General features: G+C 40.9%; 1 protein-coding gene across 1 annotated transcript; it reads right to left on the bottom strand.

The window, feature by feature from the left end:
* Nucleotides 1-63,159: 63,159 nt before the first annotated feature.
* Nucleotides 63,160-116,166, bottom strand: MKX (mohawk homeobox). Its single transcript, XM_063303491.1, has 6 exons — nt 115,982-116,166; nt 108,812-108,971; nt 101,204-101,357; nt 100,014-100,340; nt 65,163-65,196; nt 63,160-63,431 (listed from the first exon to the last, which is right to left on the bottom strand). The coding sequence occupies exons 1-6, from the start codon at nt 116,164-116,166 to the stop codon at nt 63,242-63,244; spliced, it is 1,050 nt and encodes a 349-aa protein (XP_063159561.1). The 3' UTR covers nt 63,160-63,241.
* Between the last annotated feature and the right edge of the window lie 1,579 nt (nt 116,167-117,745).

The raw sequence follows: 117,745 nt of genomic DNA, 5'->3' as shown, positions 1-117,745 counted from the left end.
ATTCTCATGCAAGGGCAAAACACTTTTGAAAATCTTGCCACAAAAACTGCAGGGACATGTCCAGGCAATTGCCAAGAGCCCAGATTGACTTGATGGCATATTCATACATACAACACCCCCCATCTATTATCTCAGCTTTCCTGAATAGCTACAACTCTGCTCTGGGGTTTAGCTGAAAAGTGTCTGATTTTAATACTATGATAGAAAAGTGTCCTGGGGGGAAAAAACTAGGGAGGCAAGTGATGAAATGTGCATCATGATATTGCCATGCAAATTCTACCTCTGACATACTTGCGTGCAATATTGTGATGCAAATGCAAAAGGATGGGGCTTGCATTGTGATGTCACGACATTCTTTTCATTGTTTGGATGTCACTGTGGTGAGGAATGGATGCCTTTGCTACAACAGTATTAAAATTTGAGGCTTCTTTCACAGAGGCCTATTTGGTTATTACATTATGTCTTATTTCCATGTCATGACTTATTCTTGTAGCAGAAGTGAGGAAGGGAGCAACTTCGATTTGCCACTCACATTTTACTAAATTGGCCCCCAGTGAAGAATATTTTGGCCAATGATTAAAGTGTTATTTGGGAACCTATGCCCTGTTTTGACTGCCTTTCCATCAGCTATCCCTAAAAATTGTCCAGTTCTTTTATAAGTTTAAATGGTTTTTTTGAGGTTTTTATTTTATGCTATTCTATTGTATTATTAACGTATTTTGAATATGTAAATGGCAAACCATCTGGGGATTTGAATAAAATGAAAGGCAATTTATAAAAATTAATAAAAATAAATGTTACAGTGGCTGGTGTTTGTGGAGTTTAGTAAGATTTTAATATAAGCCACCCTGGGAGGGATTTTGCCCATTTAATGATCTGAGTAATATTTGAATCTGTCCTAACAGCCAGGAACCACGCTGAGACAAGGAATAGGTCTCTAGTGTTTTATTACTGCTACATAACAGAGAATCCTAACAAACTGAAGAAGCGTGGGAAAGACCCAGACAGATAAACCCCAAAGGCTAAGGCGGGCCCGATCTGTGTCTCTTTGAATGGCCACCTAATTCCTCAGCACTACGCATGCGCTTTACAGCCTGGATGGGAGCCCCCTGCTCGCCATCCTCACTCATGACAGAATCAAGTTAATCTGTAGATAAATAAGTTATGTGTGTAGTTACATGATCAGAACCTTTAGCCATGACCAATGCTGAAGTTTACAATGTGCCTTACTTAACATTGCTCCTTCATATTGAAAATTCATTAGTATATTGGAAATTTGAACTCAAAAGAAATGTTCAAAATATTTGATATCTCAGACCGTTAACACGCTAATCCCTCAATAAGATCATCTGAACATGGATTGGATCCACGATTTCTATTAAGTCATAATGTGATTTATTTGGTTTTGGCTTAACATGTTATATGACTGCAGGCACATCAATGAATTCTAGTTCCTTATTGTGTGAATGGATGCATTTGTACTTGTGTTAATAAAATGAATCACTTGCAGTTGAACAAAATAAATCACATGAGATTTAATAAAATGATTAAACAAGCCATAATATAGCACAATGTGTGACCCAACTGTACCATAGTTTTTATCAGATTCTAACTGGTTATGTTTTATCTTTTACTGTTAAACTCCTTAAATACCGGCCTGGTAGAAATGAGGGATGTGTGTGCACATAACAAATAGTAATAGAGATGTTATAGATAGCAATAGTCCTGTCTTCCTCCTGTCTAGATGGTACCCTCTACTCATGTCATTAATGGTATTTTTATATTTAAGCCATTCATTTAAAGCAAATGTTACTTGCACATTAACAGAAGTCACTACAGATCTGATGTGTGCATTACTGCCCCGCAAAATCATTCTTGCTTTGATAAGGTCCCATGATTTACCACTGATGACAAACTGTAGGAGGCCAAAGCTGCATACATGCCTGTTTCAGATATAAATTATTCTTGGTCCAAAGTGATGAGTGGAACTGAAAGCCTGTATATAATTTTGAAATAACACACACACATAGATTTAAAAAAAGAAGAGGAGGAAGGAAAGAACAGGCTATGGAAATAATTTGTAATTCAATGGAATCATAAATAAAGAGCCTTGTTATAAGATGCCACCCACAGCTGTGCTGTGCTGCCTCATGCAAAACTTTTAATGGGGAAAATCCATAGTTCTTGGTATAGCACCCTATCTGTATCTTTTCACTGCTGCAAGAGTTTGATTGATGTAATATTTCTGTCTTAAAGAAAATAAAACCCAGCAGATGTGCATAAAGGAAGTCAATAAAAAATGAAATTTTTAGGAGAGGTTATTTGTGCAAGAAATGCACACTGCAAATGTACTGCTCCCTTGATTGAGGTTTGGAGATACAACCAGGAAGAAGATTTGTGTTGCTGTGGCTTAGTTTGGGTTATGACACCTTTCTGAGCAATTTGGAGCATTTAAAAATTCTTTGTGCGGGGGGCTTTAGCGTTATAGGGATACCTGATCTGGGTTGCAAAAACCTAGGAGACCACTAGATGGCAGCAAAGAGTTCTCTGGTCCTAAGGCAGTGTTTCTCAACCTTGGCCAGATGTGTGGACTTCAACTCCCAGAAATCCCCAGCCAGCCTTGCAAATTCTGGAAGTTTTGAAGTCCACATATCTGAAAGTGGCCAAGGTTGAGAAACACTATCCTAAGGTATCACCACATCTGCCAATTTCTCTGTGGCTCCCAAAGTGACAGTCCTCTTGGGTTGTGCGATGTTTATGCAAGATCTCAGTGTTTTTAACTACAGATGCTTCCTTCATCCCTTGATAGCTTTGTCTCTCCTTCTCTACTTTGTTCCCACCCCAACTCCATCTAAGTTCAGATAGTATATTACATAAGTGAAGATAAGGCTTAATTCTGTATTTAATGTATAGTGTTGAATGGTATTAATAATGCCCAGAAGCAAATTCTTGGCCCAGCTCCTTTTTCTCCCCAGTGAAGGCCCTGGTGGTAGTTCCATGGGCCTTGGAAGACACATAGAATTTGGCCTGGGGCTTCTGCTGAGGGAGAGGATTTGGAGGCCATCTCAGTACCCCCTCCCCAAAATTATGGAACCATAATTACATTGAACCAAGAATGTAAATTCCATCTTGCGATGTATCCTCCTAATGGAATGAAGGGCCAAAAGGTTTCCTTTTGGCTTAATGTAATCAATCTCTTTAAATCAGGGCACCCCACTTTTCTGGCACAAGGGTAACATTTCCCTCAGCGTGGGGTGCACTGAAAATGGTTGTGGATGGGCCAGGACAAAAAAGATCATTTGATTTAATTTGTTTCATATTTAGAGTTAATTAAACTGAAACGTAATTGATGTGATTACTCTGCAGTCATGGATTTAATAACATCCTCCTTCCAAATGGTGGAAATCTCCAGGATGTCTTTGAAGGTGTGTGTGGGTTGGAAGTAGGTAGCACTCCTTTGCTGTAAAGTCAGTTGTCCTTTTTTTTCTCTTTCATTCCTTCATTTTCCATTTCTTTGATTTAACTCCCAGAAAGTCATAGCATTTATTTTTTGTTTACATTATGTAAACTTCATCAATAATGGAAGTAAGATTTTAATTTCATTTTTTTATTCCTTGACTTGAATTGTTTTAACTATATTCTCATCAAAGTAGATAATTTTTTTTTAACATTTAAAACTCTTAATATGTAAATAAATTCCATATTCAAGGGTTATAATGTAGGAGAATGTATGCCTCCTTAACAACCAGTGATAATTGTTAAACTTTGTTGAAAATGCTGTGAATTTTAGGTCCAACAAGTTTTGGCTGTGAGTAAATGATCCAATTTCCAAATTTCACCTCCAGGATCAGAATGTTTCTAGGCAACTGTTATTAACCAGAGTTATCCAATCAATGTGAAATAGATTTTTCTGTTGTGTTAAGTACATTTTAAAATAGAAAAAAAACAATGTAACAGTTTTCAAGGCACCCTTGCACTGAATTGCACAAACAGGACATCTAAACATACATGGTCAAAGATCAAACTGATCAAAGATAAATTACAGATTTATGTGTACCTAATAAGAAATAATATGCAGACCTCTTCATGTTTACTCAGAAGGAAATACCAATTTGATTCAGTAAGTCTGTATTGTAAATTTAGTTTTTAAGAGTATGATTTTATTATGTTGTGTTATATTTATTGTAAGCTTTTCTGAAATGAGTGAATAGAAAGAATAAATGCTATACAGCATAAATGTAAGACAATATTTGATTTTAATGTCAAATTATTTTTGCAATTTCTAGACAATGGGTCATTACATCTTAATATACTTCAACCTTCTTCACACACACAAAAAGTTCCCAGTAGTATATATCTTTGATAATATTAATCTAGTAGCAATAGGCAAAACATAAATATGTGTGAGCTTGTGAGCTTATCCTGGTACGGAGTGGTGCAGTTTTCTTTAAAATGGTTGTGATTAAATCTGGAATCCTTTAAGGGATCTATCAATAAAAATCCAGCTTTTGTACCAAAAGTAAATACACATATTATATAATTGGAATACCTGCAATGGGTCTTGAAGAAGAATCTTGTCTTGGCATGCTTTTAATCGAATGTTGTTTCTTCTGATAGCAAGGTGAAATGTAGTTTTGCCTCCCACTTTATGAGAACCATCTGGAGAGGCTGGCAGATTGCTTAGATTCCGTTTAAGCGCACTGTGCGTCTGCTACACCTTTCAAGGATAAATTAATCCCCAATAAAGACAGATGGCACGCTTTTGCAAAATTAAAACCATATTTATTAACGATAACCTCTCTATAGGAGGGGTAGAAGAGTAAATTTGAACTACAGGACACCCATTTCCTTTGGAAGCACTAATATCAATAAAAACCACGTTCCTAAATATGGATAAGACAAGGTCATTCATTTTCCTAATATATTTTTTAAAAATGGCATATATTCAACTATATTCAATATATTCCAAAGTGACATCTATTCAAAACTTAGGTCAAGTTATTGCCCCTATAGGAATTTTAGTTCTCATGCCTTATATCGATTCAAGATTTTTAACACCCGCATACCCACACCACACTCTGGAGCTTTTGAGGAAGAAAATATTGCAACTGAACCCAGATAACTGGGCAAGATTAATGTTTTTTAAATTAGCAGCTTTAAAGTATTCCAAAAGATGGGATTTACCTTATTTGTAACTGCTGTAAAGAAGACCAGAAGCCGATTCTTTTTATCTTCCCTTCCCTTCTTCTCTTCTCTCCTCTCCTCTCCTCTTCTTTTTTTCTGTTTATTCACTTGTTCTGTATTTTTCTTTATTCTTTTTCTTTTCTTTAAGTCTAGATGTTTCTTTTTATTACTGTATAAAATCCTTTAATAAAAATTATTTTTAAAAAAGGATGCGATTTACCAGTGATGGAAAATATAGTATGCTATTGTACAATAAAATTTCAGTAAAAAATAAAAATTTGCAGAAATAAATGTTTTAACTAAGCTTCCTATGCATCACAGTTTTCTTTTGGTTCTAGATGGACGGAAGTCAGACAGAGGGCAAAAGAGGAACTAGGATACAAGGAGTGTGATTTTTAATAAAGAAAGCTGTACTGCTAATTTGAAAGTATCTGCAAAAGTGATGTTTGAATCTTTTCTTTTTCTCGTTCAGAAGTTTGAAATGAATCTTTAAATATTTTGCATGTGTGTGGCAAGTTTTTAAAGGTAAATAAAGAGAGTTTATTATTTTGGGTTGATACTTTTTAAATAGGTTTTTGTAAAAAAGAAGTATTCCTCATTTGACCACATACGATTTTTATTAAACTATAAAGTAATTTTCTGAAATAAATTATCGGATAGTAAACAGTATCAGGTAAAAGAGGAAAAATAAATACTGTTTCCAATTAACCCCAAAGGGATCCTTTCTCTACTGATGCTAAGGAAATTTATTGTTCAAAGTGTGCAGCATTTTTCCCAAACAAATGACTTTTTCACCGAGCATTGAGTTGTGAACTATGGAACTGCCAGAATATAAGAGACAAAAATGATTTGTATCAAAGGATTTCCAACCTGCTTGGTATCTGTGATAATCTGATAATAAAAATAAATCCAGAGATTTGGATAGGGGCAAGTTTATTTTCCTTTTCAGTATTTTTTTTAGCTCACCTTGAATTAGTAGTACTCATTTATACTTTCTGTTTCGGTTAGATGTTCCTTTAGGGCTAGAAGCAGTAATAACCATAATCATAATACAGGTAGTCCTTGACTTCATTCAGCGACCCTCTAAGTTATGAACGCACTGAAAAAAGTGACTTACAACCAGTACCTGAAGTTACGGCCGTTGCAGCACCCCTGCAGTTATGTGATCAAAATTCAGGCGCTTCAGAGCCCACCCGCACTTAAACCTCAGGGGCACTGCAACTCCCCACTCCCCCTATCTCCCCCCCATCTATGCCCTTTTGGGCCCTGGCCCCCTGTGCTTTGCTGCCCCTCCTGACCTTGCCGTCTTCTTGTTCCCGCTGCTGATGAGGTGTGCCCGGCCTGGCTGCTGGGCCTGGCTGGGGCTGGCTTCACGTTGCGAAAAAGGACAAAAATCCAGTCCTGGAGCTCTTTGCAAAGGGGCTGCTTTGGGCTTGTTTGTTCCACAGCCAAAGTCTAGCTTAGCCCGGCCCAGCAGCCAGGCCGGGCACGCCTCATCAGCAGCGGGAGAAAGAAGTCAGCGAAGGTCAGCTGGGGTGGTGGAGCTCAGGGCGGCAGAGGTCTCTGAATGCAGTGTGGCGAGGGCAACTGTGGCTGGGACTGGGCTGGGTGGCTGCGGCTCCAGGGGTGGCTGCAGTGGAGTGCTGTGCTGAGGCTCAGGGGCTTCTTGCAGCCCAGAGCTGCAGTGCACCAAGAAGCCCCTGAGCTGCGGGGCTGGGAGGGACCAAGCCTGGAATGGCTTGGATTGGGGTGGGTCTAATTTTACCTGGACTAACGACCATTAAAATTTGCTTAACAACGGCAAGGGGAATTGCCAGGACTGTAGTCGCTGAGCAATGTGGTCATGTGACATCTCGCTTTATGACTACATCGCTTAGTGACCAAGATTCCAGTCTCAATTGTGCTGTAAGTTGAGGACTACCTGTACTTTAGCAACTTAACTTCTGGAGGGCCACTGCTGCTTTGGGTAGATATATAGACAATTTCATGGAGTTTTTTTGACTGGAAGGTATTTCCATTATAGGCAGAAAACAGTAAAATAGTTTCAAAGCAGCCCACTTTTGCGGGAGGGGGGGGACTGTTTCTCTAACATTGTTCTCTACAAAGATTTTACATTTTAGATTTTTATACTGCACTTATCCATTCAAGAAAAGCTAAGCTACTCAAGCAGTTGAATGGAGCTTTTTTTTCCCCAGATATTTCAATAATGCCTCTAATTTAGGGAAGGGTTGGGAAACTGAGTTCTAGTAGCATCAAGGAATATGTCTTTGGCTCTATAACACATTTTTAAAATGAATATTAATATTTTATCAGATATTTATATTTTCTGCTGTATTTTAAATTTCTCTTTGTTTTGACTTTTATAAGAGAATATAGACGTTTAATACATTTTATGAAATGAAGTGTATACAGAATTATTTAGAGTGCCATTGGATAAAGCAGGAATTGTTTGCTGAGGGGCTACTAAATAATTTTCCAGGAACAGCAAAATTTCCTAAAAACTTTCAGGAAAATGCTTTCTTCCCTTCTCCTCCATTACCATTTAATTTAAATGGCCATTTCCTATTGCTTATGGCAATGTTTAAAACCATGAAACTCTTTGCAGCTGCTGGCGGATTCTTGCCAATCGCCCATCATGCCGATCTTCGCCTCATCCCAGAGATGTTCCTGGAGCACAGAGCTGGCAGTCCCCAATGGGTTGGCTGCCATTTCCCCCACTCCCTTCAAAACTCTCTTCCAATGATCCTTCATTGCGCTCATTGGCTCATTTTGGGCATACTCCAGGCTGGGAAGGGTTGATTAATTAATGTGTCAAATCAATGGGTTTGAGCTCATTAAAATAGATTTGTGTTTCTTAAAAAAGACCACAAAACAGCGCTACTGCCTGCTGCCATGAGTAAGCCCTTCTCCAAAGCTTTCAGAAAACTCCCGCCATTGTCAGAAGTTGTTGCAGGAATCCTTTCTCTAGCAACCTGGTCCTCTCATGGGAAGTGATGGACTCAGCTTGAGAGCTAAGCTGCTTTATTGCAGATATGAACAGCCTTAGTTACAATGTAGATCGGTTTCTGTACAAGCTAACCTGTACAGGTTCTGTGCATGCGTGCATGCATTCATGTAAGTCCCAAGGTGTAATTCCTGGGTTTCTTTCTTCTCTCCTTTTCTAATAATAGATTACTGTCAGTCATTTCTCATGCTACCTTGTTGGTTGCACCTTCAAAGTGTCTGCTTTGAACCTTCTCATTTCCTACCTTGCCAGATCTAGCCTTCACACCAATCTACACATGCATCCTGGTTACAGGGGCTTAAACTTCACCCTCCCCCCCCCAACTCTCATCTTAACCTTATGGTTTGGTGAAACTTCTCACTCTTTTACATTCCTGATATCCAACAAAAATGGAAATTCTTGAAAATTTGGTCACTGCAACATCCTGTGACATGCAGTCTTGTTCAGAAAAAAAGTCCAATCTCAGGATGATGGGGTAGGGTTATTAGAGACAGTTGTTTTACAGAACAGGGTGTGTGTGTGTCACTTTAAAACTCACGATTGGATAAAAGTGACTAGGTGAGAAACCAATCAGTAGTCCATAATAGCCAGTCACATGTTGCGATAAATGCCTCTGCTATGCTTTGTTTAGGATTCTCTGCATAACCTGCTAAATGTGGGCACCGTTTCAAAAGCTTGGGACTATCTGCATAAAAAAACCCCTCAGGTTTAGCACTGAGCTTGCCTGTTTCCTGCTGTTTGCAGCTCAGCGTTATCAGATGATAGAGATACAGCTGACTGTCAAGGTACATGGTTACATGGCCTCGCCACAAGTTTACAGTGACCACCAAATTGTAAATCTTATTTTGTTTCTCTCTCCATATTTTAGAAGAATATGAGAATAATTACCATGACTCTGATCTCTTGATCTGAGCAGACAATGCATCTATTTCACAAATCACCTTTTGGCTGCACAACTGACACAAACAGTATGCTGAAGCTATGAGCAGAAAGGAAATGAGACTTTTGGATATGTAAATGTTGAAAAAATATATTCAGTATTCTATATTCTGTTTTTTTGGTTTCTTTAGGCTACAGCTGAAAGTAAAACCACCAGAGTTCTCTCAATCCATCACACAACATTTACATTTAGCAAATGGTTATTGTAGCCAGCATCTCTTTGGTTTCAGAGCACGATTTTGTATTTTAATTCCACGGTGTTCTTTGATGGAATAAAAAAAAAAAAGCCTTGGTCAGCTGTTGTGGATTATATAAAGTAAATAGATATTAGGTAGATGGAAATGCTCTTTGACAATGTATGAGTCTCGAAATATAACTCTACCCTGGACCTCATGGTTATGAATATAAAGGAACTACTTACTCTCTGGTACTCAATGAGCTTATTCAGAAGTGCAAATGTCTTTGATGGTATTTCCAAAGGAATGGAGGAGTTCAAGACTGCAGTGTCAAGTCTCTTATTTATGTGGTTGTCAAAGGAAATAAGTATCCCAGCACTGCAAGTTTTGTGTGGTTCCCATTTTACAATCATGGAAAATCATAGCCACTGATTTTGGGCAGTTGTATTTAGAGGAGGTGCCAGGGGCACATGAAAGGGTCTTGAGGATGGCATGCAGCTCTGAGGTTTCAGATTGCCCACTTCTGGTTTGTAAGAATACGTGTGATCCATGTGGCAATTGTTAGGGCCAGCCCAAGAACGACGAGTCAGTGTATTCCAAACTCCAGTTCTTTATTAGCTCTCACTGTACAGACAGAATGTTGCTGGACTAAAACTATCCTAACTAACCTAAGGGGAAATAACCGGGGAGACTCTAGGGCGGGGCCACCCTGAACTTCTTTACTTTTTCACCAACGCTGTCCAGACTGTGAGTCCTCTTATTTCCTTGGAATGCACTCCCTCCTTCCTGAGAACCAGCGGCAAAGCTGAAATCCACCACAGCAAAGTTTTCTGTCCTCAGTTCTAGCTCTTGTTCCTTGTTCCTTATTGTGTTGTGATGGCTAGCAGAATTCATGACAAGTTATGATGCCCTTGTTTTTCCCTGCATGATAAATGCTAGCTTTCCTCGTCATAAAGTGGACCTTTTCTCTGTGTGACTGATGGTGTATGTTTCACTGCAGGACTGGTGGCCAGACATGAGACACTTTGAGAAGGTTTGAGAGAGGAACTTACACATACAGCTAAACATCTTCAGAATTTTACAGTCACTGCTGGACTATATTTAGGGGAAGAAAGTCCAGTGGAACATGGTTTACTAATCTCCAAATTGAGGCTTCAACCTCCATAAATGGAGAAGCTGGGATTTATTATACTTGCAATCTTCCTTCTTGAACAAGCTCTAAGTATCAACATTATGTGTTAGCTTAGTAGGAATTTGGTAGAAATATGAAAGGGGCATGAAGTTAATATAGAGGAGCACAGCTGTTACCTGAATATGTCTGCATTCACATAGCAAACCTAAACTGGTTATGGAGTCCATTGGAGTTGGGTGGCCAATAAATTTAAATAAATAAATATAAAAGTTAACCATTTTTGGTTCGTACAATATGCTAAAATCACAAACTAACCAAATGATGGGCTTGCACAAAAAGCTGAGTAAAAAAACAAACCCTCTTACTAAGCTTACCATTATCATTAACCAACTTAGCATACTGTGTTAAGTAGTTAGCTAGTGCATCTGCTAGTTCTTTAACTGACCTGGGATTCATATCCACATCACATAAAACCTACAGATGGGATGCAATGCTTACGAAGTATAGCTCACTCCACTTGCCCACAACAGAGGTTTTGGACCTCTTGATTGTTTATCATACTGAACACCAGAGTGATTGGATTTTCTGACCCAACTGTCTGCCAACTCTCAAGTCAACATCAAGGCCAGGAAAGCCCAACCATTCTTCCCCCCCCCCAAAAAAAGATGGAGAGGGAATGACCAGGTTAACACTGACTGTCCACTAGATACATTCCAGATACTGACAAAACCCTCCACTAGATTTTTCACAAGATTATACCAGAAAAGTAAGAATTTTGAAAACTGGTTCTGCTCTACTAGATCTTGCCAGTAGAATGTTTGAATATTGCAGAATGCTTTGAATCATGCTAACTTAAGAGAAGGACCACTTTTAACAAGTCTTTTATAAGGCTGTATGTTAAAATAACTTTTGAATCTGGATGTTTTCACATTAACTTGACATCTACTGTTTTTCTGTTTATAGCTGTTTGTTACATTTTAGGCTTTAATTTGATCTTTACAGTATTTTTCTCATATTCATTTCCCATTACATTGTTTGCTGCTCTGAGAACTTTTGAAAAGAAGAGTTGAAAATCATAAAGTGATGCCTGTTTGCTTCACTCTTATCACAGCATAACATAATAAAATGCACCACCGCTTCCTTTTAATAGCTCTTAATGCACAACATATGGTCCTATACTCAACCATGTATTTTTCATTTTTAAAATATTCTTTTTTAAAATTCATTTTTCATATTCATAATTTATGCTTTTTTACTGTATTGTTCGTTTTCTCTGTAGACCAAGATGTGAAAATATAATTATGTGAGTCTTCACTTTTGAATAAGATAGAGTTCCCTCTATTTAAAATTAAACCTTAAAATAAATAGCTGCAAGGATCAGCTTTCTCAACCCTATTCTTAAATCCTTATGAATAATTTTATATATGTTCTGTTGTTTCTTGTGCCGGCAAATAACATCTCTGCACTTGCCTTATAACATCCTGAATCATTTTCTCATTGAGTGGAGAATCAACAAGTCATTCACAGTTCTAGGACCCACAAGATGGGGATACTGGGCAGCTGCATCCTTATCTTCCACATTATTTTCTTGCTTCCCAAAACACATTAGAGGCAAGGAGTAGTGTAAGAGAAAGTGGCTGTTAAGAAAATGGAAGAGAAATAATTTTAGAAGTTCGCAGGTAGACAAATAATGGGGTAGGCATGGAGGGCCCATGTTATGCCACGGAACATATCCTGCAAAAAATGCATTGTCTGCTTGCAGTGTTAATGTTGCTTCTGAAAAAGTAGCAGTTGCATCAAAATGAAATACATTTAGGAGGAAGATGGGAGCTGACATTTTGATTCAGCCGAAGCACCAGCTTCTGCTCCTTGCTCACAACATCTGGTTGCCACAATGGGAGACAGCTGAAGCCTTTTTGCACTTGCAGATTATTGGACATATTAAAAAGCCTTGGTTTCCTCTGGAAACATTGGCTAGTTCAGTAAGTGATGAATAAACACAGAATCTTTCAGGAGCTGGCAGGCTTGCCAGCTTGTCATTCTCTTTGTCTTTCCACCTTAACCTGTAATTGAAGACAATTGTTTTGGCTACCCAATCTCAGCATCTGGGAGAAAGAGTTATGTGAAGTGGAGAATGAATGTTTCCAGACATGGCATCTACTTACCAGCTTTATTCTCTGCTCCATTATGAGATTTTTTTTCTCTTATGGACTAGGAATGAAGGACAAATTAATTGCATTAAGAGTTTATGTGAGGTCAAACACATAATGCAGAGCTCCAAAATATAGGAAAACACACACAGACATACACATATAGGTATATATGCCAAAATGTTGCATTTTTCAAAATAGTGTGATGAGAGTTGTTATGGAAAATATATGCATAAAATTGTGCACAAAATGCACAAAAAGTGTGGATAATATATAAATATTAGGAATGGGTATGAAAATGCATGTGTTCATCATTAAATTTGCTGAGTTTGCAAATGGTGGAGGGATGAGGAAAATTAACATTTGGTAAAATGAGTTTCTAACTTACATGCAGAGTACATCATGAGAAAAGCCAGGGTGGATGAATCACAAGCTGGAATTAAGATTGCCAGGAGAAATATCAACAACCTCAGATATGTGAACGATACCACCCTAATGGCAGAAAGTGAAGAGGAACTAAAGAGCCTCTTGATGAGGGTGAAAGAGGAGAGTGCAAAACCTGGCTTGAAACTCAACATTAAAAAAACTAAGATCATGGCTACTGGTCCCATCATTTCCTGGCAAATAGAAGGGGAAGAAATGGAAGCAGTGACAGATTTTATTTTCTTGGGCTCCAAGATCACCGCAGACAGTGACTGCAACCGTGAAATTAAAAGACGCTTGCTCTTTGGGAGGAAAGCTATGGCAAACCTAGACAGCATATTAAAAAGCAGAGACATCACCTTGCTGACAAAGGTCCATATAATCAAAGCTATGGTTTTCCCAGTATTAATGTATGGCTGTGAGAGTTGGACCATAAGGAAGGCTGAGCGCTGAAGATGCTCAGATGCTATCGAACTGTGGTGCTGGAGAAGAATCTTAAGAGTCCCTTGGACTGCAAGGAGGTCAAATCAGTCAATCCTACAGGAAATCAACCCTGACTGTTCATTGGAAGGACAGATACTGAAGCTGAAGCTCAAATACTTTGGCCACCTAATGCAAACAAAGGACTCACTGGAAAAGACCCTGATGCTGGGAAAGACTGAAGGCAAAAGGAGAAGGGGACGGCAGAGGATGAGATGGTTAGATAGCATCACAGATGCAATGAACATGAATCTGAGTAAACTCCAGGAGACAGTGGAGGACAGAAAGGCCTGGCATGCTATGGTCCATAGGGTCACAAAGGGTCGGACACGACTTAACGACTGAACAACAACAAAATGAATTTCTAGCAAAAAAAATGGGGGAAAAGTATTGCTTATTCCTACCTATAAGGTAGAACTGAAGACCTAGTTTAGAGCCTCAAAAGGTGGTACCATCTGGCTGATCAGGTCTGGGCTAGGAAGTATGTAGGGTCAGGCCTGGTTAGTATTTAGACAGGAAACATTCAGAGTGTCCCCAGGCTATAGACTAGACCAGGGTTTCTCAACCTTGGCAACTTTAGAATGTGTGGACTTCAACTCCCAGCATTCCTCAGCCAGCCTTCTGGGAGTTGAAGTCCATGTATCTTAAAGTTGCCAAGGTTGAGAAACCCTGGTCTAGAAAGTCTGGCACATCAATCCAATTGTCTACTACCAGCAGTAGCCACATTATTTCTGGTACGTCACCTCACAATTTTAAAAATGATAATTTTAATTGAGTTTTTTAAGCTGTGCAAGTGATAGCATTTAGAACAAAACCTGTAAAATCATTTAAAATTATTAAAAATACCTGAATAATGAAAAAAACCCAAATAATACAGAGTGAAGGAAAACACTAAATAATAAAAAAGGAAAAAAACTAAGTATTACATACAACGAACACTTCAAAATTCCACTACTTTTCTAAAGATCAAAATAATAATATCCTATTTATACAAACTGTTACAAATACTATATAGAATTGTTATGTCCAAGCTTGCCTCTCGGTGGATTCAAAACCAGTTCAGCCTGAAAACGGACAGATTTTACCGATTCATCCTTTAGAGTCAGGAACACAAACATCCTTCCAGGAATTCTTAGGCAACTGTTTCACAATAGTCCAGGCACAATCTATCCAACGCTCTTCAGAAAGAGACAAATTCCAAACTTTAGTATGCAATTCAACAACACATTAATTAACATGTTATTTCCCATTCTGTTAAAGGGATTATTGCTTGTTTCAGAAGAACAACAGAAATGGTCCTTTTCTTTACAAATCTGTTTTTATTTACACAAATACTTGTGCATTGACTAATTACTCTGTTCTGATTTATGTTATTTTGTTGACATGGCCTGAATGGTTGTGAGGAAGGGTGTGCTCTAAATGTGCCATTAGCTACTAACCACACAGCTGGATGCCTGTCCACAAAAAGTGACATTTCTAGGCATACCAGATTTTCAGACTGGAGAATAATAATCGCAAGCATATATTTTGAAAAATAAGACACGCAATATTCCACCATGCTCTGTGATTTTTCTTCAAGTTAGTTTTTGCTTAATAAATCGCTTTTAAATGAGATTAGACTTTATTCATAGCATTATCATAGAATTGTTAATATACATTTTTGGAACCCTTTTATTTTAATGTTTGAGTTCCCAAAAATGATAGCAGCCAAAGGAAAAAAAGAGTTACTACCTCCAACTGAAACTACACTCAATTTCTGAATGAAATGATGATGATGATGATGATGATTCTAATATATAAATGAAAAAGCTGCCTGCTCTGTGAACCAATTTTAGCTCAGTGTCAATTTTGCATATGTATTTTCTCTAATCAATGGTGTCCTGTTTCTACAATCTGCAATTTTAAAAAAATGCCTCTAAATTCATTGTTCAATATCCAAACATAAAGTATATTTAAGAAAATACTTTGCAATACATTTTCTCACAAATTGTGCATTTCTAAATGTATTTATATTTTAATTGTGCTATTCAAAAAGCCATAGAGTGACCAGATCTAGGTTGCAAAAATCCAGATGCCCAGTAGATGGGAGCAAAAGCTTAGGGTTTCTATATCACTTTGCTTCCATCTCACACTTGTCCAGATTTCTGCAACCCACGTCTGATTTATCTTGGAAACAATGGGAGAGATTTTGTTGATCAGTTGTTAGTTGCTTGCAACTCTTTGTGATTTGATGGACAACAGTTCCCCAGGACTGCCTGTCAGTCATGCTTCTTTGAGTTCTTGTATGCTCAGGATATAGTTCTTGTCTTCTGTTGGCCTCTTTTTCCATTGGATTTGATTTTTTTCAAGCATCAGGGTCTTCTCTAAAGACTCTGTTTCCAAATTATATGTGGAATTAGTAGTGAATAAAGTGAACTGTCTGATTTTATTTTATGTAGTATTGGTTTGTTTTTCTCGCTGAGGAATTTGATTTTTTTTATTCATTCAGTCTTTCTGATAGTCCAGCTTTCACAGCTATATATCACAACTGGGACAACCACAGCCTTGACAATATCTACCTTTGCTGGCAGTGTGATGTCTCTACTCTTTAATATTTTGGCGGATATGTCATGATTACAAGAAGCAGTCTGCTTTTATTTCATTATTACAATTATCATCCCTTTTTCTGAGCCCAGGACAATAAAGTCTGTTACTCCTTCTACTCCTTCTTCATTTATTTGCATTGGTTGGCACTAGCAATTGATAAATGTTAGTTTGTTTGTTTTAATATTGAGCAGCAAATAAGTTTTCACACTTCTTTCCTTCACCTTCAATAAGCAGTTCCTTAACTATTCCTCAGTTCCTGCCAGGAAAACAATACCATCAGCATAACTGAGATTGTGAATATTTCTTCCAGCAATGTTAATTCCAATTTCTGCTTTTCCTGCTCCAGCATGTCTCGTTTCTGCTTATAAATTGAATAGATAAGGAGACAGTATGTAACAGTCTTGGCACCCTCCTTTCCCAATTTTGAACCAATTAGTTGTTTCATATTCTGTTCATATTGTGGTTTCCTGGTCAGCTCACAAATTCTTCAGTTGAGGTGGTCCGGTACACTCATGTTTTTAAGGGCTGTTCATAATTTGTTGTGGTCTATGCAGTCAAAAGGCTTAGTATAATCAATAAAGTAAAAATAAATCTCTTTTTGGAACTGTTTTGCCTTTTCCATTATCCCTCAGATGTTTGCAATGGGAACCCTACTAATTAAAGCCATCATCTTGATTTCACTTGGGCATAAGCATGAGTATTTTTCTCTGAACAGAGGTAACTTTTAACCCTGTGCAGATTGGCCATGCTGTTTCATGCCATGAAGGCGAGGTGTTCCATTTTGTGCAGTATTTCTCCACATAGAACGGAGGTAAGATTTAAAAATTGGCTTTCAGATTGATAAAAGTTCTGAAGTCCATTATGAAAACAATCAAACTGCAAGCTTCCTCATTATCGCTTGAAGGGGCCTGCTTCTTTGCCAGATCACAGGATGGCGGTTAGAAAGAAAATATAATGGTTCTAAACAGAAAATAGCTCAGTTGCTGGGGTAACCCTATCACTTTCTCAGAAAACCTTGCTAAACTCTGTGAGATTCTTGCTTGGAATTGCCAAAGAATCTGACATGGGACCATGGCAACTCAACTGCCCCTTTGCTTCAATAACTGGTTTCCATGTATGCCCTGCAAATGCGCAGAACCCTATTATCATGTGCATAAAAGGGACACCATTCTGTCTTTCAGTATTTAGCAAGGGAGTGTCACTTTGCTCTGAAGGAGCTTTTTGACCAAAGCTGAGATATAGCAGAAGGCCCCTTCGAAGCTATGCATAGTCCTCGTCAGTGCACATGGAAACTTCTTTCACGCATATCTCCTGTTTTTCTATAATTCCTGTTCCACAGAATATTTGGGATGTCATCTATACAGCTGAGCTCAAACAAGGTTGCCTATCTGTTATTTTGAGGAAAGAGAGCTGGTATGGTGTGTCATAATAGTACCATTCACCTCAGGCAAACACACATACAATTAGATTCAGTACCAAGAGTGTGAATGTGTTGTCACTTCACTCTCCCTTGTTCTCTAAGTGATACCAGAGAATTGCTTAAGTGCCTTTATGGGAGGCTGTTAGTTGCTCTCTGCAGCTTCCTCTGAGGCAAGAGTGGTAACTGACCTTGCTGGTCTTGTGATTTGTCAATCATTATTACCAAATAACATATTTTGAGTTTTTATCTTTTCCCCAGATTTTCAGAGCTTTCTTTCTCTGAACTTAGGTTTTCAAACGATGCCTAGCAAAATAGGATGAACGTTTACTATTTCCCTGAAAGCATAGCTCTGCATTTTTGATAAATGAGCAGAAGAGGCTGTCCGCTATCTATTAGGCTGATGATTGTAAAAGAAACCAAAAGGCAAATTTGTATTCTTTTATGGCAATGGTGTGATAAATCCTTCAAAACTCATTAGAGTTACTTGCCTGTATGCTATTTACATAGCTGAATTATTTGTCCGGCCCACAAGACAATTTCATATTTGATTTTTAACTACTCTAAACAGGGTTTTTGGAAAAATAATTGTTTGTTTTATATATGTTTATTGCAGTGGCCTTTGGCTAAATGCAAATGAGGCATGAGTGACTGACTTCCAACTAAGTGGGAGAGCAAACATCTGCTAAGTATGCCTACCATAGACTAGCCTTCAGGACTCCACAGTGTGTTCACACAAAAGGTGAGACTCATATTTGGGTGTCTGGATCTATTTTTGTACAGCAGCAACTGTGCAAGTCAAGGCTGTTTGCAGGACAAGAGGTATAAAACAGTAAGATTTTAGGATATTTATTTATTTATTTATTACTCATATTTAGCCACCGCCCATCTCCCCCAGGATATCTTGTTAGAAGACTCCCAATCAGCCTTAGAAGGGATGGTAAGGGTTTGTTCAGAGATCTTTAGAGGAAGTCCTCCATCCATAAAATCTGCAGCACATTTGCAAGTCAGACTGTTTTAATGCATTTTAAGGGAGACTATTTATTTGTGCAGCTTTGCTTCCAGTAAAAAACAACCTTTACAGAGTGCACTGTGGATGTTTGCGTACCACTGGGTCACAGTGTTGGTTTCATTTGGCTTGCCAGACACCCAGAAAGGTGCTTTCTAGTAGTAAACTGGAGTAAGAGGCTGAAAAGAAAATGGAGCTAGGAACATTACAGGTTAGACAAATGTTTAGTTAGCAAAAGAAGAAAGAGTTGAATTTATTAACATATACTTATTCTACTTGTACTTACAGTATTTTGATCACTGATTGCAGTGGATTCAACTGAGCTTTGCTTCAGAATGGGTGTGAAATGAAATCCAGGAGGGATCCCCGAGTTCTTCATGGAGAGATCCTTTTCAGTTTAATGGTTTTAACACTTTAGGCAAACGTTGGCTCTGTTCAGTTTGGTTCTGCTCTTATCTAGGGTTGTCCTCTGGGAGTGGTTAAAAGAAAAGTCACGTTGGCAGCTGCAGACATGCCATTGAAGTGTTGACTTGTTTGACCTCTCTGAAGATGCCCCTGCTTTCACTGAGGTAGTAGAATAGAAGGTTTTCTCCTCCCTCTTTCTGTTTCAAACAGGAGAGCAAGTTCAGGAGTGAGAGCAGAATATTCTCCTTCTATATTCTGTCTGTTTCTGACCTTTTCATGTTAATCAGATGTGATGTGCTGAGAGGTGCACCCTACATATGCATCCCAATGATTAAGGGTAGCATTTCTTCTTCAGCATGCAACCAAGATGCACATGTCCATGAAACAAATAGGATGAATTTGTGAAGCTGCCCTGACTTGGGGTTTAGTGTCCTATCACTTTCCAACAGCCTCAGCAGATGGCAGCTCCTATATTACTTTGCCCTAAAAGCTTGACAGTGCTGGATCAGATTAGTACTTGGATAGGCATCCACTATAATAGCCCAGGTGTCTATGCTACATTTCAAGTAACGACAATATCCCAACATGCAGTTACAGCAAACTGAGATGTCATCAAAACGGCATTGTGATGTCACAATGCAAGCTCTTCCTTTATATACTTACATGTACATAAGGCACAGAGTTTGCATCCTGATACCACAATGCATACTTCATTTGCCCCCTCCACAGATGCCCACAGACAGTCCCCAGGAGTTGAGTTTCATACAAATGAATCTTTATGAATCCTTAATGAGAAGCACCCTTATGAAGTTTGGGGTGCTTCCCATTAAGATGTTGTACAGCAAACAACATTAGGAAAACAGCATCATGTCATGGAGAGAATTTGTTTCTAGAATGTTCCTTTTGCTAGATTTTTCAGTCTTGGAAATTACCATACATATAGGCCTTTCAACTAGTATCTCCCTTGCAACAGTACAGAGGGAAGGGTGTTGAAACATGGTTGATGGATTGATTGATTAATTGATTGATTGACTGATGTACCATCAAGTCATCCTCGGCTCCTAGTGACCACATACATAGATGCCCTTTGCAAAAAGCCAGCAATATTTAAGTTGGACCAGTGTGTAAAGACAAGATGTTATTAAATACTAGAGTATCAATAATCTTCACTTAGTATTATGTAAATATCATTGTGTTGAAACAATATAATGTATTAAGATTTACAACAACATAATTTTTAAAAAAGGAGGAAAAAAGACAAGATGCCATGAGTCTCCCATCAAGTAAAGTTGGGTCCTGCAAAAGCTGGGCAAATGAACCAGATTAAACTGCAGTCCAAGATCAGGAGGTGTTGCATAATCAATTCCTTAGCCTGGTCCCTATTTAATATACATAAATTGGCTGGAAATGTATTTCATGGGTTAGGGCCTTCTTCCAGTTGGATTGAAAGCTATCACTCAAAATGAGATAAAATATTTTATAAAATTTCCCAAATTTCAATTCCATGGGAGTCATGGGTACCAGATTTTGGATGCATTCTGTAAGTTAGCCCATTTGATGTAACTTGGCTCAAAAATTGTTGGCCTATGATGCATCGTTTTGCCCAGTTAAAGGTTACAAACAGATACGAGAGTTTTAGTAATATATGGATTTAGGTGTGCCAAAACAGCTCTAAGAAACCTAAATTGTATTGTCTCAAGTTATTACATAGGCCAAGAACCACCCCAATTACAAGTTGTGCCACAGTCTCTGATGGGCTTGCCAGGAGTCCAGCAATGTCCAGGGTACAGCCCCAAAAGTCAAGATGGTGGCTGTGACCATGCAGTCAAAGTCTCACCTTTATGTTACGTGTGTTGATCATGCAATCATGCCTACCATCTTGACTTTTTTGATACCCTTGGGGATGCCTCTATCAGGGCCTATTTGGCCCTCAGGTTTCAGATTTATTTTTTTGCCTTGATATTGCACACATGTTTTACACCAATATAACTTAAACAGCTTAATTTGACTGCAAAATCCTAGTTTTAGACTATGGAAGCTTAGTCTCAAGTGTCAGGTGTTAGTTATTACTTGTAGTGCTATGGAAAAATTGTGAAAACTGGCTATTCGTACAGCTCCCCCCCCCCATTTTTTTCCAGGCTGAGATCAAGTTTAATGAATATTTTCAGATGAATTATTCCAAAGAATAGAAAATGTACATTGTGGCATATTTTATTTAGATTTATGAACATAGTAGATCTGCTTACATGTGAATATTTGTCCAGGATATGGATATGACAATTGGATTGTCCTAATAAAGTTCTCGCTTCATATCAGTTTGCATGACCCAACAGCATTGCTACATGACTGGTTCCAGATGTGCAGAAACAATAAAATCACATATTATGTAAGTATGTTTAGTTTCAATTTGTGAGCTGTTCAAATGCCAGTTCAGATTCTGAAGGGAGGGAAATCCCTAAAACAAGCAAGCAAACAAACAAATAAACAAATAATTAGAAATTTACCCATATTCTTTTGGACCTATACATCTTTCTTTAAATACTACTACTACCACTTTTTAAAAAAGAAAACACATCTAAACATTTTTTCAAATAAATTTTGGCAATTAATAGATTGAGAATTTACTATATGCCTGATCACAGCCAGGAAGGTTTTTTTTTTTTTAACCTATCTCAGCAGGCAGTTTTTGCAGCCTTTGCTTCCTGATTAATAACTCATTCCTAACCACTGATTGTAAGGTTGATGATTTCTTTTACAGCTTCAAGTTATTAAATCATTTGAATGTACTACGCAAAGATTTAAGATCACCTATGCTGAAAACTAACCATTTCTTGTCAGATTTATCTGCTCTCCCTCTTTATATCCCACCACAATTTGTAAGGCTGATCACAGCAAAGGTTACCAGATATCTGAACAGGCAAAGGAGGACACAGACAACTGGAACGGGGGACAAAAGGGGGGAAAAGGAGGACACACTAATGGTTTAATTTTCTTGGCATCCGTGACAAAAATTACAGTGAAAAAAAAAGATACTTAGGCTGACATACACAGTATATGAAATTACTTTTTCCAGCATCAGGAAGGCTGGTTTTTCAATCACAGGAATGTGCTAGAGCTGGTTAGGAGGCAAAAGCCTTCAGCGTGTAACTGATTTTGAGGCTGTGTCTGTCGTACGGACAATATTTGAATTTAAGGCTATGCCTGCTGGATGGAGGACATGAGAACAAAACGGAGGACAAGTCCTCCTTTTAATGGGTGTCTGGTAACCCTAAGCACAGCTGATTCAGGATGATCTGTTGTGAAGTTTCCTCTTTACTAAGCTGGGACCGCAATGGCAGAGGGGCAGTCTCCTCAATTGTTTTTAAATAAATATGAAACTCTTTTCATCCCTTGAAGACTTAACAAATTCTAGTCTAAGTTTATCTGGGCTGGGTTTGATTAGCTGCAGTGAGAACAGGGCTAAAATGTTGTCTTTTCTTTTTTCAGAACAAAAATGGTGCTTTCAATGGGCCCAAATAGAACTTCCCAAAGCCCATAATTAATTCAAATGTCTACCGGTTGACTCCCAGTTCTTTTCCTGCCAGCTACTCTATAGTTGTACTTCAGTGTCACTTTTCCTGGTTAGAGCTTTTCTCTTTATGCTCCATCAGAGGTCATCTAGTGAATGGGTTGATCGTATGGTACTATACACTTAATCAACCTTGGCCACATGCTGAATCAATGAGGGCCTTTCTTCCAAGACTAATTACATCAGGCAACTGTTCCTGGTTAGACAAATGGTTTCATTTGCTTTTATAGTAACACACTAATAATGGCAGCAACAATAGGAAAAGATTAGAACTTTTGACAGTGTTAAAATATTCATTATTTCTTCCACACTCACACATTCTTTTCAGCTCAGCCTTTGCTAGCATTAACATCCACAAATTAGGTGATATTTAATATGTTTACTGCTATATCAGCATTAGTGGATAGAACCGGCTTGAAATTAAAATGAAACTGCTAATGAAATTGAAGTACTAGTTCTTTGTTAGATAATGGAGACTAAGGTACAGAATATGCTAAATATGATAATAAGCACTGGTCAGAACTTCAGTCCTTATGTCTGGCTAAACATGATTATTCCCTGAATCAAGAAACTGCTTGTGGAGCAAAGTTTCTATCAAAGCTTGTATTCAGATGTACATCTGAGGAGCTCCAGATTGGGGATAACTGCAGTAATTCCAAAGACTCATTCAAAAGACAAGTTCAGACTGTGAATCCTGAGTTAATAGGCCTCAAGGCGTAGGAGGCCAGAAATGGATTGTCCTAGAAAACCAGTTCTTTCCAAGTCCCCCCAGCACAATCATGGTAATTGAGATGTCATGACTTTGGGTCCTTCCACAATCATTGGTTTTGCATTCCTAATCCCCTAGAAGCATTTCCACACCCTGGCATGAATGCCCTTACCCTACCATGCTTGTCTGGTTCTGTGCTCTCCATGATACACCTAACAATATCTCTACTGGCCAGTAGGAAAGTGGGGGGAAAAAAGCCAGCAATCTTCGCTTTCCTCAATATTCTGTCACTGCATTTAATTTTCTTGGAGAGGAAAAGCAAACAGATGTGTTCACTTGCAGGACAGCAGCAAAGCCATCACTCTGAGCAACCAGGAACAGGGGAACAATGACAAGATGTAATGGCACTTTGGCTTCAGAAGGGAGGGGGGAATTCAAGGGTCCGGTGGAGAGATGAGGCAGGAAGTCCTGCAGACAGGGCAGCTCTAGAAGAACTTAAGGCTATGCAAAGTTTTGAAGAAAAGTGTTGCTTTGACAAAGGTTTGAGAGAAGTACTCACTCAAAGCTACTGTGCAAGGGAATGTCACCTCTTTGCTTGTAAGTGTGATGAGAAGCAGCTGCTTTGGTGTCTTTCAGCTTGCTTCATGACCCCTTTGTAGATCTTCTCTGACAGTTGCAAAAACCAGAAGAGTGCTAGAGGAGGACGGCGAGGAGTGCTACACTATGCAAGTCTTCTGAGTTTTGCACGGCTGGAAGAGACTAAGAGAACCCTGTAGAGCAGTGTTTCTCAACTTTAAGATGTGTGGACTTCAACTCTCAGAATTCCCCAGCCAGCAGGTCCCAGAGGGAATTGAAGTCCACACATCTTAAAGTTGCCCAGGTTGAGAAACACTGCTGTAGAGTATTGCCTCGCACAAAAGTTTCACATCTAGATTCTCCAAAGAAGTGTCTCTTCTTTGCCTCAATGAATCAGATTGTAACACCTTTGTTGTAAGTAGCACTTTGTCGAACTGACATGGTCACCTCACATAGGCCTAGATGAAATGCTCAAAATTATTTTTGCAGCATTTCTTTTGGAGCAGCAACTGAGCTGAAAATCAATCAGCTCAGCTTGGGAAGACCTCTGCAAACTCCATGGTGCCATGAGACCACTGGCGTATGGCACTGATCTTGCACCAGCACCTCCCTTGTGTGTTGGAGGAGCCTCAAAGTCTATATTCAAAGAGGAGAAAGGACTAGTCACAGTTCTCATTACTTATCAATCACCAGTGTTGTCTTTGTTTTTCATGGTCATTCAGTGTTTCTCTGAAAAGTATCCAGGGCCAGAAAACTATTTTCCAACATTAATAAATAGCTTATGTATAATAACGGATATTCTATTTTTTGAGAGAATGTGCAAGGAAACAATCAGGTTTTATGCTTTGAAATGAGCAGTTTAAGCAATAGAGTCCCATTGCTTAAAACAATACAATCCTAGTTATTACATTACAGACAAAAATTACATTCACAAGGTCAAAATCAACACCAGATTGGCCAAATGCAGGATCACTTTTCAAGACAGATCTGTGCCATGTGGCAATTACATGTCACAATGGTGATCAGGAAAGAGACACATCATGTTCATATTTCTGTAAAGCAGTTGCTTGGACCTTTCACTGTGCAATTACCATTGCAGCTAATTTCTTGCACATGTGATGAGTACATATGATATGAAATGGAACCTACAATGGTCTTCATTGGTATTGAATCAGGGCAAATTTTATATAATGTCATCTAAGAAATCTGTGGAGGTTGTTTACCTGATTAAGGCAATCTGGACATTATTGTGCAAAAAATGTTGGCCCGAATCCTCTGATGGAAATTATTCAGAGAGCTGCAAAGAATTACCACGGAAAGCTGTCCGCATCACCATTCCTTTTAAAAATGAACTGAAATAGTGATGTGCATCTTGCAAGGGTAGGTGCCTGGTGAGGTCCAGTCAAATGTGTTACAGATTCAATTTGTAAAAACCTTTGCATTAGTGAAGATGACTTGGGCTTCAAAAAGTTGAACTCCGAAACACTTGGTGGACATCAGGTTGAGCACCATGAATCACCTGGCTAGAAATTAAACTTAGGCACTCTTTCCCCAAATGTAATGATCTCTGCATAATTGTACATATTTAAGAATATATTATATCTTATAGCAGTTTTTCCCAACCTGGGAGAGAACTGCAGAACGTTGAGTCCCAATATTGTGTGTATCTGTCCAAAGACTGTTTAACAAGGAAAGAAACAGCATGGGAGAAGAAAACTGAAAAAAAGTAAAGAGAACTAGGCAGATTGTGTGAGATACAGCATGGTTCAGGACAATCGGAAATTAAATGAAAATAAAGGAACAAAGGGAAGGGAAGGCATGACCCATTCAGGCCCCTGAGTTTCCCTCATGAAAAGGATTAGTTCAGGAAAAATACTTTCCCCACATTTAGAATGGCAGGCTGCTTGTCACTGCTGTCTAGCTACAAAAACGCTTAGGTTAGGGGCTGACCTCCCTCTACCACTCTTTAAGAAAGCAAGGCTGCAAGAGTAGAAAGAAAAAGTAATAATTTGTTTCTCTAATCCCATAATTCAGTGTTCTTGTTTTTCAAGATGCATAATCAGTCTCTGGTTATAAAGTATTCTATAGATCACTGGAGAAGGACAGGGGACCAAAAGATCAGGATATATCGAAACGTTTTGTTGCAACATTGCTAATGGATGCTGGGAATGGTGGAAGGAAAGAGAAGAAGAGGGCAACCAGCAGCAAGGTGGACAGACTCAGTTACAGGAGCGATGATGCACTGTTGGAAGAGCTGAAGGACCAGGTTAGGGACAGACCATCATGGAAAAGATCTATGTGATTGCTAAGAGTCAATAACTTGATGGCACACAATCAAATTAAATCACCTAAATTTCAGTATGCAGATGCCTACAGAAAGTAAAATATGACTGAAGCACTCTAATTTGTCTGCTTGCAAAAATGTCCATGTCAGAAAGTCAAGATGGCAGCTGCACCTGCATAGTCAAAGCCCATCGTTTTATTTTATCACCAACTTGACTTTTTTGACTTCCCCTCTTCCCTCGCTCCAGTAGACAGCCCTGACCATAAACTTATATGAATTTCATTGGCACTTCTTCTCTTTGGAAAACAAATGAAAACAATTCCTGTTCCATCAAGTTGAAAACTGGAAATAAAATGCAGAAGACATTTTTTGGCACTGCACTTACTTCAAATATATAATAAAATGATTTTCTGCCCAGCTTGGTATAATGGTAAATAACTTGGACAGTAAAATCTTCTTAATCTTTCCTTGGGCTGAACTAAGCAATCAGGTAGCCAAATTGGTAGTCACAGTCCTGCGATGGTGTTCACGCTCATAGGATTCTTATGCTTTATTCCTCTTGGATCAGCAGCAGCCTAAGTCACTTTCTATTAGCTCACCCAAGCATAGAAGACCATAACAAAAAAAATGTTAAATGTACTGTGGAATTTCATTCGGCTTTTATAATGAGCTGAGCAACCCCCTAAAGCAGAAAATACATAATCCTAACCAGATTTTGAATAACATTTTTGCTGCTCTCTTGGAAGATGAGTGAGCCAAGTTGACCAGAATTTTCTTCAGAAGCAAAAATCAGCCATTTTCTTGCTCTGATGCAACAAGGACCCATTAGGGGGAGAGGTGCTATACGTTGTCGAAGGAGAGGAAAACTTAATAAACCACATGTGTGTTCTTCACCCTTACATTGGGTGTAATTGTCTGGCTTTGGGTGGCAATGAATGGAAGTCTGGGTACTCAGACAGAGTCAGGGAACTGGACTTTGCAACCCCATTAAGTCTTACTTTATTTCTTTTAATTACCATGCCATAATATGCAGGCCATCTGTAATTGTTAATGTCAATGAAGTCCTCACCGGGTTTGCCTTCATTTTCTTTTACAGAAACATCCTCTTGGATTTTCTGAGTATCACCGAGGGGTACTGGGGGAGCCAAACCTCAAACTTAACTTGTGTGTGTGTGTGGGGGGGGGGGGGAACAGAGGACCACAAAGTAAATGGGGCCACATCACCTGTGAGCTGGGCTGGGTTGAGTGGCTCCTGATAGGCCTATTTTAGGGGATTCGCTACAGTTTCACACAGCCATAACGAGAGGGGGCCTCCAAAATAATGAGGAACTGTTCTTAGTCTTCCACAGGCATGGTCAAAAACAGGCTGCAGGGACCACAAAAATTGGGCTCAGCGGTCATAGTAAGCCCTGGGGCCACAGATTGCCCATCGTTATCATGCTGCTTTGCAGTCTAGATTTTATTCTAGTTCTTGCTCAAATCTTTGGAAGCAGGTAGCAGCTTCTACTACTGCTCTTTTTGACAAAACAAGCACATGCTGGAGGCTGAGACTGGGGGAGAGGAGTAATGCGGGTGAAGGCTGTTTGAGAGCCTCTGAATGTCATCAACCCTCTTCCTTCTTCCTATTTAGCTGGTCAACGCTGGTGCTCCAAGATGCCTTCCTTTCCACACAGAAACTGTTATTTTAAATACTTTAGCACTTCCACAAAGGATTTAAACTTTATATCACCTCTTTTTTGTAGCTTTAATGATATTCATCACTAAGGAGAGAAAACTGAACACCCAGAAGAGTATGATTCATTTACCATCCACCCTTCTCCTGCCAAAGGTCCTAGTCCACTAACTTTTTTCTCTTTGAATGCTATGATCCATGAATGCTATAGACACCTCCTCCTCCTCCTCCTCCTCCTCCTCCTCCTCCTCCTCTCAGTCTGCCTGCATATTGTTTGGATCCATTGTGCAAGGATGGAGAATGAGGAATAAGGTTAGCCTGCTCTGGTCTTACTCGAGAGTTGGAAAGTTTGGTATGACCCTACCTTTAGGAGAAAAACAGATAGAGGAAGGAATGGGTATCTAAGTGAGGGATGAGGGAGAAATGTATCCAGGTTGCAGTTAACCTCAGTGATTAGGAGATGCAAAACCACTGCAGTTTTTTGGTATAATGGAGAATTATTAAAGCAGCATTCACCCACTGGCTGTCTTCGTGATGCATTGGATTACAGCTCCCAGGATTTCTAGTTTTGGACATGCTGGCTGGGAATTTGGGGTTTGTAGTCTAATGTGTCTGGACAGCACCAGGCTGGGAGAAGCTTAATGAAAGGGTTACTTTATCTGTCATTGCAGGTTTCATAGGTGGGCTGTTCCAATTAAATCACCTTGGGTGATTGCGAAGAGATTTCCTTTGCGGCTGCCTATCGGTGTTGGGACAATTTCGCTTGCTATCTTGCCCAGCTTGGTCACAGTGAGATTCAGAATCACACCAGGACTTGCTGATCCTCAATTCTCTCTGAGAACAGAAATAGATGGAAGAGAAATACACCACTTCTTTTTGTTTTTAATACCACGGGTCAAGCTGCCAACGAAACATGTGAAATCAATAGTCTGTTTCATGTGAAAAGCCCTCGGCTGAAGAAGACCTTTCCAGGGCTGCTCTTTTGTACAAAGATGACAGATTAATCTCCTCTTCTCCTTTTTACCTTTCCCAGTGATGTTGTGCAAATAGCATCACCCTGATGCTAGAAAGTGATAAATATCCCTGAGTGTGAAATCAATGCATTCATCACTTAAATTTAGTCATTTTAAGACAATAGGATGCCGTCCATTAACTGTATAGCTGACAGTTTCTAACATACCTGAGGGCAGGCCTCATCTTTCCACTTTTGCCCATCTATTTCTTTCACAGCAGAAACATCTGGTCATTTCAAAACTGTAATTTGTGGACACTTTCCACTCACAATGGAATGTCCAAAAGCTGCTCTGAAAAACTTGGCTCTTTTCTCATACCAAAGGAGTTGGCCTAGACTTGAGCAACCATTCTTATAAATCTGCCTTTTGCTTTTTCAGTTGTTCCACAAATGATGGAATCAAAAGCTTCACGAGGCCTTGTCAGAGACTGGAGCAGGGCACTGGGGCAAAATGAGGAGATGGTGCTGACACCTGAACTGGAAGGGCAGAATGACTGGGTCAGGATAATGAGAAATCAGTTTATTAATTTAGCGAATTCATGTGGCCACCCACCTCACTGAACGTGACTCTGGGTGGTGTACAACAACAATTGAAACAATATCACAACCATCAAAACAAAACAATAAACATAATAAAAATAAATAAAAAGTAAGATTATGGGAAAATAACAGCCATCTAAATACAATGCAACCATCTTGCAGGCTCCCCACGGGATCTTCAGGGGTGCTGGAAAAACCATGTTTTCAGGGCCTTCTGACAGGCTAACAGGGATGGGGCTAACCTCACCTCAGGGTGGGTGATGTTCCAGAGGGCAGGAGCCACAGCAGAAAAAACTTGCCACCTATATCCCATCAGATGGAATTCTTTAGCAGATGGGACCTGATGGGACGGGTAGATGTAATCGGGAAGTGGTGGTCCCTCAAATAGTGTCAGCCCTCCCAGGGAAACTAGACAGGAAACATGACCCAATGAGCTAATTCTACTTTATTATAAGGCTATATTAACAGAAAGGTGAAAATTCAAATCTCCTGCTATCACTTTTAACAGCCTGATACATTAGGGCAGATTCTTTTTAAGTTTCTTTCTTTTTCCATTATGCAGCTGCAGGCTCCTCCGGCTTTTATCTGATTGTTCCCTAGACAGCATCTCTTCCCCTCATCCCTCAAGGTCATTCCCACGTGCCATTACAAATAGCCTGGTCCCATGCCATGTAGGGCTTTAAAGCAGACCAGCAACCAATCAGTTACTTTTTTTGTGCATGAGGCCAACACAGGCTTGCAGATTCAGTATTTAGAAAGAAACCACTTAGCAGGCAAAGATGTGTTCCTCTTTCCATCAAGGCATCTGTGGTGGCACATCAAAAAGTCAAGATGACAGCCATGACCACACCATGGAAGCCACTCCCCTTTTTTACATGTTTCACACAGTTGTGACTGCCAACTTGACATTTTTTTAACCCTTCCTGTGGATGCCACTACCACTGACCAGACATTTTTCAATTCTGTCCTTTTGTGGAAGATAGTTTTTAAATTTTCAGAAGCTACACCACATTAGATTTGAAATGTCACTGCACATGTGTGGGTATGTGTATTATTGAAAATCAATTTCATTTAATTAAATTGATTAAGGTTAAAACAGGGAGACCAAATCTGATGTTTCGTCCTATAAATCTGCAGCGAAAGAAAGAAAGAGGTCTTGGCAGCTTATCTCAAGAGGAGCCAACTGATTCAGTGTGTTATAAACAGGGAGACAAATCTGATGATCCCCCCTAGATGTGCAACGAAAGGAACAAAATCTTCACTGTTTATGAGACTTAACGGGTCTTAACTTTTGAAGAGAGTGGCCAGAAAGTGGATCGGATATAGTGGGTGAGCAGAAGCGTGTAAGTACCGGGGAGGGGGGTGTTTACTGGGAGAACTGACCTTCTGAGTTGCATGTGAAAATGAAGCGGTGAAGCTGAAAGAACCAAACTCATAGTAAAGAAAGCAGCAGAAGTCAGCCTGGTTTCCATGGGCTCAGTTACAGTGGCAATGAGTGCACTGTTGAGCGACTTGAAAGAACAGGTTAGGGACAGATCATCATGGAGAAAATCTATCTATGGGGTCATTAGGAGTCAAAAACTACTTGATGGCACATAATCAGTCAATCAGCAGAGGGTATTGGAGTAGGATTATCATCATCATCATCATCATCATCATCAAATTTATAGACCATGGATCTCACCATAGAAGTGACTCTGGGCAGCTTACAAATAAAAGTTATAAAATCATTATAAAAATAGAAAAAATACAAAAAATAGAAGATAGAAGAGGGAAACTAAAAGGCAGAGAGAGCATCTTTAATCCACTAGCTACTAGATAGGGCTGCCTATCATACTTGGATCCCCAAGCCAATTGGCAGAACTAGGTCTTGATGCTCTTCCTGAAGGCCAGAAGAGTGGGGGCCAACCTCACTTAACCAGGAGGTGACTATGGTATGCACCATAATGGTCAACATGTACAGCGGTTATCTGAGCATTCTGTTGTGAGGCCACCCCAGAAGCTTGACTGAGGCACATAGACATGGCATGAGGAAAGTGGACAGGAAGATGTTGCCCCTTCCCCCACCCCCCGTCTCTCAGAGCTCTAGGGCCAGGGGACACCCAACCCAGGTGATTGGAAGGAGTTTCAGAACAACAAAAGAAAGCTCATAATTAACCTGTGGAACACATTACTGGCCACTGATCTTCAAAAGGAGACTGGATAAATTCATGGTTTATTGTGGCTCTTTGTTTTTAAGAACAGATATTACCTCTGGATTGGGGGAAGCATGGCTCCAAATACCAGTGGTAGAAGAACAATGGTAGGAATGGGTTATGGCCTTGGTCAATCATCTTCTTCTCCTCCTTCTCCTGGTAGATGGTAAGACAGTGAGCTGAGGCAACTGTGGGCATTTATGAGGACTGGGAGAATTTATTATTGTCCTACTCTTTCTGTTGCTGTGCTCTGCGCACCGTTAGCATTTACTTAGCTGGGTCTGGCTGTTCTATTGAAGCTGAATTTGTTTTATGGAAGCACAATTGTCAATTGCCTTGTATAGAGTCTGGGCCAAAAAGTAGAGCATGTGTTTGGGAGGGGTGCGTAAATCATTTAAATTTACGGAGGGTTTTGTTTTGTTTTTTGTTTAGCTTTTAAATGATCGTAGATTATGTCTTCATTGATGGTTCTGTCTCAGAGCAGGGCACTTTGCTACTGCCTTGGATTTGAGGTTGCTCGCCTTCATTCTGTTGGATGAATAAGCAGATTTCAGAGCCAAGACATACGTTTTCCCCCATCAGGCTGCTTCATAAAAAGGTTGCATGTGTTGCTAGACTTGATAAATGAATAAATTGCATTTCTGACTGTCTAAAAAGTAGGCTGCTTTATTTCACAAACAGAAAAGATATTCTGGATTTCTCCCCAGTCATTCACAGGGCAAAACTTTTTATTAATCCACGCTGTGCAGACACTTGTGTCATCCAGTGAGCAAATCCCACATATTTCAATCTTTTTTAAACACATCCTGGTGTGCTGTCATTTCCACTCACAGGCCCCAGGAAACACAAAGCTTTGCTATGGGTTGTGACAGCAAAAATGGATTATTAAGAGATGAATAAAATTAGACTCCATATCGGTGGTGTAGCCGGCACCTTAGGTTTAAGCCAAAGTGAAGTTATAGGAAAGAGCAGATGCCTTGAAATCCACCCAGAAGCTTACTAACCTCCATTTAACCTATTTCTTGGGGTGAGTTTTAGTTATCTCAGCCTGAAAAAGCCACATGATGCACCACCTGCGTTCTACAGCAAGGAGGCAGCCTTTTCACACTTAATTTGGACATTTTCTCACTACCAACATGGTATAATGGTTAAGGTGGTGTTTTATGGCTGTAGAGATCCAGGCAGAGACTCCATATGTCTCTGCTTTTGTCACAATGGCAAGAGGAGCCTTACAACATTGCAACCTTTGGGGCCTGTGCACAGTGTCTTCATTGTGCAGGTAGAAGAGGGATGTGACTTCCATTAGGACATCCTGATGCTGCTTTCATCACTCTGATCCCCATTGGCCCTCCTGCAGTGCCAATTCCACTGGATTCAAGTCCAGCCTTGGTCTCAGAGACGAAGGGGCCAGTCACTCTCTCCCACCCACCTCAACCTACCCTGTAGTATGGTGATTGTGGGAAAAAAGTAGGAGAAAAATGTGTGCTTCCAACCATCTTATGTTTCTGGTGGAACAGCTGGATGTAAGTCTAGCAAACAAACAAACAATATCCCTACTCATCTAAGCCAGAAAAAACTACACCAGAGTGGAGCTTGCTGCTCCATTGCTGGTCTCTGTCTTACTTCTACCAGCTAGATTTGGCCACCATCTGGCTTCCCTCCAAGGTGGTGGGTGACGAAGCATGTCAGAGCTGATACACCTTGTGGCTGCTCTTGGACAGTATTGGACCAAGGGAGGAAATGCGACTGTCACACTAGCACAACTAAGGATGATGTAACCCTGTCTCCTATATGGGCTGGGATGAGATGATGGCAGGCTTGTGTGGGCCAATAGGAAAAAGAGGTTGCTGACCTCGTTTGTGCCCTAGATAGATGCAAGGTGAACATAGCCTTGGAAAACCACAGATACAGTCTAAAAAGTGGGTGAGGTCACCATGAAAAACAGAAATGCATTCAATGCTGGAAGGCAGCTGGGTGAGCTTGAGCCAGTCCCTCTCTCCCTCCCAGCCCTAGGAAGGAGGCAGTGGCAAACCCCTTCCAAAAACTTTGCCAAGAAAACTGCAGGCATTTGTCCTGGCAGTTGGCAGGAGTCAACACTGACTTGAAGGCGCGCACACACTTTGTACTTAATATGGTGGCAGTTTGGGGAGGAGTGGTGGGGGCACCACATGGTGACTCAGTTCAGGAATCCTGGTCTAGAATCTGGTCAGTCTTCTCCAAGCTGGTGCTCTTCAGTTCTGTTGGATTTCAGAAGAGAGGCGACTTGGGCTCAGAATAGATGTAAGGTTGAGCAAGCATGTGGTTAAAACAACAAGCTTAAAACAACCTGGACAGGCTATTCCACCCTCCCACTTAAATCAAATTCCAATGAAGAGGACCCAGGTCTCCTGTATCTGGGTTGCAAAATTCCAGACACACACCAGATGCCACTCAAATGTTTTGCATCTGCTGTCCTCTAGTGGTCATCTGGATTCTTGCAGCCCTGAGAGGGGGATTTGGTGGGAAAAAGGATGGGAAAAATAGGGAAAAGGTAAATCCCTTTTTCCATTTTCTCAAGTCCCAAATCAGGTTAGGGATGGCACATGATAGCTTTTGCAGAACAATATGTGCATATGGTATTCACATGCTTATAATTAGCTTTCCCTGGCATTCCCTTCTATTCCTGGATCAAGATTGCATTTGTAAGTTTTACATCCAATCTCAGATTTTTTTTTACAAAATAAAATATTTATTTATATTTCCATAATATATAAATCAACAAGTGACCAGGAGTTTTTTTAAAGCTGATTTATTGATTAGGCAGTAGTCAATCCATAAAGTTTCAAAGCCTGTTTAAAAAACTTTGATGGAGGAAAGGCGTTGAAACATTGTTGGAACAGAGTCCCATAAATGGAGAGACCACTGCCAATAATTGCTCTCTCTCTTGTGCACACCAGCCTAAACTCTTCTTCCAGTTTAGCACTTGAAACTGTTCAGAATTTTCAGAAACAAGGCAAGCCCTTTCAATGAGCCTCCCTCCCAAACTACTTGCAACCAATGTGACCTGTGGACGACAAATGTCAATTGTTGTAGCCATTTGGAGGGCATCAGAATCCCAGCAGACTGAATATGTGTGACTGACTTATATTAGAAGCAAGTTCTCTGCTCTTCCTGGCCTTATTATTATTATTATTATTATTATTATTATTATTATTATTATTATTTAGATACTTTTAATTAGAAAAAAAACCCACAATTGAGAAGTTGGCAAAACAAAGCACTAGTCTCTAGCATCATCTTTATGGACAGTGATACCTCTGGGCCCACAGAGGATCCAGTTTGCATTTCTGAAGATTACTTGCATATGATGTGTTACAGACATGGCTTGACCATGCCCGTGCCCCACTTCTTCTCCTCTCCTCTCCTCTCCTCTTGGGTTTTAATCGTTTGCTTGCACACTGAAGATTCAATTGGTCTAATAAATGCATTGCCTTAATATGAATGTAGGACATGCCAGCAAAATGTGGCTGGTAGGATGAGGCAAGACCGTTGGAACTTGGATGCAAGAAGATGCAGTGAACTGGAAAAGCGGAATTGAGGAGCAAATTACTGTGTGTTCCAGGTGCCACTTTTACAACTCCTGTTCCACATCTGTGAATCAAAGTCTCGATGAAGCACTTTTCCACAAAAGATTTCAGTTGTTTTTATTTCGAGCTGCTAATAATGGTACAGGAGCAGCGCCAGTGGGAGACTGGGCAACCTTCGCCAGCGCCTGGTGAATATCCATTTGGGAAGCTGATCCGCTTGATGAAGTAAAGCTTACCAGTCAGATGAAGGAAAAAGAAAGAAATCTTTTTTATTGGCTCGCTTTCAGCAGCCAGAATGGCTCAGTAGCTGCCATGGCTATTATTTTGTCCCGCTCTTCAGCTCCCTCCACCACCTTGGTGACATCTATAAAAGGCTATATTTCTCAAATTTGCTGTGCCTTGTGCAGATTTGTGGATGGGAAGCCCAAGTGCAAACAGATGAGCAAATGCAGAACCAGATGTGTGCGTTTCTTTTAAACAAGGGGAAAATCCACCCACCCGTAAATTTTCATAGTCATTGAAAACCAGAAGAAAGGAAAACTATTAGGTGAATTTTGTGTTGATTCACACCTACTGTTAAGACATCAATTAATTAAGTTTCCCCAGGCTTGTTTTCTCATCTCCCTCTTTAAAAGGAGGAAAGGAAATAGAATATAGCTTTTAATGCAGGAAGGCACAGGGGAGAGAAAGTCCTGCAAGACACATGTAGACTCCATACACTATAGTAGAAAAGGGGTCAGCAGCCTAGAAGAAAAGAAAAGAAAAGAAAAGGTATTTGAAATGCCAGGACAAGGAACACCTTTAGCCAAACAAAGCAGACTGAAATAGAGGCAAACTTTTTCCCAATCTCCACCACTTTGGTAATCATACACCTTGGGTCCCATCCAGCATGCCTTAATGAAGTGAGGAAGCCAATGTAAAGCTTTATCCTATGTGCTACTAATGGCTGTCTGACATATGTCAAATGCAATTGAAGAATGAGGAGGAGGAGGAGGAGGAGGTGGTAGTTTCCAAAACACTCCAGCCTTTGGATATAATAAGGAATCTGGGCATTCTTTCTATCTGTAGTCATTTCATAAATGGTTCCACAAGTTTCTATCATCTCTATAGCATTATATACAGCCCCTATACTGTATGCAGATAAGTTAATATAACTCCGCTCCAAATCCTGTGAAACCAAACCTAGGCTATTCTTGAATTATTTTTAATATCTGATCAGCTCCAGGCCCCACCTAAGCTGTGATAGCATGACAGTGGCAGCTTAGCCTGAGACTAACAGCCTGGATTTTCCTGTCTCGAAGCTGCTATTACTTCGCTGCATCAGGGTTTTTTCCTGTCCTATTTTAAGATATACATGAAAAGTAAAATCAGCCTTATTTCTTTCTCTGTGGCCTTCAAGTGTTATTGACTTTTGATAATTAGAAGATAGGGGCAATATTTCAACTGGCCTGGATCATTTCTGGTGCAGCCCAAGAGAAGCCTTGACTTGTTGCTAAGCTGATTGAAAAGCAAGGCTAGAGCTGGCTTAACCTCTTTTCTCAGCCTTTCTGAGATTTTACAGAAGGCTTTCGATGCACAACTTACATGACTCCAAGCCAGGGAGAGAACACATTATTTTTCCACACGAGCTTTGTGGGACCACCCTAATTAAAAATCTCCAAAAGATTGCTAGATAGAGCAGACATTAAAAAAAAGCAAGACATTTTTGTGGCAGAGACTAAATATGACTGACCCCAGGTTAGGCACTTTTTCACATATGTCATCTCAAATAAATTTACATCAGTGCAAGTATATTTGGGGTGACATTCTTGAAAAAGTGTCGAACCTCAGTGTAATTCCTATTGGGCATAATAGGGTGTAATTCAAGAGCCTTGATAGGGCTAAGATGTATGCTTTATTGAATGAAATGCAGTGCTTTGTCACCTGATTGTGTCTGTTATGCGTGCTAGGGGGTCCTGTGTGTTAGCAAGGCTTTTGGACCATCGCAGCTCACAAGCCTTTGACATCGCTGTCGCTCTTGGGCAAAGCTTTGCCAGCAGCCTTAGCAGTTTGTTCATGACAGAAGAGCTGTGTGGATTGCTTTCATTCTTTCAAGCACAACACAGAAGTGTTTTAATAGGCAACTGCTAAACCCAGGCAGGTGCAAAACGAAGTGAAAATGGATAAGCAGATGTTCTGGGAAACCCAATTTCAAATAACCTGCTCGGCCCTGAAATTTTGTCCCGTGACTTTGGATTCGTTTTTCATTTCCGTAAGACTGTGGTGGTGCTAAAATGAAACAGAACTCACTGGGCTGATCCAAGCACTTTGCCTCCACTTCTCTGCTGCAAATAAACCAAGAGTCTACGCAACAAATCTCGCCGAGTACAGAATAGTGTACTTCAGGTGTATCCATATTGGACTCTGCAAATAAAATGTGTGTGTTTGTATATGCATGTGGGTGTGCACATGAATGTACGTTATAACAGCACTCTTATCTCCCTGTTTTATGAAAGCTGAAGGCAGCTAACCATTTTATGAGCGAGGCTGGGCTGCAAGAGAACGATTGGTCCACAACCATCCCATAAATTCTGTGGTCAAGTGCAGACTTACACCTGCAGCTCCCCACTCCAGTCTAACCTTCAGCCGCTGTGCTATAAAATGGTTCTCCTGTATGTTGCCCTTAAATAAACTATGCAGCAATGAGAGGTGTCCACAGGGTGTGGTCAAAAAAGCCAAGCTGGTGGCCTCAGGAGTATGGCACAGGTAAAACGCAGGCAGAGCCATCTTGATTTTTTTGACCACAGGGTGGGTACTCTTGACAGCAGCTATGAATGAACTGCAACTAGTTTTAAAATGTATATCTCTTGCCCTTATTCTAACAATGATTTTATGAGTGGTCCAGTTTTATGCTCCTGAATGGCAAAACGGGACTGATTTAGTGCCATTGCTTTAAATGAAGGCACCAAATTAACAGCTCTGTGGTGGGGAAAAAGGATCAGAAAAGTCCCTTTGCTCCCCTTCTTAATGGGAACACTTAATATTTTGCTAATCTGTGCATGTATTGTTCAGGCAGCTGCTCGAAGCTGTGCCAGCTTTTTGATTCATGCCCAAACAAAGCACTATATTTTATAGACTGCCTTGGGAAATTCTCTTACTCTTTTGCCCTGTTTATTTCTCTCTTTGATCTTTCATACCTATAATCCATCATTTGTAGTTTTTTGTTTCTATTGTCCATTTGTTCGTTTTAATAACAGAATTAAAGCAACTAAATTGGCTACTATCACTACTAACCAATGATCGTCACATCAGTTGAAGGTGCTGAAACATTTCAGAAAGATGCAAAGGTGTTTCAGAGATTCAGTGGACTTTCTAATTGCATCACCTAAAAAATTTGCAGCTCTTCACTCACATATGGACAAAACTGAAGGATTGAATGCTGTATTGACAGGAGTTGCCAGCCAATTTTATTACTATGAAACCCCAATTTAATGGACTAATTAGTGGGAAAAAGTATTCACTAATGGCCAGTAAATTGTAATTATGTAAATTGAGGCAAATTATGTAATTTGCATCATTGGTGTAATGCTGTCATTGCTTTTATTTGACATTTGTGTCTAGCATGTCATTCCATCAATTTATTTATTTATCTATCAAATTTATATGGCCACCCATGTCACACAAGGTGACTCTGAGCAGCGTACAATAAAACCAACAGTTAAAACAGTATACAAAACCCAATTAAAGCAAATAGAAATAAAAAACAAGGTGATGAAAGAGAACAATATATGATATAGGTTGCAGTGGAATTTGGTCCGCTGCATGCAAAATCCATCAGATCAATGTCTGGTAAATGAAAGGTTCATTGGGCTACCACAAATCTGACTCATCAGCTACTTGGGTGACTGGTGCCTTGGGCTTTGTGTTTCAGGCACTCTTCTGCTAGAATTCATACCTATTTGCTTGTCGGAGGTGGAGAGAGAGAATGAAAGAATGTGATTTCTGTTAGATTATTGCATAACATGCTTCTGTGTGTGTGTGTGTGTGTAGAATTGCACATAATATAGTGATATATTATACCACTAATTACATGTGCAATATAGTTACAAGAGTATTTATACTCAACCTTTTTCTTTTATATTTTATATTTTTATATTACTTTTATATTACTATTACTTCCACATTATTATGCTTACATTATATTTGTATCTGATATTTATTTACACTTATAGTATTTTAATGTTTTTATCTTTATTGTAAACCGCCCAGAGTCCCCCTTTTGGGACGAGATGGGCGGTGGCAAAATTTAATAACTAAACAAACAAACAAACAAATGTTGGAGAAGCCGTTCAGAAGGTGCAGGTCTCTGGAGAGGCTAACCTTGCTGATGAGCCATGCCAACAACTTGCTTGTCCAGAAATCAAATAGTCTGAGCGTGTAAACTCTTGTATTTTTAGTAAGACCTTACTTTTAAAACAATTTTTGAACATTTTTACTTTTAAGCTGGCTAGAGTGCTTTCTCTACTGGGCCAGCACAACTTCTTTATAAGCTCTTTGCTGGAGAGTTTGAAAGCTGCTTTCTTCATTCCTGTTATTTCTGCTTTAAAAGACGTATGGAGAGATTTTGTTTTAAATGCAGTGAAACCCTTGAAGCTCTTGAGTTGAAACTTTGCAGAACTAACTTCTTCTAAAGGGTCTATCATCCCAACTATTTTCATCCCTTTCTGCCAAAAAATGAACAAGCTGCAAGTGTTCAATACTATATCATGGCCTATGGTCAAATTTTTATCAGATCAAATCTTAAACCAGTTTGCATCAAAACTTGTTCCTTCACATCTGAAATTTGAATGAAATTGTGTCTCCTTCAGATCTCAGATTCACGTCTCACATTTCTTTGGGGCGTTTAAGGGAGATCTTCTCTTATCTCACCCTTACAACAGCAGTCTTGTTTGGTAGTTTGGGCAGAGGGTCCTTAGCTGTAGGGAACTTGAACCTGAGTGTTTTCAGTTCAAGTCCACCACCACATTCACTTACACATGGTGTTTTTAATGGCAGATGGATTCAGAGCCACAAACTCTTGCATTCTATGAAAAAGTGGACACCGTGCGCTTTAACACTCTTGGTCTTCCTATCTGTGTACTGCCTTTATCCATACTGTACCAGGCTTGAAAAGAAGAAGAAATTCTGTTAAACTTTATTGTATCCATGTATTACTTGATCAATGTGTGCTGTGGTCTTTAGCTGTCCTGCCCTCACTAGTCTGGACATCTGAGAGAAAGTCTGGCATTGCCAGGGCCCAGGATGCCAGCTGCAAATGCAAATGCTTGTGCCAAGTGAGGAGCAAGTGAGTTTGCCACTGCACAGGCACAAAGCATTTCACAAGGTTTCACACAAAGCCTTTCATATGGCCAGGGAAATTACTCAGTGAGGAAAAAATAAGGGAAAATGTGGCAAAATTAAGGAAGAAGTGTGAATTAAACCCACAAGTTTTGGCTATAAGCTATCCAATCAGGAGGTGCTTAATTTTTAAAACAGCTTTCCTTGGGATGCGGGCTATTTCCATTGCTGGTAGAGGAGAGAGCTTCGGTGGTTATAGGAAAGCAAGTAGCATTGGCTTCCTTACAACAAGTTTCTAAAGATCAAGGAGCGTGCAGTTCATGGATTGCTCAGGGTTGTGGAAACATTCAAGAAAAGGAGACTGAGCTGCTGCAGCACTGCATTGAGATGATGGCACCACCTTGCTGGCTTTTACAAGGGCTAGTGGAAAGCAAAACACGGAGTTTGCAGACTGTCAGCAAATGTGGTGGCTTCTCTTCTAGTAACGGTGGCAGAACAGTAAAGAAACGGCTAGACTAGCAGCCATGCAGAAACATCCCTGGAGCCACCCAGGGAGTATGTCTTCTGGAGGTTGGGGCATGAATGTAAACCAACCTTCTAGACTGTTGATGTAGGAACGTGGCATTGGACCACATTTTTTTCCTGCCTCAGTTATTCCTGACCTGGTAACCTTTTGGACTGTTGCCATGCCTTATTTTGGAGCTTTCTTTGAAAATGTTCCAAAAGCTTGTTAGTCCAAGTATGACAGTAAATGGTCACTGGCTGGAGGCTATTGGATACCATATCAATGATTTATCACCTGCAGTTTCTACAATCATTTCCAGCCTGCCCTGAAAACTATTTGTTGGTGGAAATATGAGATATGAAATACATAAGTATACACAAAATCTTTAAAGTTCTAAATGGTCTGGGATAGGTTTACCTAAAGCTCCCAGTCTTGTAAGTCTACTGTGGGACTTGAGCCTTGCAGAAAGTAAACCAGAAGGTGGTCGTTGGTTTCCTTCAGGATCTGTTCAGAACTACATTCGACAGGCAACCTACAAACATGATGTTTAAGAAAAGCATCTCATTAATCAGTCAATCATGTTTGCCCTTGCGAAGTTGAATATTATGGGCTGACCTATAAGGTACTTGTATGTGAAACTACCGACACATTAATTGCCGTGACTAGTCCTGTATGTTACACAATTGTGGCAGATCGCGTCATGGAAAACCTCTGCAGCTTAGCATCTATGTTGACTGGAGATCCTGTACTGAAACTGTGAAACTTGAAAGTATTTTCCAGACATCAGTTCCTTTATCTGTTGCATCTTTCCAATGGTATTCATTCCCTTCCTCTTCTCTCTCACAATGACACAGGATAATAGTTAGAAGAAGTATAAGAATGGTGACCCATAAGCCCTGTTTTGGGAGAGGCAGATTTATACACAGAGGTCCTAAATTCAGCCTGGTATCTCCAAGTGGAGTGGGGAAAAGTCTTCCTGAAACACTGGCAACCTTCTTATGTTTCTATATTCAAGGCCAGGGTAGGTGTCCCACTGGTTTGCAAATTGCTTCCCATTTATGGCTTAATGCCCCTTCTTAATTTTGGGAGGTTTGGGGGGATTTAAGGGGCAAAACAGGTAACTTTCAGAGGTTTTCATAGTACCCATAAAATGGGATCCATTTTATGCCACCATCCCCAAAATGGGATTAATTTTCTTCTAGGGAGTACTTTAGAGGCAGGCCCACCTACTTGAACACGTAATCTTCCCCACAAAGTTCCCCAAAAAGGTGTGTGTGTGTGAAACAACAATCTCAGTAAAATTTCCCAGGGCCTTATCAAGGTGCCAACCACTCCTATGATTGGCTATCCCTCCTCCCACCCCAAGCGAGGTGGCAAAGGCTACCCAATTTCTGATGACTCTGATGGCTTACAGTTAAAAAAAAGACGATGTCTTAATGACCCTTAGGCTAGGCAGAAAAGGGAAATATGGTCCCCAGTCCAAAAACAGTTCTCTTACCTACCCCAGTTTAGTTTATCAAGAGGAATCTACCATGTGTCATGAGTGCCGTTGAGCTGAAGACATCAGCGCAATGGCACACATGACAATAACGAGGAAGCAGGGGAAGGGGCTCAAGATAAGCAGCCATCAGCTCACAAAGAAGAAAGAAGAAGAGACAAAGGCTAAGCAGATCGCGAGGCACACCCAAGCTGTTAGCACCAGCGCAACGGAGATCGCCCAGCTGACAGCAATCACCGGCTGAATAAGGAAACCGATGATGGGCGATCCCGGAGCACCAGCGGGGCCTCGCAACCCCTCACCTACCAGCAAGACAGCATGCAGGACAAAGGGGGGATGACGTAACCCTGAGTGAGGGGGCGCTGACCGGCGCGGGGTATTTAAACCCCGCACCGGCGCGCTCCTGTCACTCTCAGCTTTTTTCGGAACCGTTACTATGTAAAGAATAAAACTGAACCTGCTCTCGCACGAATCAGCGTCAGTGCTTTACTCTGCATAGACGGGGGCATGACATAAAGCTGAGAGTCATAAACTAAGCCTCGCCGAGCCCCACCGGACAACGAGCCGCGGGAGGACCAGACGGCGAGAAGACCACAAGCAATGAGGCCGACGCGTCGCGGCCAGAACGGGCGAACCGCACGGCAAGAAGCGGAGGAGGACCGATCGAGGCCAGAGGCACCGCGGACCCCAGGAGCCACGGACACCCGCTCAGCCCACCCCGAGCCTCAGCTCCAACCCCAGAGGGAGATGGCGGCGGAGGCGACCTGGCCACGGGAGGGAGCAACATACCTCCCGAGACCAGCGGAGACCCCCCCGCCCCACATCGCACCCCAGCCACGGGCGTGGAGCGGCAGCCCAACTGCAGCAAGCTCGGTGGAGGACGGAGAGGCGACCCAGCCGACGCACCCCCAAACGGAGGAAGCGGATCGGCGGATGGGACTGCTTGAACCCCACCAGCGGCTCAACCCGGCGGACACCCCGACAGACCCGACCCCAGCTGAGGTGCGGATTTCGGAAGGGGAAACTCAGGCCAGACCCGCGGCCATGGAGGCCCAGCTACAGGACCTCAGGACCATGCTGCAATCCCTGATGTCCCCGGCGCCGCCCAACGACGTTCCCGCACAGGCCCACACCCCGAGCGGGACATCGCTTTCCCAGGGGCCGAATGTGAATCAACAAGCGGCCCAACCGGACGAAGCCAGGAGTCGGGAAGCGAGAGGAGGGGACCCACAGAACGCCCGAGCCCCAAGGGACTTCCCCATTTTCTTTGATGGGAACCCCGCGAAACTGTCGTTTTTCATTACAAACGCCAGGGAGTTCATGGGGTGGCACGGACACTCCTTTACCTCCGACGCGGACAAGATCGCAGCCGTGGCGATCAAGCTACAAGACCGGGCGGCGGACTGGTACGTCCAAATGTACGAGTCCAACTCCCCCGCCCTCTCGGACTTCCATGCTTTCATCACAGAGATGAAGCGCTATTTTGAGGACCCACTGGCCAAAGAGAGGGCGAAAAGCACACTCCAAAGCCTCAAACAGGGCGCACGCACTGTCCCAGACTATGCCCTCGAATTTAAAGCCCTAGCAGGGAAGATCAACGACTGGTCCGAGACCACCCTGCTAGAAATGTTTAAAAGGGGGCTCAACCACGAAGTACTTCAATGGGCTCTCTACCGGGACGATCCGGAAACTCTGCATGGCTGGATCCACCTCGCGGGGAAAGCAGAGCACGCGCACCACACCTTCCTAATGACAACGACGGAAGATAAAACCAACACCTACCCAAAGGTACCCGCGCCACACGTGGGGGCGGCCGGTCCCACACACCTAAGGAAGAAATTTACTCGCGGGCCCTGCGGGAGGTGTGGGAAAATGGGGCACAAAACGGCAGAGTGCTTCTCCAGCCGAACCCCAGCGAGCGCTCCTCAACCCGCACTGAAACCTAGCCTCAAACCAACGAACCCGCCACCACCCCCCACCGCCGAATGACCGGAGCCACAGCGACACCGGACGAAGGCTGGGACACCCACTGGGGGGGAGAGGATGCCGTAGACCCAGACCAGCCGGCGGGAAATGCTCCCCGCCTGCCTTAAAACGCGCCGCGAGGCAGGTGGTGGGACAGAGGCGCGGATCACTTCGACAGAGCGGCGAAAGCTCCGTCATAACGGTGGAGATCAAGCTCTCTGGGGGCTACGGAGTCACCACGGCCGCAGCACTAGTGGACTCGGGGTGCTCGAAAAACCTGATCCACCCCGACATAGTCGCAAAACTCTCCCTACGCTGCCTCCCCCTCCCCACGCCGCTGGCATTTCACCAGCTGGACGGCTCAACAGCGGGAGGGACACCAGCTACGATGCAGACCGAGCCGGTCACCCTACAAATGGGTACCCACACCGAACGAACATCGTTCGTGGTAACCCACATAGGACGGCCCATCGTAGTCTTGGGGATACCATGGCTCGAAACAAACAACCCGCGCATCGACTGGGCGACCCGCACCTTCCGATTCGACGACGGCGAGTACCGGGCGCCAGTTTCAGCGGGCAAGACCAACCCCACGGTGGGACGAGCAGAGGCGGCAACCCAGGACAACACAACCACACCAGCAGACCTACCGGAACAGTACGCCGAGTTCTCAGAGGTCTTCGGAGAGGCGGAAGCTGATCAACTACCCCCCCACCGCAAGACGGACTGCAGGATTGACCTGCTGCCTGATGTCCCCTTACCTAGGCCGAAGATTTACTCGATGACCCCGAAGGAGATGGCAACCCTCCGGGAGTTCATCGACAAGAACCTGGAAAGGGGATTCATAGAGCCGGCATGCTCACCGGTCGGAGCACCCGTCCTATTTTGAGAGAAAAAGGACGGCACCCTACGGCTCTGCACCGACTACCGGGGCCTCAATGCAGCTTCCCTATCCAATAAATACCCCTTACCCCTCGTTAACCGGTAACCAGACGGCGCCATCCACAACTGCCAGGGGGGATACGCGCAGACCTCACTGCCGCCCTCAAAACCAACCCTTGGCTCCTAGCAAACCCCGACAAGGTGACGATGGCACAGGACCTGGCATGGGGGGAAGGCAGAATATATGTCCCAGACTCGCAACGCCAGGCAATCCTGCGCAGATCCCACGACGCCAAGCAAGCGGGACACTTCGGGTTCCTGAAGACCCTGCACCTCACAAGACGCCAATTTTGGTGGCCCGCGCTGAGACGGGACGTGAAAGCCTATGTAGCGTCCTGCCCAACATGCGCTAGGGCCAAACGGGCACCAGGTAAGCCCCCGGGACTTTTACAAAAAGTGGCGGAGCCCTCCCGCCCATGGGAGGAAATCTCCATGGATTTCATAGTAGATCTCCCACCCAGCCAGAAGAAAACGGCCATTTGGGTGGTGAAAGACTACTTTTCGAAACAAGCCCACTTCATCCCCTGCGCATCAGTCCCGTCCGCCCAACAACTAGCGAAACTCTTCCTGATACACGTGTACAGGTTACACGGATGTCCAGCACGTGTGGTGACCGACAGGGGGACACAATTCACTTCTAAATTCTGGCGGGCCTTCCTAACGCTGACGGGGACCCAACAGGCCCTATCCACTGCCTGGCACCCCCAGACGGACAGAGCCACAGAGGTCCTCAATGGCACCCTAAAACAATTCATACGCTCATACACAAACTACCACCAAGACGACTGGGTCGAACTGCTCCCGTTCGCGGAAGTCGCCTATAATAACGCTGTCCACACGAGCACGGGGAAAACCCCGTTCGAAGTAGTCTCGGGGCGCGACTTCGTCCCCATACCGGAGCTACCGCAATCCCCGGGACCCCAAGTGGATGCTAGTGACTGGGGACGGAAGATTGCGGAATCGTGGCCAATAATCACGGCAGCACTGAAGGAAGCACAGGCGGCCTACAAAGAGCAGGCCGACAAGCACCGGCGCCAGCAACCGACGTTCCAGGCAGGGGATATGGTCTACCTATCCACCAAATTCCTGAAGTCACCTCAACCCTCGAAAAAACTGGGGCCTAAGTATATCGGGCCGCTTCGAGTAACCCAGATAGTGAACCCGGTGGCAATACGCCTGGACCTGCCGCACAATCTACATAGACTCCACCCAGTATTTCACACCAGCCTCCTGAAACCTGCAACCACCTCTCGATGGCACCCGAACACGCCACTGCCCTCCCCAGTGATGATCGACGGCCAACAACATTTCGAAGCAAGGGACATACTCGACTCGCGCCGTCAAAGGGGAACATTACACTATCTAGTAAGGTGGAAACACTTCCCCCACCCAGAATGGGTGGCGGCGCAACACGTCAAGGCGCCAGACCTGACCCGGGCATTCCACCGGACGTACCCCGACAAGCCAAAGGGGCGACAAGCCGAACCGGCCCCGAACACCCTTTCCCCTGCGGGCCCCCCCCCGCCAACCACGCCCCCAGGGGAAAGGGCCCCCCCAAGCCCGCGACTTGGGTAGACCTCCCTCCCCCCGGGACTCACCCTCCCCCCGCCCGGGCCCACGAAGGAGTGACATTGGTCACCTGTGCATGCCTGGGGGCAATGCCCAGGATGCACACATAACAAAGCCGACGCACTTAGAATAAAAATAAGGGCCCTACCTGGAGCTGATAAGCACCCGACCAGCCACGCCTCTCTCCTCGCCGAACTGAGCCAAACAAGCAGGGTGTGGCCGGAGCATGTGCACGCCCAGGGTGTGGTCGGGGCATGCACGCTGGGAACACACCCTAGATGGACACGAGGTAGAGGGCGGAACAAAGGGAGGGGCGAAAACACTCCGGCGGGAAATTCAAAAAAAAAAAAAAAAAACCCATTTTGACAGCTCTCCTGGTAAAAAACCGGAAAGCCGGGGGGGGCACTATTCGGACAGGGGGCAGTATGTCATGAGTGCCGTTGAGCTGAAGACATCAGCGCAATGGCACACATGACAATAACGAGGAAGCAGGGGAAGGGGCTCAAGATAACCCCTCACCTACCGGCAAGACAGCATGCAGGACAAAGGGGGGATGACGTAACCCTGAGTGAGGGGGTGCTGACCGGCGCGGGGTATTTAAACCCCACACCGGCGCGCTCCTGTCACTCTCAGCTTTTTTCGGAACCGTTGCTATGTAAAGAATAAAACTGAACCTGCTCTCGCACGAATCAGCGTCAGTGCTTTACTCTGCATAGACGGGGGCATGACACCATGTTCCCTCCAAATCTTTTCTAGAAAATGCTTTGGGAAGAGACAGAAATTGTGAGACAATCTCAGATGGATGGGATATTAAGTGATAGCTTAATTGATGAATTCAAGATAAAAATTTGGCTCAGGAATGTTCCATTGCTGATTACTGCAATATGGGTTGAGTTAAGAAAGAGTATGGCCTCATCCATACCATCCCTTTGATTTTGCTTGCTTCCATACTACTGTACATAACACCCACATCTTCTGCCACACAGTTAGGGAGCAACATGTTCAATAGCGTCTGCAGGAGTAGAAGGAGGTGCAGAAGGATGAAAGTAGGGTTGCACCGTCATGACTCAGGCCCCACCTCTCTTGTACATGCCTCCAGGGTTGCAACTGGGGGGGGCAACCATGGCATGTGCCCCGGGCGCCGCACCGGTGGGGTGCCAAAATGAGGGCTGGGGGGGCACCAAAATGGGCGCGGAATCCATGTTTGCCCCAGGTGACCCAGACCCTAGTTGCGGCCCTGCATGCATCGTGATGTCATATGCATGTATGAAAGGGTTAGGACTTGCAATGCAATGGTGCAACACCGCTTTCATCCTCCTGATGAAAAGAGCCAGAGCAAGACTCTGTGGACACCTATGAGTAAATGGTGACAATACATCTATGTTAAGAGAAGTCATAATAGAAGAAGCAAAATCAGCATTGTATCTAATTATAATGGTCGCTGATGAAGTGGGCAGATCTAGAGACCCAGCTTCTCTCAGATTATATCTTCCAGACAAGGAACTCAGAAAAGGTCAAGTTGCCTTCAGGTTGAGCTCAATTCCAGGTGACTATAATAATTCCAGATATAACCATCCAGTTTTCTTGGCAATACGACTAAAGTGCTTTGCCACTGTCACCTTCTGGAATGGTTTTCAGCTTCCCAGTCTAGCCTGCAGCCTTGGTATTCGCTGGTGTTTTCCCATCTGAAGTCTAATCCAGCCTGATTTTGCTTAGCTTCCAAGCTCAGACAGGGTTGCCTGCCTGTTATCTGCAGGTTGGCCTGTAATAGCCAGCTATCGTAATAGTTGTAGTCACACTCATCTGAAGAACTGAAGATTGGGAAGGGCTGGTACGTATATTATATGATGTAATATATAGCAGTATGAAATACAAGCAGAAGCAGCTATAAAGGCCCTGTGTAAATCTAATTTCATATCAGCTTGGCATATACTGCCCAGGCGCTATGTATGAGTATAATTCTGCATTTATACTGCCTGCATAGGATGGCAAAATATGATCATTTTTTTCTGGACTAGCTCTCCAGACTGACCATAATGCCTGCCTGCAACCTTTGGCTAAACTTTCAATCATGTTAGGCAAGACATCGTTTTATCGGTAAGAACCAAATTCAGCACTCCGTTGCAGCTATGCTCTAACACATTGAGAATTTTCCTTTTTCAGGATTCCAAGATGTGTATGTTCTGTTATTACTCTCTATTTTTTTTCCTTTGTCGCTCTCTTTGTTATTCTCCATTTCTTTAAAACAACAATGGAGAACTGAAATGTTTTAAAAATATATCCTGGCACGTGTTGTGTTCTTAGCATCTTAAAAGCCAAGGGGAGGTCTGCTTTCTCCAAATGCTATGTCTGGGTCTGCACTGATCTACTGCCATTGCTCTGCTTCACCCGGCATAACAATTGCCACACAGTTCATCAGCACCTCTGACCTAAGTGGCTAGCGACAGGATTCAGTGCAACGTGTGTTTTTCTCATGCACAGCTTTCCAAGCAACATTTAAACTTGTTGCGCTGTAATCAAAGGTCTTGCTAATTACTTCAGTGTGCGGATTCCCCTCCAACTGACTTTTCCTCTGACCATTCTGAAATAATTTGATTAAAGAACAAAGCAACTCAATAGCAATAATTGTGTTTCTTGGATCACTAAAAGTGTGTGAGTGGAAAGAGTAGTTCTGGTAAGTTTCCCATCGAGCTGACTTTTGTTCTTCGGAAACATGCTTGTTTGTGTCTTTTCAGCAGTGAAGACAAAGCTGGAAAGGTACAATGGAATCACATTATTGCTTACCATTTCAGGCCAGAGCTGAATATGCAATGCTGGTCAGAAATTCACATTCTGGTAGGGACCTGAGTCTTCCTAGGTTGTTCCCCAGTTGGTCCAAAAAGAAGGAAAGACAGCCCTTGAATGCATGGTTCAGTTGTTCCTTTGATATGAATGTCCAGAAAAATCCAAACGGTGAACATTATTCCTATGGAATATTCCTTTTTAAAGTAACTACCATCGAACTTTTGTAAACATTTGTCAGCAATGTCATTCACAAACAAAATATATATTTTGTGCCCATGTATGTGGTGTTTTTGGTTTTTTTGAGTGGAACAAGATGGACATCAACGGTCTCCGCTCAGTGCTGCTGTCTGTAACGTGTTGGTGGATCTCATTAAACTGCTGCTGCAGAAATGATGGATTTGGGGTAGATTCCTATAGGTTCTTTTCAGACCTCAGCTCATTTCTAAACTTCATTCTGAGTAAACACCCAGAAAATTGAGTTTTGCTCTTAATTGAGAGTCCAGGTAATAGCATCATTAAATTGTTGGACTTTAACCAGGAAAAGGAGACCTGCTTCAGATTCACCTTGAACAACAGAGATTTTCTCCTTTCACAGCCTCTCACCCAGCCCATCTCAGAGGGCTGTGGCATGGGAAAAAAACAGCTAGCATGAACTTTCAGAAAAAAGATAACATGAGTGTAATGAATAAGTGGTACAAATGCTGTTGCAGTACCTGTAGACTTCTCTTACCTTTTCCTGTCACGTATGTTAGTTCTTTTTGCCCATTATTATTTTATAACTAGGTATATACCTAGTTATATAACTTGCACTCCTTATAATAACTTTTTCTCAGGCCAATCCAAGAATATTCCTGTGGAATTGAACATTTTGTTAGAACCATAGCAACCAAAACCTGCAATGATTAATTAAAACAAGGGCCAGGCATTCCTGCTTTGGATACAAAGCCGCAGGCATTTCGAACGGATTGTGTTCTTTGCTATGTAGCAAACACAATAGGACAATTTATCCTCAAGAATGTACATGGGCTATTTTTCCATCTCTGAAATACAAAAGAAACCTACACCTCAACCATAGCATTCCAGGATAATGTGGATTTGCAAGGGAGACTTGCAAATTAATTTAGATTACTAGATCGCAAACCTGAGATGGAAAAGGGAATTTTTCTGAGGAGGCAGTGGCTGATGACAGCCATGGCATTTTTATAAAACTTGGGCACTGCTAAATCTTCTGAGCTGTCCTACCTCCTTAGTCTTTGCTTCAGGAGAAACGTTCAGAAGGAGAACAGGTCATAGCTCTGTGGATGGGCAGATTCCAGCTTCAGCCTTTGGCATTTCCAGGAAGGGTGAAAAGCATTTCTGGATAAATGTTGCCACTCAATGCAGACAATACTCAACCAGATAGACAATAGGCTGATACTGGGGTGGCTCACATAGCATCAAGGGCCTCTGGTTAGATTCACGCATCATGCTAAACCATAATGTGGTAGGTTTGAATTTGACTTACAGTGTTGGGTCAACCCAACCACTGTTATTGGTTAGCCAGGGTTTATAGCTTGTGTGTTAATTTAGGCAATTGTGTTTTATGCAGTAAACTATAATTAAACAAACTGTGACTTAGTGGAATATGTGAATCTAATCAACGTAAACTAAAAAACAAGTCACCCTCAAACTGAGATTGACTCCTGGAGAATTCACGGACCTGTCCATATTGTTGTCTTTATAACAATATATAAATGGCTTGCCTTTGCCTTTTTTGACTTCCCAGGGCTGGAGGTTAGCCTGGCATTTCCTAGTGGTCTCCATCCAAGTATTAACTATGTCCAAACCTGCTTAGCTTTTTGAGATTAAGGTTTGAGAGATGGCTGAAACAAGGTATCCATATAATTGGGTTCTAATGCAGGTGTGTGTGTGTGTGTGTGTGTGTATGTGTGTGTGTGTGTGAGTTATGTTAGTTGCTAGCACGAACGACATAATTACTTCACGCAGTTCTTCTTCCAGAACAGCCTTCCCAAACAGGTGCTTAAGTTTCTTCTCCTTAAGTTCATCAGTGGATGATGGGAATAACCAGCATTGTGTCTCTTCGTTAGCGCACTGGACATTTCACATGAATTGCAAGCTGTGCATAAGTGAGCTATTATAATGTGCCGTCCCCCGCTGTTTTTCAGCTGAACTCTTTTAGATGTTGGTCACGAACAAGTTGCTGAATGCTTTTCTACACACAGGCAAGGATTCAGTGTCTTTTATACATCCTATATTCTGTGGCCCAGCTAGCACAGAAGCTTGGCTGGACCAACCCAGAGCAATTCTTTGTCCAGCTGCACAGCTGAAGCTCTCCCCAGCAGAGGTGACCAAATGTTCAGAGTCTCTGACCTGCAACATTTTGCCTTCTTGTCATTTGTAGGCGCTTCCTTGTCTGAAGGAGCCCTTTGCTCTCCCTGTCCATCATGAAGCCTCTGCTTTATTTTCACATAAAGCCCTTTCTGTTTTCTTTGCCCCACCAGAGATTTGTAACAGACCCGGGATTAAACTTCAGAACATCCTCGGAAACCTGTATTTCCCTCCCTCTCAAAAGAATGTCACATTGCATTACCCTAAAAGAAGGAATGCTTCTTATTTGTGGTTATTTATTTATGGCATTGTAAATCAAGCATGTACCATCAAATACCGGTGAAAATCATTGAAAAATCAACCTTAAAACTCTCAGCAGCAGCTTTTGGCAGGTTTTAGATAGTTATGGTTGGAATGACAGTCCTTTAGGGAGTTAAGTTAGCCACAAGGAGTAATGGTTAAGTACAGAGTGATAGATGAGGGCAAAAGTTGGGCGAGGCAATTTTGCACTGGTGCCCTCTTGATGTCTTAGCACCTTGAGAGTTGGTTGGCTAAGACTAACAAGAAAGAGCTTGACCCAGGACTGAGATGAATAAACACCACTGGCTGACACATCCAAATCTGCTGCTGCCAAGACAGGACAGGAGGAGGAGGAGGGCTGTGCTGGGCTTTAAAAATGAACTTCCAGTTGCGCAACAGGCTACTATATTGATCTACATAAATAGATCTGAACAGTAGTCACTGTGAAATCTCCACCGGAGACATGCCTACTTCTTTTGCATCCTAGCTCACGGAAAGTCAGCTGTCAGGGTTTTTTAGGTGTACTTTCAGGTTTCATGAGACCACCTTCCTTTAAAGAAATATTTGTATATTTAGCTGTATGCATATTCTTTCTTCTTGATCATCGTCATCTTGATTTCAAAAGTAGTTGTAAAAATAACTTGCAGATCAGGAGAGATGCATCTTATTGATGTCATATACTAGACCAGTGTTTTTCAAACCAGGCAACTTTAAGATGTGTGGACTTTAACTCCCAGAATTGCCCTTGCCAATTTTGAAAAACAATGTACTAGATCATAAATCAGCCTTCTAGATGTGTTGGGACTGAAACTCCTATTCCCAGCCAGAATGGCGAAAAGATGTGAACTCTGTTTGGACAATGCCATATCGAGTAAAGTCTCTGAGTTATTCTTGATCACATTAAACACATGAGCATCTGCTGGGATGATGAGTTCATTGTACTGAACATAGAGGAGGGTTTTTTGTTTTGTTTTGTTTTTTTGCAGACTGAGCCTGCTATTTAAATGAAGTTTTGTGGAAAGAAGACAATCTATCAACCGAGAGCACTGATAACAACTATTAGGTAGTTTTAGATAAAACTTTGTGGAAGATTGATATGCAGCTTAAAAGAACCTGTGCAGCATTACAGGATCTCCAAGAAAGGTGGAGAAAAAAACCCAAGATGTTGGGATCCTGTCCAAAAAACAGGATGGAAAATAAAATTATCTGAAGAAAGAACCAACAAGACAAATGAATGAGCTCATCCATTATGGAACCAGACCTCAATAGCTCAGAAATTCAGGTGCACTGAGTTATAGCTGTCTTGAGCCAGGCCTGACATCCACTGCCAACAACCCCATCTATTGCCAAGAGACCAAGCTGATATAATAATTGCATTAAAAGAATTTGGGGAGGGGACATTAAAGATTGGGATGGGGAAAGTCTATAGGTTTATGTATCCATGGCCTTTTTTCCCTACTTCCTTAATCGATGCTTTCCTCTTCTGCATTTTTTCCGAACAGATGGTATTTAGCAATGGGCCCAAGCTTTATTCTTGTTCCATTGAATTTAACTTCCCAAAACCCGAATGTTCAGTCTCTAAGGGACACAGTGATTCATAATGGGATCTCAACTGTGCTTTATCCTAGATTTCATCTCTCCCAAATTATACACAATAATTATGACTGATTTGATAAAGTTGGCTCACCTGAATGATTTTATGAGAATGATTACAGGGCTGTCCCAGATTCTCCTGGTTTCTTCTCCTGGCTTAATTGACAATCAAAGAACTGCTATCAATGACAATTAATTAAATGCAAACACGACATTTTCTGTCTGGTGCTCTGGCTTCTCTGTCAAGCAGGCTTTCTGGGCCATGCAAAGAAGTTGACCTTTTAGGAAATTAGCCTCTTCCTACGAAAGTGAGTGACTATAGAACTCTTTCAGTAAATATGGGTATGTCTCTGGCTTTTGCATTAAAAATATTTTGTGACCCTGAAATGGGTCCTTCCAGGAAAACAGTATCAGTGGCCCTATTTGGTAAGCCAGAAAGAGACAAGGAAGGTGGAAATGAGATAGACAGGGCTTTAGGATTCCTTGCCTTGAAATCTCAACTTCATGGAAGATGTTGAGAGCAGTAGACAAGCTACACAGTGTCTCTTGGACTATTATTCTTCTAAACTTGTCCTGCCTTTCCTGCAAAAAGATAATTTTGGGTGCAGCTGGGTCAGTGCAGTTCAGTAGTAGCTTTTTTGAACAGTGGATGATGAAACTGAACTGGCAGTGAACCTCTGAAAGCAAAGCATGTGTTGTTGAGCCAGGACCAAAAACATGAAACTTGAAGAGCAGAATATGCAGCACATGTGCTTCCAATGCTCTTCAAGAGCCCAAAGGTTTGGCACCATATTCCTGTGTCATAACACTATGCTTATCTTTCAAATACTTGAGCTCAATTCCGATATGGTTTTACTGTGCATCTGTTACTGCAAAGAAAGAGTTTGTTGCTATAAGCGAGGTCACTGCTCTTATCTGCTACCTAACATTCATTCCCTAAGCACTTTTTGTATAAGCTTCTGGGCTATTAGTTCAGACCTAATTAAGTGTGCTTAAATCCTACGAAATCAGTGGCCCTTTGTGTGCTTAATCTTCTGTTGGATTGTATCTCCAATATTGAGAAACAAAGTGAGCAGAACATGCATATGAAATCAACAACTTGTGGAATCAAAGTTTGTTTCCAAACTGGCATGAGGGTTTTTTTTTTAACATTGCTTGTTTTATTAAAATAGCCATGCCTGTTGAAATAAAGACCAGGAGGTTTACTGATAAGTAACCAAGACTCAGCCGTTGACTCAGCTCTGAGCATACTCTTCTGATGTTTAAATTTGTGGCAAAAGGAGGATTCAATTCAAGGAAAATGAAAAACCAAAAACCACACAAATGTTTAGCTTTACTTTTCATTGCCTAGAAATCAGTTGGCAGTATCCAATCTTTCCATCTAACTGGAACTTCAGAAATCTAGGGCTAGAAATGCTCAGGCATAGTTGCCCTCAGGCACAGAAGAAAACAAGACAGCACAACATCAATTCTTGCACTATATTTTATAGCTGAGGGACCACCTCTCCCCGGTTATTTCTACTCATCCAATCTGGTCTGGCAGGAATGGCATGCTCCCAGTCCCGCTGGCTAAGGAATGCCAGTTGGTGGGGCCCAGAAGGTGTGCCTTTTCTGCCATAGTTTCCATCTTTTGGTATATTCTCCCTCTGGAGACCGGGATGGCCCCAACCCTGCTGGCTTTTCATAAGGCCCTAAAGACCTGGTTCTGGGCCTGGGCCTAGGGCCCCAAGTGTGTGAAGGGATCCATCTCCTGGCTGTGTTAGTAACTGTTGATTGGGATATTTTCCTCGGCTGCTGTCCTTTAATTTTTATATTTGTGGTTGTAATTGTTTTTAATTTTATTTTAATATTGTTCGCCATCCAGTGTCACTTGTTGAGATGGGTAGCTACACAAATTTATTAAATAAATACCATGGATTTTTCTGGATTGACCAATTTTGTCACTCAAGTGCCACTAGGAATCTTATCTGCATTTGCTCCCAAAATCCAGAGATAATGCTCCCACTTGTGCTTATCCACTGAACTAAAGTTGAAGATGTTATCAACTTGGCTGGTAACAATAGTTAGATATTCTACAAAATTGGGGCATTCAAAAGAGAAGTTGTAATACTGGGGGATTTCAGTCACCCTCATATACCATTTACATTCATGCTCAGGCTGCCACAAAGAAAACAGATGTCTAGATTCCCAAATGACTGTACCTCAGGACAGATGGTCTTGGAACTGACCAGAGGGAGGCAACCCTAGATTCAATCCTAAGTGATGACCATGGTATGATGCAAGACTTAGTGTTGTGCAAACAGTGACCAAAATGCTATTACATTTAGCATTTGTATTTACTTAGTAACTACAACTTCTATGCTGCTTTGATCACGCCAACTCTACTTGTGAGTGATAAATTGCCAGAGTCCAACACAGTCACATTTGACCACAAAAGGGGAAACTTCTCAAAAATGAAGGGACTGGTGAAAAAGACATTGAAAGGAAAAGTCAGGAGGGCCAAATCTCTCCATAAGATATGGAGGTTATTTATAACCACAGTTGAGACGCAACTGGAATGAATTCCTCAGTGTAAGAAAGGGTCAAGTGCGGGATGAAGGCAGTAGTGCTCCTTAACTGTACCCAGGAGGCTGAGAAAGAAGTGAAAGAGACACTGCAGGAGCAGATTGCAAAGATATTAGATGACTTCTTTTCATCTGTCATTACTACAGAAGATACAGGACAGATACTGGAGTCTGTACTGACTTAGAGATGGAATGGAAATAACTAAAACATTATTGAAATGACAAGAGAAATGACAGATTACTGGAATCTGATGGCATCCACTGAAAAATCCTTAAAGAACTCAGATGTAAAATTGTTGACTTCCTAGCTAGAATGTGTAACTTGTCCTTCAAATCAAACTCACTGTCAGAAGACTGAAAGGTGGCAACAATTCTTAAAAGGGATCCATAGAAGATCTGGGAAATTATAAGATAAAAGTCGTTCTGGGCAAACTGGTAGAAATGGTAAGTAAAGAAAGAGTAACTTGGCATAGAGAGGAACAAGCCCTGGTGATGGAAAATCAGCATGTATTCTGAAAAGGTAAATCCTGCTTCACCAACCTATTGGAGTTTTTGTAGCGTCAACATGCATGTGGATGGAAGTGACACTGTATCTGGGTTTTCCACAAGCTTTTGGTGAAATTCCTCATCAAATGCTGTTGAGTAAAGTTAGTGGTCATAGGATAAGAAGGCCAACTATTTGGTGAATTACTAATTGGCTGAAAAACAGAAAGCAAAGAGGAGAAAGACATGAGCAATTTTTCAAGAGAAGGAAGTAAGAAGTAGAGTCTCTCAAGGACCTGTATTGGGAGTGGTGTTTTTAACTTGTTCATTTAGCCTGTTCATTTCTGTTAAAGAGTGACTGGCTAAGTTTAGAAATGATATAAAACTATTCTGTGTGGTGAAAATCAAAAGGGATTGTGAATATCTCCAGAGGCAGCTGTTTAACTGGGTGAATGGTCAACCAAATGGGTATTATGGTATGAGTGTGTGTCTGTGTGCCTTCAAGTCAGTGTTGACTCCTGGTGACTGCCTGGACCAGTCCCTGCAGTTTTCTTGGCAAGATTTCAGAAGAGGTTTGCCATTGCCTCCTTCTTAGGGCTGAGAGAAAGTGACTGGCCCAAGGGCACCCAGCTGGCTTTGTGCCTAAGGCAGGACTAGAACACACCATCTCCCGTTTCTAACCTGGTGCCTTAGCCACTACACCAAACTGGCTCTATTATGGTACAATTTACGGTTGGGATGGGTTTGGGATGATAAGGGGCATGTGTTGAAAGGGCGAGGCAGCTGTAAAAAAGGCAAATTCCATTGTAAGAATTATTTAAAATAAGACTCTAATCCCAAATATGAGGAGCATCTACATCTCAAATATTGTATATAGATCTGCTCATTACATTTGAAAAAGGTATTTTAAAAATAGAAAGTGTAGAAGTGGTCAATCCAAATGATAAGGGGGCTTAGTAACCTACTTGATAAGGAAAGGCTAGAAGGTTTGGGACCCCTTAGCAACATAACTAATCTGTATAAACCCATGCATGACATGGACGGAGTAAGCAGGAAGATGTTTTTCTCCCTCTTTCAAAACTATTGGGGCCAGGGGGTCATCCAATGAACTTGATTAGAAAGAGACTTAGAAACTGGCAAAAGAAAGCACTTCTTCCCACAACAAATTACTTAATCTATTGAATTAATTACAAGACATAATGGTGTCCACTAAGTTGGATGGCTTTAGAAAAGTACAAGATATGTTAATGAAGGCCACCAAAGATCCAAGTCTTGAAGACTCAGTGTTACATCCAGGTTTGGAGCAACATGTCTCCAAATATCAGTTGCAGGAGAACAACAGTAGGAGAGGGGAAGGTCACATCACCTATTTTTGAGTACCTCGTATTATCTGTTTGGCCACTGTAAGAAATAAAACACTGGACTTAGAGGGGCTTTGGCTGGAGTCAGCATAACTAGCTTTAAGTTGTTGGGTATGTAATCTATTCTGACTCAGATCAGAAAGAAAATGATCACTTAGGATATCTCCAGAAAGGAAATTAACCTGATGCAGATTCATTTGAGATTAGTGGCCATCCTCTCAAGCAGCAGTTGACACTAGGTGGCCCTCCAGATGTTGTGGAATTCCCAATTCCTATCCACCCTATCCAGCACTGATGAGCAAAAGCTATGATAAGTTGTAGTCCAATAACACCTGGGGAGTTAGAAGTTATCCATCAATGGTCAGGATAGACAGGGCTGCAACTAGGGGGGGCAACCGGGGCATGTGCCCCAGGGTGCCATGCTGGGGGGGGCACCAAAATGAGTGCTGGGGGGGCGCCAAAATGGGCATGGAATCCATCCTGGGTGACACAGACCCTAGTTGTGGCCCTGGGGATGGATATGGGCCTGGCCCTAAATGGATCTCGGTGACAAAAAGTGGCAGATACACTGCCTTTTTTTTTTTCAGCCCCTCCTTCAACATCACTTCTGTCTACTTCATTTGGATTCTGGCTTCCATGTCAAGTCTCCTCAGAATAAACTGACCTGAACTGAAAAAACACATGATTATTCAGTCTATACTTTGGTACAACTATTTTCATCTATGCCTGGATTTTATGCTGTCTAAATGACTGTGGTGTTGGAGGAAAATTCTGAGAGTGCCTTGGACTGCAAGAAGATCAAACCAGTCCATCCTCCAGGAAATAAAGCCAGACTGCTCACTTGAGGGAATGATATTAAAGGCCAAACTGAAATACTTTGGCCACATAATGAGAAGACAGGACACCCTGGAGAAGATGCTGATGCTAGGGAGAGTGGAAGGCAAAAGGAAGAGGGGCCGACCAAGGGCAAGGTGGATGGATGATATTCTAGAGGTGACGGAATCGTCCCTGAGGGAGCTGGGGGTGTTGACGACCGACAGGAAGCTCTGGCGTGGGCTGGTCCATGAAGTCACGAAGAGTCGGAAGCGACTAAACGAATAAACAACAAAAATGACTCAAGATCATCCCTGCAAAACCAAAAAGAATACTTCATAATAGTTTGAAAAATCTGATGGAATATTTAAAAGATGCCCTTTGCAGCTTACGTGATTCTTTTTTTATTAGCCCCCCTCTCTTCAAAAAGGAATCGTGTGTTCCACACCACCCTTGTTTTTTGTAATAGCATTTATTCTTTGGGTCGTTCCTTCCACAAATTAGTAATTTTGTTGATACTGTCATTCACTTGATTTTTTTAAACAAAACAAAACTGAAAATATCTTACAGAAAAATTTGGTCAGACAGTTTATTGTCACGAAACAGTTAATACCAGAATAATTTACAATAGTATGAACTAAAGTGAAGCCCTTACTCTCTGCTTTTATTTTAAAAACTCACATTGTTATGAGAAAATCCAGTAGGTCGGTTCTCAAAGCCATCAATGTGGGGAAACCTCTTTTGCATAATGATGCAAATCATTCAAAAGTAAACTTCAGCTGTTCATACAGTCATAACATATATTTCCTGCTTTTTATGTCAATGAAAAACGGCCCTTAAAAAAAGTAAAAATATATATATATATATTTATGTACAAAACATATTATTTTTTCATATCAAATCATTTTAACTATACAGTTTAAAAATAACCACCATCACAAAATGCTATGTTACATCAAGATGCCTTCTACAAATTACATCAAGGCGGATAGCTGCTGGGTTAGGTTATATTAGTGCAATTGGAACTGGCTACAGGAGAGGATCATTCTGCATACCTGAAAGTTGGCTTCATCAAGGGTTTGGTCTCCCCGCTCTCTCACACTGCTATGAGCTCCTGTCTCTACAGGGGAAGAGCAGCAACTGGGGCAAATCTTCCAGTTCTGCCCATCCTATTTTCACCACTTCCACACCTACAGGGTGACTGTACTTGAGGAAGCTTGTTTTGACGATAGAGGCTCTTACGCAACTTAATCCCCATTTCCCTTCCCCATAAACAGAGCCCTGCAAGTGCCACCCACATTCAGGAAGTGGCCAATTTACAGATGCGATGGGTTTTGTTTAAAGCAAAAAGCTTGGAATTATCCACAAGGCTACCTACCCCCCAACACAGTTTAGATTTAGGATTGGAACCTGATTGATTTTGTGACACAGTTTAATGCTGAACCCTGGCTTACTTTGATTGGCTATATTGCAAAGAGTCCAGAAAACTAGCAAATGGACATGGCAATCCAGTCCTACAAGTATTCCTGCGCTGAGCTATATGGGAATGTGGAAGTCTTAATTTGTATTTCTTTGCCTATAGGACTCCTAGCAGAAGGGCAGGTCAGAGTCCTGTACACAGAGAACATCCTGTGGATGTATAAAGCTGACACTATCAGGTAAAAGTAGGCAAAATTCTGGTGGCTGTTGAACGTTTTAGGGAGGCCAAGGACCACAAAATTGATGGGGTCACATCACATATGGACAGGGCAGGATCTGGGGAGAGGCTGTTTCCTTGGTTTTTTCACTGGGATATTTATATATTAGGGCTTATGTTACTGTTTTCATGCTTTTTACACTTCAAAGTGGTGGGAAGGATGCTTTGGGTTTTCGGGAATAATGGTCAAGAGGGTGTTGAGTGCTGCTGCCAAAGGCTCAATGGCTGCACGGGGCACAGGTTACCCACCCCTGTTGTAGTGGGAGAATTCCACCAGGTTTGGCATGAGGAATTAAACAGTGATTCTGCATTGTCCATCTCAGCTAACATGTACTGATTTTTCCTTTTTTTCCTTTTAATGGCTACAAGTGGACTGGAAACAAAAAACAAGATTAGAGGTTAACCGATAGTGTCTCAAAACTAGATTTATAGATTCAGTCTGGATATTGTTATTCAAATGTAACATTCAAACAATTAAAGGAAAATAAGCTAGGTTTCAACTTTGCTAAATTAAACACTGAACAATCAGCTTTTTTCTCTAGTTTTCTTTTACCAACTCAGTATAAGCTCTTTTGGGCTTTATTGTTGTTTACAAACGGGAGAGAACCTGATTAGAACATTTTTGGATGGTTGAAGAAAAATTTGATATACCTCCATAAAACTATTTTATACAATTCACTTGACTCAATGGCAGTCAAATCTAGGGGTTTAAAATGTTGTTTTTAATGCCTAATTTAGCATCTACTTTAACTTTAAATTGAGTCAGTGCCACAATTGTTTGTCTGTTGTGTACCCCACATGTTTTTAATTCAGGCTTTTCACTTTATATAATATATAGATTTCATTATGCCCTTTTTCCTTCATTGAAATGGGGATTGCCTTCATTTGATACATTCCATACCAAAATAAAAAACATTTTGGATGCATTAAGGCAATAACGGTTTCCGTCGTGGAAAGTTACAGGGCTCCAATGTAAATAATAAACTGAAGCATAGGTTGATTCGATACCAAAAAAGTGAGCTGCTTGGTTTACTTACATAACAGTTTCAATAAATCTAAAGGAGACTTTAAAAGGAAGGAATCTACACTGGATTTATTGATAGCTTCACTGCAACAAGGACAACTTAAGCTGTCACAGGGGATGTTTTTATGTTAAAAAAAATTGAGCATTAGATAAAGCTAACTGGAACCTTTTCACATGTGAAGTTTAATTTCTCTTTGACCTCCTATCTTGATCTCATATTCACCATTAATAAGAGTCAAAACAGCAGGCAATCAGAGGAGAGGCACTGTATTTTAAAAACAACATCCACATTACAAAGCAACTGAAATAAGGGCTGCTTCATGTCTTGTATAAATGTCCTTGCTGTTAGAATGCTTCTTAAAAGGACTGAGGTTGCTTTCTTTTTTTGTCTTAACAGCAAAGAGATAAAAACTTCTGAGCTGAGATCATGCCTTCAAGGCATGTCAGATGTCACACTTCAAAATCTAAGGAGGTCATGACGATGATGAACATAATTGGATGTCAATTAAAAGTAAGTACATAGAATTAATTAAATATAGTTTAATTAAATATACAGTATATATGATTATTCCTAGTGGATTGAATAATTTCTTCCCTCTGTCTTTATTAAAAATTACAGTTGAAGGAGACCTTTGGAAGAGTTCTGGGTTCCAAGCTTTTGAAGCTATAGTATTGCACTTATCAAAATAATTATTTTGGTATCTTGTCAAACAAAGCAGAGCAATTTCATTTCACTTGAGCAAAACTGGGCACTACTTGGTAACATAATGGGTTTTTCTCCCTTGGTAAAATGTAGCAATTTCATTTCAGATATTTACTGGCCCCTAATTCAGTCAAACCAAATGTTTGAGGGCTTTAAATAACACCACCACCACCCTTTCTGAGGTCAGCTTTGAATGGTCAGGATGCATTCAGAATTACATGCAAGGTTAAGTGTTCGGACATTGACATTTTGAGGCACAGTTGTCTTAAGCTATGCCCACGTTCTAGCTTACTGTAAGAAAGCAAGGCACTTATTGTTATAGCAATGCAGATGCTTAATGTGCAGTTTGATTAATACAATAAAATAAGTTAATAATTTGACTTGAAAAGAAAAACAGGGGACTTCCCCCCCTCAAAATTTACATGCTCTTCATTCATTCTGACATGTTATTTAAGAAACAAACAAACAATTTAGCCTGAGAGAGCATTTCTTGATTACGGTACCATAACAGAGCACAATTCATTGGGAATTTCTCGGGCACACAAACCACAAAATGAATGAGAACCACACCAACCTCCTCGGGATCATTTTGCTGGTGCTTGCTTGCGAGACCTTTCCAGTGAGCTATGCTCATTCTTATTCGTACTGACCATCACAGACTAGAATGGGAGCGTCAACACTTGCTCTAGACCTTGTTCTGATCTTACGAGAAAACGAACAGCATGAAAGAAGTCCACATAGAGGGAAAAGCGGGGAGACCCATTTTTCTTCTAAAATGGCGGTGGCACTAGTGGAACTTTGACAGTCTTCACTTCTGATATATGTGACGATTTCTGGATGATACAGCTGGTTGTGCCCTGCAGTTTGTCCTTTGCCTGGGCAAGATTTGTTAAGGCCATCGCTGCGTTGATCTCCTTCCAATACGTCTCGTCTTTGTTTGATCTTTTTCTGTTAGCTGCGCTGGAAACAAGCATCCAGAAATGTTTCCATTTTTGTTAATTATTATGACACTCATGCATTCAAACAGTGACACAATACTTGTCCTATATATGCATATAAATGTCTGCATGCTTAAAAAGAAAGTCTGTGTTTCCTACAGAATGTGGGAGAGGAAGAATATTCCCCATCTCTACTGGTGCATCTTGTGCCTGTTTAAGAACAGAGAAGGTATGTGTCCTCACGATATGGCGGGACCACTGAGTAGGGCAATGGGGGGATCGGGGGTTAGAAGGGAACAGTTTTCCAATTCAGATTTTGTCCTAAGCCACTGAAGAGTTTGGGGACTTCAAATCAGGGGAAAGTTTCCTCTATCTCACATTATGGCAGGCTCACTCATGCTCAACCTTCCCATTAGCTTGCTCATGTCAAGCCAATACAGGCATACAGGCATACTCCACTGCCACCCCCATTTATACACACTAACCTGGCTCACACAATACACTGTTTCACCTGGTTTATTGGATTAGCCATAATTGGCTGGGCTTATACAATGTAAAAAACAAAGGTAAGAGGACCCACAGGCTGGGGAATGCAGCACCCAACCTGAGACTTCTCAGCACCTCAAAACTGGACTAAACCAAACAACCCTATTCAGTAGCTTTCCCAACACAGCCTTAAACCACTGTTTCTCGGGGCTGAGAGAGCAAAAATGCTTGTGATGTGCCTCTCAAAGGCCTCCCATTTTCATTTCCAGTCTTAGCCTGACTTCCCCACCCTCAAATTGGCCCCATCCCTTACCAGTGACATCACCAGGAGATCCAGTGGCCTTTCAATATCTGGACCTGGGTCAGCAGCCCTTCTCCCATTGTCCTTTCCCTGTGAGTGGCTCTATAAAGCAGCCTCTCCATTCAAACCAATGGAGACATTTTTATTGAATTGAATAAACAAGGGAAAGAATCTGATGCACATTGAGAGTAGAATTCCTGCATAGGCTTAACTAAGCATCTGCTAAGTTCCACCTAACTTTAAGGATATTTTTGCTTGTTTGTTTCGGAATGCTGCAAATCACCACCCTCCAGTATCATCTTTATTCCTCCCACAGCTCTCCGAGACTTTCTTGGAAAATGAAAATTGTCAGTAGCTGCAGCTCAGTGCTCTATTTAAAACAGTGCCATTTGGACAAAGAAGCTAAGGTGATAGAGAACACCCTACTCTTGGGAGCTAGAGACTAGCAAGAAGGAACTTCACCAGCTGGCCCAATGAGAACAAGTGTTTCATGATGGATCACATACTGTATGTCATGGCACTCATATTGTGAAAGTACCCATAATGTGTTCTTCAAATTCCAAATGGATTTCCAGTCCCAAAGAGGTTCCTTAGCCAGGCAGAGGAATGTGTTCAATTGCTAAACCCAGGAGAACACCACATGGAGAGCAGAGGTGCACCCCGAGGGCTCCTCACAGGGCAGGGAGGCCAATATTTTTTCAGCTGCAGCCCATGTAATGGCCATTCTGTTTCCCTCTTGCTTATCCACCATTTTGACAAGTTTGCACTTTTCTCTCTTCCCTAATTTTCATTTACAAAGTAAGGGAATTACTGGCATTTGCCATCAAGGTTTTCCATGTATTCAGAGCTTGTTAAAAATAATCCTTCTGATGAGAACAGGAGGATGTTCACCCATTCCTATTTCCAGCCTACTCTACTTATATTTGCTTTTGAAATATTCAACTGGCAAAGGAAACTTTTACTCACCTTTCACACTTGCTAGGTCCATTCTCCAGCGTTTCTAGAAAAAAGGAGAATAATCTTTTTAATTTCCATTTTTCCTAATATTATTTTTACCATTAGGGAATTTTTAAAAATTGAGCCGCAGGCATTTAAAATTATTTTAATAGGCTTATTAAAGTAGAGGTCCTGGTATAATGCTATGGACTGGCCCCAGATTTACAGTAAGTCAAGTGGGTCTGAATCCAATCCAATGATTTCAAATTTATCTGATGAATGTGCATAAGCATAATAGTGTGAGACTAATGCACCCTTGCATTGTTGACAGCAACTTCACACATGATAAGATTCATATTGAAATTGAACAAGATAACACACATGTCCCTGAGTTCTCTTTAGCATCCTTGTGGCCTTTTGAGCTGAGGAAGCATAACACTGCTAACACAAAGCACATCTCTAAGGTATTGGAATCTGACTGTTTATCATGAATTGTGGATGTATTCAGCATGAGCGTGAAAAGCATGGAAGGATAATGGATAGGTGATAAGTGAGCCACTGCGTAATTTGCTTGTGGGCAAAATCTGTCATTTTACTCAGTTCCAACTAATCCATACTGTACTAAGAGAGTTTCTTATTCTACTTGTGGCAAATATTTCAAAAGTGAAGGTCCTACTGAAGATGAAAAGAGATCCATGAAAAAGAAACACAACGTAAGGCTAATATTGAATTGCATATCACATATTACAGACCACCTGTATTGGTGGGACATTTCCCCAACAGTTGAGAATTCCTTAGTTCAATTCCATTTCAGATACACATTTTCTGGTAGAATTGTTTATTTATTTATTTAAATTTATCATAGCTGCCCAACTGCAATAGACTCTGTGTGGTATACAAAACCAAAAAACCCCATAAAAACAGATAAAACATATAATCACACAGACAGCCTGGACTAAAATGATCTAAAAGTGACAAAACAAACTTAAACAGGGCCCCCCAAATTACAACAATACATTAACTGGGATAATAATAATGCAAAACAATCCAACTGATTTTCCAGTGTTTCATTCAATGTATTTTGGATGCAACAGACAATTTTTTTTTGATTTCACTCCAAACAACAGCTGAATTGCATTGGTCCTGCAGCAGTCCAGACAACTGATATAATTTGTGTCATTTGCATAATTATGTAATTGGCATTTTTACTGTTTCCATCAAGTTATGCTACTTGCATAATTACAGTATGTAAAGTGATGCAAATGACATAAAATAGTTGCTTAAAGGCATAAATGTTAATTATATCAATCTGGATTTATAAGCTTTTTGGCTTTAGTTGACAATTCTTCCTCCAAGATGGTCTGTTAAATCAAAGTTTTACAGCAGACCCATTGTCAGATATGGAAAGCCCCAGGAAGCAAGACCACTTTAATATCCCTTACTAGCTGAGACAGGTATTTGAAATTATATTAATTAATTCTTAAATGTACTCCATGTACAGATGAGAAAGTCCAGTTCAGGGATAGCCAATAAAGCTGTGGAGCATTTCAAAAGGGTATTTTGCTTCATCAGAGCTGAATCTGAGCACCCCTATGAAGCACATGGCTTTAGAGCAGACTGGTTGTCCCACTTCAATCCGCATGATTAACAATGCATGTGCCAAAGTCGCTCTTACTGAACCTAAATGGCCAACTGAGTCTAGTTGATCCTATGTTGATTCTGCAAGGTGAAGCATGACACTTAGGAGGAACCGCAGTCAGATTGCAGCTGATCTGCCTAGCCTTAGTAATCAGCCTGTGGAACTCCAAGTGTTATTAAATTACAACTCCCAGCATCCCTCATCATTAGCTAGGCTGGCTGAGGCTGCTGGATGGTGTCATACATTGCCTACTTCTGGCATAATTGAACATTGTGTGGAACATTTCAATGTAAACAACACAGAAGTTGTTATTCAGCAAGCTGCATGGGGAGATATTTTCTTGATTCTCTGCTTTCTAAATTTATTGTTCCATTTTAAATCTGTAACACTCTTAGCAGAATCTGTCTGAAAAGTTTTGAAATGTACCATTCAAAATGTGATCTTTCTTGTATGCCTGAGAGTATCTTGTTCTTGTAAATTTATCCTAACATAACCTTTCATCTCATCATTTTCCAGCAGAGGGGATTATTTTAGATCCCTATTCATATGGCATGTATTGTTCACCAATTAACTACTTAACCTATTAAATAATGTTCATCATCTACAAGAGTGCTATGAATTATAGTAATCAGAACAAATTCTTGGCCTGAACATGTATTCAAAAGGACTTACTCTTCTAAATGCATCTGGCCCACTGAGCCAGTATGAAAACACGTGGTTCCTATTCTGGGTTTGAAAAGAAGAAGCAGAAAGAATTATCATATCTGAAGCCTGAAATATGCCCACACTGACTAATGTGTAATATAAAGATGAGAATGGGTCGTTGGAAGATTGGCTTCCAAAGAGAAGCTTCACAGAATGCAGCCAAACCATCAATCAGAGTTTTATCACAAGACAATCTTTTAGGGCAAAGTCATCTGAACAATGGTTTGTTGTGAGAAAAAGGAATAGCAGAATTCACTGTCCTGAGATTATGCATCTCAAACATATCTGCTCAAATTCTGCTAAATTCAGAGTGTCCAGGAACTGTAATACAAATACACATCTGAATTTTCATCAACATGTGTATACCCTGTCACAAAACCCCCATCTGCTGGAAGAACCACTGGTGAAGTTGCTCCCAGTCCAGATTATACTTTTGTGGGATAGTTGGCTTGTTTCCAAAGCAGCCACCCACCAGTTCGATTTTCTAAAAATGCCTATGGAGCCTATTTAGAACCCCAACAGTTTACAACCGCCAACCATTTACAACAATGTAGTGGCCTACAATTAGCATCTTCTGTGTGAAAAGCATGCCACAAAGCTTTTAGTCTGCTCATAGCTGAGAAATGCAATTTTTGATTCAAAGTCCCAAGAACAGTTTTATCTGTATCAAGTGAATGCCAGTGAGTGACAGAGTTGTAAAAAATGGAAAGTGGAAAAATGCAAGGTCAAATTAAAGGTTGCAGTGCCAAAAATATTTTCTAGGGTCAGTAAAGGATGTACAAATGATTGCATAGTCTCATCAGAATGTAATATTCACTACTAATACTATGAAACCTATCATGGAGAGTGTGGGAAAGTGCTGTGACTAAGTATACAGCTGGAGGTCTAACCCTGCTTGATGCATTCATTTTCTTAAAAGTTGGGGACCTTCATATCACACTGGTTTCAGCATATTGTAGAAGGCAAGCAGGTCATTTTTCAAAGTGGACGCCACTTATATTTGATGAAGAAAATGATCTCTTCCTAGAGTCCTTGAGGATGAAAGACCCTCTTAGGTCTTCTGTCAAAACCTGTCTGGCTGTTGCATTTTCCTACCTGCTTGTCTCTGAGATCCTTACTGTTTTATTAGTGGAGTCCTTGGTGCTCTCTGAGCCTTGTGGTTTTCTTGCAGACGTTTCACTGCCAGACTAGGCAACATCTTCAGTGGCACTGAAGATGTTGCCTAGTCTGGCAGTGAAACGTCTGCAAGAAAACCACAAGGCTCAGAGAGCACCAAGGACTCCACAGTTCAACCCTGAGCTTCAAATATTCACTTTGACTGGTATTTTATTAGTGCCAAGGGAATTGACTTCCTGGTCATTACACCTCAGAAAGGATACTGATGCACTGCATTGAGACCATGCCCCCAGTTGCACCTAGACACAATATAGACACACTACAAAGATGTCCCAAAATCATTTTTTCCCTATTCTGTTGTATCCCCATGATGTTGCCTTCATCTTGTCCTCAACAGAATGCAACAGTTTTAAGTCATTTTTAACTGTACCAGTGTTATGACAGTATTTTCCCCATTATTTTAATTCCAACCAAGGACAATCTCAAATTGTGTAAAAATTAGTTATTTGATTTACAGCTCACCTTTTATTCAGAAGTTCAAGCTGGCATACCTAACACTCTGGAATAATATCACTTTTCTAATTTCTCCATATAATTTTTAGTCACCCCCTCATGCTGAATACATCCACAACTCATGGTAAACAGTCAGATTCCAAAGCTTTGGTATATAATTCAACTTCAAGTTAACATATTCAACGTTTAAAGATTTTCCCATATCTACTTATATACATTAACATGCTATTCCAAAAAGATATCAGATGATCATATGACCAAATCATTTTTTTTTCATCTCCAGAGAAAATCTGATGCCCATCCTGTCAATCTTTTTAGGCTTTGTCACCTGTTGCCCTGAAGGGGGAGAAGTCAAGTAACTTGAAACAGGCAGGACTGGGAACAGTAATGGAACCAGCAGATTTCGTTTTCTGCCAACTCAAAGAAGGTGGAGAGGATTTGCACTCTGTAATGGGGGAAGGCCCAAAGGGCAGGAAAGAGCAGCTAACATATTCAAAGGGCAGATGAGGAATGGTTATAACTTGTTAGCTTAGGGAACAAGACAGTGAGTAAGAAGGAGATGTGAAGGATACCATTATAAATATTTTGCATGGTGTTATTTTTAAATATATATATATGGTATTTTCTCTCCAGACACTAGAAATCACGTTCATCAAATCAAGATGGGGAATTCTGAAGATAAACCAATTTTTTTCTTCCTATAGTACACTGATTAACCTGTGGAATTTATTAGTAGAAGATGAAGTAATGCTTACTAATGTTCATAGATAACACAGCAATGGTTATATGCTATCTCAGGATCAGTGGCCAGTGAACCTGAATGGGAAGATGCTCTTGCCCTTTATACCCTCCTTGTTGGTTTCCACAAGTATCTGGTTGGCCACAGTGAGAACAAAATGCAGGGCGACATAAGCCCTGAGCCTAATCCAGAATGGCTCTTATTTCTTATGCTTCATTCTGTTTCCACCATTTTCTTAATAAGGCTCAAATATCCATTCCCTGCTTATAAACTTCCCCCATGGTACTGTTAAAAGCAGGCTTTTTAATGTACCAATACAATAAAACTGGCATTCAGTATGGCGATATTAGCTATTTATCAAACTCTGTTACAACTTTTTCTGCTGTTCACCTATTTATAATAGGTTGCTGGGCTTATGTTTTACATTTCTCTGTACATTGAAATGGTATTTGTATTAGTGACATGACTGATTCTGCTGAAAGCCATCCAGAATACTTAGGATACAAGATGAGTACAACTGTCTTAAAATAAATCATTACTGCATTCTGAATGCTGCACAAGTATCTAGGACAGGGTTTTTCAAAACGTCTTCTGTGAAACCCTAGGATTCTCTGAGAACTTGATGGGATCCCATGGCAGACTAAGAGGGAAAAAAGTTTACTCAAATGCAGCCAATTTTCTATAACTAGAACTTTCCCCAAAGGTTCCAGGAATTTAAAAAAAAAGCCTAACAAAACCCCTGCTCTAGAATTAAAACACTATCTTGATAACAAGTTTTTAAAAGTGGGAGAGTCAGCTCAAGCACTATTGGATAATTTTACCTTGGGATTTTTTTTGCTTTTGTTTTTTTGTATGTGTACCTTCAAGTCAGGGTTGACTCCTGGTGACTGCCTGGACTAGTCCCTGCATTTTTCTTGGCAAGATTTTCAGAAGTGGCTTGTCACTGCTTGCTTCCTAGGGTTGAGAGAAAGTGACTGGCTCAAGGTCACCAAGCTGGCTTCGTGCCTAAGGCAGGACTAGAACTCACAGTCTTCCATTTTCTAATCTGGTGCCTTAACCACTACATCAGACTGCGTCTCTACCTTGTACAGATATAGGAATTATGTTAGATCCAATTCAGACATTCCCATGCTGTTTTTAGATTTCTGCTAGTAAATCCAGATATACTGAAATCCCTAGAATCTTGCACGTAGGCAGCATCCAAATGTATGTAAATAAATCCACTAACATGAAGAACTAGAATAAGGGTGAACATTATGTACATGTACCGCTTTGCTAAACCTCAAAAAAACCAAGATTATGGCAACCAGCTTGACTGATAACTGGCAAATAGAGGGAGAAAATGTAGAAGCAGTGAAAGACTTTGTATTGCTAGGTGCAAAGATTACTGCAGATGCTGACTGCAGTCAGGAAATCAGAAGACGCTTAATCCTTGGGAGAAGAGCAATGACAAATCTTGATAAAATAGTTAAGAGCAGAGACATCACACTGACAACAAAGGTCCGCATTGTTAAAGCAATGGTGTTCCCCGTAGTAACATATGGCTGCGAGAGCTGGACCATAAGGAAGGCTGAGAGAAGGAAGATAGATGCTTTTGAACTGTGGTGTTGGAGGAAAATTCTGAGAGTGCCTTGGACTGCAAGAAGATCAAACCAGTCCATCCTCCAGGAAATAAAGCCAGACTGCTCACTTGAGGGAATGATATTAAAGGCAAAACTGAAATACATTGGCCACATAATGAGAAGACAGGACACCCTGGAGAAGATGCTGATGCTAGGGAGAGTGGAGGGCAAAAGGAAGAGGGGCCGACCAAGGGCAAGGTGGATGGATGATATTCTAGAGGTGACGCACTCGTCCCTGGGGGAGCTGGGGGTGTTGACAACCGACAGGAAGCTCTGGCTTGGGCTGGTCCATGAAGTCACGAAGAGTCGGAAGCGACTGAACGAATAAACAACAACAACCGCTTTGCTATTTATGGACTTGGTCAGGATTCCACATCCCTCTTTAAAATGCTTATTTGAATCTTTTCAACTCCTGTAAATCCTTTGATGAGTCAATCCCTACTTCCAGAGGAGGGAATTTCAGAAACTGCCAATGAAATCTAGAGTATTCTGGATTTGGACAGCATTTTGCTTAATTAGTAGCCTTGTATCTTACCCCCAGCTGAAAGTCTTTCGGGCACTTCTCATGAATTACAGTGTTATGCTTCATTTCCTTACTTCCTACTCATTGTGTGAAAGATCCTTCCAAAGGGAGGGAAATAAACAGCTCAGCTGCACAGAAGGATGAGGAAGCGACTCTACATACAAAGGGTCTGTTATGTGTAAAAAGGAAAGCCAAAGAAAAAGGGGGAGAGAGAGAAAGGGAGCTCATTTTCTGATGACTTTCCACTATATTTCCTTTAGTAAACAGCAAAGCCAAGACTTATCACTCACAAAGCCTCCTGGGAATCGAGTGTGATGCTTATTTTGAGAGTTTAGGCATTGCCCACCACTCCAAGAAACATTAACTGGGTACAAAGAATCAGGAATTTTGCAAAAATCTAAACAATGGAATAATGCTGCACTGAATTATGCCACAGCTGGGTTAGATCATGCAAGTGTTAAACAAGTCACTCATCCACAAAATTATACATCTCTGGGTGTACATTAGATACCAGATGTGCCCCTTTTTCCTGTAAAGGACAATCTTCTTTCATAGGACAGGGCATCATTTCCTGGGTTGTCTCAATTCCAGCAGAACATCCCTCTCCTGTATTTTTCAGCAATCTTCACTAGCTTCTCATTTTTCCAGGCATGTCCAAGGTGATGGATAAGATACTATTCAGCTCGGTGCCATGTTATTTTAAAAAACAAACATGAAACTTCCATTTAGACCTGTTTTCTCTTTAGAGGTGCCCTGTGCCTTTTTCCTGGCTGGGGGCCTTTTCTGTGGTGGTCTTTCAGATGCCCCTCCTGAAGACAAATGTGATGCCAGTCTTGCACATCAGATCCAGCCAATTTCATTTTCTTGGTTTGTTTTATTATATGCTCCCTAACTGCTATCACTGCAGTTTATTCACATGGCTTTTAGGTTTCAAAACTGCTTCAGTATTCACTGAGTATTTTTGTAGTTTTGAAAATGCTTAAAGTCAAAGGGTAGCATTTTCACTACACAGAAAATCTGGGATCCACAAAGGCTTGAATGCTGGCTGTAAGCAAACCCTGGCTAGTGTTCAATCTCTCCCCATATTAAAAAAAATTGCAAGAATGCAGGAAGGGTTGGACTCACTGTATTCATTGCATAGCATTCCTGAGGGAGTTGGTGGTCTTCCATTTTTGTTTAACCCTTAAAACACCCTGAGCACTCACAGCAACATTAGGTTCTTCACAGAGGCATTATTTTTTCATAATGCTTTCTGAAATGAACAAGTTGCCACTACAGTCAAGTAACCACCCATAACTCTGGCTCTGTTTCCAATATAATGTCTTCATACAGTGGCCTCTGGGTGATATGAAGTCAAAATTATCAAGATGGCAGTGATGCATGCCCCTAAAAAAGTGGGGCTTGCATTGTGATACTCCATCTGCCATCTTGATGATTTTGCACACTCCCCCCCCCCCAGCAGATGCCACTGTCTTCATATCTAACATATGGTATGGAAATATCCTAGAATGGCAATTCATCAAAAGAAGGCATGACTCATTTCCTCTTCTGAAAAAGAATTGCAATAGCATTGTATGACCAGTTAGGAACAGAGGAAATGGGACTTTTAATGAAATGTTGCAAGATACTCCCCCTCCTAAAAGTAGAATGCTTAATCAGAGTTCAAACTATTCTTCCCTCTAACTAGGGCTTTTCATTCTCCTCCCCCAAATTTTTAATTTATTTTCTTGTCTAGACATCATTCTATGGACTCTTCCAGGTGACCAGCCTTTTCATGGGAACCCTTCTAAATCTAGTTGAAAATACATCCAAACCAGGCTATTTTGATTACTTTCACATCTATTAGGACATTAAAACTTGTGATGACAGGAAGGTTGGAAATCTAGAACTTGCAGAAAATCACCAGCTAATCACTGATGGCTACCTGGCCCCCAGCTGAGTACAGAGAACTGTCAGCCAATCAGTGCTCGTTTGACTGAGTGCCTTGTCCCCCCCTGTCAGGTCCATGCCTAAGCGCATCACTTTTCCTTCTTCACAAAAATAAAGCAGAATAAATTGCTAGCATTTCCCTGTGATTTTATGTTTTGCATGGGGGCCAACCTTTGCTGGTTCCAAATGGCCAATGCTGAAAGGGCAGCAGTTTGGCATCATGGGTCCTGTATCTAATCAGGTCAGCATGCTGTAATAGTAGAAGTCCATGCACTGAAGGAGGAATACCCAAGGAGGACAGCATGGATGGCCCCTTCAAGCATAATATAGTGATACTTTGTCATTTCAAGAGTTGTTGTGTACAAGATGGATGGCAGAGAAATTTGATAAATAAATAAATAAATAGGTTTCTGAAGTGGTCTCTGCTTTTTTGAAATGTAATTTCTGCCTCCACGGATGCATGGCTACCCACACAAGGAAACTGAAATGGCTCATGACTCCAAGTCTCCAGTTCAAGATATGTAATCAATGGGTTGCTCATCTCTCCTCAGGACCCATACTTTACCTTCATCTGGATTCCCTTTATGGCTACTAAGTGTGTTCATTTTTCGCTAGGGGTGAAAAGTAGAGGTTCTTTTCTTTTTTTAAAGGTTCAGTCCCACAAGATTTTGCTCTTTCTGCAAATTTAAGGATTACCCACATGTTGTACCTATTCTGTTTGGTTTTTAATGACCTGGTTCTGGTTTCAGTCCTAATGGTACCCATACTGTCCATTTTTACAATGGACAGTTTTATGTACTATTCTGGTCTGTCATCTTTTTCTCTTATGGATTAAACAAAACAACTACAGTATAGAAAATTTCATGTTTATATTTGCAACATCATGTCAAACACACATCCCTAATTTATGAAACTGTAAATGTAAATTATCCAAGAATCCTTTTAAAAAATGCAAATCAGTCTGCTTTTGTTCTTTGACACATGGATTTCTGTAATATATGCTTTTAAAATGCAAATGTCTGATGTAAATTCTTTTTGTAAACATAATTATGGCTGCTTCCATGCAACTTTCTATAGCATACCTCTTTGCTTTTACAGGGATTTTTCATGGGGAGAGACAAATACTAGCAACTTTTACTTGGTGTTGTCATTTATTTAATTAATTGGACCAGAATGCTGAAATTTGCTTCCAGTGAAAATTGTTGCTATTCATCACTAGCAATGCTATGAAGTCTTGAAATTATTTCATGGGTAAACAAAATGTGGCATGTTTGTAATTCTCAAATGCAGCTGGAGGGCAGGAGGTAAACAGTGCAGGTATCGTACTATATCCAGTGCCAGGTTGTTCTAGGTTATTCCAGAGAACATAACATCTCAAGTGGACAGGGGAGAAATTAAAAAAAAAAAAGTAAACTGATTAGATCAAACCATCTGATTATCAGCATATATGTTATTGTGATTGCCCCAAATAATGAGGTTGCTGGCTATCACAGTTTAGCAATTGGCTAAAATTACATCATTGTCAGAATGCTCAAAAATAAACTTATACATACATGCTTTCCTCTACAAGGATTCCAGGCTGTAGTTACTAGGGCTAAGCACACTGATGATTTGGAAGAATTGCTTCAGACTAGCCATCAGCACAGAATCTGCTCCAACTTCTTATTTAAAATGTTAAATGACTAATTTATTTGTCCACATTGCTTCTCTGCTAGAATAACTATAATTAGGCAGAAGCAATTAATGTTAATGAAGCATTAGAACCCAGGAAACTTCTCCCAACATATGGCCACTATAGGTGTGTTGATGCATGGAGTCTACACACTAAAATGAGAAAATAACAGGGCAGAAGTGGTATGGGAGCAGGATGGGTAGGGAGCAAGCTACATGGCATCCAATGGATTGTCTTGATTGGCAACTCTAGCAACCTCACACTGGCTTCTTCTGGAACTAAGAAGTGGCAAAAGAAGGAAGACAAAGTAAAGTATGCATCTGAAATCTTTGGCGATATACTACAAATTTTCATTATCAAATCTGGCATGAGCATATTCAGCTGCTTCTCTTCTCATCTCATGCGAACTGCTTTTTGTTACTGTTGGAAATGATTGTATTGACCCAGATTTTCCAAATAATCTAATGGAAGAAAGGGAAGAAGAAAATAGCAGGACATGGCTGAATGACACACACATATGTGATTTAGTGTAATTTGCTAGGTTACCTACAGTTCTCCCAAACCACAGTTTACAGGCAGGCACGAAGTATGCAGTATACAGTAAACCGTCACAGTGTTACAGCAAAGGGCAACCTGAGTTAACCAGAGTTCATGTAATTACATTATGCTGGAAGGAACTCACATGAACGTTCACAGGAAAAAGTGTCTGCAGATTAGAAAAATAAAGTCTTGATGGAACTTCACCAACACGATAACAAGTCTAAAATCAACAACATATTAACGATGAAAAGTTCTTTATTTGTTTCTGTTACATTCCAATTTTAGACTGCCTCATTTTTAGAACATGTGTGCACTTGAAGTCTGGCAATTCATCAGAAGAAGGGCATTTGAGGTATAGTCACTAAAAATAACTGCCATGTACCCTTATTGAATGAAAATTTGAAAATGAATTAAAACTTGGGCAGGCAATTGCTTCTCCTTATTTGGGAGAAGAGACTCCCTCATCCTACCATCCCAAACTGTGTCTCAGCAAACTTCCATGTGATTCACTTTTTGGATCATCCAGCTTTCCAAGGTAGCCCCTGGTTTAGACATCAGCCTCCCTAAAACTGTACGTCCAAGGTTTTTTGTGCATATTCAGCAGCCTCTCTGGGCCAATAGCATTTCAGTCTTATCACCCCCAAGCTCTTTGATGTTTCAGTGAGGAAGTCAAGCACAAGGGCATCTACAGGAATTCTTCCAGGTGAGGGAGAAGAAAGCTGCAATGAAGGATGTGATTTAATTTTGCATGTAGCATACATACAACACACCTGCCCATTTTTCTAGTATGGTATTGGATTGTTATTATTATTATTTACAAAATCACATCTTTTATTTAACAACTTAGCATGATTAGTCAGGAATATGATCCCATGTTCTGTATAGGAACTTGGGAAGCTGCTTTATACTGAATGAGACCCTCGTTCATCCAGCTCTGATAATCCACGTTACTCGGCAGCAGCATTCTAGATTTCAGAAGTCTTTCCCAGCCTTACCTAGAGAGGCCAAATATTAAATCTGCAGCTTCCCTGCATGCAAAGAAGACACCCTATCACTAAGCCACAAGTCTTTCCTTCATCTTGGAAACACTGGTCTATTCTGTAAGACGTAGAAGTGGAGTCTGTAGGAAAAGCCTTTTACAAGGGTTGGATACTTAGTCAACATTTGAATCTTAACTTTTACACTGCTGATCATTGACTAATAAAGTCCATTTTTGGTAGTTAATTTTACAGTGCACCGGTGCTCTAGGAATTGAATATTCGTTCCTAAAATGGCAGATTTTGTATCTGATTATATATTTAATTAAAATAGAAGCCTGACCGTATCAGAGAACAGGCCTACCATTTCTAGCAAAACTGGTCATCTAGCAGCCTAAACAGCGGGTCTACCAAATAGATATTCTTAATTTTTCAGGGGGAAAACCTGGGATCTTTTGGCTAAAATCTTTAATGCTTTAATATCAGAAAGCTGTTCAAGCCCTAAAACAATGTGTGATATTAATCCTGGACTGAAGAAAAGTAAATTGATATAAAATTTGAAATGTAAAATAAAAAATAAATTATGTAAAAATACATTTAATATAGACCAAGTCCCCCTGATTAGTCAACAGGCTGATACTGTATAGGATTTACTTTCTGCCTCAGCTAGCATTTTTGAGAACAGGCGGGATATAAATGTAATAAATGAGTACTTCAATGGGTTTTCTTAATTATATAATGTCACTTGATTGAGGCTGTGCTCCATAGGCTAAACTCAACGGATATCTTCACAACAGAAGTGCACTAATTTTTGAGCACCGACATTGTTTCACCACTAAGTCCTGCTGTTAGAGAAAAAAGGCCTTATTCAGAAGAAAGGAAAAACTGAAGTCCATGCAGTATTCTTGTACGTACCACTTTTTCTCTCAGTCTTTAATCAATTGCATTTCTTTACAACAATCCACTTCAGGCTTCCCCCTTTCACTTACATTTATCTTAAAAGAAAAAAAACACTCCAGAAGACCCTACAAGTCTATCCGGTATCAATCTCCCCACCCCACTCCACCTCCTACCCCCACCCCCCAACTAAGAATTTATCTACAGTATTTGGTAAACCAGCTGTTTAGGCTGCTAGATCACCCCCAAGGTATAACAACCTTTTCAGATGGCGTAACTCACAATCTCTCAGCCACCACCCTCCTTTTTAAAATATGCACACAACAGTTACAGATTTCATGTGTCACAAAGGCAGAATAACTATTTTTAAAACATTTAGACATTCAGAAAATGTTATTTCTAATTTCTTCACGTACCCATGCACACCAAAATGGCAAAATAATGGAACTGTCTTATTTTCCTGCTCTTCCCACTTGGCTCAACCCATAAAAAGATGTTTTAGAAACTCACTATACATGACAAAGACCAGAGCCTTGATTTTATCCATTTCAGTTAGCTAATAAACTGAATTAAGTCTGAAGAGCCTGAGAATACAGTCTTATCTACCAGCTTGGCCCTCCGTATCTGTGTCAGATTATGGTCCACATTGTAGAGTTTAAGCTTTCTTGCCCTGAGATCTCCCCATGTTGAGCTGGGTCTGAAGCAAAAGCTTAGCAAAATGAATGGGGTGATGCATGTTTAACTTTACATTAAATTGCACCCTCGATGAAAAATCCAGGAGAGAGAGAGAAGAATGAAATATGATTTGCAAAGTACAAAGTGCTGCATTAAGAAACAGTAATAAGACATAATGATAATTACAGATGGGTCTCTTCTGGAATGGAGTCAAGGTCAGTAGCAGGCAGAAGAGGGGGAAACAGGATCCATGGCACATTTTCTTCCATGGGGCCACAATGTCACTTTAGGGCCTGAATGCTAGAAGTCATCTTCTTTACTTTGTTTTTATTCCTGCCAAATTTCACTGTCTAGACAGCCTCCTTTGTACAGCATCAGCCGTAAATATCTTTAATGAATTGCTACGCTGGCATTGACTAATTGGACACCTCAGCTGACAGAATGACTGAGGAGACAGGTTGTTTATTCGCACCAGACGCAGTCTTGAAATGTTTCTCACTGAAAAAGCCCACAGGGTTAGTTGCGTAACCGTCTGAAATGACTGCAAACGAATTAAAGCACGTGTCGGCCGGAACTGCTTGCTGATATGATGCGACTAACAAAAAGGACGATAGAACAAACACTTGCACCCCATTCCTTGTCAGAACTGGGAAAATGAGTTTGACCATACTGTTGCTTTTAACGTTGGTCTTCTTGATGTGAATACAGCTTTTGTGGATGTTAGCTGGTTCTTCAATCTCTCTTGAACAATGTTGGTATGAGCCCATAAAATCTTAAGAGCCTATGAATATTATCCTTTCTACAAATTGATTTAATCCAGGACGGACCGATGCTGGAGGAACTGGGGGGTCTAGAAAATCCCAGGAAGCCCTCTGGTGCCATGGTGCTATCCCTGGAAAGGGCAGGAAAACATTTGTTGTCTGTTTTTCCTTGTTTGTGTGTGCGAGAGAGAGAGAGAGAGAGAGAGAGAGAGAGAGAGAGAGACCCTCCACTCCAGTGCCTCTAGGCCAATGTTTCACAACCTTAGCAACTTTAAGATGTGTGGACTTCAACTCCGAGAATTCCCCAGCCAGTGTGCTGGCTGGGGAATTCTGGGAGTTGAAGTCCACACATCTTAAAGTTGCCAAGGTTGAGAAACACTGCTCTAGGCAGCTTACAAAAATTATTTTTGGCTTAAATCTTCCTCTTCTCATACTGCTTCCACTCACGCAGCTCAACTGAGTAGAGGAGAAAAGCTGAGGAGCAGAGACCATGGGCTGGATAGGATGATGCCTTTCTCCTCCTACCTAACCCCCGATTTCACACCTATCTGCTGTCCTCCATAGCAGCAGAAAAACTCCAAGAAAAGGAAAAAGGAGACATAACATTGTTCTTTTTTAAGTTAAAGGAAACTGTTTTGACTTCATGAATCAACAACCCAGGATTTGATACCATTCACATTTTAAGAAAGGTCTCAGTTTACAGCTTTGTCCATCTCTTTTTGCTTGGGTTCCTGGAGGACTCCTAAAATAGCCTTTTCCAATCTTTCTAATTCTAATTCAGGGATTATGAGAACTGAAGCCCAACATGTTTGCAGGTCACCAAGCCGGGAAATATTAACCTCAAAGCTCAAGGATTTGGCAGAATATGGATCTGAATCAGTCTAATGAACCTTCTTAAATGCTTTTGGCATTTTGGTAGCAAGTAAAAAGAAATACACCAGTATCTTCGACATGCTTATGTTCAGCTGTGTTGACGCAACTGTATCTTGACAAAGTCTGCCTCTAATTATATATGGCAGTCCTCTGACCACAGATAAACAGATATTACACAAACCTTTGGAGGGAAGAATATTTGGCTACTAGAACTTTTGGAATAATTTACTCTACATCCTGACCTTAAAACACCAAAAATGATTCATAGCATTTTGGGGAGTTGCACATAAATATTTTTACTGAACAAGAGATTAGTCTCTCTGACCTCCATGCCTTATTCATACTGAATATTTCTATGTTTAGTGGCTTTGCTGAAGAGTACTCAGAGAATGTGGGGCTGTTGCCTAACAAATATCAAGAGCTGCCTCCCACTGGCTTTCAAAAGCTCCACTTTAAAAATAATGAAACACAAATGAAATGAAAAATGAAAAAATGAAAAGCAAATGAAACACAGTTTTACAAGGATGATGACTTTCACTACTTTTCAAAACAAAGTCTGTGAATCATAAAAAGCTCTGTGTAACTATAAATCACCCAGCTCTTCCTAAGAACAGAATCTGGGTCAAAACCTATGTTATTGATTAGAACTGGAACTTGAGTAAACGCAGCTTGTTGTGCTTTGATTACCAAATATATGTATTTTAAGCTGAATCTTGTTTACTTTGCTGGAAGATATTTATACAGTGAAAAAAATTAGCATATATTTCTTGCACTCCTGTATAATATAAGTTAAATGTAGGTTTCTCATCGTGCCAAGCACATGCTGATTTGAGGCATGCTGAAACAAAGGGTTGCCAGAATTTAGGGGCCAGGGTAAATTCAAATACATTGATTCATGTAAGTTAGGAAAAGGCAAAATGGACCCTTTGTCTAACCCTGGGCTCTCTGGATCGGCAATGAAAACATGTAAAAAAATGAAAGTGATTCTATTAAGGGCAACCAAATAACAATATGGTGAAAACTCAGTCCACTACTAAAAATGGAAGAAAGGCTGGGACTACAAGCAATGTTTCTGGAGAATCTCACAAATCATATCTTGCTTCTTCAAGAATAGGGGTGGGCTGATGGGAGTCCTGAAGCCATCTTGCTTTTTTCTGTATGTAGGCAATCATCTTTATATGTACTTCATTTAAAAACCAAAAATGCAAATTCAAAATACACGTACAGAATCTGGTTAAGGCACACCTAAGACATGCTCAGCAACCTTGAATACTACCTTTGCTTAAGAAGACAAGAGATTCCTTGCTCCATCGGAGCAAAGAACATAAAGTCCAAACTGTTTGTAAGAACTTCAGCAAACACACCAGAGGGTCCCCCTGAAATGAGACACAAGCTGCTTTCTGACTAGCCTGGATATAAGGAAGAATCTTCACAAAAGCATAAGAATCGACCATGCTGGCTTGGCTTATAAATAGTAAAACAACCCTATCTATGCATGTGTTGGAATAGGGAAAAGCAACTGTACACAATGTTCTCATCCATTCTGGAACACACATGCGCATCACAACAAGCAACACATCTATCCTTCATTTCTCCCCAGTGGGTTGCCAGTTGCCCAACTTCTTAGTGTGATTATGGCAATTGCCCTCCAGTTATTCTTCCACTCTACCTGAATATTTTTAATACCAGTACTTTTAATCCAGAGAACCACAAAAGTGAGTACAAACAATTATCTCTATTGGTCCTGCTTTATAGAGCCCGTGAGGATCATCTTTATCATTTTCAAGGGAGATTTGTAAAAACAATTCCTTCCTGTGAATAAGAAAGTTTCACCTTATTATTTCCCCCCCTAATTTTTGCGCAGTCAGAATGGTCTGCTGATTTTTGTGTCTTATGAGCCAAATGCACGGTACTTACAGAACACAAGATGCTGGGGGCCCAGGGGGGAATAACAATCGAAATCTCATTTGACAAGCTAGCTACTGGGGAAAATTCAAAACTAATTCCTCCCACAGAGCACTTCGCCACTGGAGTGTCTTAGGCTGTTTTGCCCAGCCTGGTTTTAAAAATAAAAGGACTCATAAGAAAATTGAATAGCGTGCTTCAAAGCAAAGTTGCAGAAGCCTAATACACCTTTGCATTTTAAATATTATTTTTTAAAAAGGAAACAAAATAAGAGTTTTCAAAAATCAGGGGAACCACTTACATAATATGCCATCTCTCTAGATTTGGGGGAGGTGGGCTATCGCAACCTTGTACATTTTTATGCAAATACTGAGTAGGCTTGTTGTAAGTTTTTTTATCTCAGTCCTCAGATGCCAGGAGAAGCTTGTTCTTTACAGGAGAGAAACAATTAACAAAAATTTTTAAAAAATTAAAAACAGAAGAACAGGGATGTTTTTAAATCTGAATATTAACGGTTACAGCATGGCATTCCCTGGCATTTGACACTTTCAAGTCCCAGAATTCTCCACCCTATGACCATTAAAAACTAAGAATTTTGGGAGCTGCAGTTTCAAAATATCTGGAGTGGGCTAGGTTGGGGCCAATAAATGCGCAGATCATCATTCTTCCCAAGTGATTAAAAATATAAAAAAGATAAAAATTATCAATTTTAAAAATGCATAAAAATACACATTTCTGTTAAAGTAAATATTTCAACACACATTTGCATGTATTACATTTTTATTACTTTATTTTTTCTAGATGAACCCATTTAAAAGGGCAAGGAGTGGAATTAGACTGAATCACCCTTACTTGTCAGCACAAACAGATAATTTAACTGAATTAGGGGAAGTACTTAGTTTAAAAATGCAATGAAAAGGTAAAATGCTGCTCCTTGAAGTTTTCTCTTAATTATAAACAATACATAAGTGCAACCTGTCCAGAAGAAATAGGAACCATTCATTCATAATTTACATTTTGTTTACATTTTGATATAAAAGGTAATATATGAGGAATGAGCAGGGAACAAAGGAAAAATTAAAAAATCCTGTTGACTGTTTGAGGTTCATCATTGTATTATTTTGCTGATAAGAGGGAAAGTATGTGTCCAGTGCGTTGAATGAATACTGGAGCATTGGCCGGTAAGAATTATCATCAAACATACGATTCATTACCATCCAAGACCAGATCAAAAAAGTTAAACAACTAAATACAATGTGAGAAATCAGCAAAATCTCATGAATTAATTACCTACTTCTGTTGTCCTGTACGGATATGGCAAAGGCTTATGTCTTGAGCACAGGATCTAGCCATCTGTAAACAGGTAAGAATTTCCATCCCACATTCTTAAGAGCTGCTGCAGTAACTTAAACCTGTTTATTGCAAATTGCACAGCCCTTTTTAAAAATCTTCTTTATATCTTGGCCACATGTATTGCTTCTTTCACCCTTCTCCCAACTCTTATCATTCCTACTAACCATTGCTCTTCGGCGGCAGAGAAAAGTCAACACGCAGAGAGAGGACCTCTGAATAATTATGTTGTTGGCAAGACGTTCGATTAGACACAAGGCTTAAATCATTCAAGAACAGGACCCAGGGAGAGGAACGACTCCACAGAAGCAACAACTTTTCTGGTTTGGTTGATTGGCATTCAGAAGCTCAGTCCCTACTGACCACAAAAACAATCTGCCGTCTGTCTAATGGAGTGAGGCATTTAACGACAGGCTCCGTGGTTTCAGCTTGCATCTGATGGATTTTTTTTAATGCTCCTTGTTACTTTAATCCAAGTCAAGACTTTTAAAATTAAAAGAAAATGTTGCCTTTAATTAAAGACTAAGTAGAGGAAGTTCTTTATAAAGAATGTGCTTCTACTTTGTAAGAAAGAAATGTATTTGAAAACTTTTTGAAATATAAAATCCATTCTTCTCTTGCCAGACCAGGAGGAAAGCCTTCTCTCTCTCTTCTTTCACTCCCTTGCTCTTTGGGCTTTAAAGCAAAATATGTGAAAATCATTCATTTATGGAACAATATTTTGGATGCTTTTGCCATCACAATTGTGAATATTTGGCCCCACCAGACTTTTTCCAGCTTTTCGGCAGAAAGCAGGAATGAAGAGGTGGGGTATCCTCAGCACACATTATGCTCCACTAAGCACCAACCCTTGCTGAAAAATTTATTTCATTTGCTGGAATTAAATTATTCTGTGTCAGGTATGTGCAACGTAGCACATTTCACCACAGTGCAAATGAAAATAGAGGGCTTTCCACCGAGTCCCACTTTGGCAAGACGGTGGAGGGCTACAGTAGAAGGGGCAACTGCTTGAAGACAATTTGCAGCAACAATGCACCATCTGAAAATCATTACTACGTTGAAGTGGATTTTCCACATGTTCATTTGCTGGACAAGCAGGTTGCCCTTGAAGTATTGTCCCCATGGGGGAAAAGGAAAAAACTGAAAAAAGTATTCTTACTGTCAGATCACTGCTTTGCTAGAGCCAGGCAAAAATATGGCCAAGGGGAGTTTGAGTTTTACGGCTGGCAAAATCATCTGATCAGGTAAAAGAAAGGGAAGGAGCTAGTGAAGAATTCGAAGGATGAAAGCAACAGTGGCTGATAGGAGGAGGAGTATGAATGCTTTGGAACATCTTGCCCCTGGAGTTGAGACAGATTTCCTCACTCTCGGACTTCCGGAAGAAACTTAAGACCTGGTTCTGCCGCCTTGCTTGGGAGGGGGAGAGAGAGAGCTCCACCTGGGGATGGCTGGCGCCATAGTACCCCTTAGTGATCCATCTCCACTTGGATTTCATGTTTGCTTTTATGTATATTTTAATGTAATTTTTATCTGGCTATGTTTTAATGCTATTTATTGTAAACCGCCCAGAGTCCCCCACTGGGGAAGATGGGCAGTGATATAAATTTAATAAAATAAATAAATAAATAACGCTTAAACTGCTGGAGAGAAAATTAAGCATTCACATCTCTTGTCTCTCCTGGCTGCTTACATATCCAGTTCTAAAATGCCAAAAGAAAAATGCCACTGTCTTCCTGCATACACACTCTCACTTCATTATGGACACGGGTTTTTAAGACTCAGTTACTGGCTAGATAGGGACAGGCTTATAAAAAGCAGTCAGAAAAAGGATATAAAACTTTTGCCATTTTACTTCGAGTTAAATGGTTTGTTGGTTCAAAGGCATCAATATAAAAAATATTTTGCTTTAACTGGAAAGGCAAAAGGAAGATCTAGATCTAGCATTCTCAATGAAGCATAAAAACATACAATTCCAGAACTGCTTTAGGATTTACCATTTATGTGATTATTTCTATCATGATTGTGGTGATTACTATTCCTAACTTGAAACATATTTTTGTAAATCAACATCCTTTTTTTTGTTTAGATCTTTATACTAATAATGTGTTGCATATTGAATTCCTATCATACAATGCTTTCTTTTTCTTGAATTCAATACGATGCTTGTAGAGTACAATTTACAGGTTCAGTAAAATTACCACAGTAAATATGCAACTAACTGAAAGATTCTGGGCATCAAATCTTCTACCTCAAGAATAAAATAAAGTTTATAGGAAACCCAGTTTTGTGGAGAATTTATGAAAAAGTCTACAGGTAAACAAATTCTCCAAACTGCAAATAGCATCTAGGTGTTCTTTCTCATTGGAGTTTACTTTCTTCTATCCTTTTAAGATTAGTGATAATTTTAGTTGGTTTTACTAATTATATGTTACTCTTCAATAGTCAGCTTCCTTGAAAAGCAAAGTATAAATTAGAATTTTAACTACATAAACATATTTCTGAGTTAATTTTAGGGTTGATATTAGCTATTAGTGTTCTGCTTATTTTACTGTTTTTTTATTTTCTCATTTAGCATTCCTATTTTTTAATACAGAAAAACTATCTATAAGCACAGAAAAAAAGAAACATCTATAATTCTTCCTTTACAAAACTGGGTTGAACACTACTTAAGTCTCAACTTAGCAGAGACTTTATAAAAGCCACATAATAACTAAATGCTCACAGGAATTACTCTAACAACAGGCTTATAAATTCAATGTAAACAATAGCCATTTATTTGTTGGTTGATAGCTAATCCATGAAAAGCCTGGATCATCACTGGGTAATTTTCAGAGCTGTTAAGTAAGAGAAAATAACCTGCAATTATTCATTTATTAATATTAAATGATAAATGATGTCAGAAAACTCCCATGATAATTTATTTCTTAATAAATAAAAATATGATCAATAATATACGTAATGGTCCAATAGGTGGACCAATTCATATTTGAATGCAGGTTAAAATAACCTTTTTCAATGAAAAGAAATAACATGTGAATTCCATTAATTTCAACAGTGATAACAAAGGAAACCATGCTGGTGAGCTCTGCTTTCATGTTCTGTATGATCAAACTATAGCCCAATTTGCTTTTGGATGGTGGAAAGACAATTGCTCCTTCGCATTCTGCTATAAGAAATCTGGTTATATTTTCCTATCTGCATGTCCCAAGACCCTCTTCATTGATTTTCAGATGGACAAGCTTCTGAATCAGTCTAAGAAATTATATGAAGATATAAAGCATCTAGGTAGGGATAAGGACAACATGTAAAACAGCTGAGTGCACTCATTTCTTTTATATACAGCATATATATACAGTATATATACGTGCACACACACACACACACTCTGTATATAAATTCTGTATATGCACTTGTATGAGACAGCCTATGTTTTTTTGGTTTAATGTCATTATTTGCTATAAAGACACAATACTCTCAATAGCTATCACAGACAGCACAGGAAACACTTTGTTTCATGGTTTTGATAGACTGCCAGTTAGAACATAAAGCAGAAGGTAAATAGGGACAAAAAACCACTTTAATTTTGTGGTTCAATCCAGATGCACTGAAACCAGTCAGAAGCTTCCATCAGCTTTATTGGGATGAGGGGTTCACCATAAATCCTCTTTTGAGGGCACACTGATACGTGCTACAAGAATTCTGGTTTTACCTAAATGCTTCCATCACCAAGTGTCTCTGCTGTTATGATTATGCACAAATGGCCACTTTCAATGAAATACTTATTTTTTTTCCCTGAATTATGGGAAGTCAAACACAAACCACAAATCCATAAAGGGAAGCAGGGTTTGCACAAGCAGACAGTAGCATATTGCTTAATTGCCTATGGTTTTGAATAACCTTCCTGTGACAGCAAAACTTACAGAGATCCCAAAGTAGACAAAGGTATTTTAGCACAACAGACAGGAGGAATGAGAAAAATATATTTTTGTATTACTTGAAAGAATATTTTTGGAACTTCAAAGCCACTAGAAAACATTTTTGGGTTGTTGTTTTTCCCAGAAAAACATTGCTTATTGAAAAAGGTTATCATTTTAAAAGCAACCAATCAGAACAATTTAAAGTGAATACTTAAGATTTTTTTTCCAAAACTAAGTGTTGTTAAATGCAAACACATCTGATTAAATTATGCCAGATGTGTTTGCAATAATAATACTTAGTTGTGGGTCATTTTTTGATACCTTTTGAAATTGATCATAAGCATCCCTACTGAGGCTGCTGAGAGTGAAGGTTAAAGCTGTGGAAGACTGTGAAATACCAGAAAAGAACTACCCGGGGTCAGGTCTAGGGCCTTCACAGTAACACTCTAATAATTTGCAATTATTCAGTTGCAAAGAGTATGGAGAGTATTAATACTCTGTGTGTGTGTGTGTGTGTGTGTGTGTGTGTGTGTGTGTGTGTGTATCTTCGAGTCAGTTTTTGACTAGTCCCTTCAGTTTTCTTGGCAAGGTTTTTTGGAAGTGTTTTGCCATTGCCTTCTTCCTAGGGCTGAAAGGGTGTGACTGGCCCAGGGTCACCCAGTTGGCTTTGTGCCCAAGGCGGCATTAGAACTCATGGTCTCCCATTTTCTAGCCTGGTGCCTTCACCACTACACCAAAGTAGCTCTCTATTATACATAGCTGAGTTGATAACCTTACACAGGAGGATTAGAAAACAGAAGCATGGGTCATCGTTTGCAAGAAAAAATATGACAAACATCTGCTCAACAGAAATGATAGCAAAAAGGCCACAGCAAAATGGGGAAAAGCCCATTTTCATGGAAGTAAACAGCACCACTTGCTATGATTTTACTGAATCTGTTCTGCCAAACACTACATTAGGATAAAAGCTATTTAAACTCCTGTTTAATAACCAGGTCAGCAAGAGAGGCCATTTTTCCTTTTTCCAGGTACCTCTACTCCCTTTAAATTGCCTCCCTCAATGCAAAGCCTGGTATCGTTGAGACATACCTGCTTAAATCCAATCCGTGTTGATGGGAGAATGCATGTCCTGCTTTGCCAAGTTTCAAGCCTGACTGAATTTTTACAGCTGGATCAGAGAAGCTTGGCTCTGTATGTTTTAGAAAGGCTTTTTTGTGGAAATATTGATACAACTTTAAACACACAAGTACGGACAGCACTGTGATGGGCTAATATTACACTAGGGATATGGAAAGATCCAACGGACGGTGGTACGGACAGAATTTACCAGATTGTGAGCTGCAGTTGTTTTATTTACATTAAGCAATGGAAACAACCTGAAACACAAGGAATGCCATTCCAGATACGAGGTTTGAAGTCAGACGTTTTTCCAGAAATAAATGAAGTTTTTATGCCCACCCACCCCCTTTTTTTTGGTGTCCTGCCAAGAAATATAGCATCCTCTATTCCTGACCAATCCTCTCTCTCTCAGGATTTGTATTTTGGGCATTACTTCAATGATACGCCATGCTTCCAACTGTGCAGCTTTCCCCAACCTGGTGCCCTCTTAATGCATTGAGACTACAACTTCCAGAATTTCAAGGTAAAATTCTAAGAACTGTTGTTCCAAACTCCTTAGAAGGGATAAGATTTGGTGAAACTGTTCTAGTATGTGTTTTTGGTTCATTCCAAGTCTCCTGAGCAAGAGATTAAGTCTATGGTTTGCATAGAATGGTTCATACTTGAATGAGTGACCACATTCTCTTGCAGAAAACCCTTTGATAAAAGAGATTTTGGTGGGGGAAGGGACACTAGCCACTGAGACTGGCAGTACAGTGCTGAAAAAAATGCATTAAACCAGTGTTTCTCGACCTTGGTAACTTTATTGTGGCCGGGAAATTCTGGGAGTTGAACTCCACACATCTTCAAGCTGCCAAGGTTGAAAAATACTGCATTAAACCACATCTGAAAGCCAAAACTGGAATATTCAAACCAATCACAGGTGGAGGAGAATAATCAGTTTTGAAGTATTAATTTAAAAAAAAAGAAAGAAACCAGTTATTTCCAATTTGGTTTCAAAGCATGCAAGAAAAAAAGAACCTTCAAGAGGGAGGGAGGGAGGGAATTCTCATTGGTACCAGCGATAGCCACATTTCCTCCAGGTATAACAGCAAGTGATAGAGGGCAATTTTCATCAGAACCATGCTTAGAAACATCCCTGCACTGGAGTTTCAAATGTCCTCCCCTCTACTGGGGTTTTCACTTAAGTCAAAATGGCTACTGCCCGTATAAATCCCCTACTGAGATACTATAGATGTGGGTGAAGCAACATCACCACCACCACACCAGTAGCACGTATTGGTCTATAAGACATTCCATCTCTATTTATTATAACATTTTTACAGGAACTTCCTACCACCAAGAATATTATGAAATCAGAGTTATTTGCAACCTATAGTTAAACAGAACAGGATTGCTCCAATCTTATCCTAAGAAGCCCATTTTCAAAATCTGATAGGTGTGTGTGAACTAGCTCTGTAAAGAAATTTCACTGATAGCACAGAAACTGAATATCCCTCCCTCCCCAACAAGACAGAATTGTTGACCTAGTCAGCCATAAAGCAGGTTTAAAGTTAAATCAGCAACTCTTATTGTTCATAGAAAGTTCCATTTTCTTTTCCAGTTTTCACACTTTTAAAATATCCTATTTTTACATGCTGATTTCTTTTTATTAATTTTATTGGCTGGTGGCCTAAAAATAGTCTAAGTAGTGGAAAATTTTCATGTAGGTCAGCATAGCAGTAGGAATATAAGAAATTTTAGAATATCGTGCTTTATTGTCTGGATCATTGGCTGTCTTACCCTTATATAGATTACAAGAATATTTCTTGGCTCCAATTCAGGAGCAATAAAGCATGACTAAGTCCCATGGAAGCAACTTAGTTGGGCCAAACCAAAACGGAAGGCAATAGTAGTATACATTTAAACATGGCTCTTTCTCCATCCCATAGTAAGACCAGCATAAAAGCAGTAGTTGTAAACCAGCCCTAGTTCCTACAATCTATCCTACCAGCTCTTTTTCACTCAAGCAAATTCAAATACTAGACATGTGTTCAGTTGAAAGAAAAGCACTCCCTTTTTTTTTTAGTGATTTGAGGTAGGGGTGTTGTGAGGAAGCAAGTAAATCACTAAGAATATTCTACATTTTTCAACCACAGACATTTTTGGTGTTTAAAGTCTTTAAGAAACCAACTGCTCCTTTCTATATAATTAGGGAAGATAATCAACTTTCATCACATACAGGGTAGACCCATATCTGCACCCAGTGCCAAACGTTCATAAGTGATATGAAAAATGTTGCATATGGCCAACCACCTCTTTTTTTTTTTTTTTTTTTGCAGTCCCTGGAGTCCTTCAGCATCCTGGATAATGTCATCTAGCAAATCTTCATGTTCTGGAGAGGGCAAAAGGATTAGATTGGTGTGTTGAGCCCCTATAGGGCTTTACAAACTAATTTTGCATTAAAAGAACTGCCCATCCAACCCCAAAATAGAAAAGCATTAGGTATAACTGTCACCACATCACTATCCATGTTATTAGAGATCCCCAGAGGCTAATTTTTAAAAAGTGTGCTCCCAGGAGGAAAAACATTGCTTGTCCCTCTCCTTTAAAATATACTTCCACCTTGTTTGGCTAATTTCATGTTTAGGGCTCATTTCTCATGGCATAAAGATGCTGCATTATCTGTTTTTAAGATACTCATCTTCAACCCATTTTACAGGCAGGAGAAAGTAGAATTTAGCTGTTTTAGTTTAGCGGTAACATTTCCCCTCTTAACACAAGTCTTGCTGTACAAATGGTCTCCAGGATGAAGCAAGGGAAGACATGGTCAGGGGATTCAATCTGATTAGTGCCCCTTATCCACTTGTACAGCTTCTGCAGGTAAGCCTCCACACCTTAGTCCCTTGGTTCTGCTTACCAGGGCCATTCTGTTGTTTTTTTCCCCAGTGGGAGGGTCCATTACTTTCAGACTAGGCTCTCCCCCTGACTCCATCTGGCTTCCAATTACAGACCCACATGAAAGGAAGCTGGTCTGCAAGGATGAGTACTGCCCAGAAAAGCAAAAGAGCATTGCCTGCTTTACTATGCAACCTCTCCCTGTGGATTCACTATTTCAGGACCTGGTTTTGATAGGTGTCCAAGCCCCTGGGTCTAGCCATCTGTCTAAGTCAGTGTTTCGCAACCTTGGGAACTTGAAGATGTGTGGAACTCAACACCCAGAATTCCCCACCCAGCATGGCTGGGTGGGGAATTCTGGGAGTTGGAATCCACACTTCTTCAAGTTCCCAAGGTTGAGGAACACTAGTCTAAGTGAACTCACCTCTTCCCTTTCAGGAGAACCATTGGTGGTTATTTTTTCCACTTACAGGCAGCACCAGGGGAATCCAGTCATCACGTCCTTAGCTTGTCCTGCATGAAATACTTGAGAGTGGCACCACTTGCCAGCCTTCTTGCTGAGAAAGATCCGGGCTTAGCAGCAAGGGCAGCATGAAGTATGAAGGAAAGCACATTAATGTGGCAGTGAGGAGGAGCTCTTAGTAAGCTTAAACGGTTAGCTTAAAAACAGAAGCATATGCTTCTGATCTCCCCGAGTGAGCAAAAAAGAACCTAAGGGGTCCACCATTCCTCATTTACATAGCAGGAAACCACTCTTTCCTGTTATGTCAGAACTAGGCCTTAGGGATATAGAGAGAGAAATCTGTAAGAGGAGCATGTTTCAACCACAGTTTGGATGCATGTTTTCTATAAAGGAAGGAGTCATGCATGTATAGATGTTCTATCAATTTTTATTGTAATAATCATGCTGTAGTTAAGATCTTTAAGAGTAGCTGATTCTTAAATCAGAACCCTTGCTTTCAGCTTGATAAGTGATATGGCCTCATCCACGGAGATACAGGCTCAGTATTAATAGGAAATAACCTACTGATGTCCCTTTCATTCCAGAAAAGCTGTTAGGGCACTTCCATACCACCTCTGGCTTCACCCCATAAGAAGCACATTGGCTTCGCTCCAAAAGGACCTCAGCAGTAACATCCTTGCAGCGCTCGATATTCCCATGGGCCCACCAGTTTGGCTGTCTGAGAGAGGAGCACAAAAATCAGCAGCCAACCGGAGTGGCTTCCTTCCATCCTTGCTGCTGCCTTGCTGCATCTGTTTTTTCAGCAAAGGCAAAATGTCACTTCCAAAAGCAAGGTAATTTGGAAACAAGGTCTGCAGGGCTTTAGCCTCTGGGAGAAGGAGAGGGAGAGAGCTGTGGAGCTGGAAGATAGAATGAAATGAGAATTCTCGCCAATTGTAGCTTCAGCAGTAAGTCTGCAGAACTGTTCTCATAGCATGATGTTCTATGCCATGGCTAAGCCGGACTTTAATCAGCTCACTGGTCAAACTGTTGCAGAAGCCCCACAGTGTGGTGGGGACACAGCAGCAAAGGACAGACCTTGGATTAGCTGCCCAGAGCCATTGTATGCAAGACGGGTGGTAGAGAAATATGACAAACAAACAAACAAACAAATAAATATGCTGCTGTGTCAAGAAATGCTATGAAAAAGTACAGGTAGTCCTCACTTAACAACCATTAGTTTAGTGACAGTTTGGACTTACGACAGTGTTGAAAACAACTTGCAACCAGTCCTCACACTTACGACTGTCGCAGCGTCTCGTGGTCACGTGATCACAATTTGAGTGCTTGGCAACCCATTTGCATTTATGACCTTCACAATATCCCGTGGTCACATGGTCACCATTTTCAACCTTCCCAGCCAGCTTCTGGCAAGCAAAATCAACGGGGAACCTCGTGATTCGCTTAACGACTGCTGCAAAAAAAGTCATGAAATCAGGTTGGATTTGCTTAATGACCGCTCTGCTTAGCAACTGAAATTCCAGTCCCAACTGTGGTCATTAAGCGAGGACTACCTGTAATCTTTTTCTCTAAAGCTACACAATATTTCTTATAACTGATTGTGATAATCCTGTTGCATTAAAGGAAGAACTTAAAAACCTCCATGGCACAAATAGCCACATCTTTTAACCAGCTAATGCTGCAGCATTTCAAACAGGTACTGTATCTACCAGTGACGTGAGTATATGCTGTACTTGATATTCAAATGCTTATTTTGCTTTAGGGCTTTTCATTTTGCAGTGGCAGGCATTTATCTTCATCCCTGTTTCTTATAGAGAAATCTGCAACATATTCCACAAAAATGCAGTGCAGATGTTCAGAAGTGGCTCACATGAGGATTTTTGTCAACTCTTAAACAGTTGTGAAAGATGAATACACTTTACAGCCACATTTTTTAAAAAAAATTGTTTTATTTCACAAATATTAACTGGAAAGAAAAAAAATACTGGCAAGATTAACAAGATAAAATATCTATAAATCTGACATATAATGAAAAGTCTACCAGTTAGACATAGAGTAATCTATCCTTTAAGAATGGCTATTGGGAATTGTGGTTTGCAATCTACTGCAATGGAAGATGCTGAAGATTCAACACCATAAACTTAAGAGCAAAATAAAGAGTGAAAGAAGAGTTAAGGAGTAAGTAAGAAAAACAATTCCAGAAGCCACAAAATTCTACTCCACATAAACACCTAAAAGAAAACCACTACTTTCAAATTCTGAATACTGATCAGTTTTGAGAGCAGCTTTTTCCAAATGTCATAATTCCTGAGCAACTTGAGTACCACAAACTCAAATAAGCCAAAGACTTTGCTTCTGTTGATCTACTGCTCATCATCTCTCAACACATGAGTTCATAAAACTCTGTTATTAGATACTCCCTGAAGCCATTTAGTTTCTAAGGGGACACATGGTCAAACATCACCCTTTGAACCAACACCACTATCCCTAATCTCTGAGCAAGTGCATGTGCCTCAAAGTGCCATGGAAATTGATATAGTCTATCTACCTGCCTCTGTTTCTTTCTCACATAGATACATTACTCCAGTCTAGGGAAAAAAGCAGTCTAAGTTCAAAAAACCCCTGTAGTAAAAACATCCACATATGTTGCTTATACTAATACATGCAAAGCATAATTTTTAGGGGTATGCTGATTGAGATACAAATCTGAGATATGAATCTGGAGTGAACTTAGTTGGGGAAGGCTGATCCAAATATGAGGCAGTCAACGTTTTGGAGTATATTTGAAACTCCCTTATAAAATGGCTGCCACAATGGGCTGCTCAGTCGCAAACTACTATTTATCAAAGGCAAACAGTGAGGTTACTTCTTGCTATTCCACTTAACTCTTCATGATGCTTCCTAGGATCCTGGCTTACCTTTGTCTTTTTTTCTGGACAGGTGGGCACATTTCCAATAAAGCATTGGCTGCAGGCACTCACCACTTCCTTATTTTCTATGAATTCCTATATGGCTTATGCGCAGCCCAGAAACAGCATTGGAAATAATGCTTTTGTTTATTCATTTATTAAATAAAATAAATGGCTGCCAAATCAGAAAGACTCAAGGCTTTGATAGTGCTTTGCATGCCAACTTCCTGTAAAAAAACCTAATAAAAAAAAGAAGCAGGTATGGCATGGAATTTGTTGGTTGTCAAAGAAGGTATCTGCAGGCACACCACATAATAGGGGGCTTATCCCAAATTGAGATCATATCCATGTATTCTTATTGGATATGGCATGCACTGTCACCATTTCCTCACCACCAAGGAACAAAATTGCATATAGAGATAAACAGGAGGAATAGAAAACATTTATGTGCATGAACCATTTTTTGTTTGGGAAAAGACTTCTCAGAGAAGTACATGCTGGGATAACTAGTTTGTCCTTTTTATACAGTAGTTGGCAGTGCCTCGTTCTAATTGGCATGCTCTTGTGAGTCCTACAAAGGCAAGCGGTGGTTGAAACTTTAATTGGTTAAAAAGCCAGTTTGCATATTCCTGCAAATATAAGTCTGTTCACCTGATAAGTAGATTCCACATTTTCTCTTCTGAGTTACAATCTAATCCAGGGTTTCTCAACCAGGGTTCCGTGAGAGGTCACTAGGGGTTACTTGGGAGATCACGATTTATTTTAAAAATTATTTCAACTTCAGGCAACTTCACATTAAAGAGGTAAGTTTCAGTCTTTATTTTTAGTTTAGGAACACTCTGAATGCGTATATAGAGGCCTACCCATGAAACGAATGCTGTAATTTTGAGGCTTATGGCCTCTATTTGAGCCTGAGTGTGCAGGGGTTCCCCGAGGCCTGGAAAATACTTCAACGGTTCCTCCAGGGTCAGAAGGTTGAGAAAGGCTGCTCTAATTAGCACAATATACTTGGAAGGCACTAGGGCAACTTAGACAGCTGTCTGAGGGAAATGGGAATTAAAGTTCAACATACCTGGAGGTCCCAAGTGGGGCAGGGCTGGACTTGGAGTATCTGTGTATGAACAGATCTGCTCAGTCTTTTGTAGTCTGTAGAGCAGTGTTTCACAACCAGGGCAACTTTAAGATGTCTGGACTTCAACTCCCAGAATTCTCCAGGCAGCATGCTGGCTGGAGAATTCTTGAAGTTGGAGTCCAGACATCTTAAAGTTGCCCAGGTTGAGAAACACTGCTGTAGAGAGTAAGGAAGATGACCTTGTTGGAAATATGCAAGAACTCTCAATTAGGCAAAGGGAACTGAGACATTTTTTAAGCCCTGATAAACAAGATAATATTTGAAAACAGCTCAGAAAGACACCTCCCTGATTCACTGGGGTATAAGAAGGGGCGGTTGGGGATGATGGAGGAGATGTAGCATAGCTACACTTGCAAGATTCTGTTGATATAGCCAAGGTAGTTCCAGTCTTCCTGTGGCACATTCCTGGTCTGGCCTACCTAGTGGAGCTGACAGAGTCCCACGTAACTTGATGATGCACATTTTCTGACTATTTGTACCAGCAGTATATATTTTGCTATATAATCCAAATTACTTAAACAGAAGTAAGAATACATGATTTTTTTTTTAATCCATTCAGTCATGTCCAATTCTCAGGGACTGCCTGGACAAGTCCCTGCAGTTTTCTTGGTGAGTTTTTTCAGTAGTGGTTTGCCATTGCCTCCTTCCTAGGGCTGAGATAAAGTGACTGGCCCAAGGTCACCCAGCTGGCTTTGTCCCTAAGGTAGGACTAGAACTCACGGTCTCCTGGTTTCTACCTGGTGCCCTAACCCCTACGCCAAACTGGCTCTCAACAATACATGACTAGGTCATCCTTTACATTTGTAACAGCATTCTCATAAATAAAGTTATGAAACATGCCAGTAAACTGCAACATGTCAAGAAAATGGTGCTCTAAGACATTTTCAGAAAATTTAAATTATTGGCCTGGCATTTGTAGGAGAGCTAACAGAATTATAGAACATATTTAGAAATTAGATGCATGGAATTTTTAGGTTTTAAGTGGGTTGCACGATTTGAGGCCCTGGGGCCACTTGTACTGTACCTCCTTAAAGCCTTCAGTAAGCCCACAAAGTTCTTTAAAATACTGCTACCAAATGATAACTTTTAAAAGAAGGAAATACTAAATAAACAGAATAAACAGGAAGAGTCATTTAGTTAATTAAATTAAGCTTTGTCCTGGCCCCACCCATTTCTTTGACCTCTTTCAACACACACATTTTTGACTGTGGCTTCCAGCATGCTGCTTAAGGGCCTTACCTTTCCCCTCCCCAAAGCGTATCCCTGCTTTAAAATAACATCAGTGCATTATATAATGTCTTTTGTCTTGCAACTTAAGTTTGTCCAGAAAAAAATGCATCCATTAATGTTAAACTTGTCTATCTAAACATGCTGCTTTATGCTTTTCAAGAGTACATTCAAAGGAAGAAGTTTGTATATAGCACTAATTCGGCACACATAGAGAGACATTAGCATGATTGTGTAACAATTTATGGCTTGTTTTTCCAAATGTTCAGCTTGCTCCTGCTGTAGTGGTTAGTAAACGATGCCTCAGCCATTTCAAGAAGTTTCTCCAGTGCCCAGTCAAAGCTAAAAAGCTGGCAGAAAAGAGGCCAAGTCCAGTAACAATTCTATTACTCAAGACTATGCCCGTTTTTAAATTCCAATTGTATAAGTATCAAAAACCAGGAGTTCACATGTCTTAAGTCACTGTGTGCTCATTTGAGCAACAATCATTTTAAACTAAAATTTGGCAGAGGATTATCACATAATGTAGACCAAATGCACTTGGAATGCTGAAAAACAGCATTCAAAAACCAAGAGATTTCACTTGGAAAACACTTAAACTAGACAATCACAGCTCCTACTTTACACAAAACATTTTAGAGCTATGAATACACTTCAAGGAAAGTCCATTGCTCAGCCCAAGACCTGGATGGAAGGTATAATAATTTTAACTTAAATGGAAGATTTACAAAAGCTTGAAGATCCAGAGGAACAGATCACAGGGATGAGTTATTATTATTTATTTTTATCCAAACAATAAAAGAAGGAATAAACTTGTTGAAAGAATCATTCTTTGAAAATATAGGAATCAAGATATAGATAACCTATAACAGCCTTCCCCAATCTGATCTCACAGATATTTTGAATTATCACTCTTGGGGGTCACAACTGACATTTGGCTTTTCCTACTTCAACCTGCCCCTCCCCACCACTCACCCCATACAAATTTTTCACCTAAAGACAATCCCCTCATATTTCACCATACTACAGTCTGTTGTCCAGTCTCCTATCACCAACTTTTTCATAGTCCTTTCCCAAATATCTTGTGATATTTTTATAGCACTTCATTCCATTTCTAGGAATCCTGTCCTGCCTTAAATGTATATACATATTAAAGTTGGAATTTTAGCCCTGATGTATTTGGAAAGTTAGAAAATCTAGAGGTTGGAAGGTAAAGGGTGGAGTGGGGAGTGGGATGGTAATTTACAGTGTATGTCCTTTGACTGAAATATACATTAGGATGGACAGGAAAGAATGAAAAAGGAAAGCCTTTTTCAAAGAGGGGCAGATCTATTTTCTTACTCTAGGGATAGAGAGCTTTAACTTGGGGTTTACTTTAAAGCAAAACCCCTGGAAGGTGAGACAAGAATTATAAAAGGGTTGCAAGACCTTGGGGAAAGGGCTGTGAAAGAATTGACAAAGATTAATATGTGAGAGTGGAAGAATGAATTGCACATATGGGTGTAAAACTGTTAATGACAGGCTGAAACAAGCAGATTTATGTCCATGGATTTCATTAGGAAGTTTGGGGATCATTCAGATGATACAGTTTTCCACTGTATTCAGAAGTGCACATACATGCAGCCTATGGCAGGCCTAAATGGGCCAAATTAACAGACCAGTGCAGATCAGAGGAACATAATTTTGTCATGATGCAACAGATGGACAATATAGGATCCATATTTATTAACAAAACAGGCAAGAAGAAGATTTTTCATATGGAACCGAGGATACTGAGCCAGACCATTAGTCCAAACCACTCAAGTTGCTGGCATTGAACATCTGGGCAAAACTCCAGGGCCTTCAGAACAATTAACCAAATGGCAGAAGGGTGCAAATAGATCAAGCAGTAACACAATGGAGCCAACACATCTTGATTTGGGATCAAAACATTGAACAGATTTCTTCACTCATGTCAGTCTGCCCAGAATTGAGATCTTTCCCTCTTAACTTTCTCTGAGTGCTACGAAGTTCATCCAAATAGAAGAAAGACAGTCTTTCCTGTGGAGCCCCACATCAAACAATGAGCTTTGCCATTTCAAGTGTATCAGACCCCATCTCTACCCGCTTTTTAAGAAAGCCCTAAAGCCCCATTATCTTATCCAAGCAACCCTGTTAATCAGACTTATACTGGCAAAGGCACCGATGAACTCAGGCTGATTTTACTATGGTGGAAGGGTATTCTTTTAATGTTGGCTTTCTAACCTCAGACATCCAGTGAAGCCTAGAATTTATTACAAAGAGAAGTACTGAACTACAGTATTAATTTCAGCATTAGTCTCCTAAACATTGAGATATTAGTCACCAGCAGCAACTGATTTTGGTTGCCTAGACATGTATCCTTTTACTCCTTTCCTGAAGGGAGAAATATATAGGCAGGCTAATGTATGCTTCACATGCTCAAAGAGATGCTGCATTTTATTTAGGCTTCACATTAAGAGCACTGTTCCAGATGCTTATACAGAACAAGGATGAGTCCCAACCATTCACAGAGAAGTTGTTTCACTATATAAATGTGGACCAATCGATTGTTTCCCTAATCTTGAATTGTTGTTATTGTTTGAATTATTGTTATTGTTATTGTTGAATTACTGTTATAAAATGATTATTGTGTGATTCTCAAACCTGATTTATAGTAGGCGCTCTTAAGAGGATTCCTGGCTAACTCACGCACATTCATCCTAAAACAGGCTTCTTGAAAAAATAGGAATAATTATGAAGGAACAAGAAAAGGGAGAGGGACTTTGGGAACAGGAGCATACCTGTCCGGTAGACAAAATTTCCTTCAGTCTCGGAGGACGATGGTGACACCAGTTCCTCTTCAAATTCATTGGAGCTAAATGATCCCGAATGATTCCTTTGTCTTGTTTTTTCTATCATGGCTGCATTTGTGGCCATGACATGTCTTAACGAGTCATTCAGGTAGCGATTCAATAAGCTGTTTTTGTATTTAGGAGGTGCTACATAATCCTCACTGGCGCTTCCTTCTGGTCTTACTCCAGATTTTATGACAGAACTTTCCGTTTTAATCACAGTATGATGGACTTGTGTGTTGTATCCTCCTTCATTTCGCGGAGGGTTTTCACCATCTGCAAAGAGAAGGGCGGTCAAGCAGAAGCATTTCTTATGCATCTTTATATCTATATTCCTAAGGAAGCTTTCAATGGAAAACTGTGATCAGATGACATTATCATAATGGTCTTTTCTAAAATCTATTTACAGAGCCTTCTCTAACCTGCCCCACTCCCCAAATTCCCAACCAGTCTGGGTGAAGGTTACATTAACATCCTCTAAACATAAATGGAGCACCTCAAAGAATAAGCCTTTTACTAACATCTATAGAAATGAGGTTCACCCCTTTAAAGCAGGGTGAAACAAAATCCCCCACCACAAAAAAGAAATAACTTTCTACATGGTTTACCTACTACTATCTTTTTGGCAGTTCCCCAAAGAAACAAGACATGGTTCACTTCACAGATAATTTATCTTTGCAATAGTGGGATTGCTGTGGTTGCTATAGAGAACAAATATCTTTCTGCAAATATACAGTGAACTCCCTCTTGTCTCTTAATACATTTATAACTGGGCTTTAAGAAAGAGTTAGTTCAAATAATCCAGAAAAAAAATGGGCATATTCCTGCCAAACTTAAGCTTTGGGAGAAGTTCTTGTATACAAGTGGGCATAAGACTCCTCTCTCTTCTACAAAACCATCATTGCATCTTAAACAAACACAACAGTCCATCTGGACATAAATATGCTTTTAATCTTTGACTTCTAGAGGCATTCATTCTTCTTCAAAGCTCCAGAAAGATGCTGCTTATTGGACATAGTTGAAGAGTACAGATCAAGGCAAAAATAGCATGCAAGGCTATCAACTTCTTGAAAAATAATTATTATTTTTCAATTTTATAGACTTTGTATATAGAGAACTTGAAAGTATTAAAAACAAACCTTCTGAACATGAATCATCACTGCTTACACTAAGTCGTTCAGCATTTCCTTGAACATACTTGTTGTATAGCTTTATTCGTAAAGCCCAGCTGAGATCCGGTTGCCGGACAGTATTTTTAAGGCGCCGCCTTGCATTGGCAAACCAGTTTGACACCTAAATAAAAGACAAATGCATCAAATCTGCATTTGACCCAGAATATTGAGAACCAAATTTCTCATCTGTAGTTGAGATGAAAGAAGTATAAAAGGGAGACAAATAATTCATAGTTCTACTTTAACAACCATTACATGGGCACTGGAAAAACATGGTACCACCCACAATGGAGGAATGGATGGTGAAGATGATGGAACTTGCTGAGATGGCCAAATTGACAGCTTTGATCAGAGAAAAGACATGATCTAGGTTTAATGCGGACTGGAAACCCCTTATAGACTTGTTGCGTGAAACAGAAAAAAATGAAATGATGACATATGGTTTTGATGATTAGAAAAAAAAAGATCATAGAAAAAAATGTAAGTCATGTTGTAACCATAGAGTAAGAGGTTAATTTACATCTATATTTGTAACTGCTGTAAAGAAAATTGGAAGCTAATTCTTTATTTTTTCTTTATTTTTTTCTGCACTTTTGGCTTTATCTTTGTCTTTTTCTTCTTTCTTTTCTTCTCTCTTTATTCTAAATATTAGTGCTTGTCAGTTTTTATCTTCCTTTTTAAAATTTTTAATAACTTTTTGTATACACACACACACACACACAATATCAAGTTCTATGTCTATAGGTTATTAAATCAAAGATGGGCAATCTATGGCCCTGCAGGTATTGCTGAACCCTAGTTAGCATAGCTAATGTTGAAGAAGACGGGAATTAGCCCAATAACATCTGGAGAGCCAATGACCAATTTAAGAAAAGCAGCATTCCCAATCCATATCTTTACTCTTTCCATATTTCTGCAGCTTCAGAGGCATAAGAAATAACAGAATCCTGCATTGCTTCTCTCCAAATAGGAGGTGCGTGGCTATACCACTAGGCTAGCAAATGCAAGAGACATCTGCAATTTTTCAGGCTTTCAGAGTGCTAAGTCAATTCTTCTGATCCCTGTAACTCAGACCTGCTTCTCATTTTTGCTGACAGTTACCTACCAGTTCACATTCCTGATGCCAGAGAGTACCATGGGATCAGCACAGGAACACATATTATTCTGTAACACAAACTCAGATGAGCTGATGTTTGGGCTGTGTATACTTTCTGAATTCTTTGTTGGATATTCCGTGTTAATGATTGCACCAGTTGTTTGTTGGGGTGGAGGTGGGGGGGCGGAGAGAAAGATTTGTTGGCTAAAGAGCTGCATCAGCATCCCTTGGCGTTATTGGACTGCCACGTGAAGAAGTAGGGTGTTATCCACATGGCTCTTGATACAGGCTATATAAAACTAGCGTGATTTATATGCATGCACCTCCATTTCACAGAAAAAGCCAAAATCAAGCCCTGCGTGCTCAAGATTTCCATGTCAAAGGCAAGCATTATTCACATGAATATGAACAGCTCCCTGTTTAAAGCATTCCAGGAGGCAGTAAAGCTCAGCTATTCAGTGTGAAACAGGGTCGTTGCAAGAAAAAGTGTCTGCGTCCCCAAACACTTGAATTTTGGGTGTTGCCTTCCCCTCATGAAAACAATTATGAAATCATTGTCACTTTTGGCAGTTTAGGGGCTGAAGGAAGTAAGTTCACAATTCAGCATACTGCCTCAAAAGAGAGAGAGGAGACTGCTCACTGTAGACATCACAATATTTCAATAAATAGAAATAAAAAAGCTTTATTTGTTGCCACAATAGGTCAAGGAGCACCTAAACTAAAGCAGTACAGTCAGTTTAGTTTTGACAAATAAGTACTGTATTAGTTATTGTTTCCCCAGAACTGTCATTACTACCCCTGTTTGGCTTTCTGGAAATGCTACATTTCTGCTCATACGAATTGGCCTCAATCCAGCAGCATGTAATGCCTGAAATGAAGCTATTACATACAGTCCCAGACCCACAGCCGCCACCAGATTGCTAATTAGAACATCCATCATGCGTTCCAAAGGTGACAGCAGAGGCACATGTTTCATCTTTGTAGTTCCCCAGATTGTGCTGGTGACCCAAACTGCTGAACAGCAGTTTGAAGTCCTGGAATGCAAACATACAGCTACCGTGTATACGTGTGTGTGTGTTTCTATACAATAACATGCCGTTTCCATGATATGGCCTGCAAGAGTGTGATGCGGCTAATTTCTGGATTTCATTAATACCTAAATGAAGCTCTTTTAGGAATCCTGCACAAGCTACCTCTAATTCCATCTTGAAACAAAAGGCAGGTTATAAAATGTCACAACAGAGCAAACAAAAAATAAAAGTATGCATTGTCCTAGCTGGGCTAGGAAAATCGAATAATGTAGCTGTTTGGCATCTGATACTTGCCGGATATGGCGGACCACAATTCCCATAATTTCTAGCCAAACAGCCAGTGAACTATGCTCCAACAAAACTGGAGGATCCGAGGCTGGAGAAAAGTTGGATTAAACTAAGACATTCTTTTACATGCCCTTCATTCTGTTTTGATTTTTTTGTTACTTACTATCATGATAAACTGTTTCCATTCAGCAAATGTATTTTTCAGGTGGTTTTAGGGCAGGTCTCCCATTTTCCAAAACATTAAACAAATGTCATCGTTAAAATATAAATCACAAAGTACGTTCCTGTCTTTATCTCCTTTGAAGGGAAAAGATTACTGGGATATTGCTTGTCACATTGCACGAGGATAAGCATCTGAAAGAACCATTTCCCCAACCTGGTGCTCTCCAGATGTGTGGGGCAACAATAGGATGATGCCAGCCATGAGTTTTTGAGAGTTGAAGTTCAAGACATCTGAAGAGCACCAGGTTGGGGATGACTGAAATGGAGAATATGGCTCACCTAAATTATTGTCTCTTCCTGAGTAAACTACATCCTATACAATATATGCCTTTGCATAGCTGAATATTGCCAGTGCCTCAGAAGCTCAGAACCAAGCCATTAGTCACACTGTGGCAAATCATATTCAACAATAAAGCCATTCATATTTCCCCTTCTGGAAAGAATGTTCAGCGTTTTTTTTTAAATTCCTAGGAATGGTTAAAACCAAATTTAAAATAAAATAAATCCACCCCTACGGGAATAGCACAAATGAAAACATGACATATTCATTGAAAATTAGCAGGACAAATTGCTAGCCTCCAAATTGGGGGCTAATTGGTGAGATAAATATAGGCTGTGGCTTTTAGTCGGGCTTCCTGCTCTACTTCTGCAGTTTCGGAGTATAATGTTTCTGACTCTAATTCAAATGGGAGAAAAGGGAATCTAGGAAGTTGTACTACATGCTGTTCCATTGGCTTCGTTTAGGTTATATAAATTAGGCACAGTATTCAGCTGACTTCAGCTATGCTGATTTTTTCCAAGACTTCTTTTAGAAACCTTCTTCCTTTCCTTCTAGCCAAAATTATCTAATACAAGGACAATTTGCTTGTTTGTTAGATTTATATCCTGCCAGGAGCTCAGAGAGGCAAATGCAGCCTTCTCCCTTCCCATTTCCCCCGCAAACAAATCCCCCGTGGGGCTGGATTGGCTGAGGGAATGGCCCAAAGGCACCCAATGAACTTCCATGGCTGACTTGAAGCTGGATCTCCCAGTCCTGGTCTACCACTTTTATCATCTTAGATGCAGAGTCCATTTTCCACCAGGAGCTCAAGAAAACACTCCATGTTTTATATTCATTTCTTTTTCAACTTGCTTGTAGTGCTAAAATAAAATTAGGAGGATGTACAAAGCCTTTGCTTTCTTCATCACTTTACAATGTCCACTTTCACTCCACTGAGTCTTTATCCACGTTTCCCATCCAACTAAAAGTCCCAAGCTAGTGGATGGTCAGTGCCTTCTGATCACATTTAATATGTTAGTGTGTGATTGGGGGATTAAAGGAAAACCATCTGTAGCTGGGACATTCCTGGCTGAAGAAAAAGGATAGTAAAAAGTCTTAGGGCTTGCCAGCTGTTTTCAGAAAACTGGTGGTAGCATACAAATTAGCCCGCCTTTGGATGCATAATCCCCAATCTCAGCTAGGAAATAAATTGGTTTTCCAAAATATACCTTACCGCTCTGGCACTCCCTTGTCACAATATATGTGTAAACCATCAATGCCCTACAGTTCTTACTACCTGAACATTTAACTCAAGGTAGTAGAAAAGGTACCTTACCATAAGAACTGACCTTATACATATAGTAATACAGGTGAAAGAAAAGGTGGAACTATAGCAGGTAATAAAGTGTAGCATTACTAATATGGGTTCAGATCAACTTGGGAAATAAATTGAAGCCCTCTCCAATCCAGGTGATGCTGAGTGTTCTTCTTCACTCCAGCTCTCAGTTCCTCCTGCTTTTTGCACAAAACTGTGCAACAGGAGGAAACCAGAACTTAGCATGATCCAAAGAGCCCAGAGATATTATCGAATGATCAGTGAGAGATTCAATTAACTTCCTGCATGAATCCAAAACCATGTCTGGTCATGATTTAAAATACAGAGGAAGATACAGATAGAAGAAACAAGTAATAACCAATCACAAATAGAAGCAGCAACAAGCATTGTTAATAAGAAAATATTTACATTGTATGCTTCCTGAATTATTTTGAATCAAGACTGCAAAATTGATATGGTTAAAAAGGCCTTCCACCCCTCTATTAAATATTCAAACACATGGACACAATTAATGCAGGAACTTAAACTGAAGATGGAAAGCCTAGAGTAAGAAGCGTATGGACCTCCAGACATGTTCAACTACAATTCCCAGCAGTCTGAGCCACAAAACTAAAAGAGGCTACGAGAGAGAGTTTTAAGAATGTCTTCAGGGGGCTATAGATTTCCCACAAGTATGAAGAATTTCTTCATACACAAGACAAATTATTTCAAAGACTTTTTTTCTTCCTACACATATTTATGGGGTCTTAATACAATCTTACTCATATTTACCCAGAAACAAGTCCCACTAAGTTCAGCAAGTGTTAGGGCAAGGCAGATCAGCATCAGATTGCAGTTTAAATGGCTAAAATTAATAACAATAATCAACTGTGGTGGGTTGTGAGAGGGTTTTTTTTTTTCAATTTGGCAACAATCCCATCATAAGAAAGATTTGACTGAAACTGAAATAAAACCATAACTCTAACATTGTAACAACTTAACCAAATAAAAATAACATTGCAATGTGTTACAGTATTTGACAGAATGATGGGAAGGAAAAGGTCAACCTCATTATATGGAATGTAGGGCAAGGAAACACAGATCATGAGAACACATTTTCTTTTGGTCAATTCCAGAAGTGTCCTGGCACTTAACGATCCTAGATTAAAGTCAATCATCCAACACCATTTGATAATCTGGAATGCACAGCTTTAAGGAGTGAGAACTATTTTTCAAGTACATGTTAAAACATGAGCCAGTTCCCAAGATAAAACAATGTCAGCTTCAGTTGGTATGGTTACAGAGGAGTTATTCTTCATTCAGGTGTGGTTTGAAATTATACCCTGCCTTTGTTATTCTTGAAGGTTGGCTTCTTATAATCAATAATCAGATCTCAACCACAATCCATTCTCTCCTTTTCCTTCCTTTGAATGATAGTTTTCATACAGATATGACAGATTTGCTGGACCAAGCATGGAAGGAGCATCTGGAATTTTTTTGTTATAATTTTTTGTTTTCAGACCATGTGCTTCTGTCAAGCAAGACAGATCGGCAATAAAATGAAGCATTTTTCTTCTTAACCAAACATGCCATTTAATTTCTGTGGAACATATTGCCATGAAAGGTTAAGGAGGCAGAACGACTACATTTAATAAAAGTCCTCCAAAAATGGAAAAAGATTAACATGAGTATCCAACTTATTCCTAAACAGCTAAAGTAGTCAAATGAGATGGTTACATAGCCACAGATCTCCATGTCTGTCTAGCTTTTATTATACACCATTTCACAATGAGCTTTTATACACCATTTCACAATGAGCTTGATGCAATAAAATTCCTAAGAAATCACAATAAAGCCAAATCAGTGAGATCAAACACTTGAGTTATTCTTACTACAGTATTCCTGAACCTGATATCCACCCTGTTCAACTGCAAGTCCCATCATCTCCATCCAACCAAATAAAACTATGGGAGCTACAGTCCCACATATATAGACAGTTGTTTTAGTATAATAAATGTCATCTGGAAACCTAAATCAAGCTATCCTCATTTGTAGAGAAGGAGTTATTTAATTTAGTTATACAATAACGGTTTCTTGCCAGTTTAATTCCCAACTTTCTTCCAGTATCAATGGTTTTAAGGCAGAAGTAGGTGAACTATAGAACCAGTATGGGGTAGTGGTTAAGGCATGAGGCTAGAAACCAGGAGACTGGGAGTTCTAGTCCTGCCTTAGGCACAAAACCAGCCGGGTGACCTTGGGCCAGTCACTTTCTCTCAGCCCAAGGAAGCAGGCAAGGGCAAACCACTTCTGAAAAACTTTGACAAGAAAACTGCAGGGACTTGTCCAGGCAGTCTCCAAGTATCAGGCATGATTGAACGGATTAAAAAAAAAGATGAACTGAGATATTTATTTCCTTGGACAGTTAGCAACCGGCTTAGATCAAAAAAAAAAAATCAAATTAATATTCTAATAAAAAAAGGCTTGTGGCTGTTTTTTTGGAATGAAATAGCTGGTATGCCGTTTCCATTTAATTGGAGAGAAAAGTACATCTACATGTACACTGAAGAGCAGCTAAAGTATTCTCCAGCTGCACTGACTGGGAACTCCAGTTGTTTGTCCAACACAACTGGAGGGCACAAGATTGGGGGAAACTGTTATGGGACACATGTGCAGTTTTCCAGGCTGAGAATCATACTTGGCTTTTGAATGGCGTCCTGAGGGCTATACTCCCAAAACTACTTAAAATTAAAAATTGTTAATATAATTACTCCCCAATCATTACACTCATGCAAAATTTGTCAGTCTAGGAACAAAATGTTCTAGAGAACTCCCAAATATTCTATTTTCTTCTGGAACATGCCTGCACTGTTCTGTTTTATGAGAGTTTGGCAGTTTCTGAAAGTAAATCCTCCAAGTCTGGTTTCAAGGATTGACTTCCAAAAACCAACAAACTTCCTTTGGAATGGGATATTATGGAGGGAAATTGAACGTTCTGGAGTGCCAGAATGTTCCACCCGCGATAACAAATTTTATACAGTAGATCTCTATTATTTCTCCTCCTTCTATTTGTAACAACTTCTGATGGTCCACGGGGGCCACACCCAAGGCTTTCAGAGGCTGCAAATGGTCCTTAAGTCATGCATGTCGTACTTAGAGGTAAACTATACATTTTGGTACATCTGATAGTAACAGATCAGACTATTAAAGCAGAGTCTGTAGAGCGGTGTTTCTCAACCTTGGCAACTTGATGTGTGGACTTCAGCTCCCAGAATTCTGGAAGTTCTGGGAATTCTGGGAGTTAAAGTCCACACGTCTTCAAGTTGCCAAGGTTAAGAAACACTGCTAGAGAGTTTCTCCTTCTTACCTGGACTAGAGTCATCTGGGAGCCAAGAGCCAGCAAGATCTTCTCTGTCTTAGTGGGGTAGGGATTATCCCGGTGCTTATACAACCACTGCTTCAGTGGCCGTGCCATATCCTGCAGGGCCTGGCGCTTGTGCCTCACCTTCCCGCTGTTCTGCCGGGTACTGTAAAAGAGGTTGCAGGGGGGGGGGAGAGAAAGTGGTATATTGAGAGTCTTTGCCTCCTATCTCTTGGGAGGAAAGGGCAAAAGGCTATGCATTCATACTAACACCCAGAGCTTCAGTGAATCATGAAAGGGAATTGTATGTCATGACTGTATGTATCAGGTTTCCCCAGTGTGGTACTCCTGCCCAGGGTTGGGAATGGAATGGCCCAAACTCTCTGCAAAGATGACCTCATAGCTTCCACTTGGGGAAGTCTGCTCTACAGCTTCATCCATTCCCCCCAGTCAGAGTAGCAGATATAGACTCTAATCAATGTGAAAGTAGTTACTTTTCATTTATTTGGTGTAAACTTTGAAGCCATAACTTGGACTTTCCCAACCGGATTACCCTTCCAAGGTGGTGGGATTACAGCCCCCCTGGAACATGTTGGTGAATGTCAGGCAGGGAAAAAATGATGTACAGCTTTTAACAAGTACATGTGAGTTTATAGAGGTCCTGGTCTCTACCATAATTCTTTTCCATTGCTTGTGACATAACACACTTCAGGTAGGCTACGCTTGACTCATAAAATACAAATATTCTTTTTAATGTATTATCCCAATCAACAATTTTAATGCTCAATCCATCCAAAGGCAATTATGACTTTAGAAAGTAACAAATCAAATTTGGAATCATGAAGGATACAGTCCTAACTGAGCGTATGGTGGAATGTATTAGATCGCTCTAACAGGAGAAAGAAGAGGCAAACAGAGCGAGAACAGGAAAGTCAATATCTACATGGAAAACCCAGCTAAGGAGAGTTTATCTTTTATTTTGTAACGATGAAAATAAAGGTGATTCTAAACAATTTAGGACAATTTAACTTTCAACATATCATCTAGCTTAACTCCACACTTTAAGCCATGACAACATTAACCATGGCTTGTTGAACATACAGCTCTCAGGATTCACAGAAAGCTTTAAGCCATAAATCATAATGGCAGGCTCACACAACAGGCTATGCCAGAACCAAACAGGCTACATTATGGCTTTATATACAGATCCCCAATAGAGTGTCTGTTAGTGCCAACACAACCACAGACCAATCTCTTCATGCCCTCCAGGCTCCATACCCCAAATAACTTTCTTGTTTTGTAACTAACAGACTACTACAGCAACATTTTTGTGAATAGGACCTTCCCTCCCCCGCTTGCCCCAGGTTTTCCCTTCCTAGGGGCTGGGAAGAATATGGATATGGCACAGATTCAGCCATCCTAAATTTTAGTTCTGTTGGCCTTGGCCCTTTGGCTTCTTAAGACTGGGCTGTCTTATTGCTGTTAAGTGACTGTGTTTTCCCAGGAATGTGATTACAATAACTAACTTCAGCTGGATTATCAGTACCATCCTAGAAGTCATTATGATAAATGGGGCTGACTCTGAATGAACTCTGGAGACGTTGCTAATATATTCTTGCCATTGTACATGATCAATGGTAATTACAAGCAACATAAAGGGGAACCCTGCTGGATTAAACTAAAGGTCAATTGATTCCAAATATTTCCCACAAGGATCAGCCTCAGTCTCTGAGACATATGGGACAACTGAGGCATGAAGGCCACAACTCTTCAAACAAAGATCTAAAAGCAGTCAGAGCAGCCCACAAATACAGACATATAAAGGAGTTTGGATTTACAAACTATGCATAATCATTTGTACAGGTTTTATGGAAGAATAAGCAGAGAGGAGCTCTCCTATTCCTTGCAAGTTTACTTCTCTAACTCTATGAAAACCCTCCTGACTGCTTGTAACAGTATTGAGAGTTATCATCATATTCATAAAATAAAAATAACACTGCAGGGAACAAATAAATAAGCATGCAAACCAAAGGGCAAAGTTCAGGCCCAAGGGATGGAAGACAAAGGGCTTGCCAAATCGGAGGCTTTGATAACTTGAATACCATCATCCAGTTCTGGAGCCTGCACACCATCTCCTTAGCTTCTTATGAAGATAAAAGACCTTTCCCAAGTAAGGAAGCTGTTGAAACACTGCCTGACCTTGGAAGAAGGATTTGAGAAGGAAAAGAAAATGCAGACAAAACAGTGTTTGCTAACAGAAAACATTTGGTACTTGACACAAGTCTTTAGCCTCTCTCTTCATGTCAGACTGGGCTACAGATACACCACACAATGCAGCCAAAGCAAGCACGTTCAGCAATCTTCTCCAACATAGCACTCTTTGGTTGTGCTGGCTAAAATGTCAGGGAGTTGCCATCTCATCATATCTAGGGCATTGAGGTGTAAAGGGCTGGAATACAGCATAATCAACAAACTCTCATGCACTGTCCTTTCAATTCTGCCTTTAAACATGGCCTCTACTACCCTCAGTGTCCAGCAATATGAATGTCATTAGGATGCATAAAGAGCCCCCAGTAGCAGCAGCAGCAGCAACAGAGAACCACAAAAACTCAAGGAATTGCACATGAATTAGTATCAGTACAACAAACTGCACCATTAGCAGTAAGCAGCTGTGCACCCTGCTCCAGAAACTACACAGCCAGTGGGATGTGGCTGGGTTTACTAATAATTGTTTGCTCAAAAGGGAAGTGTAGGACAATGTTTCTCAACCTCGCAAGTTTTAAGATGTGTAAACATCAACTCCTAGAATTCCCCAGCCAGCATACTGAGGAATTCTGGGAGTTGCTGGGGAATTCTGGGAGTTGAAGACCACACATCTTAAAGTTGCTGAGGTTGAGAAACACTGGTGTGGAGGGACAGTTCCATCCTCTCCACTCTCCTTAAGCAACTGTGTGTTTTCACATGTATTTGAAACTAGGCAAATCTTTGTCACAGTGGGAGGCCATGTGGAAATCTCCAGACACACCACTTTCTTAGATTCCATAATGGATCATGCGCTGCTTAAGGCAAGTTAGATCTAAATTAATCTGAACTTAACTAAAACAAAACTTGGTACAAGAAAGGCAAGGTAGAAATCTACCAACTAAAACGAATGCCTTCCGTGGTATGAGCTTTTGTAAGGAAACCTAGTTTATTTTCAGTCATTATTCGACTGCTCCTTTAGAGTGCAAAAACTGATGGGCAGGCAGAGCAGCTAAGTGGCCACTTAGTCTTTCAGTCATGTGTTGGGAGCCAAAACAGGACCCAGAATAAGAGCGGGGGGGGGGGAAATACAACCCCAAAGCAGAGAAAAATATGTGTTAATTTAATTACAGTTAAATTTAATTAAACACAGTCAATGTCACTCTTCCTGTTCTTAATATGCTCTCCCTTCTGTCACGCTACAGTTAATATTCAGTATTAATATTTGGAGAGAACCTAGGGGGTGTACCCAAAGGTTTTAGTGGTTTCCACGGTCTTCATTTTTCACAGCTGCACTATACAACGTGCTTGCTGAGCACTCCGTGAGCCAAGCCAAGGACAGTCAGTGGCTCTGTTACGGGAAGCAACAGTGGGGGATGTCCTCTCAAGATCAATACTGGCTTCATATGAGAAACTTTCCTAAGATTGGAGCAGGAGACAAAGAGTTGAACTCCATCTCCTTTCTCCATCTGCTTCTACTTGTATTTTAAAAGAGGACAACTGACCAGAGACCAAACCCCAAAAGCCAATCAGCAAAAAGCCAACCGAAGGGGATGACTCCATACTAGCCCAGGGGAAGATGTTGCAAAGCAAAGTGCCAGTCTGTCCATGAGCCCCAGATGATGAGCTGGGAAGCTGGGATCAGCTTGTGGAACAAGAGGGCGTGATGTGAAGCAACCTCACTAACCTTGCTCTCTGGTAACACAATGCAAACATTTTGTGCATCAGCAAGCCTTCCCCCGAGGACCGTTTTGTGAAAGCATTTATAACATGCCCTCAAAATTCCAAATGTGCCTCCCAGTCCCTCAAGGTTAGGGACTTGGTTTAACTGCTAGTGTGGATAGTGTAATCTTGATCCACCTTGTTTTGAGATCAAGCAGTTTACACACTTGCCTATTCAGGATACTGGGACAGTAACTTCCTTCCTCCATCCAATGCTCTGAGTAGCACATCTGTTTATGACTATCAAGGGGAGCACATATCAGTAATTTCTGCACATGACCAATCTTAAATGGAATTAAATTTGACCTTTACAGGCAACGCAGTACTGATGGGCAATTAATATTCTAGATACACATCATGGCTGATATTGTATCTATTGCCAGATAATGATTTGCACTCTGAGTTTTTCCCTGGGCAAAGGCAAATGTTTGCCTGATGGGATACTTGTACACTCCTATCCCAACAGAAGTTCATCCAATGGAAGATATTAACAACTTAGCCTCATCTCTCAGGCATGCGTTGTTTTTTCAGGCATGTCCTGTTTAATTAATGTAAAGCCTAACCATATGCAGTCCCTCACGGAAAGAAGCTTTACTGAATAAAGTTCCATGGAATTTACACAGAGGCAAGTTTACGTAAGATTGGATCCACCATATTCAAAATCATGACACGAAGGAGAATCATTAGAGAAACAGATTATAACCAGGGGCAGAGTTGATCTCCCCTCAGACCCAGTCCAGGACATTTTGGTACTACAGTGAGAAGATGTGCATGCAACTATACACACAAATTAAGCAACAGGACATCCATCTGGATTTGGCCTGTCCACAACTCCTCATGAAATATCAAGAAGCTGCTCAAAAGCAGGGCTTTCCTTAATTTCTGTTGACCCAGAGATCTATTCTGTCAATAGATTGGGCATGTCTATTGTGTTTATATGGTTTTTAATTCTGTAAGTCGCCCAGAGTCACCGTGTGTGCGTTGGGCAGCCTTATAAATCTGTTTAGTAAATAAATAAATAAATAAATAAATAAATAAATAAATAAATAAATAAATAAATAAATAAATAAATAAATGCTACGGGTCCCATCAGCCAAGGAGTGTCGGTTGGCAGGGACTAGAAAGCGTGCCTTCTCTGCCATAGCGCCTTCCCTCTAGAATATTCTCCCTTCAGAGATCAGGATGTCCCTGATCCTGTTGGCCTTCCGTAAGGCCATGAAGACCTGGTTATGTGCCCGGGCCTGGGTTAAGGGCCCCGTTTCTTGACTATATTAACATCTATGCATTGTTTACTTGGTGACCATATATATTTATTTTGTGTTGTTGTTTATTCGTTCAGTCGCTTCTGACTCTTCGTGACTTCATGGACCAGCCCACGCCAGAGCTTCCTGTCGGTCGTCAACACCTCCAGCTCCACCAGGGATGAATCCATCACCTCTAGAATATCATTTATCCATCTTGCCCTTGGTCGGCCCCTCTTCCTTTTGCCTTCCACTCTCCCTAGCATCAGCATCTTCTCCAGGGTGTCCTGTCTTCTCATTATGTGGCCAAAGTATTTCAGTTTTGCCTTTAATATCATTCCCTCAAGTGAGCAGTCTGGCTTTATTTCCTGGAGGATGGACTGCTTTGATCTTCTTGCAGTCCAAGGCACTCTCAGAATTTTCCTCCAACACCACAGTTCAAAAGCATCGATCTTCCTTCTCTCAGCCTTCCTTATGGTCCAGCTCTCACAGCCATACGTTACTACAGGGAACACCATTGCTTTAACTATGCGGACCTTTGTTGTCAGCGTGACAACAAGTATTTTGTACTTTTAATTATATTAACCATTTTATGGTTTTTATGACTGTAAGCCGCTCAGAGTCACTTGTTGAGATGGGCAGCTATAGAAATTAATTAAATAAATAAATATCCTATCTCACTACTCCTTGCCATCCCATCCTACTGCCAGTTCTGGTTAAGGTTGTACAATTTGATTATGTAATACCACTTTTCCCCAGAAGGTGCTGCCCTCATCTACTGCTTGTTCCTTCCCCCACCCCACCCCACCTCTCCCATTAAAGCTCCCCTTATTTTTTCTTTCTTTTGTGTCTTTTTAGTTTTTACTATTACAGTTGAAATCTAATTCTCTATGAATCAGTTCGTAACAGCATCTCAGCATCTCAACACAGCACAACCACTCTTTTGGTGACCTGAAATATTTTTGGAAGTATGAACTGATGTACACAGTAGTGCACAGTAAATAGATTAGTGCATAGTAAATAAATTAGTAAGTTTAGTATACATTAGTAAATAGATTAGGTTACCATTTTAATACAAAAGCTATTGTGGTAATCAGTTTTAAAATAACTGTACAAAATTATTCCTAAAAACCAAACCAAACCTGAATATTTGCAACACTCATAAAAACATATTAACCATCACTTAAAAAACAATATAAACATCAATAGGGTTAAGATGTCCATAAATGAAGGACTTCCTTGTTAATCAATTGGCAGCATATTGATTATTGTCTCTTAGCTGCCTCTCAAATGTAATATTGGTTAATAGATACTGCTATAGTTTCCCTGCTTTTGAAAGTATTACTACGACTTATTATTTACTTACTACTTATTACGTACTTACTACTTATTACTACTAGTAGTAGTACTATTTGCAGCAACACCAATTTGCCCAAAGATAAACCCCACCGAGGTCACTCCTAGGTTATTACTCAGCCACTTCCATTTTCAGACATTGACCTGGCACACATTCTCACAGTATTTAGGTAGCTGCTGATTCCCAGCACAGCACCAGGTTCATGTTAGTAGCACATAGCTCCACAGCCTTTACACTGCCAACTGCCCAGCCTGTCCTCATTGAACTCAATGGGATTTTCATCTTCACAAACATGGCTGTATCTTTTAAAAGTGCATGGAAATAATTCAAGGGGACATAATTGTGAGTAAACACCCCGAGGCTGAGCTTAACAAGAAAAATTGTTTGGAAGTTAAGGCGTTACCAAAACGTACACAGATGTTGGGTTGACTGGATCACTCACGCAAGGCCCTTGGTAGGAAAGGCTAAGGCAGGAGGAGGTGGACAGCGACCCCAGAACGTATTCAACCGGCGCTACCGGCCTCTCTGGCTCCTCCCGCCCAGGCGAACCTTCTTTCCTCCTCCCCCACGCCCACCCCGCCCTCACCCGGCACCTAGCGGCCTGCGGGCGCCTACCCCGTCCTCCTGTGGCGAAGGCTGAGGTTGTCTTTGCTGGGAGGGCTGTCGGGCAGGAGGACCTCCGGGTGCGGGGAGACGTCCAAGACCGCCCCGAAAGGCCGGCTGCTGCTCCTGTCCCGCTCCTTGCCGCTTTCTTCGAAGAGCACTTGGCCGCTGAGCTTGTTGAAGACGATGGTGTTCATGGCTGGCGGATGGCAGCGTCCTCCAGGCGAGAGGCCGGCTGGGGTGCGGGCGGGCTGGCACGTCCGGTCAGCGGGGACAGGCGCGTGCTGCAAAGGAGAAGCCTCGGGTTACTCGGGGCCCGGGAAATCAGCCCGACGCGTGGCGGGGGGGAGGGAGGGGAATCCACGGAATCAAGGCAGGCGAACTTGGTCGCGAAGGGAGCGCCGCCAGCAGCAGCAGCAGCTGCGGTAGCAGCCAGGGCTACCGAAGCAGCGCGCGCCCCTTGAACCCTCCGCAACGGGGCGGGAGACCGGGGCAATCGAGAGGCTGCCGGTATTGAAGAACGGGCCACAGTCGCTCTCCGAAGCGCTCTTGCTAAGCCCAAGCCCTGGCTGCGTTCACGCGTCCCGCCAAGCCATCACGTGGCTGGTTAGACTGGGGCTACCGCCAAGAGCGGACCCAGGCGCTGTGCCTCGCCGGGCTGGGCTTAGGGCTCGGAGCGAGGCGGAAACGCGGCGCGCTTCCATCAAACGCCGGCTCAGCTGAGCTCACGCGCGATTCCAGCCTTGATTTGCGTTTCCGCGATTTCAAGGGCTTTCAGCGGACTCGCCTCCCGAGCCAGGCTTTCTCAAAGGACTCGCTCGCACCGGGCCGTCTCCATCCCTGTAGGATCCCTCTCCTCCACCGAATCTGAGGCTAAAACCCATCACCACCTGATAATTTGCCGTCGTGGCCGGGAATGACGGGCGGAAGATCCTTCTGGGGGGCAGGCGGCCGTAGGGGGCGGGGGTGTCCCGGGCGCCCCTTCCCCGTTCGCGCCCGGCTGGTCCCTCTCCCCGCCTCCTTTGCACCTGCCTGCACGCCCCCTAGTGGCAGGACCAGCTCTTCAAGGGAAGGAGTGACATTTCGCCGGAGGGAGCCTTCGCAGTGATCGACCGTTCCTCCCAAGCAAAGGAAAAAAAAAAACACAGAAACACACACACCCTCCTGGGGAGCAAGAGAGGGGAAAAACATCTCTCCTTTCCACCTGGATTCCGACTTGCCCATGTAGTTCAAAAATAGTTTGTCGCTGCTTTTTCTGGAACACTTTTTTTGGTTGGTTGGTTGGTTGGTTGGTTGGTTTCCCAATCTACAGCACAGATTTCCTGGTCGTCTCTTGTCCAAGTACTAACCAAGTTTGATGCTGCTAACATTTTTGTTTCTTGTTGTTTTGCCTCAGAAGCAGGCAGGTATTGCAATGGAGTTGACCGTTTTGCTAATGTAAGGCTGGGGATTTCGTTTGACTAACTTACACATTTATTTGTTTTCATGTTTTCATTCTAATAGGGTTTCCCCCTCCCAAAATAATTTACTATTAAAATGGGACAATGGTCGGTATTTTATTACTGTTAGCCGCCTCAAGCGCTGTTTGTGGAGGAAAGGAGGGAGACCACGCTAAGAAATGAACGAAGTTTTATAAAGTACAAATAGTTAGGGGGACGGTTCTGCTGAAACTGGGTTTATTTTTCTTGCAAGACCATCAACAATCCAGCATCGGCCTGGGATCCGAACTGCTGCTTCAGAGAAAAGAACAGAAACCTTGACTGGAGTCTCCCACTG

The sequence above is a fragment of the Candoia aspera genome, chromosome 4 (assembly GCF_035149785.1).
Source record: "Candoia aspera isolate rCanAsp1 chromosome 4, rCanAsp1.hap2, whole genome shotgun sequence".
NCBI classification, from domain to species: Eukaryota; Metazoa; Chordata; class Lepidosauria; order Squamata; family Boidae; genus Candoia; species Candoia aspera.
This window is presented reverse-complemented; position numbering and strand designations above follow the sequence as displayed.

What these genes read in the sequence shown, in the direction of transcription:
- MKX (XM_063303491.1), bottom strand. Translation starts at nt 116,166, where the DNA reads ATGAACACCATCGTCTTCAACAAGCTCAGCGGCCAAGTGCTCTTCGAA. An exon ending in CTTCGCCACAGGAGGACGGG is followed by an intron (nt 108,972 to 115,981) that starts GTAGGCGCCCGC and finishes CCTCTTTTACAG; the next exon opens with TACCCGGCAGAACAGCGGGA. An exon ending in TGATGATTCATGTTCAGAAG is followed by an intron (nt 100,341 to 101,203) that starts GTTTGTTTTTAA and finishes TTCTCTTTGCAG; the next exon opens with ATGGTGAAAACCCTCCGCGA.